Raw genomic sequence first — 118,605 nt, forward strand, 5'->3', positions numbered from 1 at the left:
ATGATTTAGCCACCTACACGACCCTCCAACCCAGTCCATATTTGTTACTATGGGAAAATTTTTGCCCAGATAGCTTCTTTATTTGGCTTTCTACTTTTCTTTGTATCCCAAGTTATTTCCAGGTATGAACCTGTAGCGAACATTAACAAGTTCACTAACTCCGATGACCCCCTAGACCAGTCCATATTTGTTAATGTGGGAATTTTTTGCTGAAATAGCTTCTTTATTTGGCTTTCTTCTTTTCTTTACATCCCACATTACTTGCAAGTACAAACCTATAGTAGATGTCAACAAGTTCACCAACTTCCATTACTTGTATAGAGATTTAGAATTATCTCTAATAATATCACCCTGGTATTTTTCTTTATCTGTAACAACTGTGTTTTACTGAGTGGTCCTTTTCCAAGACCCTTTTCTTTTTTTTTAAGGTAATTGCATGTGCTATAAATTTATGAATACAACCTTGTTATTCAAGATGCACACTAAGTATTTTTCAAATTTGTTGTTAAATCTACTATAAGCTATGGGCATTAATAACATACTTAAACAATGTATATGCATGGACATGGTATAGACATGTGATGAACGTCTGAAACCACACCTGCTCTCCAGTAGCTAGAAAACACTTTATTATCATTCATTTAATCTCTTGTTTCTGTCATTGTGATTGAATACTCTGGATGGTTTTACCTGTTTGATTACCTAAAATCAAACAAGTTTTCAAACCACTGAAAGCCTCAAATTTGGAGCCCAACCTTTTCTGCTTTCTTGTGTGTATTTTTTTGGGTTGCGTTCCCGTGGAAATCCATGGTTTCCCATGCATTTCTGCAGAAACCCCCAGGGCCCAGGTTTCCAAGACACACAAACAGACCCTTAGATTTTTCAGAGGCAAAGCCATTAGTATTCACCAAGTGGGGCAATATATACACACACAACATTGCTCCCCACAAAATTTGCTGCATTCTGCCTTGTCTACTCCTGTACTTCCTTAAGGTTCTCTCTCATCTTCAACTCCTGATAAGTCCTATAGCCCCTACATTGCTATAGTTTTATTGTTGTTGTTGTCGTTGCTGCTGATGTTGTTATTCTAAAGCTGATTTATTCCAACCTTCAGCATGGTCCAATCCACTTGCTCCATTTTCTGGATCTCCATAGCATTGTTTTTGTCACTGATATCAAAAATTCATTCATTGAATCTAAAACACACCAACCCTATCTATCCATGCAGATCACATATGCACAGATTTTCTTAACCATCAACAGGAACAACAGGAGCAATAGATAGTTACATTTATCTGCATGCTGACCATGAGAAGGGACCATTATTCAGACCTAGAAGAGCTTACCCCTTAAAATGATCAATATAGCTACAAGAATCAACACACTTGAGCGTTCACAGAACTGGCACAGGTAATTCATGACTAGTTCCCGACTTTCGCACCTTTGGTTCTTCAAGAACCAACTGTACTGACCTTGAACTCTTTTGTCAGTGTTTGGGAGTATGCAAATGCCTTTGAGGGTTTGCCCTTTTCTGAGGAAGTTCATCATCATCATCAAGCCTTATCCATGGGGTCAGCTTTATGAATCTTGTTTCTCCATCCCTTCCTATTTAGAACTACAACTTCGGTCACCTTACAATTCTTCATATCACCTCTAGCTGTTTCCTTCCAAGTCTTCAATATCTTTCCTCTTTTCCTAATTCCTCCCACTTGCACCATGTCAACCTTTCTTACTCGTGCAGTAATAGGCATCCATGCAAGCGTAATGTATCCAAACCATCTTTAATGACATTCTCGGAAATAATTATTCCCAAAGAATTAGTTTTTCACATTGTTGTCTTAAGCAATCAAAGATTTGTTTACCTTTTTTGAGCAAAAAGTGCTGAAGTGCCTTATTGTGGTGCACATAGAAGACACTATTTTCCAACAGCTCATGCTGTTTCAAGATGTAACATCACTGAACTGCATATATGAGAAGCACCATATTACAATATTATGTTTTCACTTGTTGAAATTCTTACTGCAATTTGTGAACATCAGGCTGGGTGAACGTCTTGAAGAATGCAACAGTGATGAGATTTTGAAGGTTGAAAGTGCTGCCAAAGTCCAGAAATTCACAGAATGGGCTCTGAAATGTATTAGCTTTCATTCCCGCAATTCTAGAAACAAAAACAGGTTACATCATGGATCAGCTATTGAACTACAGCTGCAGCTGTCTGCATTAAAGTCCTTCTTGGATATGGCTGGTGATCAACTGACAGGGAAGGACTTTGCTGAGGCCTTTGATGCTGCATGCTTTCCTCTTACTCTTTTCTCTAGTGCTATTGATCCTTGTTGGGCTTCTGGAGTTGCATCAAGAGCAATGCAGGGGTTACTTGGATTGTTGGTAGAATGGGGTGCAGATAATGTAAACCAGTGTTTTCTTGAAGCATCTCGTTTTGGAAGCACTGAGCTTGTTCGCATTCTGTTACAGGTAAAATGTGGACATGTACCATGGTTATATTTTAGTTGCTACAGATAGAAAATGGTGCATTATGACATCGTCATTTACTATTGCTACACACACCTATACTATGTTAGGATAAAAATTTCTGGATTTCTTATCTTTTCCTATACTCTAGATTTTCTTTAAGTCTTTTCTATTTTCTGCTGCATGTTTATGTGAGTATCAAAATTGCAGGTTTATATTGCATAAAATTCTTTATTCAATTTTTAGTGTCCAATTTGATCATTGACGACAACAATCAATAGTTTCTTGTTCTTATTCGCACAATTTTGAACTCTGAAGACTTCTTTTGAGAATCGACATGCTTATATTTTTTTTTGCGAAGACATGCTTATAATTTGAACTTGAGATCTACTAATTTCTGTTTATTTCAACAATATCATGTAGAACATTGACATACCATAGTGCATGATAGACGATCTATTGATATGACATCTCTAGGGAGACCAGTAATGGTGACTGTGACATAAAATACCTTTGTTGAGCAACATGATATATTGGCCTTGTTTGTCCACTAGGGTTGTCAATGGGTTGGGTACCTGTCCCATTTACGTTTCCCAGATCCGGCCAAATAATATTGTTGAAGAATCGATGAGATGCACCGAACCCTAGGTAGAGAGAGACGGCTGCAAGATAAGAGAACTTGTTAACTTTGATTAGGGCTAATCTCTATGTTAAATAGAGAGAGGCCAAAAAGAGAAATTACACATAAGTCCCTCATTAACATAAAATTCAAATAACCTCTAGTTTAGGAAAACTTAACCATAAAACCACTTAATCTCAACACTCCCCCTCAAGCTGGAGCATAGATATCGATCATGCTCAGCTTGTCACAACAATGGGAAAAACTAGGCCTTGCAAGGGCCTTGGTAAAGACATCAACAACTTGATCTTCGGAAGATACATGATCTGTGCAAATATAACCAGCCTGAATCAAGTCACTTACATAGTGACAGTCAACTTCAATATGTTTAGTCCTTTCATGAAAAACTGGGTTGTTGGCAATATATGTAGCAGCCCTATTGTCACACACCATCACCATAGGTAGGGATACTTTCACTTGAAGTTCGGTCAAAATTGATTTTACCCACATGATCTCAGCTGCGGTCTGAGCCATAGCTCGGTATTCTGATTCAGCACTCGACCTGGCTACAACAATTTGTTTCTTACTCCTCCAGGTAACAAGATTTCCTCCCACAAAAACACAGAATCCAGTTGTTGACTTTCTATCTTCGATAGACCCCACATAATCTGCGTCAGTGTAAGGAACAACGTCCAAGGAAGGATTTTGTTTAAACAACAGTCCTTTACCAGGAGATGACTTTAAGTACCTGAGAACCATCATAGCTTCATCCCAGTGAGCTTTGGTAGGTTTATCCATGAATTGACTAATTTTACTTACGACTAATGAAATGTCAGGTCTAGTAACGGTCACATATAACAACTTACCCACCAAGGATCTAAAACTGGTACTATCCACATATTCAGATTTCTCATCGAACATACGAGTTTTGGGATCCATAGGAATGTTAGCTGGCTTCGCTCCTAGCATTCCAGTCTCTTTTAATAAGTCCATCACATACTTTCTTTGTGACAAAACTAAGCCCTCTTTGTTTCTTGCAGCCTCAATACCCAAAAAATATCGAAGGGAACCAAGATCTTTAGTAACAAAATGTTTCTGAAGATGATCCTTAGTTGCAGAAATATGTTGGGCACTGCTTCCTGTTAATATGATGTCATCGACATATACCACCATAACCACAATTCTAGAACTAGTTTTCTTGATAAACAAGGAGTGGTCTGAGGCTGACCTGACAAATCCAAAATCCGACATTACCTCAAATAATTTTTGAAACCATGCCCAAGGACTCTGCTTCAGGCCATAAATAGCCTTCTTCAACTTGCACACTTTCTGACACTCCCCCTGAACCTCAAAGCCTGGGGGTTGTTGCATATAAACTGTTTCATGTAAATCTCCATACAAAAAGGCATTCTTGACATCCAATTGAGACAAGGGCCATCCATAGTGCACTGCAACAGAGAGAACGAGACGAATAGTGCCAAGACGAGCGACTGGGGAAAAAGTTTCAAAAAAGTCAACACCATAAGTCTGAGTATAGCCTTTTGCAACCAACCGGGCTTTATACCGTTCAATTGACCCATCCGAGTTATATTTAATGGTATATACCCATTTGCAGCCAACAATATCTGCATCAGTTGGAGGATCAACCAAGTCCCAAGTGCCCCTAGAGCATAGGGCATCCATCTCATCCTGCATAGCCTGCATCCATTTGGGGTCGAATAGAGCCTGACTGTGATGAAGCGGAACAGAGGAGGCAGACAAAGCCGAGATAAAATTCTTCATAGATGCCCCAAGATTAACTTCAGAAACAAACTGAGAAATGGGATGAAGGGTGCACTGTCTTTTCCCTTTTCGCAGAGCAATAGGAAGATCCTCATCAAGAGCAGACACTTCAATATGCTCAGAAATATTTTCCTAAGGAGAAGGAGATAATGGGGATATGGAGGTAGGTGGTAACCTGTGAGTATACACTATAGGAGGGTTTCTGTATCGAGACTCCTCAGAGGATGGAGCCACATGCTGTGGAGTGACCGACTCTAAAGGAAAAGGAGGAATTGGCAGAGGAAAGACATCACCCTAACTCTCCTGTAACCTTGGAGTAGTACTCGTGAAATATGGAGTAGACTCAAAGAAGGTAACATCCACACTGACATACTCTTTATGGGATATAGGGTCATAGCAACGATATCATTTTTTATTCTTAGGATACCCAAGAAAAACACATTTAATAGACTATGAAGCAAGTTTATCTCGTTCAGGATCCAGCTTATGCACAAAGCACACACATCCAAAAACTTTAGGGGGGATAGGAAAAAGAGGTACCTCAGGATAAAGAATTTGGATTGGGATCTGTTCTTCTACAGAACTTGAAGGCATGCGGTTTATAAGAAAACCAGCAGTCAAAACTGCATCTCCCCAGTATGACGCAGGCATATTGGATTGAATCATTAGGCACCGAGCGACATTGAGAATTTGTCTATGTTTCCTCTCAGCCACACCATTTTGTTGGGATGTATGAGGACATGTAAATTGAGGTTGAATCCCTTTATCAGAATAGAATTGAAGCAAGTCTTTGGATTTGAACTCAAGAGCATTATCAGTGCGAACAATTCTAACACACACGTCAAATTGAGTTTTTATTTCAACAATCAAAGATTTAAGAATGAGAAGGCCTTGAGACCGATCTTTTAACAAGAACACCCACGATAACCTTGAGAAGTCATCAACAATGACCAAATAATAACGACACTGAGACCTACTCGGACCCCATACATCGACATGAAGAAGGTCAAACAATCTTTGACTCGATGGACTTTGACTAGAGGGAAAAGAGCTTCGGCAATGTTTTCCCAATTGACATGTTTCGCATTGAAAAAAAACTGAGGGAGGTATATGAGGAATAACTCGACGAAGTTTTGGCACTGGAAGATGACCCAGACGATGATGCCACAATAAAGGACTCGATGAAGACGTAACAACAGAATAGACAGAACCCATTGGTTGATGTAGATAATACACACCACCTTCTTCATAGCCGCCACCGATACTCTTCCCCGTAAGCAAGTCCTGAAAAGTGCAACCCATGGGATCAAAAGTTACCCTACAATTCAGCTCTTTTGTCATTCGACTGACATATAATAGATTCTGTGGAAAAGAAGGAGCATGAAGAACATTTGACAATTGAAGGGTAGGGGAAATAGACATGTTTCCATGCCCTACAATTGGGGAAGAACTGCCATCAACGAGGACTACCCTTTTTTTATCTGAGACAGGTTTTAAATTTAAAAAGTTACACGAATTCCCACACAAGTGACTGGATGCTCCTGAATCAATGATCCACCTACCACCTTGGCCAAGAAGGTCATCTCTTGCCGAGCCTGCAACCTCTGCACCAGGAGGCTTCGAAGTGGATGAACATAAGGCAAGGAGCTCATCATATTCAGCCCTGCTAAGAGTTACAGAGCCATTGGAATAATTTTCACTTGGTTTAGCCCCTTGAGCCATAAGATAAAATGATGGGCTTGATTTAAAACTCAGGTACAACCACACGCGCACACAGTTTGCTGAAAATCCAAATCTAATTCACAACCAGCTATGAAGACGACTATATCTGGTTTTAATTTTACAGATAAACTCTGAGATCCGCGACCACCGACTGTAACACAATGACTATTCAGATCCAATCTATTACATCCACCCTAATGAGAAACAGTTAAAGTCTGCATGTCACAACTACGACAGGCAGCATATCACGACACCACAATAGACGACACTAAAGATCTGCTTCCTTCCAGACTTGACGACAAACCTTATTCCATATCATCGAGTTTTACAGATAATCCATAGGAGAATGGATTTGCAAAAACCGTAGTAATCAGTGGTTGAGTCATACCATTTCTTCAATTCAGATTTCTGTGTTTCAGCCATGGAATATGGTTGTAGATATGACTCACTTCACAAACATTCCCCACACCGATCGACAACTTCAACACTAATAGGACTGATCAGATCTGATTTAGATCACAAAGGAAAAGGCTGCGACACACAGCATGAAACCCACAACCGAAACAGGAAGTTTATAATCACCCAAAACTGAACACAGACTTGAATTAAACAAAACTGTGTCATTCATTCTCAGATCGATACCCAGATCTGAACACACACAATTAAAACTGTATCATACCTCACCAGATCGACTCCAAGCATCGACTGCAATCTTGGTTTACATACCCGATGATACCAAGTCATGGCTTCAGATCACTGGTTCACGATGATAAGGCACTTTTTCTGATCAGCAGCAGCCTCAGCGCAACATAGTCACGGTCACAACACCAACACACACGACGGACTCACAAACAGATCATGATACACAGGTGCCAAACACTTTCTGATCAGCAGCAGCCTCAACGCAATACAGTCACAGTCACAACACCAGCACACACGACCTGTGCAGAAGTTTCCCTCCTGCTTCACCCTTCATGATTGGCAGCAGTCTGATCACGATCCAGCGACACCACTCCTGCTTCACACTTCACGACCAACATCATCCTTGAGCAACCTCTCAGCAACAACGTCATCCCAGAAGGGAGACCCGCTCTGATACCATGTTGAAGAATCAATGAGATGCACCGAACCCTAGGTAGAGAGAGAGAGAGAGAGACGGCTGCAAGATAAGAGAACTTGTTAGCTTTGATTAGGGCTAATCTCTATGTTAAATAGAGAGAGGCCAAAAAGAGAAATTACACATAAGTCCCTCATTAACATAAAATTCAAATAACCTCTAGTTTAGGAAAACTTAACCATAAAACCACTTAATCTCAACAAATATATAGGTGTGTTCAGGTTCGGGTATTTTTCGGGTCAAATATCTGAGATCCCATACCCGGCCAGGCTTAATTTTCAGAATCCCATACTGAATATTATCTAATGAATATTATCCCATACCTGACCATGCAAACCATGTCGGGGGTTTTCATGCTTTTATATATTTCCTTGACAGCAACATTACCAGCAAAGAAGCGGTGTTATAGCAGTCACAAATATCAGTATCAGCTATATCTCGGCGAGGCTATTTCTCTCGATGTTATAGGTTTGGTGATAAATCTTGGAAAAACCTCTGGACTTAAAAAAAATAAAAATATATATAAAAATAAGAAAAATAAGAAAATGTCATGTTTAGATAATAAAATACATATATAATAAAAGAAATAAGTAAAAAATGCAAAGAAAAACACATTTAAGTTGTAGAAAATAAATAAAAACAGTAACAATAATTGATAATATGGCGATATTATCAAATTGGTGATATTTTACCTATAATATCGTTTGCTGAAAATACAGCGATAATATTGTGATATTTTGAAAATATCACCGATATCTGTGACTGTGTTATTGAAGAAATGAAAACATGCCAATGGTTGAGTTCCAGATGTGCTGACAATCCTAAAAGTTAGATAAGAGAGTGTTTGAAACTTGTTTTGATTGGTTTGGTTTTTCTTTTGACGGTAAAATAATGTACACTGTTTTCTGAAGTCGGCTATGAATATGTGGTTATAGGTGACTATGCTTTAAAAATGATTGAATGATTAAGAAGGCAATATTTTATGTGATTCATTTTTTTTTTATGTAAAGAGAAGCCTTGAGTAAACATCAAGCCTCGTTCTTTGATGCAAGTGGAAAAGTTTGTACACAATTTGTTAAAACTTATTGTTTACTTGTGTTGACATTCATTTGTGCTGGTGCTTGAATTGTCAGTAAAAAGAAAACTAATTTCTAGAAGTGGTCTAGTTTAGCGTCTGTTGCTGATTTGTACTGAGATTTGTTGCAGGATTACAGTTGCACTAAAGGTCCCTCAACCTTTAAATAAACTTGAAGGATTTGCTTCACGCATTTTTGACTTGCTTTTTTGTTGGCTTCATTTCTTTGAGAAGCATAACTAGAGAGGGTGTTAGGGTAACACCATTGTAATGAATTTAAAGCCAGTTGGGTCCAAACATTCTTTTTTTCTCATGTGACTTTAAGCTTAGGAAGTTTTGAGCATACTCTATGAATGTTGGGTGTCTCCTTTATTTCACATGTTCCTTTGCATACATCTGATCCATGTCCATGGGGTGCCACTCTAGGAGTGGTTAATTTGGTTTCAATCAGTTTCATTTGATATGCAAGCATTTTTTTTTGCTGCAATACTTTTCAAGTGCATATTTTGCTCATGATTATTTATGATTCCAACAGCTTTTGCTTGGGGCCAACTTATATAGTTATTTTTACAAAGAGCATGCTCTCTCTCTGTCCTGCTTTTGTTTCTGGAGTGGGGGAGGGGATGAAGTGTGCATTGTTTGTTGTGGACTCTTTGGACGGAACGACAAGTATTAAGATTTTCTGGCTTTCGGGCTTTTAGTGTTGAGTCATTTTTTTGGTCCAATTCTACTCCACTGTATTGTAATTGCAGCAGTGTCATTCATATTTCTATAAATAGAAAGTTTAGTGTTGATATAGTAATAAGTTTCCATTGTCATTCTTCTGGCTATTATTTCCAGTTGGATTTGCTGCACCTCTACATACACCTTCAGGATCAAAGCCAGATGCCTTCCTTATGAGGGCTTGATCAAGTTCTGTATTCATATTTGTTCCTTACCTTTCACTACCTTAAATGACCAGTTAACTTTCCATTGGTATTCGTTCCTTGTGTTTTAAGAGCATCAAGCCAAGGGTTTTTTTCCTTCAATTATTAGGTAATTTGACTGTTCATGTTAGTGTTGAGGGCATTGATTGTGTGTCCTATGTACTGAATCCGTTCCTCAAGATCATATCTTTCTTTTTCTTCTTGTCTGATCTGCATGTACCTCCACTAATAATACCTGAATCAGCGTGACAAAATTTTATGTTATTTGAGAATCTTGACATAAGTCTGAGTCTTAGTTAAGTTAATTTTGGTTAGTTTTGTTGCTGTACCAATGTTCCTCATTGAGAAGTTTTCAAAGCCATTTAATCAAGTTGAATCTAGTGGTGTATTTCCTATTACTCATTGGATTTCTTCTGATGTCACAAACTAGCAAACCTATTTCATATCCTCTAAAGCTTAGATCAGCATTGAGAAGTTTTTTCTGAGTATTATCTTAAACAGTCTGCCTTATGCTTTCAGATAGCTCAGCAGAATAGCCTGGATATTGATGTAGACCTTGCTCTGGGATTCGCATCTCATTTCTGCAAGATGAGCACAATGGAATGTCTAGTGGAGGAGGGACATGCCTCTGCGTTCTTGGGGCCTCTCATGCGAGCAGCAGAAAGAGGATGCATGCAGGTTGTCTGTTGGTTTGTTGAAAAAGGTTGCAGAGATATGGAGCTCTGTCTCGCTCTCACAGCTGCAACCTCCAGCTGCCAAATAGAAGTAGCTGATTATCTGTTACAGCACGTTCCACATAATATGCTCTCCACTCTCGGGATAGAGATCATAAAGGCAGCAGGAGAACGAAGCTGCAACTCCTTAACAGGTGTATCTTTTCTCATGCAATCCAACTTCCTGAAGAGCGCGGAAGCAACATACGAAGTGGCAGACCTCATCGCTAGATCAGATGATGAGGGTGTCACACCAGAGCTAAGAGCCTTCCTGTCAAAGATGTGGACTAAGAATGCATTTCTTCAAGGCCGGAAATTTGGTGAAGATCACTATCTGAATGTTGCCAGAGTTTTGATGAAGGGCTCATCGGCAGTTCATCTTCCAGATTTACCTTTGGAACTCCAGGTAACTTTTATGTCCTTAGTTCCCATGTAAACTGATAAAATATGTCCCAGCTGTATCATCAGTATAATCGTTTCCGGATTGATCGAGTCTCTAAATGATTCAAATCAACACAACTGGAGCTAAGTTGTCAAGGTCCACGCAGGTTCTTGCATAGGAATTTGGCCTAGTCGTTCTGGTTTGCATGTTAACAGCATTTCTAGTCTTTGACCCATACCGATCATGCTCTGTATCAAGTGAATGAAACCATGTTGGCTCGATACAGAATGGTCTGATGTGGTGAGAATCTTGCAGGTGGGGATTGCATACTATCCACTATACAGTGAATGTATTGAAGTTAGAGGGCAGCTGTTACCACAGTGGTTGAGGGGTCAGCTTGTAGAGGCTGTATGGAGGCTTGGGAATGGAAGCATCGATGAGATCGCTAGCCGCTCAAAGAATGATCTGCTTGCGAATCTAGAGCGTCACTTGCCCTCGTTCTTAATCAGCATGTAAATTTTGTTGGTAATGAAACCATTCCCTATTGCAGACCCCCCCTCCCCCCTCTCTCTCTCTCTCTCTCTCTCGTGGTAAACGAGCTCAGGATCAGCTTGTGAAAGGCTCGTTCAAGCTCAGTAAATCTGTCTCCGCAAGCCATGCTTGGGCTTGTTTGCAAAGCATCTTGAACAACCCCTTGGTCCGCATTGATATGTTTTGGTTTGCAAGGAAATATTGGAAAATTATTCCTGTGAAAGAATGGAATTAATAGGCCATGTTTAGAATTATTTACTGTCATTTTTATAAAAAAAATAGTGTTTATAAATATTTGTATACTAATAAACAAATTATTGCTGTCCAAATTACAAACTATTTTGAACAATTTTTAGACGCAAATTTTTTCAAATGTGGGTTACACTGAAGTTGGTTTCAATTGAAAAAAATGAGTTTAATGGATCCAAAAATTGATACCATGAATCTGATATATCCTGATCCATGAGGATCCAAGCTAAAAGTTGGCAAGTTCATGTTTTGTCTAATTTAGGCTTAGATAGATTCCAATTAAAACAGTTATGTGTTTTTTATTTAAATTCATGAGGATTTATATATAGCCATATGAGATTGAAGAGTTGGACTTAAATTCATAGTTCAAGCAATCTAGAACTGATCTTAAATGATCTTTTGTTAAACCACTTTAGTTTCCATTCTTAGACCTTTTATTGAATCGAACTATATTACATTTAAAATGATAATGCAGAGCAAGAAAAAACATATGCATAACAATAAATAAATAAACACCATGACCCTTGTTTCTTATTTATAATAACTAAAGTTTTCTATTTATGTTTCTTAAATAAAAGTAACAAACATGAACGAAATACATCCAAATGCTGCCTCAATTTTCTATTGTTCAGATTCGGTTTGGTGTCCCAAGAAAAGGGTTCAGGATTTCCAAAGGTAACTGTGTGCAATGTGCCTTCCAAAACCCAAAACCATAAATGAAAGTCAACCATATCATGCCTGGTCCCAAGCCCAGCAACCTAGGCTGTCCTAAGGGGTTTGGTGCAGTTGGAGGGGCCTTGGCCACTTGACGGGTCAAGGTTCCATTTCCATGGGCGTCTGCTCTTTGCATTAATGAAGGCAAGGGACAAGCTGTTGCCCAGCCAAAGCTTGGCAACTTCCTGGGGGCAAGGGGTGTGCCACTAGCTTGTTACGGCAGGCTTAGCCAGCGTGATTAGGTTTCTAATTCCGAGGATGGTTTTCCCATCCTTCATGAAAAAAACAGCAACCTAGGCACCAACCAGGTTACAGTATCAACCAGGTAAATTTTGGGCTCAAATCTGGCCCGGATTCAGGTCCACTGAGCATGCCCCACGACCACCTCTTCCTGAAAACTGAGCTTAACGCTGGAATTAGATCTACTCTAAAGTCGGATCTGAATTGCAAGCACAAAACCCCGATACCCAACTTAAAAAAAAAACAATTGGAACCATATTAGTCGGGTCCACATAATAGTACCTGATTAGGATTGCATTTGTTAAGATCTGAACCATATAATACCCTCAATGGCCCATACAGCATAATCCCACTACAGTCAACATCAATTTGCCTAAGATCTTGCAAACATGGTCAAAATTAAAAAACAGAAATCTATCAGTGTTTTTCTCTTTTCTTGAGGGAAAATCCTGTCAAACTAAGAACATTATAACAGAAAAAATTAATGTTAAGATAAAAAAATAATTTAAAAAACAAGTGCACGTTTTTCACCTTAAAAACTAACCACACTAACATCTCATGTTCTTTGTTCAGCTAGATCACTAGCCTAATGAGAGCTAAATGAATTCTAGACAGCCTAATTGTGATTTGGAAAGAACAGAAGAAGCATCTGACTTATTTGAATGCTACACTGGACTTCAAGATGCAGCTCAGTTGGTAGAGCTCTATTCTTTTAATTGGATCATTGCCATTACAGGCTAGACAATAATGATCTTATATGTGGTGGCTCACATTCGTGAAAAGTACTTAGACATGCCACTGAAAATATTCTATCAAGACATAGATGAGCTGTCAAGAATGTAGAGGAGGTATGGGACAGTTGGTCAGATTCAGTACATGAAATAGTAGGTACTGCCAGCTAGTGACCCAAATCAGACCCAATAGGACCCGAGTTAGATCTTAGTGCAAAAAGGGTCTCATTAGCTAACTGGGTCGAACCCACAAGACATGACTAGCGTACCAACTCAAGTCTGGTTTATAAAATTTCAAATCCAAACCAATTCTGTCTCCCGTTCCAATTAAGAAACAGAAACATCCCAATATAAAATATACAAAGAAAATTAAAGATTTTAGGCTTTCTCTAAATGAACCATTAGAGCATGTTTGATGGGTTGTCCAGAAATGAACAAAAAAGATGAAATAGAACATTGGTTTTGTTTGTTCCGCAACAAATGTACCAAGTCCAACATTTGTTTGGACCGTAGTCGAATGTTGTGTTAAAAATATCCGTTGTTTGATGATGATGTGCAGACAATTTGACAGTCATGGATAATGGATCACATTATTTTATTTTGGACCGTATGACCCAATCCACCCAACCACATGAGTGTTTTAATATGTTTATTATGGATTTTAACTTTTGATATAGATATTGGATTGGATCTAAAAACTAGAAAATGTTTAAAATTTATGTAATTTGGAAAAAATAAGAATTATTATTTTTTATATATAAATGTTGTCTTATTAGATCTAATTATAAAATTTTATCAAAAAATTATGGATTTTAGCTCCAAATATAGATTTAAAATGAGATCCAAGTACAAAATAATGTTTAAATTTTGGGTAATTTAAGAAAAAAATAAAAATTCAAATTTTTTTTTATATAAAACCAAAAACCATAAATAAATCATAAAACTATAAAATGTAAGAAAATAAATCATAAATAAACCAAAAAACCTTAAACTACAAAAAAAAACATAAATTAAATATCTAAACCCTAATTAAAGATATTTGATTTAAATCCTTAATCAAATCAAAGGAAAGCCCTAATAAAATTAAATAACAAAAGCCTTATTTAAAAATATTTTATTCAAAGTCCTAAACAATGAAAAAAATCAATAAAAATAAAAATAAAATCCCTAATCAATGAAAATAAAAAAAACTCTAATCAATGAAAATCAAAGAAAAATCTTAATTAAGAAAAAAGTAATCAAGAAGAAGAATAAGAAGAAAATCAAAGAAAAAGAACCCTAATCAAGAAGAGAAGAAGTCCCTTGGCCTGGCCACCCTCACCTCTGCCCCTCCGGCTGACCGCCCTCACCTCCGCCAGCCCCTCAGCTTGCCTGCCGCCCCTCTGGCCACTGAACAGGGGAGAGAGAGAACTTGTCGTCGTGTTTTTTTTTTGTTTCCGTCCTGTCCTGTCCTGTTCTTTTCGTAACAGGGGGAGTGGAACTAAAATAACACACTTTTTTGGATGTGGCGGATGCGAGCGACGTGCCATCAAATATGCCCTTACTGGTCCTGCCCAAGCCAAGCTTCATCGGACCCAGACCCAGTACCAGCACCCAAAAGTCCGGTAGGCACCAAGACCCACTCGGTCTAGTTCAAAACCTACCCATTGACAGCCCTTATGCATTCCTCATACACGAGAATCAGTGGGGCTCCGCTTGTTTGGTAGGAGCTGTTAGTGCACGTCACCATGTGTTGGGAAGTTGCAAGTTCAAAACCCAATGGTATGTTGTGTAACTGGTGGGGGTCTGACTAACCCAGCTTGCCTTTCAAAAAAAAAAATCAGTGATAAACCCAGCTATAAGCAAAGTCCAGAAGTAACCAATGACTCGAATGTAGAAGAGGAAAAAGCAGAAAGTACAAGAATACTGTTTAATCAATTTTAACTTCAATAGGTCAAGATAGAATATTTGAGTAAATATAGATAAAAACACATCCCAACATGTTGAATTCCCCTCTGGGGTACACCATACATTTGGAAGGATGGGTAAGCACCTTGAAACAAGAAAAACACTCTCTTGTACAAATCCTCAAGGGAGTATGCCAAGCATTAACGCAGACAAGCCAGGTTTGCTTACAGGAGTCATTGCTTGCCTTGGATCAAGCTACTACTTGGGTGTCTTCATGGAGGGCTGCTTCATTTGAAGAAGGCGAGTGAGACCAACAATCACATGTAATCGGCTATGTGGAACCCCAGTCTTTGCCAATGCCTTCCCGTACTTGTCCAGAAGCACAAAGCAAGGGACATACTTGATATCATAATGGAGCAGCTGAAAATACAAAAAACGATGATGCACCACTGATTTTTTGTTTTCCAAAATGTATCAAATTTCAACTGAAGAAGTTCATAAAATGTAAAAAAAAATCAAACAAAATGAATATACAGACAAAAACAAGCACACACACTTCTTCATGCAATATACTTGGAAAGAGTCTTGGATTCAAATCATCAAATTGCCTAGCAGACACCAAGTAGAAGTGTGGCTCCAATAATGGAGATTGCCATCAGAAATATGTGCGTGTAAGAATGATCCAGCATGACTCTGCAAGGAGTAAGAAAAGAAAAAGGAGTCGTTCTTTCTAGTATGTGCACACCATCCTATGATATGGTATACTCATTTCTATTACAAGCTTCCAATGTGTTGTGAGATTTTAGAAAAATGATATCTCAAAGAAAATAGCAGTTGTTTAAGCAATGAGAACAATAATTCACACAAACACAAATTGACATCTACCAGACCTCGCAGCATGTTTTGAAAGTTTGGACAAAGAATTAGCACAATTCAGTTTGTCAATCTTTGGCAGCAACTGAGACAGTTCCATGGATGCAACCAATAGACTGGATACAAGAAGTTAACCTGTAAACACTCAAAAGTCTCAGAGAAATTTGGCATAAGACCGAGTGTTCTCCCCTCATAACTCGTTTTACGAGACTAAATATCCAACTTATTTCACATCATCCTCTCATAAAAATGTCAAGAATCAGCATAGTCAGTGGGATATTATACAGAAAGAGGTAAGAGCTAGGCAAAAGCACTCTATTCTGCACAAAAACATACAGTTTTAAACATTTTGAAAAAGTATGTTTGTTGAAGTCATCCCCAAGCATATTAAGTTTTACCATATCAAACATCTTTAATATTAAATTTGGTTGGCTGATGGGTAAAATTCATGTTCATCCAAGTCAGTTTCATAGGAAGTGAGTAATTATATGGTTTTTACACCAAAAGATGTAATTTTTCCCCCAAAAAGCTATTCATTTGCCTTCTGTTTATTCAATTGTTTACTTTTCTTTTTCATCTTTGAAACATGAACAGAATTCGCTTGTTATAAGAAAGAGCATGAGTTGGTGAGAGAGGTGATGACAAACTAACTCAAGAAAGACCACACGCCAGAAATCTAAAACAAGAGAATGTTGGCAAATGACAGCATTTGTTGCCAAAGAACTTTTTTCAAAAGATTCCACACTTACATAGGATAAATTTTAAGAAACATAAAATGCTTCATTTTGCTTTCAAGTTGTCATCAAAAGGTTTCAGGTGCAGGCAGATAAAAGCATGTCAACTAACGATTTATGGTTTTCCATGAATATATAATCGCAATCTGGCAAGAAATGTAACAGCATATTATTATTACTTCTCTAATTGTGAAATCAAAGAAAAACATGGTTCTCTTCTGATGTCTGTCAGCATGTTCTTGGCGTAGGTAAAATGCCCAAGACCACAATGATAGCATGCACCTTCTCCTTGAACCCATATACATTTGAAGAAATCATGCCAAACATCAAGCATGGATCGCTCTGTACTCTATAGTAAAGTCCAATATCCTTCTACAGTGCCACAACAAAGCAATTCATGGTTGTTGACAAACACACGCCAGGTGGTCTTGACCTCCCAAAAGAATCCCATCCATCTAAAACATCAGTCAAATTCTCTCCAGATTTTATATTTGATAACAATGGGGCATGATATGGGTATTGAAGAAGATGAACTCCCTTGGAAAACTTTGGTATGCATCCCATAAAACCAATATAAATTAGTGTGATAGTAGAAGTTGCACCTGACAAGAAACTTGCATCAAATGTGTTAGACCAAGAGATCATTTCGTAAGGAGCTACTTTCCATGTTAACATAAAGTCTATGTCACATGGGTGCGGGTGCGGGTGCGGGTGCGGGGGTGCAGCACTTTGAAAAAACTTGGGTGTGGCGGTGCGGCAAAAATATAAATATATATATATAGTCCAAAAGTTGGACATAAATAACCCTAGGTGCGGTCAATGCACCCAGGGAAAGATTGACCACACGCGCACCCGCGTCACGTCGCGTCGATGCAGGTGTGGCACCCAGTTGGCCGAGTCTCTGTGACATAGCATAAAGTATAGCCCTTGAAAACTGAAATATATGACCAATTCCTCCCTTGCAGCATACCGTCATGAGCTCCCTCATACAAAATTGTAAAGAAGGAATTTCATTCAACTTCATCAGGAGTGCAAAAACATTGAAATATCATAGAATACATTTGTCTACATAGTTGTTTTCATATTCTTTAGAAAAGGGAGGGGGAGAGGAAAAAAGAAAAAAAAAATATTCCTCACCTAGATTCTTCCTACAGTATCCACATGTCATCTTATGATACAGCTTTTGTTGTTAGTAGTGATTTAAGGGCTTGATTTTATGAACCTCAAATCACCCTAGGGCTTTTGATTTATTGGTTAGGTACCTAACATTTAGTACTAGCGCAACCTCCACATAAACAACTTGATTCTCGGAAGGGGCAACCTAGAAAAAGGGCAAAGTGAGAGCTGCCAAAAGATTGAAAGGTCTACCAGTAGTAAAGGACAGAGCGAGAGTCATCCTACAGTGGGATGCCGAGGACATCGGCTACAGAGAATGGTGATCTGTTAGGATTCTGGTGGTTTAAGGGCTTGACTTTACACACCTTAATTCCCCTAGGGCTTTTCGGTGCATTAATTAGGTACCTAACATCTGTAATTAGACAAAACAACTTTGTTCTTTAAACTTGTTAAAAGACTACATTCTCACACAATAAACTATCCAAACAGGTAAACATAATCAATATGTGATGCCTAAGTGATATTTCTGCATTATAAATTTATAAGATACCAAATGCTATGATATGTAAAGCAAAATCCACTTTTATGCTAACCAAAGCAAAATAAACCCCTACAAGCCTTCATGAGATAAAAAAGTCAGGATGTAACCTAAAGAGAGAACTCTTGAAACCAATTACAAATTTGTCTAGAACCCAAAAATTTGGGAAGGCCCTTATTTATGGATGCATAAAATAGCAAGCCTAACCGCATAGAACCCAAAGTGCATGACACCAAGCATTATAAGATCATTAATGCCAACCAAAACTCAAACTCTAAAAAAATGAACCCACTTTAACTTCGAGAAGTGGATCGATTGGCCATGATATGTGTTGCATTATGTAGTACCTGGTTCCTAAGCATATCGATAATCCAACCATTCCCTAACCCCCCCACCCCCCCCCACCCCTTCCCATAGGAACACTAATATACATTCTCGCCAATAAAAGAACAGATCCCTGTAAAAATTCGACCAGTTTGGCATGACATGTTAGTAGTGTTGTCGATTGCTTGCCTAATCAGAAAGCTGAAACTAAATTCTTTTTGCAAGACAGAAACAGATAACTTCCATTGCACCAAACTGTTCATAGAAAGTTGTCAAGTAAACTTGTGCTAACCAGCTCAATCAGAATGGTGAAACTCAATTGTTTACAAGACAGAAACACATCAATTCCGTCGCACCAAACTAATCGAAGACCATTCTCAGATAAATTTTCGCGATCACCAGCCCAATTAGAAACCAAGAACTCAAATTGTTTAGCAAGACAGAAACAGAGCATCTCCATTGCACCGAACTAATCACTTGCAGACGCAGATTATTCTCAGAGTCACCATCACAGAGATGCAAAACAGGAACCAACTTAATCATATCACTAGAAAAACGCAGCTCTCACTTTATTGCCCTCGACACAAACAAAACTAAGGGGGTGTTCGGATACATGGTGTTGGGATGGGGTTTTCCAACTCCACTTTACAACGCCAGAACCTGTAAGAGCTCAACCCGATTCAGCGTGGTGTTGCAATGCCCAAATGCCGTGTTTGGGTAGGACTCATGGACGCGACTTAGAAACTCGGGAATTCCCATGCCATTGAATTCCAGAACTTGGATACAAGTTAAACGCAATTTGCGATATTTTCGAAAACCCAGGAATTTGAAATTTGAACTACCACGTGCGGAATTTAGAGTACAGATCCTGAAATTTGGGGAATTTCCGGAATTGAACTCAAAACGAAAAATGGGAAATCGTGAATTGGTTCAAAATTTCCAGTTCAAAAATCCAAAATTCCAGCTAACATAGGTTGCTGGTCTTGGAAAAGGAATTACAACTCACTCCTTCGTATCCAAACGCGAGTAAAGGAGTTTCGATCGTTACCTCCGGAAGCCATTTAGGGTTCTCGGCGTCCGCCATCACGATGCTGAGCCACGACGAGTTGTTCGCCTCCGTCTCCACCACGAGCTCGAGGAGCGAGTGGCACAGCCGGCACTTTGGCGAATAGAACTCGATCACCGTCGCCTCCTTCCCGCTGGAGAGCGCGGCGGCGAGCGCCCGCTGCTCCGCGTCCCCCTGCTCCGCCTCCGTCAGCGCCCTCCGGCCGCCCACGGCCGCCTTCTCTGGCGAGAATCGGCCGGGTTTAGAGACCGCCGGGAGGTTTTCCAGTCGTGTCTCCGGCCTATCCCGGAGTTTGAGGCCGGAGAGGAGGTCGGAGGGGAGGTTTCCGACGAGAGCCTGGAAGGGTTTAAGCAGCCATGGGACGTCGGGTTTGCAGAGGTCTTGGGACTTTTTGGGAATTTGGGGAGAATCCCAGGGCCATTTTAGGCAAAACATAGGGTTTTGGGGCGAGCCCATCTCTCTCGGACTCAACAGCGGTCCAGAAGGTGCAAAGGCGAAGCTTGTGAGCCATTTATCTAACGTAGAGATGCCAACGGTTCGGGTATAGGCAGGATATCCGCCGAATCTGAATCCGTTTAGACCGATCAGTAATGTTGCGAGTCAATATGGATCATATTTTGAATTTGTTATGAATTTTTTCGCGATATTAACCCAAAAAAATGTTTTTCACATTAATGCTTTTTCTTTATGGTCTGCACAAAAAATTTGATATTTTTCATCCAACTCAGAATCCAGATCTGAACCCAATTAAGTTTAAATATCAGATTTTCGGCTATATTTTTTTTCATCAAACTCTGAATCCGATAAGGTCAGAACCCTTAAGTCGGATTCAATAATACCTAGATCCAACCCGTTCACATCCCTTTTGTCTTGCAAAGATTTTGTCAAGCAATGCATCGCCTTGCTTAAGAACGTACGGCCAACATAGGTATCATGTTGGGGCTCAACCAATGGCTAGCTAGAATCTAAACTAGGATCGGCATAAATGCACAATGAAAAAAAAAACACAAAAAATCTAAAATTTGATCAAATATTCATGTTATAAAAAACTTATATCCTAACTCTGAATTTTTAACAATCATCCTTTATATATATAATGATTAAAAAAATCCTAACATTTTAAGTTTATAACTAAAATTGAGCATGTAAAATCAAGTTTAATGTTGATTGAAATATAAAAATACAAAAATACCTAAATGATAATTAAAAAAAATACAAAAAACCTTAGAACTTAATGAAATATTCATGATTCATACTATTTAAAAAATAAAAATTAAATCATAAACAAACATCATTCACATATACATGCTAATTGAAAAAAACTAAAATTTTAAGTTTTAAGTACGTGGAATCATGTTTTAATGTTGATTAAAAATAAAAACACTAAAATACCTGATTAAGTTTTCACCTCATTTAACAACCCAAAATTAAATACCTAAATGCTAATTGAAAAAAAATTTAAAAAATGACCTAAAACTCAATTAAATATTCATATTATTTTAAAAAAACTATATATAACTTAAATCCTAACCCCTAAAACTTGACAAACAATATTCATATATATAATAATTAAAAAACTCTAATATTCTAAGTTTATAACTTAAACCAACCAAGTAGAATCAAGTTTAATGTTGATTGTAATATGCAAACACAACAAATTTTAAATGTTAATTAAAAAAAACCCAAAAAAAACTAAAACCTAATAAAATATTCATGGTTCATGCTATTTAAAAGATAAAAACTAGATCAAAAACCTAACTCACATCATTCATATATATATATATATATATATATATATATATATATATATATATATATATATATATATATGTGTGTGTGTGTGCTAATTAAAAAAACTCCTAAATTCTAATTTTCTAACTAAAATAAAGCATGTAGAATCATCAATTATATTTAATGTTGATTAAAAATAAAAACACAAAAATTAGTTACATTAATCTCATTTGCAAAAATAAAATAAAAACCTAAAAAAATCCTAAATCATGAAAAAATACAAAAAGAAGAAAGAGAAAGGAGTGCCCACCGCAGTGTGCTCGTTGGACAGCTCGCCTGACATCAGGGTCGAACGACAAGATTGGGACTTGAGAGAGAGAAAAAGACCTTCTAGGAGTTGTGTCGTTGTGCCTGTGCCAGAGAAAGTCATCAGACAAAAAGTGATATTTGTTGAACAGCTGAGGAGTCAAAGAGAGAGAGAGAGAGAGCAATTTAGTGATCATGGGTCGTGCCCACATGGTGCCCACCGTAACCCGAGCTACTCTTTAGAGTTCTACTATCTACCTTGACCCCATACCCCATAAGGGTTTTTTTTAGGGCTCAACCAACTTTTGATGCTACTCCAATTTACTCTCGTGTCGTGTCACCTTATGTACTATTTTAAATGCAAAGCGACACTAAAAAATGTGCTTTTAGTAACCAAGCTAAGCTAGGCTTTTGGTTGTAGGACGAGGGATTGTCAGGTACAATGTAATTGCACATTTTTTTATTATGCTGCTGCACCCAATCACCGGCTATCCGTTGTTGGTCGGCTAGCAATCCACTCACTCAAGGGTGCGATGTTGGTCACGATGTGCATAAATAAATTGATTATTAAAAACAAAATTGAGTAAAAATCAAAGGAAGAAAAAGAAGCACAAGATCTGATCGTGACCATAGTGATAAATGTTAAAAACGACAACATATCGGCAGTAAAAAAGTTGGGACATTCTGAACTTTTTCATAAATCTTGCATTTTTTGGCAAAATCTCAGCAAAAAAATAAAAATATAAAAAATTTAGTTTTATAAAAAATATAAATAAAACACATTTAAAAAATAAAAATCTCAGAGATTTTCATGATAAATATCTGCTAAAAACATAAATATCATGATATTTTGTCACGGTTTGAAAATCTAGCAAGAAATTACCATTTTAAACTTTAAAACAATTTCTCGCGATATTATCGTGAGATTTTTTATAAATCTCGCAAAATTTGTCACAGAGATGGTGACTCCCAACATTTTGTGAACATGAAGGGATGTGAATGTATTATTTTGAAAACAGCAAATGTCGAAAAAAAAAACAAACGCAATGAGTTTGGCTTTCTTCCGCTTTCATTCTAGACCCAACCGAACCAAACCAAACCAAACCAAACCGGCTTGTGGTCCACAAAACGCTATTTGGGGCCCCGGTATAATGATTTAGTGCAGAAGGTTTGAGACCAGGGGTGTCAACGGGTCGGGTTTGGTTCAGACTAAGGTGAAACCAGACTTGGATCAGATTTTTGGGTATGGTATCAGGTTTAGACCCGAGTCTAATCAAGTTTATTATAAAAAAACCATACCTGAACCTGATAAAAACTACATGAACCAAACTCGGACCATACCGGGTAAAACCATAATTTGTTTTTATCATTTTTACATTGAATATTTATGGGTCTTAATCAGAACTCGGGTCGAGTCTGGGTTTGATATAAAATTTCACAAACTATACCTGGGTCCATATATTAATCGGACCTTCGGGTCCAGACCTGGGTCTTAATCGAGACTTTTTATTTATCACCATACCCGAACCCTCTAGGGTTTGGTTCAGGTCGGGCCAGTTGACACCCCTATTTGAGACCAATAGATACAATGGACTATTAATTGATCGTGGGAGATTAAAATTTGGTATATTTATTGTGTTTTCATCTACAAAATATCAATAAAATAAGGAAGTGTAACAAAGTAATAAAATATACAAGTAAAAATGAATAAATGAATGTTAAAAACAAAAGAGAGATCTAGATACATTATAGTTATGAACAAGACATAAATGGCCCTTGCTTTTATTAGAAATATGATTGCTAACCGCAAGTTAGAAAATATAATGAAGATGGCCAACTTATTTTTTCAGGCTATAACTAATATGGTGCCTATTTTTTTAGGCGACAATTACATGACCAAGGCACCTATTTTGTTAGGCGGCGTAAGGGTAAACTATCAAGAAAATAAACCAAGTGGCCGTGTTTGACATATTTTGGGTAGTGAATTGGAATTGGCCATGTCTAACATATTTCTCTAGTCTAGGCCAAAACAATGAATTGTGCCAAAAGTGAGTACTATCTTGATTAGAGTTATTTTAATTCCTAAGGAAACAAAAGGGATAAAAGTGGTTTATTATAATACAAGAAAACACGCTTGTGCAATTAAAATAATAAAATATGAGTTGTATTCTAGACCTTCCATCAAAGCTAATACTGGTCAATTGAGAAGATGTTACGTGGCAATTTAGATTGGAAATAAGGGGGAAAAAATTAAAAGCAAGGCCAAGGAAGTTGTGCGAAGCATAGAAACAATTGTTAAGGGTGAAATGACTATTTTAAAAATTAGAATGAAGATTTGGAAATGAAAATATGAACACTCATCCTATGAACTAACACTAAATATGATTTGGCCAACCACAAAATAAATAATGTATTTGACATCCTTTTTTTTTGTTTATATGAATATGAATTATAAGGTGACATTTGATTTTTTTTAATTTATAACCCAAAGAAACCGCACTCGGCACGAAGACCTAGTCATGCTGACTCAGCCAAACATACCTATGATGGTCATACCGGCTGCATAAAAGTCCGAGGCTAGGACTCCTGCCCCCGGAGCCTATGCTACTCATTGGCTTGCATTGAGGGATGACACCTATGAAAATTGAACCTTGATTGCCAGTCTAGCAGCCAAGGCCCCACCCGCTAAGCCAAGCCCCCTGGGGCATTTGAATGTAACCACTTATCCAGATGAACAAGATAAGGTGGGATCTTCTAGTAAAGATGACAATGCAACTTTCCAGTTTATCCCATTTATGTGGGTAAGTTTGTTCACCCAAAGTAAAACTGGTTCAATTATGGCCTGACCCATTCCTTTGCCCGACTCAGTCATATTCGGATCGGGCTGGGCCTTTTAGGCCTAGGCTTGACCCAGTTAACAGGTTGGGCCTGTTGGGCCCTGTGTATTATAAACACTGGTCCGATCCAAGTAGAGCCTGATTATCAAATCGGTTGGGTCCGGCCCAACAATATTCAGGCCTGATACCTGATAGTCCTATGACCACCCCAATCACAAGATTTCTCCCTATACTACAATTGTGAGGTTTGCAAGATTGGTTTTTAGAAGAGGTTTCATATGGGTCAGCCTAGTGTCCAACCCAAACCCGACTCATTTACATCCACGGCCCATATCCGAAGATCCTAAAACCGAGTCCCAACATCCGAACCAAAACGAATCAAAGAGCGAGCCACCAAGGATGACAAATCCAACACGTGAGATGGTAGGGTTGAAAACGGGTTGGATTTATACTGGAGCCTATTATATCCAAATCCAAATCCAAATCCAAATCCAAAATGCAAACAGTAGATCCGAATTGAATTAGCTTCGATGAAGTAAGGTTGAATGAGAACCTGAAATACAAGTAATACTGGATTCAGAAAATATAGAAGAAAAACGTGCTATTTACATGTAAAAATACAACCCGAATGCATATTTAGGCTTTACTTAAAAGGATCCAAATCCGAAATAATATTCGATTTAGAATCGAATATCTGACCATATCCGATCCATTTGCAGCCTTACTGCTTGGCAAAATACCGACCCTCGGGCCTCGACTAGGGATGGCAGTGGATCGGGGCGGGGACGGGGGACAAGGTCTCCACCCCCACCCTGTTTCAAAAATTTAACCTTCATCCCCGGTCCATCCTTGTGGCGGGGGAGACTTTGGACCTCCACCCCCGCCCCGTTTGAAAATAATAATCCCCATCCCCGTCCCGCCCCGTCCACATGAAGATTGCATTTTCCTTGCCATTTTTAATAAAAAAATATGCAATGTCCAAAAATATTTGCTTCTTTGTTTGATCAAGTCCACCATAACTTATTTTTAAACTCTGATGAATATTTTTATGTTGATTCTTTAAGGTCTTCAAGATGCTTTCTCATTCCTATATATTGTTCTTATCAAAAAACAATGAGCCTAATACTTCAAGTGTTAATTGTAGCCCACCGGTACTCTGCACAACTTTCTTAGATAATTTTTTCAAAAAAAATTGAATTTATTTTTAATCAAATACTATAATATTTGCTAATTGAGAGTAGAACAAAATTTTAAATAATCTGATCATAACTTTATAAAAGCTTTTTAAGATTTTCAGTGAAAAACAACCCACAAAATACCAGAATTTCATTACTTGAAAATTTGTATATTTATGTCAAGAAAAAGACGATCTAACAAACTATGCTGATTTGGTTGAAGCAATTAACGGGAAAAGCAAAACAATAGTAGTTCCACCATAATCCGAACCTAGCACAAATAAAAATCAGATTAAAAAAAAAAAGAATTTTTATGTGCAACCTCAGCCAAAAGATGGTGAATGGTTAATGAATAATCATTGCCACACAATAAAAAAATTTGATGTCATCATTAATTACACCACACAAAAAACCAGACAAGAAAACTTTAGATCGCAGTTGGTTGCACACATTTATCGTACCGACAAATAGAAATCTTTATCAAATGCAATTTTAAAGAAAATGGGCGCACCCAGATAGACCCTTTAAAATCCCACAAAAGCAACAAAAACAAATTAACGCAGAGAGAGATCAGATGGTAGTGCATGTTGTAGATTCATCAGTCTCTTACAAATTTGATTGGGTTTAACCATCATCACGTCTCCCCAATTCAGTACCCCAAAATGAAAAAAGATTTAACGTACGAAGTGAAGAAACTTGCGATAAGAAATTGAAAAGGGCGAAACAAAAAAAAGAGTGAGATACGGTAATCCTTTCAAATGTACATAACTCAGGGCTAAATTTTCTACTTCTACCCAACAAAAAGGGCTTCTCATTGCAACTTCTCAAAGATAATATAAAAGAAAAAAAAATGAAAATTTACCTTTTCTCTCTAATTTAGATGGCGACAGTGACTAGGGATGATACAGTATTTTGTCTAATAAGATTTAGGTTTAGTAAGTTAGTAGTATATATAAACATGACTGTTTTGTAATTTTACAACTTAACTTAAGGTATTTTAATAATATTATTGATGGGGCCGGGATGGAGCGAGGCAGGGCGGAGGAAAGTGTAAGTCCATCCTGGCACCGGGATGAATTTTAACCTTCGTCCCCGCCTCCATCCCCGTTTCATTCCCTTCACCCCCGGTCCAAACGGGCGAGGCGGGGCGGAGCCCCGTTGTTCCGTGGTCCACTGCCATCCCTAGCCTCGACGTGATCCCAGCGGGAGAGGAAAGCTGACCTGTTCAGACGGTATAAAAGGCGTCGAAGGGAAGCTCTCATCTCTGGAAGGAGAAGAAGAATTTTCGATTTTTTTCTCATTTTTCCCTTTATTCTTCTTGTCTCGATCTCTGCTCTCTTTCCTTGGGTTTTTTCCGGACGCCATGGATGAGGAATACGATGTGATCGTGCTCGGAACGGGACTCAAGGAATGCATCCTGAGCGGACTTCTCTCCGTCGATGGCCTTAAGGTTGTGCTCGATCTCGATCTTCATTCCCTCCTTTTGTTTCTCGAATCACTTCTTGCTTTTTTCTTCGCTTTCGGTGGTTTTGATCGCGATCGGAGATTGTTTGGCCTAAGATCGGTGTCCTTAAGCTACAGAGAATTCGAATCCGTGCTGGGGTTTCCATTTTCGGTCCTTTTCGGGTATCGAATTATGATGTTTGAGGGATGCAGAAGCTTAGATTTGTCGAGAATTCGAGGGAGAGGGGGATGGGGGTGCTGCATTGTTGTTTCCTTCGGTCTGATGCTGCTTGGGCTCTTGATCTCGTTTGGTCGTGTGACTTTATTATTGAATTCGAATGTATCATCGATGAGCTTATGTAGATCTCGTTTGTAGATGGTTGATGGTTTAATTTGTTTCGTTGATTTGATTAGGGTTTTTAGTTGTCAATATCTTATGATCGAAAAACCGGAGATTATGGCGTTAACACCCGTGAAACCAAGTGTTTTTGTTGTATCGGGTCTTGTAGGGAAACCTTGACAGTATGATTGGCCAAGAGAAGAGGACTATTTTGCTTGAAGAGTCCTTACATTCGATAGGTTTTGTATGATAACGAAAAGTGTCGTTATTTTTTAGACGAATATTGCAGAGAGTTTGTGTTTGTTCCTGATTTTCGATTCCTAAATGTTTGTGGGGGTTTAATTAATTAATTTCAGGTCATAGCTACCAGTTTGTTGGATTTTGAGAATTTCAATGATTATGCAATGTTATGTTTTTGGAAACAGTATTTGAGAGTATCAAGGATGAAAATAAATGAGATTTAAAGTTAGCAAAACAGTGACATGATTGATGGGTTGCCAACATGATGTTAAGGTTAGCGAGCACTACTGATTTTGTTGCAATATGTTGGGAAGCATTTTCAGGCATCAATTTCTTATTTGAGATAAAAGACTCGTGTCGGTGGTCTCTTAGTTACAGAACAATTATTTAAAACCTTCTCATAGTATTTTTTTGACTCAGAGAATTAAGCAGAGATTTTGTTGGTATTTTAAGGAGAAACCAGGGAGAGTGTAAGAAATTTGGAGATTTGTGGACTAAATCTTGGAAAATCTCAACATTTAACCACCGTTTCTATTTCTTTTTTTTTTCTCAAGAAAATCTTGTGAAGAATCCGGGGCGTGTTTGGATAAATTGAGTTGCAAGGCTAGAAATTGCAACTCCTTGTGCAAATGTATGGAAGACAAAGTTACAGTGCCTGGTGTTGCAATTCCCATCCGGAGACTCGTACTCTTTGCAAATGCGAACTTTTGCAACACCATGTGGAATGAACGTTAACTCCTAGAATTTTTGGTATTGGAAGAAAAGCCCAGTATATTAGCTTCTGAACGCCACGTGTTCAAACATTTATTATGATACTTCATTTAGAAGGTATCGTTCACCTTTAGTTGGTAACTGGTACTTTTCATGATATTAACCGTTAAAGAGTGTTAGTCCGGTAGTCTCATGGTACATGGCCTTTGGAGGCTGATGTAAAAGAAGCGTTCCTTTGAAATTAATTTAAACACTGCTGCTAAGTATGGCTCCTTTTTGAATTGTCGCACAACACAAGCCTTATCCTTTCAGTCTGTGGGGAGCCTAATGGAGGCAAGTGGGCACAGTTGCCATCTCACCAACTGCTGAACTGAATGTCTCCTTTCTGCTAGGTCATGGATTATGTGAGCTGCCTTTCTGTTGCTTATTTTTTCCAATTTTCCTTTAAATCTATGAATACATTTTTAGATGTATTCCTGTAAGATTTTCTCCCCATAGAAATGTGGATTAAACACTTTAATAAAAGGCTAAGATTCTTAAGATTTATTTTTGACACATGAAATTATTCTGTTAAATTGTTTTCGTAAGGTCACCATAAAGTTAAGGTATATAATCAGAAAATTACAGGTTTATTTATTTGATCTCTCTCTCTCTCTCTCATCTTGGTTAGCCACTCTTTTGGTTCCATGAGATAGTGTTGCAGAATTTATAATCAGCTTTCAGCAACTTGTCCACCATTCTTATTGGGCATTACTTGTGATAGGTCCTGCATATGGATAGAAATGACTACTATGGTGGGGAATCAACTTCACTTAATCTCATACAGGTAATGAACCTAGGATTCAGACAATGATGTTGTTTAGTGCTTTGAGTGTCCATGATTCTTTTTTTTTTCTTTATTATTTGTAGCTTTGGAAGAGGTTTAGAGGAAATGACAAGCCTCCAGGAGGTCTGGGATCAAGTAAGGATTATAATGTTGACATGGTCCCAAAGGTAATCCAGTTCCTTTGTTACCGTAACACCAACCCTTTTCCATTTTATCAAATACCCAAAGCATGTATTCCATCTTCCATGCAATTTTTTACTTTTTAGCATGTGCAATTGAGTTTGGGATCAAGGACTTATTTACTCCTTGTCTATTTTAATTCACCGGCTTTAAAGTTAGGAGGGCCGATCCATAACTAATCACTGCAGATGCGTGAGCTTTTTATCTAAGATCTACTTGAGAGGATATAAAGAATTTAGGCTCCTGTCTCATTCAAGATTCACAGTTTTTCCTTTTTCATTAGAGTAATTTTTCAATTGCTCGTGCAGATAATTGCATGTTTTTCTGGTTTAAAATTGCTATACCTATGCCATGTACAAGCTATAATAATTATAATCTTGGATGGACAGTTGTAAACAATCAGTGCAATTCCATACAATCCCAGATGACTAAACAATTAAACAATAAACATGCACCTTGAATGAACCTACTTGCACTTTTCATCCTCTATGATATGAATGCGATTGCGAACAGATTGGATGCAGGTTGGATCTGGATCATGACAGATCAGAATTCGAAACTGAAATGAAACCAATAGATCAGAATCTGGGTCCAGATTCAGACGACATCAGATAAGGTAAACTTGAACCAGATCTGAAAGATGTACGATCTATGTCACAATGATTCATAGAAAGGACATGGGATTCGGATCTGACTCAAAAATTCAAAAATATTTCAAAATTGGGACATGAGGACACCAATTTTTTTGTTTAATTTTTAATTGATAAAAAAATATTTCTTGAATATTTTTTACATTAAAAATAGTTTTTTTATTGAAATACAATTAAAATGTACTAAAATACTATTTAAAATATTAAAATAATGCCATATGCACCGTGTCTGTGTCCGAGCATGTTTGCTCGTCATCATGGACACACAGCCAAAACGGCATGTCCGTGACATAGTGTACAATAATGCTGGATCTGCTAAAAAGGAAAAAAAAATGTGTATGTAAAAAATGCAATCAAAGTGAATTTTGAACCGAATCCAAATTAAATCCAACCTAAAATACTGATCCAAATTCAGAAAAAATCCAGTTTAGCAAATCTGAAACCAATCCAAATGCATGTTCGACCTTACTTTTAAGGATCTGAATCCTAAAATAGGATATCTTGTTTGGATCAGAATCTGACTATATCCGTCTTACTCTAAGATGTTAATCGTATATGCTAAATCCACCAAGTTTGGCTTTAAAAAGAATATCTTACACCAATTTGTATTTGGTAGAGATTTCCAATTGGTGTCATTCATGTTTAGTTTTGCAATTGAACATATAGATATTAAATAAATGATATTGGACATATAGATATTAAAAAATGATTACTTGAACATATATTTACCTACATTTCAAGACTCAAAAGTTATAGTTTTTCCTATATTTATGTGAAGTATGAACATTTATAAACCAATAATATGGTCTTGTATTATCTTAGTCATGGAAGAATTAAGCACACACCTTAAAGGCTTCTGCTTACTCTTTCCTCAAGTCACTAGATTCACACAAACGCAGAGTCCTGCATTCCTGAATGAGCGGCAGCATCAACAGCCAGGGTGTCTCACCAAAAAGTATTTGGTTTCTTTCATTCTGACAAACCATGAATTTGCTTGTCAATGCAATGGAAAACACTAGATTGTGACTTACTTGAAAGGGTAGTTCATGATGACCACTTGTAGGACTACTACTACCGATTTAATAGTTCTTACTTCTTACTATTTTACTGTGACTTTTTACTCCTTGAATAGGTAAGCTTTTTATGGCATACATTTTCAAGAAAAGGAAAATTTCAGGCGTGAAAACCTTTTTTATTGTGTGTACCTTTGTCCAAGATCATCTTTACTATGAGAAGTAACTTTTCCCTGCTCAAACTAGAATATGTTTTCGCTTCAACTCTCCATTCCATGTTCATGGAAGTCACTAAACCTTTTTATACTCAGTTTATGATGGCAAATGGTGCTTTGGTGCGAGTTCTTATTCACACTGACGTTACTAAATATCTAAGCTTTAAGGCGGTTGATGGTAGTTTTGTATACAACAAAGGAAAGGTATGTTATTTTCAACATAATTTTTTAATTAATTTACTGAATTTGCTTTGAAATTTTGCCAGCTCTTTGTTGCTCACTTAAATTGTTTCTCCTTTCATTTGGTGTCTCAGATACATAAGGTGCCAGCTACGGATGTAGAGGCACTGAAATCTCCATTGATGGGACTCTTCGAAAAGCGCCGTGCTAGGAAATTTTTTATTTATGTTCAAGATTATAATGAGAATGATCCAAAGACGCATGATGGAATGGACCTTACAAAAGTGACAACAAAAGAACTCATTGAGTACTTGTTTCTTATTCATAATTTTACTGTACTTGTATTAACTTTAAAGTTTGTTCATTTGACATATAAACTTTATTTGAAGCCACAATCTTCAACACACACCATTATCTTTGTTTAGAGCATTATTTTGTAATCTTACAAAAGTTCGTTAATCTCATAATGACTTTCAAGCAGCTGCTGTAAACATATCACACGAAAAACCCAACATTAGGGAAATTTATCTGATTTTTGAGATTTGAAAATTCTTATTTTGCCTTGACATCTGAAGAAGCTATAGGAATTGAAGAATGTTTTGGATTAAAAATGTTTACTTTCCAACAACGTAAAGAAACAGGCTTTATATAGTTTACCTGCTTTAGAAGTTGGAGATCCTGGATAACAATCAATCCTTTCTTTCTCATAGCTTCTGTTTCACATGTGATGCAGGAAATTTGGATTAGATGAGAATACAATTGACTTCATTGGGCATGCTTTGGCACTTCATAGAGATGATGTCTACCTAGGTCAGCCTGCACTGGATACTGTTAAGAGAATGAAGGTGAATGTTTTACTGCTTTTTCATGGTTTACTGATATCTAGAGTCTTGCTGAAAGGATATTGACTAACATTAGGGCTTTTGTTTTGGATAGCTTTATTCCGAATCTTTGGCACGCTTTCAGGGAGGATCACCTTATATTTATCCACTTTATGGGCTGGGAGAGCTTCCCCAGGTTTCTTTCAACTTTCAACTTCAATACTTTTGAGATTTTATATGTTTTCTCTCGTCAATGTTTAGCCATATCGAAATAACAAATTTCTAGGCATTTGCTCGTCTAAGTGCTGTATATGGAGGAACCTACATGTTGAACAAGCCTGAATGCAAGGTACTTCATCTTTCTTCCATTGATGTTGAAATCCTGAAGTTTGGTTTGAAGGGTTGTTAATATCTTCCAAAGATTCATAATGATTAGAAATTTTAAGTTCTTGTGGATTTAGCACTTTTTTCAATAAGAAATCATACTGTTCTAATCCAGGTGCTTAGGCATTCTTATTTTTCGGTTTCTGAATAATTTTTCTTTATAGAATTTTCCAATCCCTTTTCAGTTTTTTGCTAATATTCATGAATGCTATAGTAGGCATTAGTAGGGATGGATTTGAGAATATCCATGGAGGCTATGGTATAGGAGAAAGAAATGAAAGTGGAGAAAGGATTTTAGATTTTTGTTTGTCCTATGATATGATCTTAGCAAACACTTGGTTTAGGAAGAGGGAGTCTCACCTAGTAACATTTAAAAGTGGGGTTAATACGAGTCAGATAGATTTTTTCCTACTTAGAAAGAGAGATAGGGGTTGTTGCATCGATTGTAAGGTTATACCAGGAGAAAGTGTAGCTACACAACATAGAGTCTTAATTTTAGATCTTAGAATTAGACAATGCCGCAAAAGGGATAGACATAGGATAGATCCTAGAATTAAGTGGTGGGCACTGAAAGGAGCTAAACAAGGAATGTTTGTAGAGCAGGTAGTTAAGGAAGTTGATTGGTGTCTCGAGGAGGATTCAGAATCAATGTGGAATAAGATAGCGGGTGGTATGAGAAAAGTAGCTAAGGAGGTATTGGGTGAGTCTAAAGGCGGTGCACCACTAGGTAAGGATACATCATGGTGGAACGAGGATGTCAAATTAGCTATTAAGGTTAAAAGAGAGTGTTATAGAAATCTAAGTAAGAGTCGTGATAATGAGAATTTGGAGAAGTATATGATAGCAAAGAAGGAAGCTAAAAAAGTTGTTCGAAACGCGAGGGCTAAGGTATATAAGGAGGTTTATGACAAGTTGGATACCAAAGAAGGCGAGAAGGATATTTATAGGCTTGCAAAGATGAGAGATAGGAAATCGAAGGATTTGGGTATGGTTAGATGTATCAAAGATGAAACGCAAAGGGTTTTAGTCAAAGATGAGGAGATTAAGGAGAGATGGAAAGATTATTTTGATAAGCTATTTAATGATAGTCATGCTCAAGATCTTGGAGACTTCTCCATTCCTTTTCATGAGATAAATCGTGACTTCATGCGCAAGATTCAAAAGAAAGAAATTGCAGAGGCTTTGAAGAAAATGAAATCAAGAAGGGCAGTTGGCCCAGATGGTATACCTATCGAGGCTTGGAAATGCTTGGGAGAGAAAGGTTTAGAATGGTTGACAAATCTTTTTAACTTGATTTGGCGAACAAATAAGATGCCTAATGAGTGGAGGAAGAGTACTTTGGTGCCTTTATATAAGAATAAGGGTGATATACAAGATTGCACAAACTATCGTGGTATAAAACTCATGAGTCATACTATGAAACTTTGGGAGAGGGTGATTGAGTCTAGGTTGAGGAAGGTTGTCATGATATCGGAGAATCAATTGGGTTTTATGCCTGGAAGATCAACTATGGAAGCTATACATCTTCTTAGACAACTTATTGAAAGATATAGAGAGAGGAACAAAGATTTGCATATGGTTTTTATTGATTTAGAGAAGGCATACGATAGAGTACCTAGGGACGTTCTCTGGTGGACAATGATGAAGAAAGGTGTTTCTCTCAAGTACATTAGTATAATTAAAGATATGTATGAAGGAGTAGTAACCAATGTCCGCACTTGTGGAGGGGTGACAACCAATTTTCCGATAACGGTTGGGTTACATCAAGGATCTGCTTTAAGCCCTTTCCTATTTGCGATAGTGATGGATGAGCTTACGAGATCAATTCAAGAAAATGTACCGTGGTGTATGTTGTTTGCTGATGATATTGTTTTGATTGATGAGTCTAGAGCTGGGGTTAATGCTAAGTTAGAATTATGGAGACAGACATTGGAAGCTAGAGGTTTTAAGTTGAGTAAGAGTAAGACTGAATATATGGAATGTCGGTTTAGTAAGCAACGAAGTAGTGATGGGAGTGTAGTGAAGCTTGGTGAGCAAGATATACCGGTGAATGATTATTTCAAATATTTGGGATCCATCATTCAAATGTATGGAGAAATTGATGGAGATGTAAATCATAGGATAAAGGTTGGGTGGATGAAATGGAAAAGTGCTACTGGAGTGCTGTGCAATCGTAGAATGCCATTGCGGTTGAAGGGAAAGTTTTATAGGACGACTATTAGACCGGCTTTACTATATGGCACGGAATGTTGGGCTGCCAAGAGACATCATATTCAAAAAATGAGTGTAGCTGAGATGCGGATGCTTAGATGGACGTGTGGAAATACAATAAAAGATAAGATTCGGAACGAAGAGATACGTAAGAAGGTAGGTGTTGCACCCATTGAAAATAAGATGCGAGAGAATCGTTTACGGTGGTTTGGACATATTCGGCGAAGGCCTAATGATGCTCCAGTTAGAAGGTTGGAGAAATGGGAAAATATATTAGTTAAAAGAGGTCGGGGTAGGCCTAGGAAGACTTGGATGGAGATGATAGGAAAGGATATGAATGCTTTGAACCTCACCGAGGACATGGCGTTGGATAGAAATGATTGGAGGAAAAGGATTCATGTGGAAGACCCAAAATGAATTTCTTTTTTGGTTCATATCGCTGACCCCAATTGTTTTGGGATGAAGGCGTAGTTGTTGTTGTTTGTTTGTTGTATTCATGAATGCTATAGGGATTTACGTAGGACTTGGGGACTTTTTCTATCAATAGCAATGTCTTTAAAACAAGTCAAATCATTCAGATAACCCATTTTGAACCTTAATTAATATCCGTCACTTTTTGCAGGTGGAATTTGATGAAAGTGGAAAAACTTTTGGTGTAACATCTGAAGGTGAAACTGCCAAGTGCAAGAAAGTTGTGTGTGATCCATCATACTTGCCAAACAAGGTAACTATTATGCAGCATGTCACTGAGTTTTCTATTTTAAGTGGGTTATTTGTAAATTGTAATAGACTTTCAATTACCATTTTATAACTTCAACAGGTGAGAAAGGTTGGGAAGGTTGCCCGGGCTATTTGTATAATGAATCATCCCATCCCAAACACAAACGATTCACACTCGGTGCAGGTTATTCTGCCTCAGAAGCAACTTGGACGCAAATCAGACATGTATATTTATGACTTGTATTTTCAAATGCTTTTGGTGTCAATTACAGTCACTATGGGGACATCATTTATTTCAATTGCATGCTTGCTTGTGCTTGTCTGGACGTTGACCACCACACATGCAATTTAATGGAGCTGCTGTTCTTCAGCTTTATTTTGCTTTAGTGGTTCTCAAGTTTGACCGACTTATTGCTGGCTTAACCATAATAGCTAATGACTTGAAAACTAAAATGATTCTTAAATTTTCTTATGCCCAACAGTAGAAATACTTTCCTTAAATGCAAGATTTCACCTTTTTCTTTATGATCTGGATGGTGGAGTTGCAGCATCTTTGCTCAAGAGATGTTGGGTCCAGGGTCATTATCTGTTATAGACTGGGCTTTGATATATGAAGCCTGCTCATTCTTTTGTCCATGCTTCTGTTGGTCACAGGTATCTGTTCTGTTGTTCTTACTCTCACAATATAGCACCAAAAGGGAAATTTATTGCCTTCGTTTCCACTGAAGCTGAGACTGACAATCCAGAGACAGAGCTGAAGCCTGGAATTGATCTTCTTGGACCTGTTGAGGAGACATTTTTTGATACCTATGACAGATATGAACCTACTAACGATTATGCTAGTGACCATTGCTTCATATCCACTGTGAGTGTTTTCTTTCTGTATCAAGACTTGTTCATTTTAGGAAAAAGTTATGGTTGAGTTGCCTTGTTCATTGCATAATGTACACCTTTTTCATCACATGAATTGTATTTTGGAAAGTAGAAATAATGATTGAGATGCTTTATGCAGAGTTATGATGCAACATCACACTTTGAGTCAACAGTGCAAGATGTACTCAAGATGTATACTCAGATTACTGGAAAGGTATCTTCTGAATCTTGGAGCAACCCATTCTGCATGCTGTGGAATTTTGAATTCTCTCAGTGCTATAACTGTGAGAAAATGAAAAAACTAAACCCTTATCACTTGTTCATACTATTAATGTGTCCTAATGCTTAACAGATAAGGGAGCCTGTTGCTTCGTCTTAAAATGCACTATTTTGCACTATTTTATACTCTTCCATTTCAATGTGTCTTGAGTTGAGAACATGATATTTATGTTCTTCACAAGCTTAGTTTATCATGTCCCCTAGGTCTCTATAAAATTAAGCATATTCGTCTAAATAAACAGTTTGTTTACCTCACTAAGTTCAGGACAAAAGGTCCTTTAGTTATTCTGCCAGTCATACATGAAACTTAAGGGTCACAATCAACTATGTTCTTGTCCTACAGTGAACTGAGGGTATGTTTGATGGCTTGTCCAGGATTGGACGAAATGAACAAAAAAGACGGAACAGAAGATTGGTTCTGTTCGTTCCGTAATAACTGTACCACGTCCAACGTTTGTTTGGACTGTACTCGGATGTTGTGTTCCAAATGTCCATTGTTTGATGACGATGTGCGGACAACTTGGACAGTCATGGATAATGGGTCGGATTACTTTGTTTTGGATCGTATGACCCGATCCGCCCAACCATACAAGTGTTTTAACATGTTTATTATGGGTTTTAACTTCTGATATAGATATCGGGTTGGATCTAAAAACTAAAATATTTTAAAATTTGGGTAATTTGAAAAAAAATAAGAATTGATAATTTTTTATATGTAAATGCTTTAACCGGTGTCATATTAGATCTAATTATGAAAGTTTATCAAACATTTATGGACTGTAGCTCCAAATATAGATCTCAAACTGGATCCAAGTACGAAAAAAATGTTTAAATTTTGGGTAATTTGAAAAAAAAATAAGAATTCATATTTTTTTATATACAAATGCAAAAAACCATAAATAAATCATAAAACCCTAAAATGCAAGAACATAAATCATAAATAAACCAAAAAACCCTTAACTACAAGAAAAAAACCATAAATAGAATAAACCATAAATAGATTATAAAATTAAATATAAAAACCTTAATTTAAACCCTAATGAAAGAAAATCAAAGAAAAACAACCCTAATCAAATACAAGAAAATCCCTAATCAAATTAAGTATAAGAATCCCTAATTAAATTTTTTTATTCAAAACCCTAATAAAATAAATTAAAAAAAAGATCTAACCTAATAAAAAAATCAAAGAAAAAAAAGCCCTAATCAATGAAAATCAAAGGAAAAAACCCTAATAAATAAAAATCAAAGAAAAAATCCATAATTCATAAATATCAAAGGAAAAACCCCTAATCAATGAAAATTAGAGAAAAACCCTAATTATTTAGAAGATCTAACCTAATAAACAAAAATCAAAGTAAAACCCTAATCAACGAAAATAAAAAAAGGCCTAATAAATAAAAATCAAAGTAAAAACCCCTAATCAACGAAAATCAAAGAAAAAAACCCTAATCAAGAAGAAGAAGAATGAGAGATAGAGAGAGAGCTTGCGGCTGGCTGCCCCTCTGGCCGTTGCACAGGAGAGAGAGTAGGCTCCCCCTCTGCCCTTTTTTTTTTTAATTTCTTCCCCGTCCCTGTTCTCTTCGTAACAAGGGGGTGGTACGAAAAGTTTCCATTATTATGGACGCGACGGATGGCGTTCTGCTCATCCGCCACATCCGACATTTGTTAAAATTAATGTTTTCTTTTTGTGATTTTCGTCTTGCTTGACACGCGGGATTCACCATCAAACATGCCCTGATGGTTCAGATGATTTAATGGGGTCAAGCATAAATTATGGGCTGCCATACCATCAAATTGGTGGAAGCCCTACCCCTACCCTCCATGCATAGTGTGCATACACTCCAGTCATCTGCTTTCCTTTTGCAGGATTCCATTCCTTCAGGCTTCACATACTGCATAACCATTAATATATGCTGCTGACATTTTTCTTTCACTGGACGATGTAAATACATCAATCTGATTACTGCTCTCTAATATGGTTTCAGGTTCTTGATCTAACTGTGGATCTGAGTGCTGCTAGTGCTGCTGAAGAGTGAGTTTTGAAACATCTGTCAAATTTCTATTTTTCAGCGCTTCAGCTTTATTAGCAAAATATGCCCTTGGGACTCTTTAAATGCTTCTTTTTGTAACTGTAATACTGGCTGACTGCTCGAAATTAGATAATTTCTATATCTAGTAGTGACAGTGTTCATAATGGATTTTGAAAGGAAGCACCTCAAAAGAAACGTGTACACCATTGATTCCTTCCTGGCCTCCTGCAATAAAAAGTAGATGATTGCATCTCTCTCTCAGCTATTTTTACCAATCTATTGTTAGATGCAAATGCTATTTTATTTGACTTAAAAGAGTGTTGCCGTAATTTGGTGCAACGTCTGAATGCCACAAATTGTTGGTTGACCAAGACTGGATCCTGGACAGAGTTTGTCAGAGACAACCAACCTGCCCTAAACTTGGTCCATGTGAAAAATCCTATTTTTCGAGTTCTGAATGCTTTTCCAACGAAAATGGGAGTTGGGATCTGACTACTCCAAGCCAGGCATCTGTGCCTTGCCTAAATGTACCTTTAGAGTATGTTTGAATCACCTTCCCCCACCCGAAATGGGATGAAATGAACGCGGAGGACTGATTTCAACAAACATGGATGCGGTGGATGCTCGGAACAGCGTCCGCCGCATCCTTAAAAAGATGTTATTTTCGTAACACTCCTCCCCCTGTTACAAAAAGAACAGGACTGGGGACGCATGTTAAAAAAAAGTTGGGGGTAGAGGTCCCCCGACTCTCTCTCTCTCTCTCTCTCTCTCTCTCTCTCTCTCTCTCCCCTTTGCAGCCAAGGGGTCACTGATGCCGGGGATGAGGCTGCTGTTGAGGCGATGCAAGGCCGGCGAGATGATGTGAGGCCATCGGGGATGAGGCTGCCATTGAGGCGATGCGAGGCCGCCGGCCAGGTTTCTCTTTTCTTTTTTCTTTTTCTTCTTTTTCTTTTATCATGGTTTGAATCAAATTTCTTTTTAAGGCATTTTTAGGTTTTCATATGTGGGTTTTCTTAGATTAGGGGTTTTTGTTTGATTTTCATATATTAGGTTTTTGTTTGTTTTTGTTGATTAGGGTTCTGTTCTTGATTAGGGCTTTTTTTCTTCCTTCTTACCCTATCAAACAACAGACATTTGTTGGACTTGGAACAAAAAGAATGGAACGAACAGAACCAATGTTGTATACTGTTTTGTTTGTTCATTTTGACTAATCCTTGGCAAGCCATCAATCAACCCCTTACAGTGTGAATCTCAAAGCCAGCAAGACGAGCCATGCTAACCCATTTACCAAACGTCTGAATCATCAGTCATTGGAGGAGGCGTTTGTTTCACTCCCTTTCATATGAAGAGGGCCTACTTTCCCACAAGGACTGAAACGAACGCTCCCGTGAGAAAGCATGGGTGGCCCCCTTGACTTGCACCCAAAATAAGCGTTTTCACATGAAGATGCAGTCACAGGGCAAGCATTTCGCATGAAAGCTCGTTCCCTCAGGTGGGAGTGTAACAAACACCCCCTTAACGATTCCCAGTTCAATAACCAGGCTTGCCTTCATTCTGCCAAAATGCACAAACTCCAGATTGCCATTTTAGTCTTTCATCAAATTTTCCCACCGTGAGCTAACTGCTTTTCGAACTGCACCCATCAAACGGTCGAATTCACCCCCTCACCCAAAATGATTTTAACTGCAACCATTCCAACCTTCTCAAGCCCCAATAACACCACATTTTCTTGTCTTGAAGAATGAACCAGCTCCTTTCAGTGCTCAATCTGGCATCAGTAACCATGCCCATACAGATTCTGGCATCATGATCAATATCATTGCTTATGAATATCATCATTAGAGGGTATGCAGATGGCGTATGATCCGACCCTCTGGATTTTTTTCACGATCCCATCTCAAAACCCCTTTGGTAATCGATAGCGATTGAAAAAGGATAACATATGAACAGTAAGATTTAAGACATCTTTGAACATTCTGAGGGTTTGCAAAATCATGAAAGATGGATGATGCGAGTGAACTATTTAAGCAAATGCCTGAAAAAAACTAGGGGCTCTCGCAAATACCATCTTTAATGTGTCCGAAGAAAAACTAGACCACTTGGAATACCATCTTTGGTAGGTATGCTAAATTGGTCAGAGTTTTTTTTTATATATTTGCATGGAGAAACCACCCTCAGGATCAGGGACCTAGCTGTGCTGGCTCTGCCTGCCATACTTACAGTTAGGACAGCGTAAAACTCCTTGGGCTTACCCCTTGCCCCCAAGGGAGTCACCATGCTTCAGCTTGCACAAAGGGTGACACCCATGGTATTTGAAACTAGACCACCTGCCAGCGGCCTAGGACCCATCTCACTACACCAAACCCCTTTTTGGGGCTAAATTGGGCAGAGTTGAAATTGTAAAACAGTTTGATAAACTGTTTTACCGGATTCCTGGAACATCACCTGATACGACAACTTTGATTTGGGATCCAAATGTGGAATCTTCCCATCAACATGTATGCACAAGTTTGGAAGCATGGACAAATCATGTGAACTTCCCAACCCCATTCTTTCCTAAAGTCTCAAACAATGCACTGATGATTTTGACACTCGCAAGATTTTCCTAGAGATTCAAGAAAACGGAGTCACTGGTCGTGTTCTGAAAAGAGGCGAACTTGAGACAGTTTAAATCTTCAGTTTTTTTTTGCATGAAGTGGTTGCTTTCAAGTTTCAAGGCTCAGACACATTTTCATGCTCAGCCTAAGCACACATGCAGTCAGACTTCAAGTGCAATATCTTATAGCTATCTTAACAGCTTACAGTCTCACAGATTCATTTCCAAAGTTTTGACAGATTCATATTTAAAGTTGGACATTATAGACTAACAAATGAAAATCGTGAATGGGACAGAAACTTCAGCACCATGGATGGAAGGTTAAACTTTGAGGCCAGAATAAATAGTTTGGAAGGGGTGAAAACGCTCGTTGAAACAATGCATATTCAACCCATACCCGTTGGGTTGTTAGCTGATGATGGAAATTTAGCAAAGTTTAACCGGCTGACTTGCAAAACGGCATTTGAGTTAGCCAATCAAAATATAGGTTTTATATGCCTTTTTAACCATTAAATGTGCAGAATGCAGTAGATGGATGGAAGAGAGTAATTGGGTATCAACAGTGGGAGATGATTAGCGTTCCTGCCTTTACCTGATTGTATGACGGATTACATTGAAAACAGCCCTCGCTTTCTGTGGGGAACGAGAGGCAGTGTTGGTGTTGATGAGCTGGGGCTCATGGAAATGCATAGGCCTTCATGCATTTCTGCAGCATGCAAACGCACCCTTACATACATGGGAAGAGGTTGACAACTGCTTATGAGATTTTAAATTCGACTGATGAATGCATAGGAAGAGGTTGGCAAATGCTTCTGAGCTTTTAAATACGACTGATGAAAGTAAACTGTCAGAACAATGAAGAATATTAAGGTCTCACTGTGTGGGCTGCCATACATTTATCGAGTTCACTGTTGAAGCCTCATCGATTTGAAAATAGGTATTGTTTCTGGAGATTGGATATAAAATCTGCTAAATGCAAGGTTAAACAGTAATTTTCTTTTTCTTGGGCGATGTAAACTTTTACTTGAAGACAGCCTTCCCTAAAACAAAGAAGCTTAAACAAGGAGATTAATCAGAGGGAGCTTGATCAATACTTTTGGTTGAAGCTGAACCCCATAGAGATAGAGATGAGCTCCAATAAAATTGAATCAACAGTACTTCAGTCTCGGATTATGGCATACATGCATTTCACCAACAATCTTGACTTAATATTCAACAGAAAAAACAACAAATACTAGCAGCACCTAGCGATGGTACTCGGGGAGGAACTAGAGCTCTACTCCTTTTTGGACTTGGAGATGGCCTTCTTCCTTTGACCCAGCATATATGTGTACATGTGTGGGCTCCCTGCAAGATCACCATGTCAACCACCCACAGAATTAGAGACCTTACAAGTTTACTGCCAACAATGTTTTCCTAAAGAGGACAGTTTGCTTGCCTGGGACATATATTCCAAGGACTGCAATCGCAGCATAGAAGTAATCAAATGAGAAGTTCCACTTGTTTGGCATCCTTATACAGTATTTATCAGAGCCCTGAAACAGTTCGCCAGATGCCATCATTTGTCACAGTTGTGATGTATTAGCAACTTTCGAGGAATGAATTAGTACAAAGCACAAAAGAAGTTCACCACAAACATTTTCAGATGCGGCGAATATTTTATGTGAGGGACAACTTAAGGATCTATCCTTGAAATACACCTCTGGTTTTATGTATCCTAAATAGAATGCAGAAGATAGAAGCGACCGTGGCTAGTGAGTTAATTGCAATCACATGGCCCAGTGGTGAAAAGAACAAGATCTGGTCGGTGACGACTTTTTTAAGAATTAACGGTCCCGGCAATGAAGAATTCTGTTTATAATGTAAAATAAGTGCCCATGGCTCTTACCTTGATGTATGGAAGGGAAATATATAAAAGCCCAACCTCACTGGTGATGCCAGTTGGATACAGAACCAAGAAGGTGCTATATCTGCAAAATTGTTTTGGCAAGACTGCAGTCAATTCCAAAAAAAAGATGGCCTCTTAAAAAAACTGAGAACTGAGGAAATAATGGAATTAGTACCTTAGCCACAAAAGCCAAGAAGGTGCAAAACCAAGGGCCTCTTTCATGCCAAAAAAGGAATATCGGATAATCTGCACCATAAAAAAAACTTCATAAACAAGTTTCATCTGGAAGATCATCTTGTGCCAGAAAGATTACTAAAAAAATGCTCAAGTTTCAAGACTAAATCCCAAGTGCGTTGCTGAAACGGATGGCAGCTATCGCCATAACAAATCTAAGACACAATCAAGGTTGAAACTAATAAAATGGAAAAAATAAAGAGCAAGAAAACCATAAAAAGGATTAGAATCAGACAGCAAATACAGCACCATAACTCAAACTTCTGGTTTCACTTAGCTGATGAGCTGCGTTTGTAGAATTTGAAAGTGTTAATCTGTATCAGTTTTGCTGAAATTATTAACGAGTGGAAGAAAAGAAAGTATGACTAGTCACTAACAAGTGGAATTGTTCAATCAAAATTATTGGGCTTCCATAATGAACCTTTTGACTTCAAATAGCTTATTCTTTCCAACGGCGGGTTCCGTTTTGCAAAGGCTGTGTGTGCATGAACATGCATATGTGTGTGCACATGTATCTTTTGTAATTTCTCACAGTAATTGATGACATGAAAACCTAAAGAGTTGCTTTGCAATCATGCACATTCGCTAAAAAGAACTTCATGATGTCACATTCCGGAATATATGTTGTGCTAGTTTCAGTTTATACTTTATGATAACATCAATTATGCTTGTTGTAGCATTACTGAAAGGTAAAAAAACAAACAAGAAGAATTTCTGTTGGCACTTCTTTATATTAGTATTTAACTAATCACCACTTTCAGATAGCAAATACCAATCGAATAGTTAAAGATGAAACTTACAAAATGCCCATACCTCTGTTATCGACCAACTAATCACCAGACTGCTAACAAGCATATGGGTCCTAGTCTGCAAATGAATCCCAAAAAACCCAAGATCAATATAACTATAACATCACACCTCTATCAAAAGTACAATCAACCATACATACCTCAGGAAAACTATACAAGATTCCCCAGGTCACATACAACCTTGAACCTATCTGTGGCAATGTTGCTGTAACGGGAGACCTTACCAAACCTGACAAAAGCAAAAGTAGCATTTCTTAACAGAGTTCACAATGACTAACATAAACATAGTGGACAAACTTTCTTACCAACAAGGCCATGGAAAATCTGTCCAACGCATGAATCCAGTGCAAAACATCAGGTCAATAAAATTAGTATCTGAATGCATGATATCAGAAAAACATAAAAAAAGGCTATCCTTACTTCCAAAATTGCTGCAGTCTGAGCAAGCTGGAGAGGCCTTTCAACTGCATCATATACTTTGGTATGGTCGGATTCACACAAAGTTCTCAATGCTAGATATAAAACTTGAAGCCTGCAGAGATGGACAACTAGTTATAAACATCAACAAGAAAAACCATGTGCAACAAGAAAATGAAAGAGTAATCATTATGCAAAAAAAAGGAACATCAATTTAGATCTGTGACAACAATTTTCAACAAAAAATTCAACCTTCCACTTTGATGAATACAATCAAGGAAAACAGGAAATTATAGCTGTTGGAACATATGCAGCATCATGTGCAGACTATAACTAAACCAACCATGCTTAACGGGAGTTACAACCTAGAACTACCTATCAGTATACAATGATAAGTCAATTTTGGGAAAATTTTAACATTAACTACGACAGAGATGATTGTATTCGAACTTATGTTGCTACCTTGCATCCTCTGCTTGTGGTACACATGAGTCCCCATTGTGTGTAACATCCAACTTGGGGGGATAAAGATATTTGCAAGAAAACCAACTCAAGTATTTCTCTTTCACTTGCAACATCTGCCCACAAAAATGGACATTCTAAGTGCCTAGTAGATTGCCAGCTTACAAATGAATAACTTAAGGTGCAATATTAGATTAGCTCATATGATGGTTTTTACTTTTTACCCATCAGTAGGTCTAACTAATTTAAACAAAAATAGTTAGATAAAATCAATGTGACAACATCTTCGATTCCAAATCCTTTTGAATATTGTACTTCATTTCTAACTTTTTATATAGCTGATTTTTTCCTGATATTTTCTAAAAATTAATAATTTTCAAATTATTCATGAGCCTTTCCCTCGCCAAGATTTTCTCAAGACTGAGATGTGTGACATTGCTTCTTTACTATTTCATTTTCTGTGTTCTAGTTTCATTTCAGACAACCAAGTAATTCGATGGCTAACATGAACCATCAAATACTACACCCGTGCATCCCTTGGTGGCCCTTCAGGTGCCTGGCATGACTGACATCCTATCTCGCCAGCAAATAACCTTGCCAAGCATATGAGTGCAATGCATGCATCATCTCTATCCTCCTCTAAGTAATAAAAAATGATGAAAGCCACACACGAGGTCGCCTACCAATCTACACAAAAATATGCTATCATCCACCCCGCCTATAACCTACACCTCAAATCAAAGAACAACGATGTCCAGACCTATAAGAACCGCCTCAATATGAGCTCATGGATCCCGTGTGAACTGTGATATGGAGATTCAAAGGCCTACTTCCAGTTCATAATCAGCGTTGAGATCACAGATCTTAAACGCAGATGCTGTTCCAGACATCACTGTTTCATCTATCGCATTGCTTCCAAGGTTTTATTATGGCTCTTCAAGAGACCGTTTTGTCGAGGAAAACGAAATAATAGAGAAAAGAGTTTACGACACAAAATCAAGACACTGAACGCGAATCGAGCTCGAAATCAACTACTCCGACTCAGAACCAGCAGATCTCAATTGACACTGGTTTAGCACAATCGAGTCCATCCGAGCTAAATTACAAAAAACACATACAAAAAATCACCAAAAATGAAAAAAAAACACACACAGAGAGAAACGCGTTGCTGATCCATATCAATTTGAGCGATTAGAAAAACAAACAAAAACATAAAAAAAAAAGAACATGAAGGATTTACCATCCGGCGAAGACGGTCCAGTTGTAGAGCGAGAGGTATAGACGCCGGAGGGCCGAAGCGAAGCCCGCCATCAACGGAGCTTCCTCAGAGAGGAGATGGCGAAACGGAGAAGAAAAGGGAGTGGAAACGAGGTGGATCTAGGGTTTTTGAAGAATGGGAATCGGGTGGATTTCTCCTCCTCCTCCTCGTTATTGAGTGAGATAATTGGGGGGAAATTTTGGGGTTTTAAAGAAGGGGAAGAAGGGGAGAAGCAAAGGAGAGCATGTGCCATTATGGGGCGCAGGTGAGCAGATCAACAAACTCCCAACCGAATCTTAAATTGACGCATTTTTTTATACTCAACGGCCTTATACAAAACCCGCATCTGATGTGATAGTCAAGAAGAAAAATCAATGGGGCCGTTTTTTATGCAGCAGCGGCGCAAGCTTGGCATGCAGCTGCACTACTGCTGACCATTCATCTGAACATTTCTCGATATGGACACCGCAAACTTTAAAATAGATATTTCTATAAAAAGGAATTCTCAAAATCACACATAAATTTCGTGCCCTCACTCTAATCATACACTATCATAAAAAACATGTCCAAACTTTTTCATCAGTAATTAAGAAAACCCACGGTTTGTGTTGGGACATTGCAAGTTCAAAAGCCCAATTGTACTTTGTATAATCGGTGGGGGTCTGCTTAACCCCAATTTGCTTATTAGAATAGTTTCACTCAGCAGGTGTGAAACTATTAGAATAGTTTTTATCCCAACTCAGCAGGTGTGGGTGTTAAGTAGGGATGCACAACGAACCGAGCCAGCTCAAGCTTGGCTCGAAGCTCATTCGTGCTTTAAATGAGCCGAGCTTGAACATGGTTCTAAGGCTCGATCGAGCAAATAAGCCGAGCTTGATTAGCCTATCGAGCTCGATAAGGCTAGGATACAATTATAAATAAATATATATATATATATATATATATATATATATATATATATATATATATATATATATATATATATATTTGCAATTCTATTCATCACTTTTTCTGCTTATTTTCGGTGTCAATGACTAAAATGTATGCTTTGGCTTAGTTCACTTGGGAAACTTTAGAGAGATTTGGGTTTGAAACCCACCTTTAACAATATTTAAAAAATAAATAAATTCTCTATTATGTGTCACAATTTATGAACAAAGAGATCAGGAAAACCATCGGGTCTTGGTGCATTGTCATCCTCTAAATCGAACACCGCTACCTTAATTTCTTCATTTGAAACTTGCCTAACCAAAATCCAATTCTCCTCTTCACGGACCCTTGGGTCTAGGGGTGTCTACCGGTGGGGTTTACTAGAAACCGACCACAACCAAACCTTATAGTGTATGGGTATGGTGATAAATGAGAAGACCCGATTAAGACTTGGGTCTGGACTCGAAGGACCGATTAATACATGAATCCGGATATAGTTTGTGAAATTTTATAACATACTGGGGTCCGACCCAAGTTTTAAGTAAGAGCCACAAATTTTCAATGTAAAAATGATAAAAATAGTATTTTACCAGGTGTGGGTCGAGTTTAGTTTGTGTAATTCTTATCGGGTCCAGGTACAATTTCTCTTATGATGGGTCCGAGTATGGTTTCTATTATTATGATACCATACCCAAAAATCAGGGCCAGGTCTAGTTCCACCTAAGTCCGAACCAAACCCGACCTGACCCGTTGTGATCCCTACTTTCGGCTTTGAAGGGAGTAAAAAAAAAAGTGTTTGCGTAACTACCCATGAAAATGTTTTGGCTAACCCCACCATTTTTGTGACACACAAACGCCCCCTAAGTATGGTTTTGAATTAGTGGAGATTTTTATGCAGCGGGTTACGTGCTTGGCATGCAGCTCCATTATTGCTAACCATCTATCCCAACTTTTTTTAATGGACAATACACCAATCTTGAGAAATGTCATGATGGATGATGTGAGACAGGTCGTTGCACACCCACCATGCAATGATGTTGCATGTAATGTGAAGTTTTTGGATTAAAGGATTTTATTGTTTGGGGTAAATCATTACCTCTATCTTACCAACTAAACATGTGTTAATGTTAACCAAATCAAATTGTCAAATGTGTGTTTTTTGATTAATGGAACAAAAATTTAAGTGTGTTTATTAAATTCTTAATTGTGTTTTTTATCAGCATAAAATTATTTTGTCTCCTGCATATTTCAAACACTGCTGAAAAACACAATGATTCTTCTTTTTTAATTGATTAATTTAAACAACGAGAGGGTGAAGGGAGTGGAAAATAAAACAGAAGACGAGGCAGCATCATCCTTACGAAGATGTAGTTTGAAAAAGGCCTATCTTTACTCTCATCTCCACTCTCAACACCATTATTTTCTCTCAAAGTTACCAAACACATGTGGGGGATAGATGGTATTTATTAAAGAGTAGTGCTACAAGAACACAATACATACTCCCACCCACTAGAAACCATAGCTGTAGGTTGCATCTTTTCAATCAGACCTTATAGATGTAATCAACATAGTTTAATTGATAAGGATTATGTTTTTCAAACATAAAAATAGGTTTTTATAAGTCATGATACATTGTGAGACATTGATTTTTGAAGATCTTTAAAAACCTACATGCATGCAATCATCACATGACCCAAATCTTGTTTTTCATTAAATGATGATTGCAGATCATATCTATAGGGCTTGACGACAAAAACACCTTGAAAAAATTGAAAATATGAAGCTCCAATTAGGTGGGAGTGAGTAGTACCATACAATTACTATTTATTAAATTCTCATTAAATACCATCTCCCCTTCTTCCCAAACAGAACGGTTTAAGATAGTTTAGAAGCTGCATAGTTTGATTGCTGGTCAGTCATGTAGAGGCCTTGTTAGACCCAGATCCAGTTAATTATCTGCTCGAACTCGATCGTTCAAGTATCGGGTCAAGTTCGGAGCCACTGCAGAAAGGGGGGATCTCGTAAATTTCTTCAACTAATGAGACCAATAGCGTAACTTCAGGGAGGGGTCTCTTTTTTGAGCTCGGGCTCGGCCCTGCCGGACGCACGGAGCCCGAGGAGGCGCAGTGGGGCCCACTCCGACCCCGAATTCAAGTCAAAAGTAAGAGAGAGAGAGGGAGAGAGGGCCCGGCGAGAATTGAGACTTCTTCCTGGATTCCTTCCATCACACGCCTTCCCTTTTCCGGCTTCGTCCGTCGGGAACCGGTGAATTTTTGCCGGAATCTCTCATCGCGTCTCGGTTTACGGAGACCCAGGGCTCCCTGGCGCGCATCCTCCCTCGCTGGAGCTCGTGCCTCGGACGATCGCCGATGAGGAGCGAGTCGCGGAAGGAGCCCTCGGTGTTCGATTTCAACGCCGTGGATGACGCCACAGAGATGGCGTCCATCGACATGACGAGGAAATTCAACGTCCGGGAAGATTGTAAGGAGGAAGATAGCCGGATGTCGAAGTACGATTTCCTCAGTTGCTGTAAGTGTGGAAATATCTCTTGTTTTCGATGATCTATTTTTTTGCTTTTTCATGGGCGTTTTGTTTTGAACGTTTATCGGTGGAATTCATTTAGTCAGGATGAGTTAGGGGCTGGATGTAGCGTTCTAGAGAGCTATTATATGTAAACTTATTGTATCTGGTTTGCTTTTCCCCTGTTTTGTGCTTAGGGTTTGCTTGCAATTTGGTTATCTTGAATGAAAATTCGGACGTTTTAGCGTGAAGATGCAAAAGTTTTAGGAACTTAAGTTGTTAATATTTGTTTAGTCCTTACTTGAGGTTAAGTTTGTACTGTTAATTAGGATGGTGGGTGAAGAACCCCTCTGAAACATTAATTTCTGGTTATTCAAAACTCACTACATGCCATACCGATTCTAAGGAATTGACTCAGGAAGAAATACACAGGATTTATATGGTTCACTCTGTACGAACTACAGCAACGGGCAATAGGCAAGAGCGCATTCACTATCTGGAGGGGCAGTTGCGAAGTGCTGTGGGTGTTGGAAATTGTCTTGCATTAGGCAAAAATATGTAGTGGAACAACTCCTCTTTTCATGCCATTACTCTGCTTCATCCTTCCGAGAAGGTGATGACGACTGGCCTGAGATGAAAGCCCGAAATTTGTGTATGGTCATGTATATAGAACATAAAGCACATTCCTCCGAAGGTTATGATGACATGTATAGGGTGAACGTTTTGTTGCTGTCTAAATGGTAACTCCCCCCCTTGTAACCTTCAGAATTTTAGTTTCGATGGTTCGTGATCCTTTCATGCTGATAGCTTGAAAGCACCTTTCATTTTTACAAGAAGTGAAAGTGCCTTTCTACAAACTAGCTGTAGAGAAGACACCAGGCCTGGATGGATTTCCTATGGCTTCTTGAAGATATTTTTGGGAAGAATGTAGCTCAAACATCATGAATATGATGGAGTATTATATTAACAAGGCCGTCTGGGAGTGTTATATTAAGAGGTCTGTCTTGGAAGAGCTTAATAGATCAACATCTATTCTCATAGTCAAGGAGCCAAGAACAACTGGTATTATCAGGTTTAGACGTATCCAACTTCAAGCGATCCCCAATAAAATTATAGCTAAGACTCAAGCTTATGCCTAAAATGATATCATATAATCAACTTGTGTTTATTCAAGGCAAGAGGATTTTGGAGTGTGATAATTTGACATGGAAAGGATTCTTCAAGAGTCTCGTGTCGAAGAAGCTCATGATAAATGCCTCTAAAGCTTAGGACTGCAGAGGGATTTAAGTGAAGTACTCTAGATACAAAGTATGAAAATGTGTCTACAACAGAGTTACCAGTCGAGGAAGCGGGAGCGGGAGCGGGAGCGGGAGCGGGAGCGGGAGCGGGAAGCGAGGCACTTTAAAAAATTTAGGAAGCGGGGAAGCGGGGAAGCGTGGGACTACTTAGAAGAAAATTTCGATCCGTCTCTGAAGTGACCTAGGAAGTGAACCTGAAGTGACCTAGGAAGCGAACCGGAAGCGAGGGGAAAGCGAAAAAAATGGAAAAAATTGAGAAGTGAGGGGGAAACGCTCTTCCCATAAAAGGGAAGCACACTTCCCAAAAAAGGGGGACGCTTCGGAAGCGTGACGTTTCGCGCTTCCCCTTTTACCTAGGCACTTCCGGTAACTCTGGTCTACAACTTCCTTGCCATGACCCACCCCCAATCTATTGGTCCTTGAGTGCAAAGGCAGAAGGGAGCTTGACTGCAAGACCCACCCATTGAGCAGGGACAAAAGTCGATAGTGATTTGATGGTTCTGAGTGGAAGGGTTGTCACTTAACGAATAAAAGTTACTTTAGGGATAACAGGCTGATCTTCTCTAAGAGTTCATATTGATAGGAAGGTTTGGCATCTCGTTGTCGACTCTTCGCCACCTGAGGCAGTAGTATGTTACTATGTCAAAAGGGTTGGGCTATTCGCCCATTAAAGCATTAAAGCATTAAAGCGGTACGTGAACTGGGTTTAGAACGTCGTGAGACAGTTCGGTCCGTATCCGGTTGGGTGTTAGAGCATTGAGAGGACTTTTCCCTAGTACGAGAAGACTGGGAAGGACGCACCTTTGGTGTACCGGTTATCGTGCTCATGGTAAACACTGGGTTGCCATGTGCAGAGCAGATAGCTGAAGCATCTAAGTCATTCAATTTTGGTGGAAAAGAAGCCTACTTTGATATCAAACTTGATTTGGAGAAAGCTAGCTTTGGATTGAGTCAAGTGGGATTTCTTGACATCTTATATCAAGAACAAGGGTGTAGGAAACATGGAAAATTGTCCAAAATCTTGAGGGGTTTGAGGCAAGGGGATCCTATCTCACCTTTGTAACTTGGTAAGTGAAAGCTCTAATTTTTTGATTCGAAGGGTCATGAACTATGTCACAGGGACTCGGCAACTAGGTGCCGCACCCGCACCTGATGCGGTCAACCTGACCTTGGGTGAAGTCAATGCACCCAGGGTCATTTATGTCCAACTTTTGGACTTATATATATATATATATATATATATAATTTTTTATATTTTTGCCACACACCCGCACCCGCACCCATGTGACATAGGTCATGAACATTGGGTTTGCAAGGTGCCTTGATCTTACTAGTTCCCCAGTTACACACACCATTCATTGATGATTTCCTAATCTTGGGTGCTATGGACCTAGAGGAAACATGGAGACAATGGTTCATCTTACAAACCCTTTTCAAGGTATTTGGTTTAAAAGTTCATAAGATTAGGTGGAGTCTTTTTTATCATGAATTTAAACAACAATACAATGGACACACATCTTCCATCCGTTGAACTTCCTTCTAGATATCTTGGATTGACTCTTCACAATGTTATCTCAAGGGAAATGCACTGGTATGAAATGGAAAACATGATCAACAAGAAGCCTGTTTGTTGGACAACTAGGTACTTGTCACTAGCAGGAACTGGTAGATTGGTAAAACATGTGCTCTTGAGCAGTTTTATTCACAAGCATGCTATTTTAGCAAATGTGGCCATTCACTCAAATTACACTGGAAAAGAGAAAACTTTTATGCTAAAAGTCAATTTGGAGATGACAGTTTACTTTATAATTTGTGTTTTTGAATTTTTGTATGAAGAAAATGGAAGTGGGTGTTTGATAAGTTGGATCAAGAACATCTTATTCTTATCTTTGACATGGATATATTGGAGTATCAATGGATCTATCTGCCAGTGCTCTTATGCATAAAGGCGTGGAGGGACTTCATTAAAAGTGTCTCATTAACAGGTGTACCTCCCTTAACCCATATTCTCTTTGTAGATGACATGCTAATTTTTGGTGAGGCCAGTGATGATAAAATATGGAGAATATGGTTGACATTGAAGTGTCATTGACATTGAGGTTGAAGATGCACACAAACAAGAGCGATTAAGGGGCTCCACCCATAAAATATTTAGGAATGGGTATCCATATGGGTATTTGTAGATGCCTCCATTGGGCAACAATAGAGGACTAGGTCAACAAAAAGATTGCAGTCTTGGACCTCAAGGTGTCTTGCCTTTGTGGGTAGAATTACTCTCATTGATAATGTACTTTCTGTTGTTCCTTCCTATCTTCCCTTTATTCATTCCCCCCACCCAAAAGGTTGAAGAGCGACTTAACAAGGTTTTTGCTTCATTTTTATGGAAAGGCTTTAATTGAGAATAGAAAAATGCACCTGGTTGAGCAGAAAATGTAGCCCTACAGTTTGAACTAACATGAGGTGATTTGGGGCTATTAAATAAAACTGTCACAATGAAATGGTGGTGAAAGATCTTTTTTGATACTTGTTGGGAGGCAAATATGGAAGGAGGGTGGGAGGGGGCGGTCTTCCATCTAAGTGGATTTGGAAGATTTCCTGAGAAACATGTTTAAGAATATGGAAAAGGACGGTGTAAGGTGTTAGAAGATTTTAAGGAGAGAATAGAGTCAAACTTGGCAATGGTAGGATGATGTAGATTTGTGCTTCAACAATGTTACAATCAAGTTATGGTATTGGAATCTATTTAATTTGTCTAGACACAAGTAACGCCTAATGGCCAACTGTTCTTTAGGTGAAGTGGTATAGATCATTACTGTTAGCACAAGTTGAACACTGTATGAGATAAATCACTGGTTACCCCTCAACCAAGAACTTGTGACTGGCAAAGAACACAGTAAGGTTATAGTCCAAACCCGGCCATTAAACATACTATTTATCTTTGTTGAAGCCTATCGATGCCCCTTTCCTTGGAAAAACTATCTGGGACTCTCATTAGAGTCCTAGAGTTGTTGCTTCTTCATGGCTGATCTTACTAAGTGCAAACTTAGCTTAAAACCTAAAGAAGTGAGATATCATATACGGAGCCCCATGTGTTTCACACATGAAGAACCCACTTGGCATCTATTTTTGGATGAGCTCATCTTTTAGGAAACTCATTGAGCTAAATGGAATTTTGAAGAAAGGGATATTAGATCATTTTGAGACTTACTACTGCCAGTGTGGCACAGAGAAGGGAAAGAAATCAGAAGATTCAGAACTTGTTTAGAGATGGTGGGTGTTTCTTGCTGGGTTTATATATCACAAGAGATGAAGAAAAGAATTTTCCAAGACATAAAGGAGGATATAAACATTATACATCATAGATTCAATCATTTGGGTGTATATGTGTATTTATTTTATTGATTTATATATGTTGAAGACTGATGGGAAGGTTTGAATGTATTGGGTTGCATCTAATATATTAGGGCAAAATGCTACCTATGTTTAACGTTTTCTTCTTCATTTTTGCTTAATTTGTCTTGTATTTATTGTTTAACTTCTCACCACTTTTCTTGAATTGTAACAAAAGTTTTGTGCTTCTTCCAAAAGAAGAACTTTCCCCATATGAGATTCTGAAGAAGGTGGAAATGCAATTGAAAAAGCCTTCTTCTAATCTCCTATAAGAAGACTTGAAGCTTGCATTAGGGAGAATGGAATGCATTTGGTTAAATGAGACCAAATTTGTTTGCCACTAGAAATAAGTGTTATTTTAGGCCGTGTTTGGATGATGGGGAAAAACCAGGTTTTTGGCAAACCTGGCTTTTAAGGCGGCACACAAAAAACCTGGTATTTCATTTTTTTTTTGTTTGCAATAATTATAAAAAAGAAAAAAAGAAAAAAAATATGGCTAGCCATTTTCTGACCACCCATTGGCTGGAAAATGGCTGGGATGGTTCCTCCCTTGCCGGCTGGAACCATCCTAGCCATTTTCTGTCCATTTCAACTGGTGGGTGACTAGAAAATACTTCAAAATGTGTTTATATATATATTGTTGCAGGCATTTTCTAGCCGTTGGGTGGCTGCAAAATGGCTCCTAGCATCTAGGGTTAAAAGAAAGCACACACCATTTTCTAGCCACCCGCTCTCTGGAAAATGGCCGGGATGATGGCCAGAAAATGGCTGGCCATCAAGATTAAAAAAGAGAGAGGCTAGAATCTGGCCATTTCCAGCCAGAAATGGCTAGGCTAGAAAGAAGAAGAAGCTTGAAGGTGGAAGGGCATGGAGAGAGGGGTGGTGGTGGGTTGGAGACCGCCCACCGACACGACAAACCAAGTTTTCTAAACTTGGGTAAATGAAAAAACTGTGTGGGCCAGGTTTTAAACCAAAACTAGGTTTGTGAAAACTTGGTTTTGAGTCACCCAAACAGACACAAAGCAAAGTTTTTGCCCCAAAACCTGTTTTTTCACCAAAACCAGGTTATAAACCTGGTTTTCGGTAGCATCCAAGCAATATGACCAACATTTTTTTTCCTTATAACATTGAACAAAAGAGGAAGGCTGTGTCCTGTGTGTGTATGTGCGCATAACCCTCTCTCTCTCTCCTGGCCCTAGCTAAGGAAGAAGAAAAAGAAGAGAAACGACAACCTGTATCCCCCCCCCCTCTTTTTCTTGGACCTTGGTGAGCACCCTCTCTCTCTCCCTAGTCTCATTGATTCCTTCTTCTTCTTCTTCTTTTTGTCTCTTTGTCTCAATTTTTTCCTTCTTTTGCTAGGAATAAGATGATCTTAAGTTCTTAATGCTAAAAAGTTGTTTTATTGCTGTAATTTCTTTGTAATTTCATAATTTACTATAATTTCTCTGTGATTTGCTGTAAATTTTGTAATTTCTCTTTATCTTCTGTAATCTGATGTAATTTCTCTGTATTTTCTGTAGTTCCTATGATTTGCTATAAATTTTGTAGTTTCTGTAATTTGCTATAATTTGCTGTAATTTCTGTAATTGGCTATTATAATATGTTACACTTATTCATAATCACTTTGTTTAATTTCATATTAAATATATGTTTGCTATTAATTTTAGCAATTTATGATATTTGTTTTTTGTTTTTCGTAAACTTTTTCTTTTAAGTTCCGACTAGGCTGACTTGTCTGTTTAGGCATTGAGTATGGCTTTTAGGGGCCTCGTGCCTGGAACTGTCTAGAGCTTTTGACTATATAAATTATAAATAAGACTTTACTAATGAAACACCCCATAAGAGTTGGTTTTCTTCATTTATTTTCTCTGAGAGAAGGATTGATGAGTTTTATCCCTTTTTTTCACTTTGTAGTTTCTGGAGATGCCTACATTCAGCATTCAGAGGTTAGCAACCTTGACTCAGATCCACCAAGAAATGGCGGGACAGCGGATATTTCAGTAACCACTTCAAGGAATTGCAAAGGATTGGGTTATGATGACCAAATCGCGTATGAACACCAAAAGATTTCAGCTAAATGCTTTCGAACAAGTTCTCTTTCGTCGGAGCTTTTGAGTCTTGGGGAATTATATGGTGGTGACAAAGACTTGACTTGTGCCACTGCCATCTTGGAGCATCCATCAGATGTACTTGTCTTTTCAACTGAACTTTATGTAATAATTCTCCTGCTTACATCCAGTAATTCTTTCCAAACCGTGAAACTCTTTGCTGCAGGAAAATGCTGTTGACGTGACTTCGGATGATGGTGAATGCTTGAATGGAAGTCCTCTATCAGTTTCCGTGTCTGATTCTTCAGAAAATGAAGGTCCATCCTTCCTTCCTTGGGCTTTTGATGCATTGGATGTCCTTTACATTCTTACCAGTTCTATTGTATTTCCAGGTGCTTTGGAATGTTCAACACCACCACATAAATCCTCTGATGGTTACTGTGAGAGGATGCTCAAATGTCGATTTCTTTTTGAGGTAATAGTGTTGACATGATGCTGCTTTTTTGCTTTAAATGGACCTATATCGGAAGCATTTCTTGATTTAAGAATCTGTTTTGAAAAATGGAGTATGTATTTGTCATCTATACTGAAGTTAGTGTTTTTTGTCTGCTACACATGCCCGCGTGGTATGATGGCTTCTCTTCACTGTCTTCACTCTTGATTTAAGAATCTGTTTTGAAAAATGAAGACTTGTCTTCGCTGCAGATAATGGTAATTTATGGCTTGCAAAATTTATGGTTGGAAATCACTTTTGAGTCCTAATTAAAAGAGATTTCTGTAAAAGTATCTTCAACAAGATACTTTAGTCGATGACGCAACAACCTTAAGAATAAATGTGTGAACATACACACCCAAGAACACTTGTGCACAACAAACACAACACACCGAATCACAAATGTGCACTTGCACCCATAAGTTTCATAAACACTAAAGAGGTTGGGCTATAATCCCAAATCCCTTGAAGAAATACAAGAGGGGCTGCCCATATAAATAGGGCTTTGGAGGAGGCCTTGGGAGGGGCTCTACATAGTCGTTGGAGCCCCTCCAACGGTCACAAATGTGACCGTTGGAGGGGTCCAACAACTAGTGGGTTGGGCCCCTCCCAATGCATGTACAATGCATTAAATGCAAAAAATAAATAAAGAAAAAGGAAAAAAGGAAAATACAAAAAAACATATTCTCGAAAAAGAATATGTGTAAAATTCCTAAACTACCCTTACTATGACTATATATATTTTATATATATAATTGGTATATACATATATTATATATATGTATATGTATTACCTTATATATATAAAATATATATACGAAATTACAAGTTTGATTACATAATTTAACACCCCCCTCAAACTTAGGGCAAGATGACCGATAGTTTGCCAAGAAGGAAGTTGAACCGCGGAGCGCACAGGGATTTAGTAAAGAAATCTGCCAACTGATATTCGGACGTGACATAAGGAAGATCGATAACTCCTCGGAGATATGCTTCACGAACATAGTGACAGTCCATTTCAATGTGTTTTGTCCGCTCATGAAAGGTGTGGTTCTTTGCAATGTAGATTGCACTTTTGTTGTCGCAGCATAGCTTGGTGGGTCCTTCAATTTTGATCCCCATGTCTTCTAGCAGTTGGTGAATCCAAACAATCTCCATGGTAGTAGTGGCCATGGCACGATATTCAGCTTCAGTTGAGGAGAGCGACACCTTTTGTTGCTTCTTGCATCTCCACGAAATTAGTGAGTCTCCTAAGAACACACAAAAACCAGTGGTGGAGTGACGGTTATTTGGGTCACCTCCCCAATCTGAGTCAGTATAAGCAATCAATTTTAAGTCAGAGGAAGAAGACAGAAAAACTCCCTTATTTAGAGTACCCTTTATGTATCTTACGACCCGTAAGATGGCACTCATGTGAACGGATGTAGGCGCATGCTGAAACTGACTTGCAGTATGGACTGCATGGGATATATCTGGTCTGGTAATACTCAGATACATCAGAGATCCTACAAGCTGTCTGTAGGGTATAGGATCCAACAGGGGAACTCCATCATCAATTTTCATCTTTGCTCCTACTACCGCAGGAGTTTCACACAGCTTCTCATCTGTAATACTTGACCTGTCAATGATCTCAGAAACAAGCTTAGTTTGAGATAAGAAATATCCTCTAAGAGAGTATGCCACTTCAATTCCCAAAAAATAAGTTAAAAAACCCAAGTCAGACATTTCAAATTTATCTTTTAAGATAAATTTTATACTTTTAACCCCGTTAGAATCACTCCCAGTGATGAGCATGTCATCAACATACAGAAGTAAAATTACAATCCCTGCATTGGATTTTCTAACAAATAGAGCTGTGTCAGTAAAACAAGAGGAAAAACCATTCTCAATCATAACAGAGTTAAATCTATCATACCAAGCCTTGGGAGCTTGTTTTAGGCCATAGAGTGCTTTCTGAAGACGAAGCACCTTTCCCTTAGGAGGCTCCATTCCAGGAGGAGCATCCATGTAGACTTCTTCGCTTAAATCGCCATTTAAAAAGGCATTTTTCACATCCATTTGATAGATGTTCCATTTGTTGATAGAGGCAACGGTTATAAGACATCGAACAATGACCATACGAGCTACGGGAGCAAAAGTTTCTTCATAGTCAATACCATATTCTTGACTATATCCTTTTGCAACCAAGCGAGCTTTATACCTTTCAAGGGATCCATCACTTTTAGTTTTTACTTTGAAAACCCATCTGCACCTTATTGTTTTCTTGCCTTTAGGAAGATTTTGGAATTCCCAGGTTTTGGCTTTTCTCAGAGACTCAAGTTCATTGTCCATGGCATTAATCCATTCAGGACATTTACGTGCTTCTTCAAAAATTTTAGGTTCTATATAAGAGTGGATGGCACTAAGGCAGGCTCTATATCTTGGTGAAAAAGAGTCATAGGAAATGAACCTAGAAGGAGGCCTTCTACTTCTCTCAGTTCTACGAGGGATCACTTCATTCTGAGAGGCACTGGGACTGTCATCATTATATCTGTCAAGAGCACTCCTAAAGTTGTTTTGATCTCTATGAGAGTAGGTGATAGGGTCTCTAGGTAATTCAATAGGTTGATGTGACGAAGGAGACAAGGAGAGGTTTTCCTCGGTTTCAAGTTCATTTGGGTTACCTTGATCTGACTCATTATCACTAGTATCATCGTCCTTATTCAGTAAATCAAATAAAAAGGAATAATCCATATTTTCATTATGGGGGTCACAACGTTCAAATCCACTAACATTTTCCAAAAAACTCACGTTCCTGGAAACATACAATTTATCACTTTTGATATCATAACAACGAAACCCCTTTTGGGTTTCAGAATAGCCAAGAAAGGCACAAGAAATGGCTTTTGGAGAAAGTTTGTCATTCTTATCAGTAAGAACAAAACACTTACACCCAAAGACCCTTAACCTGCTATAATCAGGTTCCTTATCATACAGTTTTTCAAAGGGAGAAATTTTGTTTAAATTTTTCGATGGAAGTCGGTTTATGAGATAGACAGAGGTAAGAGCTGCCTCAGCCCAAAGATTTTTTGGAATGTTTTGAGAAATGAGCAAAGTCCTAGTTGTTTCAATGATGTGCCTGTGTTTTCGTTCGGCTAACCCATTTTGTTGAGGGGTTTTCGGAAATGATTTTTGGTGAAGAATTCCAAAATTTTCAAGATAACTCTTAAATTCATTTGAGAGGTATTGTCCTCCAGAGTCAGACCTAAAGATTTTTAAACATCCATTGAATTGATTTGAAATCATCATGTGAAAATTTTTAAAGATTGAAAAAACTTCATGTTTATGTTTAAGGAAATAGATCCAACAAAACCTAGTATAGTCATCCACAAAGATCACATAATATGAAAAACCTCCTTTTGACATTACCGGAGCCGGTCCCCATACATCGGAATGGACAATTTCAAATGGTTTTGTCGTAAACATGGATCTTTGAGGAAAGGGCAAACATTTCATTTTCCCAAGAATGCATTCATTACACAAAAAGTCACTTTTACAAAGATGTTTAACAAAAGGCAAATACGAGATTTTAACAATATTGGGATGACCCAATCTCTTATGCCATACATGAATGTCTTTGTTTTGGACGACGTTGCAAAATTGACTCTTGGGAACTTGAAGAAAATCTACGTAGTAGAGGTCTCCTCTTCTAGAGCCTTCCCCAATCAATCTCCCGGACTGGCGATCCTGTATCCAACATTTATTAGAAGAAAATTTTATATCGCAACCATGGTCCGAGAGTTGGGAAACAGAAAGAAGATTTAGGTTAAGGTTTGGGATAAAACGATTTTTTGGAACAAAGAAGTCTTGTTTTTCAAAATTACCTATTCCTTTAATCTCAAGAGATGTACCGTCCGCGGTTGATACAAAGGATGGAAAAACATTTTTAGAAAAATTTGAAAGAGTGCAATAACTAGGGGTCATGTGAAAGGATGCCCCGGAATCTAAAAGCCAAGATGTCTTACCGGGGGAAGAGGATGACATAGCGGCTCCGGAAGTACCTCCCTTGAGAAGAGGTTGTAGGGCTTCCACGATTTGTTGAAGAGAAAGAGACTCACTTGATAAAGAGGGTCGTTCTTCAACTTGAGATGCCATAGCCGTTGCAATCAATTTTTTCCATTTAGGACACAAGGGTTTGATATGTCCGGGTTCTTTACAATGATAGCAAGTTACTTTGCTATAGTCTCTTTTGCCATACCGATCATTCCCTCCTTGACCTTGATTCTTGAAATGAGGAGGTCTATAGGTCCTCATGTTATTTCCCGGTCTTGACACGACATTAGCCATTTCACCATCTTCTTGAGTAGAGGAAGTAACAAGAATGCTAGGATTATTTTTGCCAATCCCCATACGAGTTTCTTCACCACTTAGCTTGGTGATAACATCTTCGAGTGAGGGGGATGTGAAGGCGGAGAGAAGAGAGGACCGAACTTGTTCAAATTCGGGTCTAAGGCCATTCAAAAAATTGAAGAACCGGTCTTCTTCAAGTTGTTTGTGCCTTAATTCGATTGCCTCACCACTCCATTTAGGTTCAAGGATTGCGAGCTCGTCCCAAATAGAGGATAATTCGGCAAAGTACTCCCGAATGGTCATGTCATTTTGTTGGAGAGTCAAAGCCCTCTTTTGGAGAAAGTACTTGTGGGATAGATCTCTTGAGGTGTACATTTTCTCAAGATATACCCAAGCTTCGGAAGCCCTTTTAAATTTGATGATGTTGGCATTTATCTTGGTCTCAACGGATGAAAAAATCCAAGATAAGATCTTGAAGTTCTTCATTTCTCAATCATCATGTTTCTTAGAATACTCTTCAAGGGCCTTTTGTCTTTCATCCCCTTCAAGGATCTTAATATCCCCTCCTTCAACAATGGTAATTTTGGATTCCGGTTCCGGTATGGATCCATAAACGTAACCCCAAAGCCCCTTTCCTTTAATATGGGCTTCCATATTACCGGCCCAAACATGATAGTTTGAGCCATTAAGCTTAAACCCAAGAGAGAAATGAGAGTCTTTTTCGCCCATTAGAGAGGAAAGAATGCAAGAGATAGTATGTACCTTAATTACTTTTTGCGTCTTTCTTGACAAAAGAAGCTCCTAAAATATTGCTCGAAGAAGATGATCCTCTTTGATTTCAAAAAACTTGAAGGCACGCTTCCCGAGGAATGCAAAAGAAGGCGAGTCGCAATTCTTCTTCTTCAACGAGGCTTTGATACCATGTAAAAGTATCTTCAACAAGATACTTTAGTCGATGACGCAACAACCTTAAGAATAAATGTGTGAACATACACACCCAAGAACACTTGTGCACAACAAACACAACACACCGAATCACAAATGTGCACTTGCACCCATAAGTTTCATAAACACTAAAGAGGTTGGGCTATAATCCCAAATCCCTTGAAGAAATACAAGAGGGGCTGCCCATATAAATAGGGCTTTGGAGGAGGCCTTGGGAGGGGCTCCACATAGTCGTTGGAGCCCCTCCAACGGTCACAAATGTGACCGTTGGAGGGGTGCAACGACTAGTGGGCTGGGCCCCTCCCAATGCATGTACAATGCATTAAATGCAAAAAATAAATAAAGAAAAAGGAAAAAAGGAAAATACAAAAAAACATATTCTCGAAAAAGAATATGTGTAAAATTCCTAAACTACCCTTACTATGACTATATATATTTTATATATATAATTGGTAAATACATATACATATATTATATATATGTATATGTATTACCTTATATATATAAAATATATATACGAAATTACAAGTTTGATTACATAATTTAACAATTTCCTCAATGATCATACCATTAGCCGTCATTGTAGTTTCTGCAACTAATTATGCTCAAAATCATGATGCATAGTGTTAATATATATATATATATATATATATATATATATATACACCAAAATACCCGATAGGGGTATTTTAGTCTTTTCACTGTACTCTTTTATCTTTATGTAATTTTTAGTCTTTTTCCTTTTTGTATTTTTTACTTTCTTTTTTTCTTTTTTATTTGTCACCTTTATTAGGACCATTGGGGCCCCCACCTAAATAGGCGTTGGGATCCCCAACTGTCATATTAATGACAGTTGTGGCTCCCCAACGTCTATTAGGGGGAGCCCCAATGGCCTCCCTTTTCAGCCCTTTCTTTTTGTATATAAAGGGGACTTCCCCCCTCTTGTATTGTAGTGAGTTCTCTCACATTTCCTCTTCAATAATATTTCTTTTGCCTTTTCGCATTCACCCCATAGTGGGTTTGTGTGATTTGCACATTAAGTGCTTGTATTGTTTGGTTCATTATTGAACATTTTGTATTTGCTTATATCTCATTACACATAGGCTATAGTATCAACGTCACAACTTATCAGTTGTTTCATTTCTTTCTTCAAGGTTAGATGATTTCTCTCTCTAGGGTGCGTCATGTGGTTTGTTTGTACGTACTTCTAATGGTTTTCTTGATATTGCTTCCTCCTTGCTTTCTAGATCATTAAATTTAAACATTTTATAAAAAGCCTGCATTTTAGATATATATCATGCTTAATAGACTGTTGACATTTCCAAAATAGAACACATTCAAAACTGGGAACCATCTAAAGTGAACATATGCTGTCAGAACATGTTTCAGATGGTTGTTTTTGGTAACAAACGCCTACCACTTGGTGGTGCATTCGGGAAGTTTTAAAATCTACCAAGGTTTAGAAAATATCTTTGAAAGAAATACACAGGGCAAGAGATATGATACATCCAACATATAAGGTAGCAAAAAAAGGGGCTAAGAAAGTCATATGCATGACAAAGTATGATTGAAATTATAAACATTAATACAAAAGAAGGCATAAAAATTATTTGAAAATCAATGAAGATTTGAAAAAGGAAAAAGCATCAGTGTGGCCATTTTAAGTCTATTAAAGATGATGTGCCTAATTAAAGCAAGTAATTAAAGTTAAATGGAGGAAATTTTTTTGTAACCTGTTAAATAAAAAATTGGAGAAATAAAATGGTCCAAGAGGAGAGCTTTATTGAAGAGTAATTGAGGTTAGTGTTGAAAGAATAAAACATTTGGTAGGAGTTTGGGTTTGTTAAAAATATAAATGTACATATATATATATATATTTATTTATATATTGTCATATGTAATGTAACTAGGAATAGTTTCTTTTAGTTTCTTTATTTTTTTGGTTGTATGTGAACTACTCAACACATGTTGACTAGTCAACATAGGGAACCGTTGGGGTCCCAACGACTCTCTATGGCCTCCTTCACTTGTGTATAAATATGGGCAAAGCCCCACTTCAATGTAATGCATCTTGCATATGTTGAGATAAATAAAATCATTATTTTTTATCTCTTGTTTTTATTTCCCTTTAGTCGGTGTTTGTGAGTGAACCCATTTGTGGTTCTTTGAGTGTTCATTTTGGTATTTTGGTGGAACTCTCTTGAGCGTCCACTCTTGGTGATTGAGTGAACATCTTTGAAGGAACTCATTTCCTTACAAGGTTTTCATAAAAAGATGGGACCACATGGTTAATTAAATTGTTTAACAATATTTTGAGTGCAAGAAAAGATAGACACCTAGAAATGTGACAATTGTTAAGACAGGCAGAATTGGGGCAAGCGACCCTTGTAGTCACTAAGTTTCTAAAATTTTCATTTGTTTTCATCATTTTGCCCCATAAACATGTTTAATATAGATGTAGAATTGCCATATATCTAATTCAACAAATTTATGCTTTAAATCATACCTTATAATTATATGGGATGGAAGATAAACTGCCTAATTTAATGATCAGAGGATTTTTTATCACTAAGTATTTTTGGGATAGTTAATCCTAAACCCTCTCTCTCTCTATGTTGCTCTCTTTGTATGCACACACACACACACACACACACACACACACACACACACACACACACACACACACACACACACATATATATATATACACACACACACACACACATTGAAGGAAGTATGTGGAGGCACTCTACACATCCCACTTCAGAGACAAGCTTCATGGTCTTATTCATCTGATGTTTTGGCTGACTCTGTATGAAATCAGCATTTAGGGTAGATAGTCGAAACTTGGGATAAGCTTTCTAACTTGGTTGTCTTGATCTTTCAAGGCACAAGCTCCGTTCAGTCGACTGTGTGTGTGTGTTGTAGCCTTGTAGGTCAAATTTTAACTAGATAGACCCCTACTAGATACATTTATCAATTATTAAATATAATTCAAATGGAAGTTCTGTTATGTTGTGCTCAACAATGGTTTATTTAGTTCCAATCCTAGGCTTGACCAAAGCTTTGAAGTCTTAGACATGAACATTAATCAACCAATGGTGCTCCACCTGAGCAAATTTTTTTATTTTTCCCAATGTTTCAAAGATCTAACTTACAAGTTATGTAGTGCAAAGAGGGAATGTTACCATCCTAGTTGACCTAGGCATGATTTATGCAACATAGGCCATTTGTTAGTTGGCCATGCCTTGTTACTTTTTATATTTTTGTACAAACTAGACCGTAGTTTAGGTAACCTAGGCCCTTTTAGTTGACTATGGATTATTACTATATTAATTTTTCTAGGGATTGTACTTCAATGGATGCCCAGATGACCCTTGGATGCTAGGGAGTTACCCTAGGCCTAATAGCTGTGCATTTTTTTACTATATAGTTTATGAGTCATTATGCAACTTTGGCAAAAGTGATGCAACAACTAGGAAGAGAACTGCATGCTTTGGGAACCTAATTGGCACCATGACAAAAAGATTGACAAGACAAACTTTCTTGTTGTGGTGACTTCCTGAAAATTTTAGAGTAGGAGAAAGCTTACCTGTCTTTTATTGATATAGAGAAAACATGTCTTTTATTGATATAGAGAAAACATACGATGAAGTTTTGAAAATGCTAATCTTGCCAACAAGTAGGAAAAAATGGTATTTAGGATGTATGATAGGGATGAAACTACTTTAAAAATATGTGTTGAGAGAATTGTGGTGTAAGTTTTATGAGATAGATTTTTAAAAGATATTTTTGATAAAAACGTTTGTGAAAGCCGAACACCAAATAATAAAAACCGGCTCACACTAGGGTGAGATCCGGGTCGAACTCAGAGAACGAGAGAAGAAACTTTGTATTCCACAAAATGACAAGCTTTATTGCCTTTTAAAAATAAATAAGTAAAAGTAACTAGCTATTACAATGAATTACTCTCTTGCAGAGGGCTCAAAAAGAATAATAAATGACCTTATTACAAACTCAAATTTAAAATAAATAAATGACCTTAATCTAAAAAAAAGGAAAAAGGTCTTCAGCTGCTTGAGATCTCTTCACTACTTCCCTTTGAATTCAAGAGCTACTAATATTTTATTCATATTTAAATGTCTTGGCTCTTCTAAGGGCTCTCTGAGGGGCTCGAAGGGCCTTTTCAGGGGACCTTTTGGGGACCTCAGAGGGCTCTTCCGGGGCACTTTTGAGAGCCTATCACACGGACAACCGCTTCCCTGCAAAATACAAACACAAAACGAAAACAAGACAACGAAAAACTAGACAAAAAAATACAATGTTAGTTATATCAAAAAAATCAAGAAAGTAAGATTCTAACAAACTAATCTTAACAACCTATAACAAACTAACTAACACGTAATAATAAAGAAACTGACTTAATAACAACTGTGCTAACAACTACTACTTTGTAACAAATATAAAACTAACTAATTAAGAACAAACAACGTGACATGTAACAAATTAAAGATTTGCAACAAACTACGAAATAACTGACTAACTTGAAAGGAATTAACAAATACTAACTCATTACAAGACAACTAAACACGTTTTGACTAAATAAATATCAGACAACTCAAAATTGGCTACACTGTCTAATTATGAAATACTACTTAACAACCTCACATTAAACAATCCAACTAATGAGTACCATCAAATATTAAAAGAAACCTAATCTAACTAGTGAACGGAAGATAATCAACCAAAGCTAAAACGTTAAATGGACTATGCACTTACGAAAAAAAACTATGTGAATATAAACCAAAAAAAATGTTGAATCTCTACCACTAAGAAATCCTAAATCAACAAAATAACCAAGACAGAATTAAACTAACTACGTGCCTAACTACAAAACATAAAAGTAAAAGTTCTGATCTAACCAAATTAACAAGACTGAGAACAAATCTAATTAATCAACTCAGCAATAATAAATTAACTAATTAACCATGAAAACATGAAATCAATCCGACTACCTACTTACCAACACAACTTAAAAGAATTTGAAACCAGCTAAACATTCTAAAAAAGAAACAGATTGCTGACGCAGCTGGAATGAACCTTGTTGGCCGAAAGAAATTAACCAGTGTTAATCACGCACAATCTGGTTCAGAATAACGAGCCACGCTGACAAAAAAAAATACAATAAAAATTATCGTGGCCGCGTCCACTAAACAAAATAATGCAGCTTATGTTCTACGTGGAACCAGACTTCTCAAAAATATTTGTTGAACGTTGGTCGTGTACCAGTGCACAAACTAGACCGGCCTGCATGAAGGGAATCTCATGCAGGTCAGTTTGGTGGCTCAAATAAATAAAATAATCGATTACAGGCTGCGTCTTCTAAACCATGACTATTCAACTAGAATAAACGAAAATAAAAAGAGTAAGAGAACTATTCTACGATGCAGCGATTGCCTATTCTAATATGCAGGAAACGTAAATCATGAATCACTACTCTATATGAAGCAAGATTGCTGAAAAGAAAGTGTACCGAGTGTGATGCTAAAATATTTTCATGAATGCAATCAAACAAATTAAACCTAAACTACGTGCAAAACAAGTAAAGAAACAGGGGAGAAGGAACATACCTCGCGGCCGATCCCAACAAAGGGGTTGAGAAGAAGAAACGATCTTTCCTCCGAGCTGCACGTGCCTCTGACGATGGGAACAATAAGAACCGACGCCAGAAGGGGTTAGAAGCGAGAAGAGAATGGGGGGAGAAAGAGGAAGAATAACAGGGAGAACCGGTTGGGAACAAAAATGAGGAAGAGGGAGAAAAGGCTGCATTTTTTTCTAGAGGAAAAGATGCTCTCCTCTGCTAAAAAGGATGTTTTTATACTAATTAATTAGGTCAAAACACAATTTTCTAAAAACTCCATTAAATTTTCAAGAATTTCAAATGACCACCTCTAGAAAAACGTATTTCATAAAAAGGCAATTCTAAACAAAGTAAAATACTAGTTGACAATTCCTAAACTAATTATACTACAAGCTAAAGAATCTTAAACTAATCAAAACACTGAAAAATGTAGGGAAGGGTTTAAATATGCGATTTTATCTTTATTTTTAATTTCAACGCAGTTTCTCAAAAACATTGATAAGAATGAGTTTTTAATGCATTGTTTCGATGGATCATGCATAGAAATATATGTATAAGATGCAAAATATATGCATGATCAAACTGCATCTTCCTAATAAAGGTTGGGCTACATCAAGGATATGCTTTAAGCCATGCTTGTGTTAGTTAGAGACGATATCCTCTACTTACAAAGAGATTTTATGGTTTTTGTTCATTGCATGTGATATATTACTCACTACCCATACTGGGGAAGACACATATATAAAGCTGGATTTTTTAAGGAATACCATAGGAAAAGGAAGTTTGAGGGTTAGTAAAATACGTGATAAGCTAGGTAGATTTTATGCTATAAGCTAGTGCCTGCCCAACTAAAGGGGCATTCCTACCCATCTTTATTGAAAACCAACACTTCCATATTGTGTTGACTGGTCAACAACCAAGTGGCTAGACAAAGTGACGGTGCATAGGGCTAAAAGGTGCAAGTGGGATAGCTTACTAATATATTAGACAGAATAAAACAAAAATGATGAGTGAGCTTTAGATGGTTTAGGCATCCTCTATGGTGGCTTGTCACAGCTTTAATACGAAAGGATGATGTGATATGAGTTGAAGGATGAACACAAAAGACCCATGAAGCTGAACTGAGGTAGTTGGACTAAGGATTGATGATTGGTTTTTATTTTGTTTGTTTTCTTTTGGGTGTGTGTGTGTGATTGTGTTGATACTTGATACACATTTTAATAACACATAGGCACACCAATATGGGTTATGAACGGCTTTTTTGTTTTTCAAACAAATGTTTTTTGCTTAGGGTTATGAACGGCTTCAACTTCTAAATGCCATCTTAGTCTTTGCTGAGAGTCATGTAGTAATATATTTTTCTTATTTTATTTTGTTTCCTCTCTTGGTATTTTTGTTGATGTATCTTTGGATGCTTGACCTCTTGGGGCTGGAGACTGGCTTATGCCTATTGTGGTTGTTTTCTTTTTTTAACTAACTTGTATGTTTATAAGTCCATCTTACTCCTTTTTATTATTTATTTTAACATGAAAACTGTTGATATTATCCTTTGTTGAAAATATGGGAACCTATGAGCTGCCATTTAAATTCACCTGTTTTTAGCTTTCCCTGGATTGTAGTGTCATAGTTAAAACATTGTGGCATTGAAGTTATGATTCAATATTGATTTTAACTGGTTGATGAGATGGAATAATAGGGAAAAAATCCAAACAAGAATAAAACATTATGAAGTAAATAGATGAAGATTGAGAGGGAGGGGGGAGAAAAATGTGGTGATAGTGCACCGGCAAAAAGCAACCAGTGAAAAATAGAATTATATTTTTAATTTTCTTTAATAGTCGCTAAGAGCGGTAGCTGATGGTGGAATTTGGAATGTGGGAGCTCTTGGCTAAGATAAGACATTATAAACTGTCATGTTTGACCTAAGAAATTCTCTATAGTTTCACTTTTGGCCGCTATGCTCTAAGGTGCAACAGTTATTATGCATACTTTGAGTTGCATATTTCTGCAACTTTCAAAGTCTCACCATCTGTCTTTTAGGTTATTTTGCTATCAGCTTTAGTTGCTCACATTTTGGTTATGTTGTTTCTTTCATGCTATAGTGGAATAAATTTTCTTCTATAACTTTTAGCATTTTACCTTTTCAGGCAAGGCTATTTTACCTAATGTAGCTCCTGAAAGTTGCTGATTAATTTCATGGTCATTCCATTAGCTGACACATTTATGTGTTCGTGTTATTCTTTGTTATACCCATGGGGTCAATTTGGAGAACAGTAGAAATATGCAAGAACAAGCTGTGTTGCTTCTATAATTTGTGCGTTTATTAGATAGTGAAGAAAATAATTCTGCATGTAAACATTTTCTTGTTGCCAGGAGGCCAAGGGTCGAGAGGTGATTGTTTATACTGATTTTGTACATTATGGAGACAAAGTGTGTTCAGAAACCTTGTTAATATTTGCATGTGACTCTGTTAAACTTGAGAGATTAAATGCAAGTGAATGTGAGGAAGATCTTCATCTTGAAGTAGCAATTCCTGATGTCAATTGCATCGAGTGGTACTGGGTTCAAAATGTATGTCTATCTTCTCCTTCTCAATCTGATTAACTTGATACAAAACATACACATTTTTGGTTGTTGATATTCACTGAGATGTTGGAGCAGATCCAGTGATCGGGCTCGAGTACTTTGTAAGGTACTTGGGCCACACAAAACACATAAAAATGCTATGCATGTAGCGATTTTCTGTGTTTTACACAGAAAAATCACTAATGCAGGTAGCCCGAGTACTCGGGCCATCACCTAACCACACCTCCTGAGATGTTCTGGTATTTTCAGGTTGCATCTGCTTACCTTGTGGTTCATGTCAGCTCAACAGTTAAGGCACAAGTAGAGAAAGTATTAGGTACTGTAGGTAAGTCTTCTTCCTGGTTATGTGGCTAGCTTTAGCTTATTCTGCCAGCTTGATTTCAGCCTTCTATATGTAATTTTTATTGACCGATTGTGTGTATGGAATTCCTCATAGATGGAACTGTGGATTTTCCATATTGTTATGCATATTTTATTCTAGTGTGAGCTACTTTGAAATTGAATTTGAGATCATTGTAATAGTATTTGTGTTGAATGCAATTTTATTAGCCATATTCTTAGAGCACTTTAACTTTTTTTAGCTTTTTCATGTTATGTTAATGGAATGGGTTGATAATTTTAAATTCCTTTTTGCATTTTAAAGATTTTTTAGCTTTGCTATTGGGTTTTGGAATATTAATGCAAAGTTGCAAACATGAATATGATATTATGAAGCAAGAACTGCCAAAGCACTCCAATATGTTTAAATGGTCGTCTACTCATCCTTATCTAACTATACATATAGAATTGCCATTTTTGACATGAGAGGTCTATGTTCAAGAAATGATTGTGTACTTGTATAATGTGCACCCTGGAACCAAGCTATTTGTTCACTTATTTGTCAATCCACCTTCTTGGTACACTATCAGGCTCAAGAATCATAGTGTTGGCTCACTAGTTTTCCTTTTTTTTCTTTTTATAAATATATTATACTTTTTTCCTTGCTGGAGTATGTAGGGTATGAAACAATTGGATAACAGAACATGTTCGTTGTTGCTACCTCATTTATGTCCAACTAATCTCTTGGCAAACAAGGGGCACTTGTCATCTAGTTTGATAGTAATGAAATGGGGTACAATGATGAAAAGTATTTTTTTCTTTTGGGAACGGAGATCTTCCAACCTTGTACACTTGTAGCTTGTGTAGATACTGTTTATCTTAATTAGAAGCATTAAAAGGTGAAGGGACAAGAACCATGATGGAGATCTTGTTAAAATGTAACCGTAATTCCTTTTGTATCTATCTATATATATATATATATATATATATTCTTGTAATACCCTAAAAAGGTATTTTTGTCATTTCCATTTTACGCATATTCCATTAGGAATATGATTGTACTTTTTTTCTTTTTCTTTTTCCTTTCTTTCTTTTATTCTTTTTGATATTCGTACCACCTTGGGGGGGGGGGCAATGTAGGCGTCGGACCCCTCCAACAGTCACAAATGTGACTGTTGGAGGGGCTCCAAGGACTACAATGGAGCCCCATCAAGGCCCTCAATGTAACCCCTATAAAAGGGGGTTCTCTCCTTTGTATTGAATTCTTGTGGGAGCTTTAGCTCTATTGTAAAAAGGTTTTTACCCTATTTCTCATAATAAAGATATATTCTTTTAGCCTTTTGGCTTAACCCCTTTGTGGGTTTATGAGTTTTGTACTTTATGTGCTCTTGGTTGCCCCTTAGTGGGTTTGTGTATTTGCACCTTAAGTATGCATTTGTGGGTTCATTATCGAACCCTTTGTTTTCTAACATGGTATCAGAGCAAGGTCATTATCGGGTTGTCTTTTGGTGCATTGGAAGGCATGTCACTCAAGAAACTTCAAAGAATGGTGAAGTATTCATTATTTTTCTTTTCTTTCTTGAAGTTATTCGGTATGTATCCCTTTTCTTAAAGTATTGTGCATTATGAAACTATTTTCTTGCATGTGTTTTCTTTATCATTATGAAAATAAAATGTATTTTGCACATTTAGTGTTTGTGGTATTTGAGAACATTTACAACAACAACAACAACAACAACAACAACAACAACTATGCCTTCATCCCAAAACAATTGGGGTCAGCGATATGAACCAAAAAAGAAAATCATTCTGGATCTTCCACATGAATCCTTCTCCTCCAATCATTTCTATCCAATGCCATGTCTTCGGTGAGGTTCAAAGCATTCATATCCTTTCCTATCATCTCCATCCATGTCTTCCTAGGCCTACCCCGACCTCTTTTAACTAATATATTTTCCCATTTCTCCATCCTTCTAACTGGAGCATCATTAGGCCTTCGCCGAATATGTCCAAACCATCGTAAATGATTCTCTCTCGTCTTATTTTCAATGGGTGAAACACCTACCTTCTTACGTATCTCCTCGTTCCGAATCTTATCTTTTATTGTATTTCCACACATCTATCTAAGCATACGCATCTCAGCTACACTGATTTTTTGAATATGATGTCTCTTGGCAGCCCAACATTCCGTACCATATAGTAAAGCGGGCCTAATAGTCGTCCTATAAAACTTTCCCTTCAACCGCAATGGCATTCTACGATCGCATAACACTCCACTTGCACTTTTCCATTTCATCCACCCAACCTTTATCCTATGATTTACATCTCCATCAATTTCTCCATACTTTTGAATGATAGATCCCAAATATTTGAAACAATCATTCACCCGTATTTCTTGCTCACCAAGCTTCACTACACTCCCATCACTACTTCGTTGCTTACTAAACCGACATTTCATATATTTTGTCATACTCTTACTCAACTTAAAGCCTCTTGCTTCCAATGTCTGTCTCCATAATTCTAACTTAGCATTAACCCCAGCTCTAGACTCATCAATCAAAACAATATCATCAACAAACAACATACACCACGACACATTTTCTTGAATTGATCTCGTAAGCTCATCCATCACTACAACAAATAGGAAAGGGCTTAAAGCAGATCCTTGATGTATTTGAGAACCCTTACTTTTCACATATCACATTTCACTTGTTCGCATGTTTTAAAATATTTCTTTTTAAAATTGGTAAACTTGTTTGTTTTCTAGATATATGATTGCTCAAAAATGGGTCATATATCATATTTTTTTAATTTAATGTCAATCATACTTGAACTCGTGTATGGCTTTAGGAGTTTTCTATTATTATTGACTTCAAGTATTAAAAGCTTGAAGTTCATATTTTCCATGTCTTTGTGCATGTGTATCCTTGCCTTTGTGCACTTGTGAGAGTTCTCCTTGTGCCTTTGTGCGCACTTCTTGTTTTTATCATTGTGTTTATGCACAAATATTTTTTTTATATAGAGATTTTTACATGAATAAACATACATGGTTGTGATAAAATTCTTTTATATGTGTAGGAATCTCTTAAAGAAAGTTTGATTGAGATTGAAAATTTTAGTATATGAAGGATTGTGATAATTCACATACTTCTCTACGCATTCATCGATTACCCATCACATATAATGGCAATTTATGTTTTTCAAAATTGTCTTCAATTATGTAAGATTGATGATTTTTGCATAGTTGTTTCATGATTGACTTATAAGTTAACTTCTAAAATTATATATGTTTTCTTGCTAAATGAGTATCATTGGTTTTTGCTTAATACTCTTGACTCTCATATGAAACCTAATTTGTTTTGAGGTCCTCTCTTGTTTGTGTGTCTTAGTGCACTTTTTGCAAAAAATTAATATATGAATTTGGTAATTCTTGAATGTAAATTTCTCACATTTGAATTAAGTCTTAAGTGGTTCTTGTTAATGATAACTATTTGTGAGAATTCCGCGATCCTTGTGAAAAGAAGGATTGTAAAGGTCCTTCAATGTTTTTGGTTGATTTAAAGAATCTTGAAAAGTTTTTGTGGTAAGTATTAAAATTTCATATTGTAAGATCTTTTGGTATACAAGATTTCATTAGTTTGAATTTTCTTCTAATGGTGCAAGTTTATAAACCTGTTTGCTATGTCACATGGGTGCGGGGATTCGGCACTTCCAAAAAACCCGGGTGCGGGGGTGCGGCATGGGCAAAAAATGTAATATATATATTAACCAAGCTTAATCGAGTTTCTTCATTAAGCTCTACTGGTCTGAGCCGAGTTTAATAGTTTAATCGAGCACTGCTGGATGCATATATGGTTTTAATTTTTTTCTATTGAATCAGACAAATATCAGGATTTGATGGATATCTGATTACATGTAAAAGAACCAAATAAGATACGAACACCGGTGCAAACGAGGCGAGACCCCATTTTCCCCCTGGCCAGGACATATATGCTTGGTTTTCCATCCGACTCTTTTAGTTATTCTCTCTTGGTTCCGTAACTGAGCTACTTTAGAATGGTAACCAAGCTGGTCATCCCTGAAGAAAGGATGTATTGTCCATGATCATTACATCCTGCCCCAAAATCTGGCGGCTCATTGGCTTTAGATATTTTGTATTAATTTTTGTAGTACGTAACCTCCAGCCCAGTGCATATCTCGAAGGAAATCAAAATCTGATTTAATATTTGCAGGCAGGTACAGTGGACTGCAATCTGTACGAGCCAACATGGGCATCATTACCCTTTTGCCTTCCTGAACCCTCTATTTTAACAGAACCATATGTGCTCTCTTCAATTTTCAGGATACAGTATGGTTGTTCTCTGAGACCATCCAGATTTTCATGAAAAGTAAGCTCTCATCAACTACGAGAGGTGTCAGATTTTCAGTAAAAGGTGAGAATGATGAAGAAAGCCACCAAGTGTATCAATGCATTGCCTGATTCACTCCCCATCAAAGTTGCGGTGAGGACCAACATCCTGTCCAAGAGATGGAGGTATCTCCCCACCGCAATTCCCTCTGCAGATTTCGATGAGGATCATTTCCCTTCGACCATGAAGCAACTCAAGAGACAAAAGAAGCTTGGCGAGTGACACTTGCCGCTAGAAGGAACCGATCTATTTACCGTTGTCAATCGATTCTTGTTGAACTAGGCACCTTCGCAGGTTGAGCCTGAGCTTGACTCAAAGAAACAATTTAGACAAGAGACTCCTTGGTAGTTGGCAATGGCATGTGGTTGCCGTAAAGAAAGTTGAAGAGTTGTGTCTCGAAACTCGCCATGTTGACAAACCAGTTCCTAAGTTTTCTGGCTGTCATGCCCATTTCAGCGGGCCTCTTTTTTTTCAAGTCCAAAAGTTGGACATAAATGACCCTGGGTGCGTTGACTGCACCCAGAGTCGGGTTGACCACACCGGGTGCCGCACGCGCATCCGCATCGCGTCGCGTCGACGCGGGTGTGGCACCTGATTGGCCGAATCCCTGTGACATAGCCTGTTTGTTTGTATTTTTCACATGAGATTTCCAAACCTCTTATATCACTTCTATTAAAAGATGCCTACGTTGGCCGTAATATGTTCTCATTTTCTCACATTGAATTGCACTTGTTGAGCATATAATTGCATAATTAATGCTTGAGAGTCTCAAACTCTTCTCTTCCTTTCAATAGATTTTTGATACATGCCTTTGTGCATGTTTGCATTATTTTACATCTTTGTACGTATTTGTTCAAGTAGTGTTTGAGTGCCTTTGTGCACATCTTTTGTGAAAGTATTAGTGCTTGCTTGAATACTCTTTAAAGAAGCTTTTATATTTTAGTGCCTTTCTCAAGGCTTGTGTATGTATTGTCCTTTAGTGGACTTTGCTATTGACTCTTTTATTTGTCCATTGTAGGACATTGTAAGTGCTTACAACAATTTTTTTATGTTTCCGCATATCTCATTACAATCAAGGAATATTAAAGCTTGGTTTTTAGTCTTGATTATTCCAAAATGGTTCTTTCACATAGCATTGTGTATTCAAAAGAATGTTGTTTTTTAAAGAGTATTCTTTGCCTTTTATGGCTCTCTTATGTTGTCCATCACAAGTTGTCATATGATGCATCAATCCTTTATGGCCTTGTTATTGTTATATCAGAGATGTTTGTTGAGATGAGTTATGTACACCTCGTGTTATGTTATTTTAGATTGTCAACTTGTAGTTTGACTCTAAATGGTTTGTTATGTGATCTCTGATTATGAGTGTGCCACTCATTTGTTTTTTGACCGTTGATTTTTATGGATGCTTTTAATTATGTATACCTGTGATGGATGTCTAAGTTTTGAAACCATAGTGTTTCGTGGTATATTGAAAAAAAAATGATGTTTTTTAATTGTATTTTCATTACAAGCTTTCTTACCTCAAGTGTTTTCTCCTCTTATGCCTCTTATCTAAGTGTCATCATATGTAGACAAGAAATATGTTAGCTTTGTTCTCTTAGTCTAGTAGCTAAACACACTTGTTTTGAGCGTCATGTAGACAAGGATTGTTGTTTCACACCATTGTGTATGATATTAGCCCATGGTTGGCTTTTGTGTCCTTGTTCTAGTAACTGATACACTAATTTCAAGTGTCATTTTATGTAGACAAGAGATGCATTGTCACACCTTAGTGTGTGTTTTAGCCCATGGTTGACTTTGTACTCTTGTTCTAGTAGCTAAACATACTTGATTTAGAGTGTCATTATATGTTGACAAAAGTTGTTTATTCACATTTTTATGTGTGATTTTTAGTCTATGTTGGCATTTATACTCTTGTTCTAGTCGTTGATACACTCATTTCAAGTATTATTATATATAGACAAAAGTTGTTTATTTATATTTTTATGTGTGATTTTTAGTCCATGTTGGCGTTTGTTCTTTTTTTAGTCGCTTATACACTTGATTTGAGGGTTTTGGAGTTTTAATAAGGTGATTGCTGATAGTGGATGAACTATTGTTGAGATTTACAAAATTTCATATTTATGAGAATTTGAAATTTGGTTTTTTGATATGATATTTTATAATTCATGTTCATTTTATAGCACAATTGTTGTGTGGACATGTTTTTTGAATCAAAGAATATATTTTGATTGATTTAAACGTAAAGCTTTTGAACTCTTATGTTTTATACACTTTTTTATCATATACTCTTGAGCATTTCCTTTGTGAAATCTCCCTCAAGAGAATTGCTTAGTTCAATAACACTTGTTTTTCTCGTTTTTAAGCTCAAGTAATATACTTGATTTAAGTATGATCGAAGCATGTTCATTAAATGACTTTTTTAGTGTTGATTCATTTCATTGCATAATATCACATGCATGTGCTTACAATGTCTTTTTAATCCCTCACTCAATTAAGATTCATATATTTTCTTATGTGTTGCATCTTTGAAGGCTCTTTATGTTATTCCTTCGTGGACTATTTCGATATTCTCCATTGGGGGTTCTTGTTTAATCATTTTTGGACCGTATGAATGCATTAAGCATTCTTTTTATACATTTTCGTATACATTTAAAAATTTTCTCACTTTTACTTATTGTCGAGTATATGACTTTTGAAAGTTGGTCTTCTGAAAACATTTTGTATGCATAAGTAATTATCTTGTTCTGATGGATCCTGTGCTTTAAATAAGTTAATTAAGCATTTATTGAAATACATAGAATATATTTTTGCGTCATTGTTGTTTTTTGATAGGAAAGGATATGAATGCTTTGAACCTCACCGAGGACATGACATTGGATATAAATGATTGGATGAGAAGGATTCATGTGGAAGACCCAGAATGATTTTCTTTTTTGGTTCATATCGCCGACCTGAATTGTTTTTGGTATTCCACTTGATTAAAGTGCAAAGATATCTTTTACTTGGACTTTTTTTGGTTTGTTCCACAGGATCTTGAAAAATGAGATGAAAAAAAGTACCTTAGATAGATCATGGAAGGTGCTCACCATTAAAGACAATTGGAGGAAGACATTTGCAAATTTCAATGTCATTCCTATTGAAGACTCTTGAAGCCTTGAGATTCTTCCTCTCGGATTTCTTCAAACTTTTTGTTTCCCCATACAAAGTTTAAGGGAGGGTGTTAAAATGTAACCGTAATTCCTTTTGTATATATATATATATATATTCGTATATATAGATACATATATATACATATCTATATATATATATATATATATATATATGAATATATATATATATGAATATATATATATATATATATCTTGTAATACCCTAAAGGGTATTTTTGTCATTTCCATTTTATGCATATTCCATTGGGAATATGATTGTACTTTTTTTCTTTTTCTTTATTTTTTTTATTCCTTTTGATATTCGTACCACCTTGGGGGGGGGGGGCAATGTAGACGTTGGACCCCTCCAACGGTCACATTTGTGACCGTTGGAGGGGCTCCAACGACTACATTGGAGCCCCTCCAAGGCCCTCAATGTAACCCCTATAAAAGGGGGTCCTCTCCTTTGTATTTGAATTCTTGTGGGAGCTTTAGCTCCATTGTAAAAGGGCTTTTACCCTATTTCTCATAATAAAAATATATTCTTTTAGCCTTTTGGCTTAACCCCTTTGTGGGTTTATGGGTTTTGCACTTTATGTGCTCTTGGTTGCCCCTTAGTGGGTTTGTGTATTAGCACCTTAAGTGTGCATTTGTGGGTTCATTATCGAACCATTTGTTTTCTAGCGGATCTGACAACTTAAAAACTGGTGCATCATTTGTAATTATCTGAACATCAATTTCAACCCCCACATCTTTTATCTCCTCCATAAACAATCCCATACCACCGTTGAAAACATAGGTGGGTACTTTTGGTTTTGGGGTCCTGTTCGTCGATGAAAAAATAAACTAGATTATCATCATATAAGAACCACTTGTATTCCATAATTCCAGTAATTTTTCTGTCTTAGAACTTGAAGGAACATCATCAACTTAGATTTCATTTTGGAGAGATGTAAATATATCTTTTTAATAAGGATCTTGATCTGCTTTGTTTGGTGTTATTTCATGGCAGAGTTTACCTGTGACTTTAAAGTTTCTAAGTAAAATGATGGATAGCAATTAAGCCTACCAATATACTCCTCAGGTTCATGTAATGAAAAGAGGCGGAAGCACCAATAGAGCAAAAGTCACGCTTTAAGAGTGATCACTAGAGCCACGAACACAAACACCAAATGTGCACACACAAAACTCTCAAATTTAGAAAAATGACTTAAAGTCATAAGTTGGATATTATTGAAGAAAGGAAGAGAAGGGTGTAAAACCCATACGTTTACAAGGGGGAACCTCCTCTTTTTATAGAGGAGGAAAACATTAAAGGAGGACCATAAAGGGGGCTCCCTTCTAGTCGTTGGGAGCCCCAACGGTCATAAATATGACTGTTGAGGCCCCAACGACTAGATAAGTGGGGCCCCTTTATGGTTCCAAAAAGTAAAACAAAAAAATTAAAAAGGAAAAAGAAAAAGGGGAAAAAGGTAAAAAAGAAAAAAGTACATGTGGAATTACCAAAACACCCCTATCGGGTTTTTGGTTTATACAAAACAGGAAAAAGCTATATTATTATGTATATATACATATATACATATATATACTTATATATATATGAATGTATATATATATATATAAGTATATGTATATATATATTTATATATACATAATTTAACATGCCCCCTCAAACTTTACGGGGAAAAGACTGAAAGTTTGCCAAGAAGAAACATGAATCGTGGAGTTGGGAGCGCCTTGGTGAAGAAGTCAGCCAGTTGATACTCTGAAGTGACATATGGCAATGTGATGGTCCCTTTGAGATATTCGTCTCGAACATAATGACAATCCATTTCGATATGCTTGATCCGCTCATGAAAGGTGTGATTGCTGGCAATGTATATCGCACTCTTGTTATCACAAGAGAGCTTGGTGGGAGTGGAAATGGGAACGCCCATGTCACCAAAGAGACTTCTGAGCCACACAATTTCCATAGTTGTCATCGTCATAGCCCGATATTCAGCTTCAGTAGATGATAATGAGATCTTCTGCTGCTTCTTGCATCTCCATGAGATGAGAGATTCTCCTAAAAAAATGCAAAGACCCGTAATTGAGATACGATCATTGGGATTTCCTCCCCAGTCAGCATCAGTAAAAACAGTCAATTCAAGAGATGAGGAAGAGGATAAGAAGAGTCCCTTAGAGATGGTATTTTTGATGTATCGCACAATTCTCATTATGGCCGCCATATGAACCGTAGTAGGTGCGTGCTGAAACTGGCTTGTTGCATGAACTGCATGAGCTATGTTTGGACGGGTGATGGATAGATAGGTGAGGGATCCAATTAATTGACGGTAGGGGGTTGGATCTTCAAGAAGAACACCATCTTCAAGTCTTAGTTTCGAATTGATAACTTCGGGAGTCTCAACTTTCTTTTCATCAGATATTCCTGATTTGGTACAAATTTTTGCAGCTAACTTCATTTGAGATAAGATGTATCCTCGCGCAGAATAAGCCACTTCAATTCCTAAAAAATATCTCAAATAACCAAGATCAGACATATCAAAAGTATCTTTTAACATAGACTTAACATCATTTACTCCCTTTTTGTCATTCCCAGTGATAATCATATCATCAACATACAGCAGAAGCATAATAATGGAGTCACCTGTCCTTTTAACAAAAAGAGCAATGTCAGTATAGCAAGAAGAAAATCCTAAATTGATTAATACATTACTAAACCTATCATACCAAGCTTTAGGAGCTTGCTTAAGTCCATATAAAGCCTTTTTTAATTTCAAATTTTTTTCATTTAAGTTCATACCTGGAGGCAGTTCCATATAAACTTCTTCATTTAAATTACCATTCAAAAAGGCATTTTTGACATCAAGTTGAAAGATTGACCATTTTTTAACGGAGGCTATAGCAATAAGAGCTCGAACACTAGTCATTCGAGCAACTGGGGCAAAAGTTTCATCATAATCTACCCCATAATGAGATGGTTCATGAAAGGAGTGAAGAGCAAGTAGGCATGCTCGAAAGTTAGGAGAAAAGAAATCATACGAAACAAATCTATTTGGTATTTTGGAAATCCAATTTGATCTTCTTTGAGAGGTTTCTTCGATTGACTCACTTTGGAAAAAAATTTCAAGGGCACAAGGAGGATTTCTTTCATTCCTTCTAGAGTAGACTTGAATTTGTCTTGAAACATTTTCTTCTAAATTTTGATCATCACTTGGATGTTCAAAATGATCTTCGTTAAGGGATTCACTAGGATCAATGTGATCATCTATGATGTTTTCTTGAGGCAACAAGTCAAATAGAAAGGAATAATCAATATTTTCATTTGGTTGGTGCGAAAAACCATTTTCCTCTTCAAGGAATGTGACATCTTTAGAGATATAAAGTTTGTTCTTAAGTATGTCAAAACATCGATAACCTTTTTGTTTTTCGCCATATCCCAAAAAGATACATTCAATAGCCCTAGGAGAAAGTTTATCATTTTTGTGAGTTAGAACAAAACATTTACATCCAAAAATTCTTAGTCTTTTATAATCGGGAGACATATTGTAAAGTTTTTCAAATGGAGAAAGATTTTTCAAAGAGGATGAAGGAGTTCTATTGATAAGATATGTAGAGGTTAAAACTGCTTCGGCCCAAAAGGATTTTGGAATATTTCTTGAAATTAATAACGTTCTTGTAGTTTCTATTATGTGTCTATGCTTTCTTTCCGCAAGACCATTTTGTTGCAGAGTGTTGGGGCAAGAACGTTGGTGACAAATTCCATTTTATTTTAAATAGCTTTGAAAATCATTGAACATATATTCGCCTCCCGAATCGGACCTAAGAATAGATAGATTTCCCAAAAATTGATTTTTAACCATTGCATGAAATTCTTTAAAGAAGGAGAAAACTTCGGATTTGCGACTTAGGAAGTAAATCCACGTAAATCGAGTGAAGTCATCTATAAAGACCACATAATACGAAAAAACTCCTTTAGACAAAATAGAAGAAGGTCCCCACACATCGGAATGAATAAGTTCAAATGGCCGAGTGGTAAAGAAACTTCTTTGAGGAAATCGAGTAGCTTTAGATTTCCCAAAAATGCAATCTTTACAAGTCATGTAATTGTCTTTACAAGTATTGTTCAAAAACGGAAAAAGAGACATTTTTACAAAATTTGGATGGCCAAGTCTCTCATGCCATATTCCAATACTTTTGTCTTTAACAAGATTGCAAGATGACTTAGATGGAAGAGTCAAAAAATCCATAAAGTAGAGGTCACCCCTTCTATGGCCTTGCCCAATCAGCTTCCCTGACTGGAGATCCTGCACGGTGCAATCTTTAGGTGAGAAAGAGACTTGACATCCATGATCGGTGATTTAAGAAACAAAAAAAAGGTTTAAATTAATTTTAGGAACGATTCTTACTTTAGACGTGAAAAAGTTTTTAAAATCAAGTGTTCCAATACTTTTAATTTTTAATGATGTACCATCGGCCGTTGAAACACAAGAGGATATGGGTTCAGAAAAAACATTTGAAAGAGAGTTTTTATGAGATGTCATATGAAAAGAAGCACCGGAGTCTAGTATCCACATACCTGGAGGTGATGAAGAGTAGGCGATGGAGGCTCCGGATGTTGAAGGAGAAGTCTTGAGAAGATGTTGGAGAACTTCGGAGATGTGATTTAGAGTTTCTTTGATATCTCCTTCTTTGGTACTTTCTCCCTTCTTTGGAGAATTTTCCCCAACCACGACAACCTTTCCTTTGAGTTTTGGACAAACCGGTCTAATGTGTCCCAGTTCATTACAATAATGACATATTATTCCCTTTCTAGGCACATTACTTTTTTTGTTAAAATGGGGAGGTCTATATGCTTTAACATTCGATCCGGGCCTAGTAACGGCCAAAACTTCATCACTCTTAATGCTCAAGCTAAGTCGAGTTTCTTCTTGACATATCTCGGCAAGTGCATCTTCAATAGGTAGGGCTTTGCTTCTATGAAGAAGAGATGCCCTTGTTCAAATTCCGGGCGAAGACCATGAAGAAATTGGAAAAAATGTTCCTTTTCAATTTGTTCTCTTCTTAATTCAATATCTTCCGGGGCCACCCACTTAGGCTTAAGAAGAGCAAGTTCATCCCAAAGAGGAGTTAGATAACTAAAATAGCCCCGGACACTCATATCCATTTGTTTGGTGAAACGGATTTTTTCTTGACAAAAAAATTGTCGAGCAAGATCCTTTTGGGTATACATACCCTTAAAGAAAAACCAAGCCTCATTGGCCCTTCTAAATTTGGCAATATTAGCATAATTTTTAAGGTCTACATTATTCATAAACATGCCAAAATTTTTGGCATGGTTACTTTCCCAATCCTCAATTTTGGATTGATGATCATTAATAGCTTTGATGCGCTCATCGCCATCTAAAGCCTTTTCAACTTCATTTTCGATTTTGGTGAGAACAAGAGAGGGTTCGGGAGTAGTTCCCATAACAAAACCCCAAAGTTTCTTACCTCTAAGATGATTTTCCATAGCGGAGGCCCACATGAGATAGTTGGACCCATTTAGCTTAAAAGAAAGCTCCACTTTAGAGTCACGTTCCATCGGCACCAAAAGTCCTTCCTTTCTTCAAAAATTGAGAGGCACACGTTCCAAAGAAAAGCCCAATCACCAACCAAGCTCTGATACCATGTAATGAAAAGAGGCGGAAGCACCAATAGAGCAAAAGGCACTCTTTAAGAGTGATCACTAGAGCCACGAACACAAACACCAAATGTGCACACACAAAACTCTCAAATATAGAAAATGACTTAAAGTCATAAGTTGGATATTATTGAAGAAAGGAAGAGAAGGGTGTAAAACCCATACGTTTACAAGGGGGAACCTCCTCTTTTTATAGAGAAGGAAAGCATTAAAGGAGGACCATAAAGGGGGCTCCCTTCTAGTCTATGGGAGCCCCAACGGTCATAAATATGACTGTTGGGGCCCCAACGACTAGATAGGTGGGGCCCCTTTATGGTTCCAAAAAGTAAAACAAAAAAATTAAAAAGGAAAAAGAAAAAGGGGAAAAAGGGAAAAAGGTAAAAAAGAAAAAAGTACATGTGGAATTACCAAAACACCCCTATCGGGTTTTTGGTTTATACAAAACAGGAAAAAGCTATATTATTATGTATATATACGTATATATACTTATATATATATACGAATGTATATATATATAAGTATATGTATATATATTTATATATACATAATTTAACAGTTCATTGGGTTTCAATTCTACTTTACCTTTTTGTTTAAATGTTACCTGACTGCTGGTCCTGTCAATATTCTGTTCTGCTGATACGTTCTTCTGGATTTGGTAATTCATTACTTGCAGCTGTTTTTATCATCTTGTGTCAATTTACTCATGGATTTTGTGGTCTTGTGCTGTATTTTACATCTAGGTCTTGGAAGGCTGGTATTTGCAGTGAGTGATCCTAGATGGTTTGAGAAAGTGCAGATTATCATGTCGTTATCTGAGAGATATGGAGAAATATTGAATCTTGATTATGAGTTAGTTCTCGTCTTTCCATTCCTTTATTTCTAGATATAATGCATATATTTCCATTATGAACATATTATTTTTTCTTTCAAAACTTATTGCTAATATGCTGAAATATGAAGCCATTGCCATTTTTCATCTGCAATGATGAATGCTAAAAGTGCTGAGCATATCAAGCTTTATAAGAAGCTCAGGCTTGCTAGCGAGGTTACTGTAGCTGGTTTGAACTTTACTTATCCTAATTGTGAGGATGTTGGAGAGTATGATGAAAAAGTCTCTATTGATTTTAGCTTGTCACTATGGCTTTTCTGATATTTAACCCATTAATTATTTTCTTTTGTTGTAAAGTTTTGGTGCAGTATGGGCCATTGATGTTTGTATTTCTTTAAAAACCTGCTTGAACACAGTAAGTAGCTAATCTAATGCATGTTTCTTTCTAAATGAGCCATAGAGATCACATTTGTAAGGTTGATTTACAAAATATATGATAAAACAATGAAGAAATAAAATGGTTCATTCCCCACCTTCGTAGGATGGACCAATTACCCTTATATGTATGGGATAATGTTTGCTACTCTCCTGGGTAAGGAACTCCTTAGCAAAAAACTGTAATATTTTTAATTTTTAATGTTTTTGCACTTTAGTGTAAATAGGTGCTTGAATCATATTATGCCAATGTGTATGTAAAATTTTGCAGGGGTTGAAAAATCAATGGCCTACCAATTTTTTAACCCTCATAAAATTATATTTTTAGGTCGAAAAAATATGATCCAAGAGTTGATTCCTACTATTTTGACCATACCATGAGGTTAGATTTGGTCAAAGCGATCTTCCACTATGAGTTTCAACTAGGGGGTTCTTTGTCCATGAGAGTACCAAATACTCTCTCTCTCTCTCTCTCTCTCTATATATATATATATATATATATAGAGAGAGAGAGAGAGAGAGAGAGATGGATGGCTATGGGTTAATATTTGACGCTATTGAAGGCACAAAACTATTGAATTGGAAATGATAGGTTTGAAGCTTTATCGATTCAATCTGACCACATAGATGTGGTCAACATGGTTTGTTTGCTGGGGATCAAACCTATCATGTAATTTTGATCTAGAAGTATGATTTTTTGAGTCATGAAATTTTTGTGCATTGTTGGCAGTTGATTTTTGAAGCTCTTAAAAAACCTGCCTAGGTGTCACAATGACATGATTCAAAAGTCATTTTCTACTGGACAAGCCTTGTAGATCACATCCATAAGGTCTGATTTGATCTACCAAAAAAACCCAAAAAATATGAAAAAAGGTGATTTATACTCAATAGTTCTGCGCCTTTAATAGCACCATATATATTTTCATATATTTGCTACAATTGTTTTGTGTGTAAACTACTTAGCAAATCTGTTTTATTTTTTGTCTTTTAGTAAATCTTAATCCATGGATGTAATCTACATGATTCGTTCATTTAGTGGGGATCTGGTATTTGGATTGCCGGATCTCGATACCAGAGCAGGTGTTTTTGGCAATTTAAAATCAACAGCTGTAAATGTTAAATTGTATGTATACATATTTGTGTATACAGTATAGTATATACATATATGTATATTCATACTTTTTACATATTATATGTATATGTATTTTGATTGTAATATATATATATATATATATATATATATATATATATATATATATATATATATATATATATATATGGGACTAAGTCAAACTAGTTGACTTGGTCCCAACGTTTAGAAGTCAACTTAATTTGAATTGCTCTCAACGGCTAGAAATCTTGCCATTGGGGGGTCCCTCTCTCAACTCTAGTGCTCTCTCTCTCTCTTTAAGCTCTCTCTTCGCTTTATTGTGTATAAATACTGGTGTTCTCCCTTTTGTAATGTTTGCTTTTGCACACTTGTTTCTTTGAATAAAATATATATTTTATATTGTGTGCTTTATTGTTTGTATCCCCTTCATGGGATTTGTGAGTGTGTTCCTTAGGGAACACTTTTGTACAAGGTTGTAAGTATTGTATTGTTACTCATATCGGTCGGGCCCAAAGTAACATCATATCGTATCATAAACATATCATAAATTTTTAATAAAAAATTTCAAAAAAACCTAGAAAAATCAGAAAAATGTAGCATAAATTATAAAAAAATTATATCACATAAAACAATGATGAATTGTACAAAATACAACCATAAATTCACATATGAAGGCAACAACATAATTTAAATTAATAACAAACCATGCAACTGATAACTGACAATGTAAATAAAAGACAACTACATAATTTACATTTTAAGCACAATTAAAGCCTTACATTTAACCAATAAGAGTTCATGATAACTAAAAATGTTACATTTAACCAACGTCTTACATGCCAATCTTCATTTCTAAAGTTTTAAACTATAAAGACATAAAATTAAACTATCTTCTAAAGCTTTTGTCAAACATTAGGACAGTATTTCCTCAGTTCTGCATCCAATTGTCGCTCGATGGTCTTTTTGTGTTGTGTGTAAAAGACACCTTAAAAATTCCTCTCCATTTTTTTGGCAAGTGGGTCATCATCATCTTTAGAATCTTGAACAATGGTTGGAAGTCCTTCATCTTTGCATTTTTGCAAAATTCTTGTTCTTTAAATTTCTTCTATTTCAATAACAACGTCAACACGAAAAGTTGCAGAAATAAATAAAGAATCACATGGATGTACATTTTGATCTTGACCTGTGATATGTTGCTTAAATCTATAAAGCCTACCTCTAATAATAACACCACAAAACAAACATCTCAAATTCAATGGTAACCCTAGTCGTGGTACATCATCAATGCTTTTGCAGTATTGCCATGTAGGATCTTCTCTAATATGACATGAACGTGAAGACGACATTGAAGGATCTAAAATGATACAAAACAAATTAGAAAACTCAATAAGAAGCAAAAAATAAGAAGCACAAAACACACATTTTCCCCAAAACATTCAATAAGAAACCAAGAATAGAGATTTTGTACCTTAACAGTTTAACCTACTTCCTTGAGTGAAAAAATGGTAGAAATGCACTCTTGATAAAATCGCAAAAGCCATATCTCTTGTGCACGAATCGGCCCCCCAAATCTATCTCACAAAACTTAGGGTACGTAGGTTCCCTTCTAATGGGCTCTAGCCATATGGATTACTTGGCCTTCGAGAGGCCTTTTAAACCCAAAATAAAAAAAGACAAATTTCGGCATTTTTTAATTATGCCAACACTATATCGTACAATACATATTGTATCGTACAATACACCCGATACAGATATGATACACACTCGTATCGCGATACAAGTGTGTATTGTATCACAAAACACAAAACTAACGATTTGTATCGTACGATATGGTACAATACGTACAACCATGCTTTTGTGGTTCCCTTTGTGGTATTTGCTAGTGTGTTCCTTAGAGAACACTTTTGTGGTTATCCACTCGAGTTGAAGTTGGTGGACTCTTGATTTGTGATTAAAGACTCTTTGAATCTTTATATGGTATCATAGAAAGTCTCTTTTTTATTCTCATTCGAGTGTTCTTGATTGAGACAGTGGAGTGTTCATGAGATCTTGATTGTGCAAGTTCTTGTGGATTGCGATCATGCATTATTAAAGGATGCAAGTGCTTGCGTGATATTGGTGGAGTGCTCATGTTTTTCTTTTTCTTTTCTCCTTTGTCTTCTCTCTTCTTCTCTGTACCCATTCTTTGTAAAATGGATGGCTATGAAAATGTCACCATTAAACCCGTGAAACTTAATGATTTTAACTATGCAACATGGGCTTCTATTTTAAAATCACCTTATTTGAGGAAAAAGGATGTGGGGACTAGTAGATGGGTTAGATCCGAAACCCAAGCTAGTTCTCACCATGGTAGGTGAAAAAGAGGTTTCACTAACCGAAAGTCAAAAGACCAAAGCCTTTACCAATTATGAGAAGAAGTGAAGAATGGAGAATGATACATGCCACGATCATGTCTTGGCTTATTAGTAGTGTGGATGTTAAAAAATGCTCTAGCCTTGCCAAATTCGAACATTTAAACAAGGCTTGGGAGTAGCTCAAGATAATGTATTCTCTTAAAGATATTGCATATGTGTGTATTTATTGGAGACACCTCAAACACAACCCATAAAAGGGTAAAAATGGAAGAATACACTAAAATAATAAATCTTTATTTCTTCACAAGAAATGCTTAAAAAACATTGATCCATTATTGAGGGGGATCACCCTATTTATACAAGTGGGAGAGAGATAGAGCTCTCCTTGAGAGTCGTTGGACCTAGTCCAACGACTCTAAATATAGTCGTTGGACTAGGTCCAACGACTATATCCTAGTCAAGTCCTAGTTGGGACTTGACTAAATTATAAAATCTAGTTCAAAATGAACTAGATAATAAAACAAAAAATAAAAAAAGAAAGAAAATAAAATAATAATATTATATTATATTATTATTATATATATTATATATGCTACATTTTATATTTTAACACTCCCCCTCAAACTTACGGTACAATGAGTGAAAGTTTGTTTAAGAGGAAGTGAAATCTGGGAACAACAAGAGGTTTGATGAAGAAGTTTGCTAATTGATATTCTGATGTAATATATGGTAGATCAATGGTTCCACGTAGATATTCCTCCCTTACATAGTTACAGTCCATTTTAATATGTTTGGTGCGTTCATGAAATGACCGGTTGCTGGCAATATAGATCGCACTCTTGTTGTCACAACACATTCTTGAAGCTTGTGTTGCTTCAGCTCCCATGTCAGCGAGCATATTTTTGAGCTAAACTACTTCCATTGTCGTGGTGCCCATTGCTCTATATTCAGTTTTGGTGGAGGAGAGAGACCTTCTGTTGCTTTTTGCATCTCCACGAAATTAAGGATTCACCTAAGAAAACACAAAAACTAGTGGTTGAGTGTCTATTATTGGGACCACCTCCCCAGTCAGTATCAATATAGGCAATTAAATCTAATGACGATGAAGCAGACAAAAAGAAGCCTCGTGAAATAGAGAACTTTATGTATCTAATAATACACAAAACTGCTCTCATGTGAACAGAGATGAGAGCATGTTGAAATTGGTTAGTTGTGTGTACAACGTGTGCTATATCTGGCGTAGTAATGGAGAGATAAGAAAATGCTCTGATAAGCTGTCTGTAAGGAGTGTGATCATCAAGAGGTTCTCCATCATCAATTCTCATTTTAGTGTTGACAACTTCTGGAGTGTCCACTTTCTCATCATCTGTAATTCCAGACCTGAAAGCAATATCAAAGGCAAATTTAGATAGATATTAAATACCCACGAGGGGAATAAGCAACTTCAATTTCTAAAAAATATCTTAATAAACTTAAGTCAATCATTTCAAAATGAGTTTTAAGAAGTTTTTTTGATGTTTGAAACTCTCTGTTTGTTGCCTCAAGTGATGATCATATCATTCACATAAAGAAGAACAATAATTCCTGCATCATAATTCTTAATAAACAAAGAGTGTCAGTCAAACAAGATTGAATACCAATATCAAGCATAACATGACTAAATCTGTCATACCAGGCTTTTGGTGCTTGTTTAAGACCATAAAGAGCTTTTTCTAAACAAAGAGCTTTAGCCTTAGGAATACTAATACCTGGTGGGGCTTCCATGTACATTTTTTCAACTAGATTTTCATTGAGAAAAAACATTTTTGACATCCATATGAAATATGAGCTATTTTCTAATGAAGGCTAAGGTTATTAATGTTCTGACAATGGTCATACGAGTAACTGGGGCAAAAGTTTCTTCATAATCGATGCTATATTCTTGGGCATACCTTTTGGCCACTAATTGGGCTTTATACCTTTCAAGAGTTCTATCACTCTTAGTTTTGTCTTTGTAAACTCATCGATGACCTATAGGTTTCTTACCTAGAGAAATATCTTGAATAATCGTGTTAACCTTTTCTAATGCGTCTAATTTTGCCTTCATGGCTTCTACCCATTCTATATGATTTTTGACTTGAGAATATGATGCCAGTTTTACATATGATTGTATTAATGCAATAAATGCCTTGTATTTGGGTGAAAAAGATTTGTATGATACAAAATTGTCAAGAGGTCTAGAAATTCTGGTGACCTTTCTGATTGGTACTTCAAAATATTTTTCTAATGCACATGGAAGATTTGACTCTCTATGTCTTGAATATTGTAGACTAATGTGCCTATGGGTTTGCTCTTCATTATCAACATTATGTTCAAAATCAATAGTACTTTGATCATTGTCAAAATCACATTCATTAGATTTTAAAGTCAAATATATTAAAAATGAATATTCAGTGACTTTCTTGGGTTTTTCAAATTCAAAAAAACTTTATTTTTCTAGGAAAGATACATTTCTTGATACATATAATTTTTCATTTTGGAAATCAAAACACCTATAGCCTTTTTTATTATCGACATATCCTAAGAAAGCACAAGGAATCAGACGAGGAAAGAGTTTGTCATTCTTGTTGGTGAAAACAAAACACTTGCATCCAAAGATTCTTAATCTAGAATAATAAAGAGATAAGTTAACAAGTTTTTCAATTGGAGTTATATTTTACAAAGAAGAATATGACATTCGATTAATAAGATAGGTAGCAGTTAGGGCAACTTCTATCCAAAATTCTTTTGGAACTTGATTTGCTATTAATAAAGTCCTAGTGGTTTCCACGATGTGTCGATGTTTACGTTCGGCTAAGTCATTTTGTTGTGGTGTGTGTGGACAAGATCTTTGATGTGTGATGTCATATAAGTTGAGATAGTCTTTGAATTCTTTGGACATAAATTCTCCTCCTGAATCAATGCGAAAAATAAAAATATCATTTTGAAGTTTATTTTTAACCATTTTATGAAATGTTTGAAAGTGTGAAAAAACCTCTGATTTATACTTAAGGAAGTAAATCCAAGTATGCCTGGAAAAGTCATTGACAAAAATTACATAATATGCATATCTACCTTTTGAAATAATTGGTGCAGGACCCCAATGTATTAATTCAAGTGGTCTAGAGGAAACAAAAGTTCTATTATGAAATTGTAATCTTTTCATTTTGCCAAGGATACAATCTTTACAAGTAAAACTTTCAAAATTTCAAAAACTTTCTAAACTTGAAAAATGTTGGATTTTAGACATATGGGGATGACAAAGTCTTTTGTGCTACAAATCTAACTCTATTTTTTGAACATTATAACAGAAAGCATTTTTAGGAAATTCCAAAAAATTTATGTAATAAAGTCCTTCTCTATGGTCTTCCCCAATCAACTTCCCTGACTGACGATCCTGTACCCAACAACCATAAGAAGAGAAGAAGATATTACACCCATAATCAGATATTTGAGAAACAGATAAAATGTTTAAATTTAGTTTAAGAATATATCTAACTTCTAGGATAATTTTTTTTTTGTTTTATGAAGTTTTTCAAAATTTCTTATTCCTTCTATTTCAAGAGAAATACCATCAGTTGTGAAAACTTTTGGCAAACTTGAGTTATTTTTAAGACATTCAGATAATCTATTGACATTTGGGGTCATATGGAAAGAAGCACCAGAGTCAAGGAGCTAAGGAAAGTTACGGGGATCAAAAAATGATGAAACAACTGTTCCAGTTGAGGAGGATGCTCCTTTGAGAAGCGGTTGAAGGATTTTCATTAATTGACTTATAGATACCGGTGCATCTTGATCTTTTGATTTTGATCTGACAGATGCAACTTTCTTTTCTTTTCTTCTTTTTAGCTTAGGACATTGCGGCCTATAATGCCCCGCCTCATAATAATGGTGGCAAATGACTTTTTTTTTGTCAAAATCATCATTTTGTCTATCGAAATGAGGTGACCTATAAGTGCATACATAGTTACCCGGTTTAAACACAACTAAAACAGAATCAGCTTCAGGTTTTGGAGTATTGTTCTTAAGTCTGTTTTCCTCCATAGTCAGTTCCTCTATAGTTATAGTGATAGAGGGAACTTTCCTCTATATAAAAGAGCCGATTTGGTCAACTCAGATTTTGGTCTTAAATCGTTTATAAATTGCTAAAAGTGTTTCATATCAAGTTGCTTTTGACGAAGTTCGATATCTTCAGAACAATGCCATTTTGGTTCAAGAAAAGTCAATTCCTCCCAAAGTTCAGATAATGCATTGTAATATTCCCTAATAGTTTTGTCTTTTTGAGTCATTGTCTGAACTTTGTCTTACAAATTGCTCACATGTGCAATATCTTTAAGGAAATGCATATTTCTAAGATATTCCTAAGCTTTATCGACATACTCAAATTTAGCAAGGCTAGAACATTTTTTAATATCAATGCTATTAATTAGCCATGACATAATTTTGGCGTGCCCTATCCTCCACTATTTACATTTTTTCTCATAAGTCGCCAACACCTTATTCTTCTCTCCTTCCGTGAGAGGTACTTCTTTGTCGTTCTCAATTTTTCTGAGAATTAATTTCGGTTCAACCCTTTTCCCAAATGTGGTGCTTCACGATTGAAGCCCACATCACATAGTTGTGTCATTTAATTTCATGGGTATGATGGTGATCTTATCATTGTCATCCATCTTTTACAAGGGTGAGAAAAAGAGAGAATAGATGAGAGAAGGAAAAAGAGAGAAAGAGAAAGATAAGAGAGAAGAAGATTGAGTACAATCACAAAATTTTGTAGCCAATCTTCCTCTAAATGCTTTCTTTCTTCAAAAAAAATCTCTTGAGTCACGAAAAATAGGATAAATCACTCTTTGCAAAGGAGACACGGAAAACGAGATGAGAAACTTCAAGATCCAAAGGTCTTCAAGGCTCTGATACCATGTAATGACCCTTGTATCATCTTCCATTATGTCTTTCTCTATTGAATTTTTACAAAAATTTTGGGTTTTGATACGGCAAAAACCTTTGGATTCTAAGTCTTGTTTCTTCTTGACAAATTTGAGCAAGCGCCTCAGTTATATAAGGAGCCGAAGTCCTATGAAGCAAGGAGGGCCTAACTTGCTCAAATTTCGGTCGGTGACCATATCGAAAAGAGAAAAGGTTTTATCTTTCAACTTATAATTTTCTCATCTCAATAACCGAACCTTCTCATTTTGGTTCTAACATATCTAGTTCATCCCAAATAGGAGACAAGATACCATAAAAGTCTCTTACACTTTTATCTCCTTGTTTGGTATTACGTACATTGTCTTTAAAATAATATAGTCTAGCCATATTTTTTTGAATGAACGTGCTCTTTAGGAAGATCCATTCATCACATGCCTTTTTAAATTTGATGATGTTGGTGGTGATCTTGAACTCTATGGTATTCATGAAACATGAGAGTATTTGAGCATTGCTAGCTTTCCAATCCTCCAACTTATTTTGGTATTCTTGCAAAGCTCTCTTTTTTTTCTTTGGATAGAGCTTTGACTTGATCTCCTTCTCTTGTTAATTTAAGTTGCGATTCATTAGTGGTTCCACTAACAAACCCCCAAATCTTTTTACCTTTGATGTGATTTTTCATTGCAATAGCCCACATCAAATAGTTGCTTTCATTGAGCTTGTAGGAGATGACAGAGGCAAAATGTCTCTCTGACAATGAAGAAGACTTGCGTTTGAAGACTAAAGATTAAAAAGCACCACCACAAAGAGAGCAATCCCAAGATAACTTTCAACACTTTAAAAGCCCTAAACTCTGATACCATGTAATGAAACAAGATGTGCACAATCACAATGCCAACAAAGGGCTACACAAGTGCACAAATACAATATGGTCTCTAATTGATCGATAACAATATCATAAAAGAAATACAAAAGCACAAATTCCACTAGAGCACAATGGTACAAATTGGACACAAGCACAAAGTAAAAACTGAATTTTATATAATAGCTAATAAGCTTAGAAAAGCTTATTTTACATTGAGTGGTGAGACTATTTATAGAGCCTCACTCCAACAGTCATGTTCGACTGACAAACGAAAAACAGAAAAACAAAAAAGACAGCAGTCCCTATTGGACTGTATTATATTACATTCCATTAAATGAATAAAATACCCCTGATACACGTATATTGTACAAATATATGTATATCAGTTAGGTATACAAATATATACACTATATTTTAACAATCTTTCCTCTTTATTTCCTTATCTTCCAGTGCCAAAACACTCTTTGTGAGATCCTTCTCACTAGTTGGCCTCCCCCTGAAGGTTGAACTTTGTCACACTGTTCCTTCCCTTGTGGGTTCTGCCTGACAGGGTGCCCATCGTTCCTCTTCTTTCTTTGCTTCACCCACTCCTACTTTTTGGTGAATTCTTTGTTGCAGATCAATTCTTAAAGCCCCATACCTTGTGTACACAACCTCATCCTTTCTCTCCAATTTTCACCTATTTGTTCACTCTGATTGAGTTGACCCCTTTTCATGTTGCCCAACTTTTCTGCTGGGAGCAGGAGCATACCCAGTCCCACATTCTGTTGAACTTTTTGCACTACCATACCAACATTATCTGTATTGAACCGACCATTTTTTTAAGTTCATAGTGAAAAAATATTGTTCCCATTTCCTTTCAAATTTCTTCTCAAGAACTTTCTTAATTCTCGAGATTAGGGTTGCCATTGCTCAAGCTGCAGTAAGGGTGTCAAGCAGTAGCAGTGATTTTGTGGCAAATGCAAGGTAAGTGTTGCATGCAGCAATACAAACTAATGTCTTATAATGTAATTAGTCTGGAATTCAAGGTCTGCAGTTTGGGATCTACATGGACACATTGGTACACAATTAAGGTAGAATAGATCCATCAGAATTTTTTTTTTTATTAGTACCTGCATTATGCTCGGAGTGCTGTTTGTCATAGTTCATTTAGCAATTGGTCCAGTGATTTAAATACTATGGTAGCTTTTAAAGAGTGCTTCGAGTCAATGGCTTTAGATTGTACTCATATAATACTTTAAGGGAAAGATTTATTTCAACAGTAGTAAATCTGAAGTCTGTAGGGCACTAATTTAATTTTAAGGCCGCCTGTTGCTAAATTAACCATCATAAGCCTTATTCATTGTAAATAAGATGACCTGTGGGCTAGTCTGCTCTGGATGCTGTCTTGAGTTGTGTTTGAGCTCGAGCTCAAGTTCAAGCTCAGTCTGAGCTTATGAAACAATTCAAGCTAAGTTTGCTTGAGCATCAGCTGCATAGTTGGAAAACCCGTGACTCGGGCTCAGATCGCTCGACCCTTGACTCGAGGGTCAGCGGGTTGACTCGGGTAATTCGGGTGGGTTAGGACCTAAAAATTTTATGTGTTTTTTTTACATAGTACTTTAAATATTGAATATAACACTATGTTTTATACAATGCAAATGCAAATAATCAAACTCCAAGCAGCAAATTTACTAAATCAAAGCATCAAAGAACAAAAACTACAAAATATCTTGTATCTGCATGCAAGACCTCTGACGTGTCTCCCATATTCTAATTTCTACCATGTCAATTTGAATTAGAAAAAGACAAAAAAGTTAAAAAAAGTGCAGCACATGAAATAGAAGCATGCAGTATGCACACACTGACAAACAAAAAAAAATATTCCAACATCCCTGATTGTGCAAGGCTACATATTCTGAAGCCACAAATTATGTTGTGGTGCAGCTGTGCAATGCAGGTGCACTCTGCAGTGTTCACACTGCATGCTTAATTAAAAAAGATAAAAAAAACCCTAAATGTGGGTTTTTTTGTTGTTGTCCACACTCAATCACACAATGCCCTGCCCGATTCACACCCGATCTTGGGTAAATCAGGGTTGGGGTGACTCAGTGGTACAGTAAACTACCGATCCAATTTGACTAGGGTGATTCCTGAATCGGATCGCTGGGTTTGCCAACTATGACCAGCTGAACTCAAGCCCGGAGTCAAAGTGTTAAATAAACAACCTTGTCCTATTCCAAAAAAATGACAATACTGTAGGCAATTGTGGTGGAAGGTTTGAAACTGTGATATTGTTGACAAGAATACAAGCCTAAATCACTGGGTAAAGGTTTTTGACTTTTTAGGTGGAGGTCTAGACTTTCCCTTTATTTTTCCAGGATGTTGAAGAGTTGAATTAGTCTGAGTTGTCCTAGCTGTGTCGAGTCATTTGAGTTGGTCCATGATTTGGGAAGTTGTTGGATTCCTACCTTAGTTACAGTAGGCATCTGGCTCTGAGTTTTAAACATTGTTTGTTAGTATACATGCATTTATTTGTCAGAATAATTGCTAAATCCAGCACGCCATCCTGATCAAAACTTCCAACCATGCTTTATTAAGTTTTTGTCGCATTCATGCAACTTTGATTACTGCAGTCTTATTCTCTGTTATTTTTCTTTTTCATTGGCAGTTGCCTTCGTGTCAGTGCTGAAATGGCTAGCGAAGTTGATGAATTTATAAGAGAGAAAGCCTTGTGGGGTCCTAATGGATATTCAGATGGGTAAATGGTTATATGTTGTGTTGTTAGTTGTTAATAAATCCACTTGTTTTTATTGGAAAACATTTATTATTTTCAATTTTCAATATTTGGCATACTTTTTGACATGTAGACTGCTGAAAGTTAGGATTTTCTGCTTGTTGGTTTTTTCACATACAGAAAGATGGCAAAAAAAGAAAAGGTGTCACAGGCAGCACCAGTGGTAGTTTTTCCATGTGTATGTTTGGAAGTGACATTTCTGACATCAAAAGAATTCTTCTGTGCATATTATTGTTATCCTCATATATTTTGCCTTTATGCACTTTTCGTTTTTCAACATTCTTCATTTGTATTTCTTGTATAATCTTTCCATTATTTCGTTGACATGAATTCATGTGTTGGAATTTCCATACCCAACTTAGGAACTTTAAATTTATCTTCATTTATTTGTTCACTTTTATGTTGGGTCTAGTCCTACTTTAACTATATTGTATTCATAGTATAGTCCCCTTCTCTTCTATATAAAGGGTTGTGCCTCTAATGTTTGCTAGGTCACTGTACTAGAAAATTTGTCCTTGTAAGTCTGGATGCCCCGTATCATGAGCTTTTACATGTTTTCAGAAGCGTTCTTTTTGTTTCTTTTGTCGACTGTTGATTGATGTGTAAGTTTTACATGCTTTAGTTATACTTCTGTATTCTGTTTTGCCATTTATTTCTAAACTTTAGAAGCACATTTGCTCCTGACTCTAGCACCTAGTATTTCGTTCCTACTATTTTGAAACCTTAGAAACACCCTTCCTTTTCAAGAATGCCTATAATGCCCTTAAAATTTGTAAAAAATTTAAATTACCATGCAAATTTAAAGACCCAGTATAATTCCAGAAAAACTGTAGAAATGTTGAAAATTTTCAGATACATTTTCTTTTATTCTGTTTACCTTTTAGGAGCGTTGTTTGTAGTCAAAAGTAAGTTGGGAGCAACTAGTCACCTGAATCTCCTCTTGCAGACAGCCATCACATAATTAGGGTTACTATTTCAATAAAACTAGACAATGGACTAAGTCAGTCATCTAGGTCAAGTAGTCCCTGCTAAGTTGCCTAGTCATCACCAATTCCTTTCCTTGTGCAGCGAAGATAGCTTTGAGTTATTAGCTTTATTTTGACATTCTGTAAATTCTGAGATGCACTCTGTTAATTTGAGATTGTAACCTTATTGCAGGTTTAATCCTAAATTAACTTAGTTTATAATGCAATGTCTTCAAGTTTCTGTACAGAAGGTTATGCCTCATAGGCTTGTTCAGGTTTTCTTAGGAGTATAGCAGCAATTAGGCCTTGGTGCTTCTCACTTTGGCTTCCCAGGTTCCCTTGTCTCACTTCCTTTTTATATAGCTAGGCATTGGCTCTCTGCATGCTTTATGTCATTCTTGACTTTTCATGTTCTTGCTATGTTTTTGTTTCCATTTTTAGTTATATCCTTTGGTTTTGTTAACTGGTTCTTTACTTTTGGTTCTATCCTTTCATGATAGAAATTCTTACCACCTTTTGTAGGTTTCCTGAGTCTTTTGAAGATCTTGTTTTCCCCAAAGGGGATTCTGACGCTGTTTCAATTAGTAGGAGAGATGTTGACCTATTACAACCAGATACATTTATCAATGACACAATAATCGACTTCTATATCAAGTAAGTCATGCTTTTTCCAATGCTTTGACTGAAATTGTGGTTCACTTTTTATGGTTATGCATTTGGTTATGGTAGCTGAAAGGCAACTTGTTGTTTAAAAGTTTTGGGAGACGAACTAATTTCAAACAAATTTGGTCAGATGATAATTATCTTTGTTTCACCTTTTCTTGGCACTTTTTCAGCATTTCAAAATGTCTTCATTTTTTTCTTTGCTCTTTAATCTTTAGGAACTTGGGAATATATTTGTTTAATGTTATAATTATTGTTAACATGACTGACAGGTATTTGGAATCCAAGCTTAAGCTGGAAGACAAGAACCGGTTTCACTTCTTTAACAGTTTCTTTTTTCGGAAGTTAGCAGATCTGGACAAGAATCCTGGAAGTGCTTTTGAAGGCAAAGTGGCTTTTCAGCGTGTTAGGAAGTGGACACGCAAAGTTGACATTTTCAAAAAGGATTTCATTTTTATACCAGTAAACTTCAAGTAAGAAGCATCTGTTATTATTGCGATTATTGAAGTGATTTATTTAGATATTTATTTGATAATGCAGATTTTTTTTTTTGAACTTTCAGCCTTCACTGGAGTTTGATAGTTGTTTGTCATCCTGGAGAAACAGCTTACTTTGAAGGCAAGCATCTTCAAGCACCTACTTTTGTTTTATGCACCATGTTGTGTGTGTGTATTTTTCATGTGCTACTTGATTTTCAGATGGCAAAGTCAACAAGAATGATAAGGTGCCTTGCATCTTGCACATGGATTCAATTAAGGGAAGTCATAGAGGTTTGAAGGATCTAGTGCAAAGGTTAATTTTTTTCAGATTCCTCTTTTTTCTTTTTAGTGAAAAATCAGGGTAATTGATTACAGGAGTGACGTGCATCACATTTATTCTCTAGGCAAATGTAGTTGTTTTCTTCATTATGGAGTTCACTTTTGTCTATACCCAAGTAACTGTATTGGAAGCATGTTTAGTACGAACTTGAAAGAAGATTCTTTGTTACCACACAATATCTAATTAAATCCTCTTCTGGATGTTGAAATACATCATGTCTTTGTAACATCACCACTACCAATGGTTGTCACCTTTGATGTTCAGTTTCTTGTTTAATTTCTACATTAATTGACCTTGTGAAGGAATAAAATCTTGGCTCATCAAATATGACATATATAGAAATTGCAAACTTGCTTTTGTGTATATCGCAATAACCAACAATATGTAACTCTGTTTTTAGTGTTCTCCTTTTGCATTCATCTTTTTGGACATAGTATATGTAGCCAAAGCTACACAACATAGAATAGTTTGGGGACTCAACACTTCTGAAGGTTTGTCTATTTACTAGAAATGTGGTGGTATGAAATACTTTTGTCTGTGAATTTTTTGTAACACCACTAGAAGATAAAAGAACTTCAAATGATAATTTTTGGCGTTGTCCATCAGGGCCCTTTTCTTTAACCTATTTTGGTTAAAAAAGTTTTTATTTTCAAATGAGTCATTATCTCACCAGAATGAATTCCCCATCTGTGGGGCCAAAATCAATGGGAACCATTTTCTCTTCAATTGTTTTTGCATATGGAAATGATTTCATATGCCCCCTAGAGAACAACTTTCCAAGCCCCTCTCCCAGCTTGTCACAAAACCTTATCAACTCATTCTCTCTTCTGTGAGTACTTCTGTCACTTGCAATGACATCCATCATTGAGTAGTGACCTTTCAGCATTATGTCAGTGACCGTTGCTCTATATACTGACAACCATGCCCGCTTTCATTCATCCCCAACCATGTCTTCAATCATGATGGTGGAATCCACATGACCAAAATGGATCCTCTAGAATGCTCTCAGGTCATAGGTCAAAATCTGAACTCCAAAACTTTGAAAATGCACAAAGAATTGAAGAGAAACATTATGTCAAAGATGATACGTAGCTTGGAAACTTTGTGGTTTTCTGGTTCGTATGTTGTCTTAATTCGTTGTAGTAGCATGCCAACTGTTAACACTGACATTTTATATAAATGATGTTGAACTGTTGTGGAAAATGTTGGATAACCACGTTTGCTTTCTCCCTTATATTTGTATCAGAATAAATTGAAGCAATGCAGTGAAGGGCATAATTAAAGATGTTATATCTTTTACTTTCACATAGTGATAATGAATAGTTAAGCTTCAGAATGAACTCTGATGAGGGTCACTATAGAATGTATACGATGCCTACCAATAGTAAGTTTATTACTTACCTTTCCAAAGTGAAACAAACAGCAAAAAGCACATTTCCCCCTATGAAAGAAATATGTAAAAATCAGTTTTGTGTGAAGAATTTCTCATATGATTTGACTTTGATGTGAAAAAGTGAATATGAAAGACTTTTCTCCTGCCCATGTCTATAAGACAAACGTGCCCTTAGATAAGATTTAAATTCATTAGATGCGTGTTATCCCCTTCCATTACAATGGTAAATGCAAATGTTTTCCTTGAAATAATTCTCCACGAAGGTCTTAAATTCTTTAAAATTTCTGTACACTAAGTTTGTCTTTGAGAGAGTAAATCCTGGTAAAATGGGAGTAATCATCAATAAGAATAACACAATAGCATGTGGTAGACAAAGAATTGGTGGCCCTCATACCATGTAAATCTGGCTGTAACCTGCATAGGAAGAATCAAGAAGAGCAAAAGATACCCGGATGCACTGTGACCTGTAATGTTTTCTCTATGGCGAGAGGAAATGCCATATTGTTTCATTTATGTATGAAAGCCCTAATTAAGGTAGTACAAGCAGACTTAAAAGAATAAAAAACTACAATTCACCACCTACAAGTGGTATAACACTAATTATAAATGACTGATAAAAATAAGTGGTGACAATAACAGAGAAGATAAAAATATTTCTTCATGCTGCTACTGCTGACAGTTTCTTACTGCAGCCTGAATTTTTTGGGTTCCTAGTTCTCTTGTCTATCTTCACTAAATATTTTGGTCTTTTCTGTAGCTGGTGGAAAATGATTATGGAGTATGGACAATACTGATTTTCATCTTCAATTCCGTTTAGAACTTATCATTGACCAAATCCTTTTTCTAGATTCATTTAATGACTCATTATTAGCTGAATTCCCTTCCATTGAAGGCAGTCTCTTTAACTCACTAACTAGATTTTTCTGCAACATAAAAAATCATTTCTTACTAAAAGATTTTCATGCAAAGGGAGACTCACACGTATTAGTTGGGTAATGAAAATTCAAAGTTGACCATGGTTGAAGCTTCCACATGAAATGAAATATTCACATCATTTTGAAAAATTCAAAGCTAAATTATTATGCAGCATCAGCATGTACCTCAAAGTTTTAAATTATGACTATAAAATAGGTAATATGAAGTGTAGCTTTGGGCAATGTGGGGAAATGTAGTCCTTTAGCCAGTTCGAAATCCAAGACTACATTGTTCTAAGACCTGGAAAATGTTAGAAAACATGCTTCAGAAGAAAAAGACAAAAGACATGTTTGGCAAATTTATTATGCTTTTGGTCTCTAGATTAGTACAAAGGTAATGTGGAGATAATTTTTTATAGGGAAAATTCCATTTAGGGGTCAACCTTTTGCCCTTAATTACAAATATGGGCCTCACATTTCTGAAATTCCAAATATGGGCCTCTATTGTCGTGAAAACTGCCAAACAAGGGCCTTTATTTATTATTGTCCTTTAATTCAGGTTAAATCACAAGTCAAATTACAACAGTGACCATCATTCAGAGTTCACTGTTCACTTTTTCTTTTTTTTATAAGGATGTATGAGTACTTTTTAATTTTCAAGGAACAATGCAAGAAACCGAAAAGGAATCATGTTTTTCAAGATGGTAGATGTTATTGACCTGAGGTCCATATTTGACTGTTTTCAGGGAAAGTTTGGCCCATATCTGGAATTTCAGAAACGTGTGGCCCATTTTTGGAATTATAGGCAAAAGGTTGGCCCATAAATGAAATTTTCCCTTTTCTATAATATAAAAGATTTAAATACTAGTATGGAAGAGTGTTCACCATCCCCTTCTTTACTTAGCAGACTGCTTTCCCCCTGTGATGTGCTCAAGTGAAGGAAGTATGCATTTCTTCTATCATTGTTATCAAAGTTCCATAGTTTTCTATCATTATTATCCTTGATTCTTTGTTACCAAAGTCATTAAGCAAGCATGGGTAAGGTCTCGGTTCTCACTAACTTGCAGGTTCCCTAGGGACAAAATAGTTATGCAAAAAAAAAAATGAATAAACAAGGACGAGGAAATTATAAAAAAATGTCAAGAAAAAAAATAGTATCAGAAAATACACGGCAAACCATGTAAGACTGCACAATATGTTGCATAAGCGGAAAGATCAAGACCTACCTGCTATAGCAAATAGAGGTTACAACCAGAGTAAATGTAGCATTCATGTGGTATATCATGATATTTGCATCATATGCCAGGCAAAACAATGAAAGGCCTGTTAGTGTCTCATCACTTCACATCATATTATATATAACAGTAAATTGACTAAGCATGAACCATGAGTTATTGAACTCAAAACTATCAAACATATCTTCAATAATTGTTGTTTATCTGGGTATTTCTCTGGAAATTGTGAAGCAGAATGTTCCAAGCATATCCCGATAACTCATATTATCATCACATTTAAATTCATTATTATGATTTTGTAGCTGAGATGCGTATGCTTAGATGGATGTGTGGAAATACAATAAAAGATAAGATTCGGAACGAGGAGATACGTAAGAAGGTAGGTGTTGCACCCATTGAAAATAAGATGAGAGAGAATCATTTACGGTGGTTTGGACATATTTGGCGAAGGCCTAATGATGCTCCAGTTAGAAGGATGGAGAAATGGGAAAATATATTAGTTAAAAGAGGTCGGGGTAGGCCTAGGAAGACTTGGATGGAGATGATAGGAAAGGATATGAATGCTTTGAACCTCACTGAGGACATGGCATTGGATAGAAATGATTGGAGAAGGATTCATGTGGAAGACCCAAAATGATTTTCTTTGTTGGTTCATATCGCCGACCCCAATTGTTTTGGAATGAAGGCGTAGTTGTTGTTGTTGTTGTTGTATTATGATTTTGTCGTGTATTAGTTCACTTCTAAAAGGGTTCTCGTAGTACAAGGTTTTGAAGTGGGTACCCTTATTGGTGGTCTTTTGTATCCTTTGAAGGGTAGAATCACTAGTTACCTCAAATATCTTGAATGAACACATTTATGATGACACAATATGTGACACCATCAGAGACTGTTTTAGATGGTGGTAAAGAAGGGTCACTGTTTGCACGTGGCTATATAGCCCTTGGCTTATTTCCCATGGTTTGAATGTATCTTGAATGGATGCCAAAGGTGTCATTTTGTGAGGGCTTTAACCCAAGTCTATGGGTCAAACCCTTATTATTTTGTGGGTGGTTCAAAAACAATAGTTTGTCAAATCAATAGAGCTATATGTGACCTTAAACAAGGTTCAATCCGTATTTTAGGCATCTTATTCCCTTTGAGGAGTAACCGTTATTTTCTTTTACAATATGTATCAAGATCATAAGTTCTAAATCTTGTTATCATTTGTTTGTATGATGGCCTTTTATTTTTCATATTTGTACTCCTAAATGGCCTCAAATTAGTGTAAGACATAAAGCTTCATGTGGGAGAACTTTATCTGAAGTCTTGCTTGCCATTGATCTGGGTTTGGCAACCTGTTAGCAACTATACTGATCGAATTTTTCACTTTTCATTCGTGCTGTTTGTTATAATATTTTTTTCTTTGATTTTTCTTGGGCAAACCTGACAATTATATCCATGCTGCCTAGGATCTAGTATATAGAACTATATGTGGCTGTCCATTTTATGATGCATCCTGTAAGCTTACCTGGCATTCAATAAACACCCGGTGGTTTTGTTGTCCTATTGTGTTACACCTCGAGACTGATTTATTGTAAGATGGCAGTTATCTATGGGAGGAATGGAAGGTGAGGCACATTGAAGCAAAGAAATCAGTTGCAGATGATGCATTGAAGTTTTCTAATATGCGGTTTGTTCCATTAGGGGTATGTTTCTCACCATCTTTTTTCCAAGAAAAAAATGTATAGTTGTGAATCTTTCTGAATCTGTGTTCAAATTTAAATTTTCTTGCCAGAGTGATTTGTTGCATATACGCAAACCCATGAATATGATACATCTGTGTATGTGTGCGTGTGCAGATGTAGATTTTTGGTACTTACATATCTTAATCTACCAATGCAAAATCTTTACAACTTGATTTCCTCTAGTTTATGGTAGCGTTACAGCTTTTTAACATTTACCAAATTTTATTGTCTTTCTTTTTGGTTGTTTTGTAAAATGATCGTTCAATGTGAGTTGCCCAGTGTATAAGACTTCATCAAATGTTAAAGCATGCCTACATGTCAAATGCTTGTGTAGCTGGTTTCTGCACCTATATTTCCTTTTTCTTGGCAGTTTTTACCTTAAGTGTGGTAGAGGCATGCTCATTTATGGTTTGATGCTTCCACTCAACCCTTTCTTGGTCATGGCGAGAACAAAACTGGGTGTGGGAGCTTCTTCCAAAAGGAGATTCCACTCTTCTCTTGAGGACCTTGATTTCATCCATAAAGGACAAAGCCTCCAACCTAAGTTCCACAACACAAACATCCCATAACATTGCTGGAAGTCTAGGGAAGGAAAGGGGGAGGGAGGTACAAAAGCCCTCATAATTTTTTGGCCTTGTTATGATTGGAAAATCTTGGTGTTAAATGCATTGGACCTATGGCCTATCCATGTACTATATTCTTGGGTTGCTGGAGGTGCATTAAACTAGAAACTTTTGTTTGCTTTGGGAATGAGAAACAGAACAACTCCCTAAAGTTAGGAAGCCATAGGGAAGTTCACTTTGCTTTCATGGAAAGTGAGCTGGAAATCATGAATATCGCTTCTTGGGCTTTTCTTTCTCATAAATGGAAGAATGACTTTGACTAGTTTGGACTTTAGAAGCACAATTTCAGTTTAGTTTTGTTTCTCAAAGCTGCATGTACTTTTGATGTTGATACTCTTCCTTTTTAAACAAATGATTCATTGATATACTGGCGTAGTTCACAGAATTTGCTTTCCACTTGCTAGAGACTTCTTGTTTTTCGTCTCCGATAACATCCTGCTGGCTTGCTTAAACAAAATCCTTCTTTTCCAAATGACTTTTTTATTGCTTCCCGCTTCCTAAATCCTCTCAGGTCTGATATGTATGCTATAGTCCTTCGTATTCATAACAATATTAGCAGCTAGCATTCTTTTTATTAGTATCAAACAAGGTTGTAAAAAGTGTATCGTGACCCGTATCGGATGGGACCAAAATAAGATACGTATCGTAAAAAATCACATTTTCACTAAAAAAAATCTTTAAAATTTTAAAAAAATCCAAAAAAAAAAATCATATAATACCAGAACAAAATATATCTATGCAATAAGATTAACTAAACATAGATATTGTCATTAATCATCACATAGATGTCTCATGTCCTATGTCATAGGGATTCTGTCAACCAGGTGCTGCACCTGCATCGACGCGATGCGGGTGCGCGTGCGGCACCCAGTGTGATCAACCTGACCCTGGGTGTGGTCAACGCACCCAGGGTCATATATGTCCAACTTTTGGACTTAAAAAAAATCACCCGATGAAATGGTTTGGAGGATTAGGGAAAAACAGTTTTACCCTCTCTCTTCTGTCTCCCAACGTTGCTGAGCTGCGACACCTCAATGCCGGCGATGCCTACCAGCTGCTACCGTCCGGCGAGCTCAACTTCCTTTCCATCTCCAAGGTACTCTCTCTCATTCTCTCCTTCAATCTCTCTCTCCACTCATCTCTCGGCTACCTCTCTCTCTATTTTTTCCCCCATTTTCATAGTGTGTGCCTCTTTCTCTCAACTCAATCTCTTTCCCCCTTACTGTGTACCTCTCTCTCTCTTAATCTCGGCTAAACAAGCCCATTTAAAAAAAAAATGTACCCATTTTAGGGAAAACTCAGTTTGGCAGCCTCGTTTTCTTAAAAATCTATCTTTTAAGAGTTTTTCCATGTAAAAACTATGTAATATAAACATTATACATAATATACATAGATATATTATACATAATATGTTTGTTGGGACGTTGTAAGTTTGAATCCTAATCGTATGGCCCGTATGGGGGTTTGTCAAAAAAAAATTGCTGCTTTAAGCAGCCATTTTGCAAAATATGCTGGCCGAACTGAGTTTTCACACGCCCAGCCAAGCTGAACTCAGTTTTCACAAGCCCAACCAAGCCCGAACTGAGTTTTTACAAGCCCAACCAAGCCGAACCGAGTTTTTCCTGTGACATATGGTTGTTTATAATGTGTATTATTTGTTGATGACTTGATGTTGGGTAATTTGATTGTTATTACTGATTTTGTTACTTAAAATTCGGTTGAATGCTCATATTTTCATTACTAACTTATTACTAGTCTATTATTCTATTGTTATTATTAAATACTTGGATATTTTTAACACTTTGTTATTATTACTAGTTAAAATCTTAGTAACATATTAGTCTACTGCCTAAAATTTGTTAAAATTTTGTTACTAGTTAAATACTTAGATAGATCAAGTTGCATTAATGTTATTGTTTTATATTTTTCTCGTACCTTTCAGTATTTATTTATACGTACGGTACTACTACTAGTCTAGTGTTGTATATGTTATTGACCTTGCACTCAATATTTTCAATCTTGATTGTATGCATAATTAATTCTAATATAACATTTTTTTTGTTTTCATGACAAAAATGACGGATAAAGGGAAAGAACTTGCGTCATCCTCATCCCCACATGTGAGTTCTGCTGCTAGTGTTGTTGGTAGTTGTAGTGGGAGTGTTGATTAAAGTTCTTTAGTTGGAACATGTGATGATAGGGGGCCACTATGGGCACACGTAGATAAGTTTGCAAAAGCTGGAGAAGGTGGTGGAAACAAGAGATTTCGATGCAAGCTCTGTGAAAGAGATTTTTTGGGGTCTTACACAAGAGTTGTTAAAGCTCATTTGTTGAAGATACCAGAACATGGTATTTCAGGATGCAACAGAGTTGATGAGGTAATGTGAAAACAATACAAGATGAATATGAGAAGAGGAAGACAATGAGTGATTCTTGTGCAATTAGTGTACCATTTTTAAGTCACCAAAAAGATGCTAAAAAAAAGAAAAGTGGATGTAGGAGGTAGAGAAAGAGTAACGATGCAAGCATCATTCAATACATATGGAAGGGCGGAGATGGATAAAAAAGTATAAAGGTATTTTTATTCTAGATCACTCTCATTTAATGCAGGTAGAAATCTTTATTGGAAGGATTTAGTTACTTTTTTGGCAAAATGTAATTTGAGTGGCTATGTACCTCCAAGCTCAGAAAAACTACGAATAACACTTCTTACAGAAGAGAGGGCAAATGTTGAGAGATTGCTACAGATTAAAAAATATTCATGGGAACAAAATGGAGTTTTCATTGTTTCTGATGGGTGGATAGATATTTAAAGGCATATACTAATTAATTTTATTGCTTCTTCGCTTAGTGACCCAGTATTTTTAAAAGCAGTTGATGCATTTGGGGAATATAAAAATGTTGAATATTTGAAGGGGTTGTTTATAGAAGTAATAAATGAAGTGAGTGATCAAAAAGTAGTACAAATCATCAAAGGCAACGCTTCAGTTTGTAAAAGTGCAACATTGAGTTTGGAGAGTGAGTATCCTCATATTTTATAGACTCCCTGTGTAGCACACAGCTTAAATCTGACCCTCAAAAGCATCTGCAACCCCAAAGAAGAAAATTCACCAGCGTATGCTCTATGTTCATGGATTGAGGAATTAGAAAAAAATGTCAAAAGTATTAGGAATTTTATTATTAACCGCTATAATGCTAATGCTATATGTAATAGGCATTCTGACCTGAAATTGTTGAAGGATGCTCAAACGCGTTTTGTGTCTATCATTGTGATGGTGAAGAGGATTAAAGAAGTAAAGAATACTTTGGTTAACATGGTGACTAATGAGAATTGAACATTCTATTGTGTTGATGATGTCAAGTTTCAAGAAATTAAGAAATTCACTGTTGATGATGAGTTTTGGGATAGAGTCGTATTCTTCCTTCAATTTACGTAACCTATTTGGAAAATGTTGAGAGAAGTTGGCAAGGATGAGCCTATGTTTTACAAAGTTTATGAAATGTGGGATAATATTGTTGAAAAAATATAAGTTATAGTTTTCAAGCATGAAGGAAAAAATCCTGCATTGGATTATTCAGAATTTTTTAACTATATTGATTCAATTTTAGTCAGAAGATGGGATAAAAGCAACACTCATTTGCATTGCATGGCATATTTTCTTAATCCAAAATATTATGCAAAAAAAGTGGCAAAAAGGTGGTATTAGTCGTGTCCCTCTAAATTTAGACCCAGAGCTATTAAGGCATAGAAATATGTGTATGACAAGACTTTATCCAGAATCACATTCTAAATTAAGTCACACAAGAGTTTGAAAAAATTGCATCTTCGAGATTGTATGGACAAACATTATTAGCGAGAGAGGAGGAGAATATAGATCTCATCACATGGTGGTCAACATTTGGATCAAAAACACCTCTTTTCCAACGTCTTGCATTGAGATTGCTATCTCAGCCTGCTAGTTCATCTTGTTGTGAAAGAAATTAGAGTACATATTCTCAAATCCACAACACAAAGAGAAACAAACTCACCAGCAAGCATGTAGAGGATTTAGTATATGCTCATTCTATTCTTCGACTACCTTCGCCAACCAATGATGAATACATGTACTAATTGCTCTCTTAGTTGTTTGACTATTTCTTAGTGTTTTCATTTAAATATACTTGTATTTAACATTTTCAAATTTGGTTTATAATGCAGATAAGGATCATCCAAATTTTGGGATGTAAACTCAGAAGAGTTTGATTTAGAGGGAGAGCATGATTTCAACATTACAAACATGGATTTATCTAAGCTCAGTCTTCCTTCTTATAATGTATTTAATGATGAAGCATAAAATTATTAGGATCCATTACCTCATTTTCATACGCATTGTGTAGGATATACTTTTGATATGTAATTATGCATTGTTTGTTTTTTTTGTTAGTATACTGTATAATTTACTTCTTTTCTGCTTTACTTATTTGATTGTTTCTGTAATATATTTAGGTTGATTTAATTGTGGTAATAGTTTTTATGATGCAGAATAGAATTGTAGATTGTTAATTTGATTTATTGCATGCATGATGATGAATTGATTTGATGATATTATGATAATTGTTTTTTATTTCATTAGTGTTACTATTGTTAACGGTTAAAACTTAAAAATATATATATATATATATATATATATATATATATATATATATATATATATATATATATATATATATATATATATAATTTTTTATATTTTTGCCCTCTCGCACCCCCGCACCCAAGTTTTTTTAAAGTGCCGCACCCGCACCCATGTGACATAGCTCATGTCACAATCAACTAAATATTAGATTTCATTGCACCCAAATTTTGTGACAAAAGTTATAAAAAAACGTCAATCATCTTCACTATCAAACATTCCATGTTTTGCATCATAAATGACATCTTGTTGTGGGCCTTGTGGCTCTTATTTGGTTGTGCAGTTGCAACTATTGCCCAAGCATACTTCGATGCTTGTGCCACTTGCTCCCTTAATCTAATATTCATATTTCTAATTTCTTTTATATCAACACATATCTCAACTTGTGCCTCATCTGTAGCCAATGGACATCATGGCGTTCTTCCACCAGCCACTGCAATATGCTCTTTTATAAGTACATGTCTCTGTGAATCAGTAGGTGACAAAACCTATATCTCAAAGACGCATTCCCTCTATGACCGTCAGAAATCTTATAGTATCGCTACACTGACTCATCGACACGTCGGGGACATTGAGCTATTAGTAAATCTAATCACCACAAATATAATCAATTAAGACAAAATAACATTACATTTAAAAGCCAAAAAGTTTTCATAACTCATTACAAAAGTTAAAGTTATAATTTTTAGTTACAAAATGTTATGCTAAGAAGAAAGGCAAACAAGCTAAAGTTCAAAAACATATATCTATATGTAAAAGTAATCTTCACTTCAGTATCATATTTCAACTCAATAATTTTCTTGGGTTAACACATCATTTAGTAGCCTGAGATGATAATGGGCCATCTTCATCTTCTGAATCAGGAACCACTTCTGACAACTTCACTCCGACAAATTTTGCACGTTCGTGTCTTTTTTTTATCATCTTCGATTAGACTAGTAAGAAGCTCAACACATATATTAGAATGAATGTGATGAATACATAATTTCACGATGGAGTTATTATGCCCCACAACATGGCATTTAAATCTATACAATCCTCTATGCATTGCAAAACTACAAAAGTTACACTTAACTACCCTTTCAATGGGGACCCCAAGTCAACTGGTAAACAATATTTCAATGCAGAATTCTGTGGGAGGCATCCTCGAAGACCTCCACCCTCTTTCGACCTTTTATGGCATGATTACTAAATCTAATAACCACAAAGATTTAAAACAATGTTTAATAACACACTTAGGGACAAATTTTGAATTCGAGGGGCACAAAAAATGAGATTAAGGGTAAAAATGAATAAATATTTTTTAAAAACAAAAAAAAGGGCTTACCCTCCTCCAACTTCAATCATACACAAATGAACCAAAGAATGGAGATTTTTTACTTTATCTCACTTCCTTGAGTGAAAAACAGGTGAAATACACTCTTACATGATAAAACCACAAAAACCCTTTTTCTTGCACAAGAATCGAGCCCCACAATGATCTCAAGCCTCCTAGGGTATGTGGGTTCCCCTCTAATGACCTCTACACAAATGGAGAAATTGGTCCTAGGGAGGTCTTTAAAACTCAAAACCCAAAAAGTTAACTCTGGGACTTTTAAAATTGTGCCAAGGGTGTATCGTACAATGCACAATGTATCATACGATGCACAATGTATCATGCGATACAAGACCGATATACACTCGTACCGCGATACGAGTGTATCATGTCGATTTACCTGATAGTAATGATTTGTATCGTATCGTATCATAGGATACAACATGATACAATATTGGTATCAAATCCACAATGTACCATATCTTCACCATTTTATCAGTTTAGTGGCCTTCTTCTTAGGAATTTACGAATAATGTTTTGATTGCGATAAAAAAATGAGGGATCCCTTTTGCATTTATGAATAAATAGATAGGCAACATTGCTGTGAGGGTAAAAAAACAGGTAAAGCAATGCAATTTTTGCAACTATAGCTCACATGAATAGTGAGCATTTTGACTATTGCATATTTCCCTTTGCTACCAGGTCATGAAGATTCATGTTTCCAACAGACGTGTGAATCTGCACTGCCTCATCCAAGTATACCCTAGTAGCATAACATAAACATGACCATGTCAAAGTATTATTGTTAAAGTACAGAAATATAAATGGACACAGGTACCCACCCATACACAATGACCAACCGCATTGGCAATCTCAATTCCTATGAACATTAAATTTTTAGGAATTTTACCTTGAAATGTCATGTAGGGATTTTCTCCTTACTGCTAATAGTGATTAAATGTCATGTAACAATATATCTTTATATTTCATAAACCATTTTCAGCTTTCTGCATCCCTAAGTGATACTGTTATGATGTTTTTACTTGCTCGAGAATGCAAACATAGAGGTTTACAGATAAAAAGCGAACACTTGGAGACCCATGTTTGTCTTAAACAATTTAGAATGAATGTCCATGCGGGATGGGGGTGATGGGGTTGTTCAATGGGTAGGTTTAGAGCATTTATAAAATCAATCCATTTATCTTTTTTGGATGCCTATACTGTCCAACGGTTGGTGCTACAAGGCCAGCTAATTACAACAATATATTTTGCAACCTTTTGAATGCATGGAATGCAAATTTAGCATTAACCCACTTTAATAAGATGTCATATCCTTTTGTTTGTTTGCTTTGTGCTGTGGACCTTTAAAGAGACAAACCATGTAAATGCTCTCATAAGGTTTATTGGCAATTTGGCAACATATTTATAAACCTGCTTAGAAAAACACTGCACAGTTTCCCTAGGCTCATGTTCTTGATGGAATGGCCAAGCTGTTGCAAAAATCACTTTTATCTGGTGAAGGGTTTTATTATTCTTTTCCACGTTCTAATCTGCTTTTATACTTTCAGTTACCTCAGCAGGAAAATTCATTTGATTGTGGCCTTTTCTTGCTGCATTATGTGGAGTTGTTTTTGAAGGAGGCTCCTTTGACTTTCAACCCTTTCAGTATAACAAAGTTCTCGAACTTTGTAAGTTATCTTCTTTCTCATGTATTGGTTTAAAGTAAAACAAGTGCAACATTCATTTTGTTAGATTAGAACCTATTGTCAGCGTATTCTGCTGAGCTATTGTTAACCACATGAACACTTAACCTGTGAAAATAGCATGTCTTGTTCGGTGTTCCAACTGGAGCTGCAGCAGAAGGCACAGATGGAAATAACCCGTGACAAGACATTCTTAACCACATGAACACTTAACCTGTGAAAATAGCATCTTTTTTGTTTACTGGGCAATAAACAAGAACCTAATTTATTGCTGATTTTGTTTTCAGCTTAACAAGGGTTGGTTTTCGCCATCAGAGGCTTCTCTTAAGCGCCTTTTTATCCAGAAGCTAATCTATGAACTTTTTGAGGATCAACCTTGCACAGGTTCTCATATGGTGGCAACTGATTGCCATGAAGCTGCAAAGTTGCCTGAAGAGGTTTCCAGGAATGACCTGGCTGTTGAATTGACATCTGATAGATGTGATCCAGCAGGACTGTCTCTTGGACATCCACTTGGTTCTGGTGTTGACAATGGAGGTGTCTCTGAATTGTTGGTGCCCTCAATTTTTACCTGTGCTCAATATGATAAAGGTCTGGGTTACAGGGAAATTTTTGGGACCGGACCTATTGATTCATCTTCTGCAGATGGGCAGTTTCAGTCTTTCCAGCATGCTGTGTCCATGCAACAATTTGGCAGCATCGTGATGCAAATGGAGGTAACTGATATCATTCCCTTAATTTTGAAAACATTTTCATCTTGTCCTCATTAAATCAAGCATATGAACAGCTCGTTTTTTATCCTTTTTTTTACTTGTTTACAGAATGAAGCAAATGGAGAATTACCTGGTACTTCATATTTGTCCTCTGAAGAAGCTGAACATGAGTCAGAATCATGTACATTCTCCAGTACCACCAAGAGCAATTGCTTAGTTGAGCAGAGTACTAGTGGACTCTGCAGTTTAAGTGACCAGTCTTTAGTGCAACCCAAACCTTGTACAGATCAGTCTGCCTCTTGTGAGTCCTCAAGTTGTGGGTCCCAGTTGGAGCACAATTTGCCAGAAGGAAACCTTGGTGAGAAGCCACAAACCCATAAAGGCACTGACCCTCTGTCACCCAGCCATAGACCTGCAGATAAGCCAATTTGTGGCTCACCTGAGAATGGAGAATGTATAAATGGAGAAGATGACGCAATTGTTGAGAGCAAAGAGAGTGCAGATTCATTCTTCTCGTGCCAAGAGAATCTCCTGGTTTCATCCAATCGGGACATTGAATCTTTAGAAACCACGGAGGGGTCTGCATTTGTGGGAAAAGAGCTCGAGCTTGAGCCTGGAGACAATGTGGTTTTGGTTAATATTACCAGCCATGAAAATCTATCTGCTGCACAGGGGCAAGAGACCATGGTTCTTGAAGAAGATAGTGCTCATCAACCGCCTCATAAACGCATGAAGCTCATGCCTGAAAGACGACGGACAAGGAGTGTTGCATGTGCAGAGGACATCTAGGGCCTGTTTGGGATTATTAGATAAAGACTCTTGATTTTTTCCATCTGTGCCTTCTGCTGCAGCTCCAGTTGGTGCATGTGTAGTTTCATTTCTTTTTTTCCCCTCACTGAACGGGTTATTATGTTGTAAATATCTCTTTAATAGCTGCTATTAGATAGTTGAAGGGTGCAAAATCATTCATCACCATGCCCTGAAATAGTCCATAGAGAATGGTCGGTTATTTTAGTGCTGGTATCACTGTTACGGTCAGAAATGTTAGTCCCCTGAATGTGCAGCAACAGAAGAGCTGTCCTGCTTGCTTGTAAAACAAAAATTATTAGCTTTCATTGTTGGTCGCAGTTATATGTGCCCTCATGTCAAAGAGGGATGGTGTCAAAGTGTTACCCAAGCTTCTGCACGTAAGCCTTATTCTTTTTCTCGGGTCTATTTGGTGTTTTCATGGGAAAGTTGGTTTTTCAAAAGTGACCAATATTACAACCTAAAAGTCCAGCTTTCCACTATCATGCTCCAAATTATGCTGAAAAAGAGATGGTACATATCCTTCAAATTCAACTGATCGGTCCTGATATCCCTTTTCTTTGTCCCAGACAAGAAGCGTATGTGAGCTTTAATTGCAGCAGGAAATGCCTGAGCATGCCTGAATTTTAAAGCAGTTAGAAACTTTAGTTTTTATTTTAAAAATTCAAGATGGTAATGTTTCAAAACTGTTGTGTTTGTCTTGCAAAATTACCCCTTGGAGGCGGGGGAACTTCTCCTTGGGTTAGAGCAGGGTCATGATTAGTAGTGGGAATCACCTTTCCAAGAGAAAACATCTTAAGGATAACATCCCCTTATAAGCTACTTCCTGAGAAAGCGAAATTCATTTTCATCTACTTGGAGATTTTCTACGGTATCTGAGGCGGACCAATTTCTCAGTTGAAACAAAAAGCAAGATTTTTCGAGTGGTGGTTAACAATTAAACTTTCTCTCAGTACCAACAAAGTGAGAGACTAAAGTCATCTATTAAGACTTGTGTTTCCTACGTTGTCGTTAGTTGGGATATTTTGATGGATTCAGCATCTTTCTCCCTTTCTTTCTAATGGCTTCTCATCCATTTTCTTATAAAAGAAAAGGATCACGAGATTCCAAAATCATGTTATGCGAATGTCACGTGAAGGCCAAACTCCAAAAGATCACGACCTTTCCCAAATCCAGTAGGATCTCACGAGGAAGTCCTCGAATTTCTGCTGCCAAAAACAGCTTGACAAATATTTTTCAAACGTCATCCTTTTGTCTTTTTTCCTAATTTTCTGAATAACCTCAGATTTTGCAACGGTCACCTTATCATGTCAGTTTCCTACCATTTGCCCTGAAGATTCGTGCACAACTCATACCAGAGGCAAGTTGGTCCTTTGATAGGGTGATTGACTGATGTTAATATTGCACGCTAAGCGATGGGGCATTGATATTGCCATTGTGTGCAATGTCAAGGGTTCTTTGGAACTGATGAAGTGAAAGAAAGTTTAAGAAAAAATAATTTTGTCACTGCTTCACGTGGCAGCCCAACGTCATGGCACCTTATTCCCACCCTGGGTATAACTTTAGTCATGCCAATTTTGCTTTCTCTTTTCGTAAAGCAAGTCAATTTCAGTCACGTCTGGGTGAAAGCTTTTTCTTTACAAAAGGTTACCAAAGCAGAGAAAATTACTGTGCAACGGATGCTTCAGCTGGGAAATGCCTAAAATCACTTATACTATTTTTTGATAGGCAAGTGGGCTTAGGCAGCTCTTACCAGACAAGCAGAGCCCCTGTTGGTTAAAACCACTTATACTTTAGTCGGAAAAGGTTGTATTTTATGACTAAGACTCCACATGAATGTGGGCCAATCACTAAGGCCCCGTTTGTTTCATGATATTTATATATGAAAATGCTGAGCTGACAACCCTGTTGTAATTCTTTTCTACCATGGATGAAACAAGCATCAAATCATCATGGTGAGAAAGTGTCATGCCGGTACAAGTGAATCTTAGTTTTTCTCCCCACCTACCACTTTTTTGTAAATCTAGCGCCAAGGGATTTGGCATAGTGGGATGAGGCCAAGGCCGCTGGACTGGTAGTCTAGGTTCAAATCTCATGAGGGTCACCCCTCCCTCTGCAAATCTAAGCGTGACAATTCCCTGGAGGCAAGTGGTAAGCCCTCGAAGTTTTATGCTGTCAGGACAGCGACTGTAAGTACCACCCACAGAGCCAGCACGACTAGGTCTCTAATTCTGATCAGATTTTTCAAGTAAAAAAGTGTAAATCCATTCATACCTCCACTCATGGACTGACAGGATTATTTAGAAATTCATGCTCATTCCCGTGTAAAGTCCTCATTTTACATGAGAATGAAACAAAGGACTCCAACGGAGGGCTTCACTCATCTGGTAGGAGCAGCTAGTGCACGTCACCTTGTGTTGGGACGTTGCAGGTTCAAAACCCAATGGTATAGTTGTATAATTGGTAGGGGTCTGCCTAACCCCAGCTTAGCTATAAAAAAAAAGATGAAACAAAGGAGGCCCAAGACTCAAGTGCTCATGCACGAAGAGATATCCAAAGTGTAGTTGATTTGCATCCTTATCTCAAAAGATGCATGGATCATCTTCTAAATGAAGAGCTCACTCCTCTACTCATTTGGTAGGGCCGACTTGTGAACGTCACCAAACTGACTCAGTTAGAAACCTATAGGTGCACGCTGCGAGTGCACTTTGGTGGGCATAGTGGGTCATGAGTTTTTTACACTGAAGCTTGCAAAAAAGTGAGGTGGTTTTCCTTGATTATTAAAAAAAATCCAAAGTAAATTGTGAAGCTGTTCATGTCCGGTAGTAATTAGTCACCAATTTTTCTCAAACGTTGCATGCAATAAATCAACATTGAATAAAATTGAAAAAAAAAACAATGACATTGAGTAAAGCATATTAGCCAAACTCATCCTGGCAATTCCTCGGGGATAACCCTCCTCGTTAAATCATTGACTATTCAAGACAAAAATCGGTCAAGCTCGACATGCAAAATCGTACATCGTGATTAATTGGCAAAATAATAAGTTTTGCAGCGAAAACTTATCTAACTATGCTTATAAAATTAATAGCATGAAATTCTGCCAGTTTGTAAACTTTAAGTACATAATTAACTTTTGTAAATTTTAAGCTGTAAAAACTATTATGGAAAAATGCTGAAACTACTGAAATTTAAAGAGAACATATGGCCTACTTTATTCTAAAAACAGCTAGTTTATTAATTATTAAACTTATTAAATGAATATTGCGTTAAAGAGGTGAATATACATAAAAAATAACTATTCTTTTGAATCTTTAATTTTCTATCCATATTAATATCTTTTTTATTAATAATTTGTAAAAACTTGA

The 118,605-nt window shown here is 36.8% G+C and overlaps 5 protein-coding genes and 1 non-coding gene across 7 annotated transcripts in view; 3 read left to right on the forward strand and 3 right to left on the reverse strand.

The window, feature by feature from the left end:
• LOC149838716 (ankyrin repeat protein SKIP35-like) overlaps window positions 1–11,357 on the forward strand; it is a 13,672-nt gene extending 2,315 nt beyond the window's left edge. The window contains exons 2-4 of the mRNA XM_090006764.1: window positions 2,040–2,472; window positions 10,230–10,829; window positions 11,121–11,357. Coding sequence (XP_089862890.1) covers window positions 2,040–2,472; window positions 10,230–10,829; window positions 11,121–11,321 — 1,234 coding nt within the window. The 3' untranslated portion in view covers window positions 11,322–11,357. The remainder of the gene's footprint in view (window positions 1–2,039; window positions 2,473–10,229; window positions 10,830–11,120) is intronic.
• Window positions 11,358–15,173: 3,816 nt separating this feature from the next.
• Window positions 15,174–20,339, reverse strand: LOC149838717 (uncharacterized). Its single transcript, XM_090007772.1, has 2 exons — window positions 19,791–20,339; window positions 15,174–15,577 (listed from the first exon to the last, which is right to left on the reverse strand). The coding sequence occupies exons 1-2, from the start codon at window positions 20,262–20,264 to the stop codon at window positions 15,416–15,418; spliced, it is 636 nt and encodes a 211-aa protein (XP_089863898.1). The 5' UTR covers window positions 20,265–20,339; the 3' UTR covers window positions 15,174–15,415.
• Window positions 20,340–26,421: 6,082 nt separating this feature from the next.
• Window positions 26,422–26,502, reverse strand: LOC149838718 (small nucleolar RNA Z195/SNORD33/SNORD32 family). Its single transcript, XR_016432274.1, has one exon. It is a non-coding gene; the product is annotated as a small nucleolar RNA Z195/SNORD33/SNORD32 family (small nucleolar RNA).
• A 626-nt stretch (window positions 26,503–27,128) lies between these two features.
• Window positions 27,129–39,234, forward strand: LOC149838719 (guanosine nucleotide diphosphate dissociation inhibitor 2-like). Of its 2 annotated transcripts, XM_090006761.1 has the most exons (13): window positions 27,129–27,307; window positions 29,355–29,417; window positions 29,501–29,584; window positions 31,572–31,679; window positions 31,790–31,962; window positions 32,389–32,500; window positions 32,592–32,672; window positions 32,763–32,825; window positions 35,694–35,795; window positions 35,892–36,016; window positions 36,446–36,656; window positions 36,804–36,878; window positions 38,929–39,234. In XM_090006761.1, exons 1-13 carry the CDS (start codon window positions 27,221–27,223, stop codon window positions 38,977–38,979), a joined length of 1,335 nt encoding a protein of 444 aa, XP_089862887.1. In that variant the 5' UTR covers window positions 27,129–27,220; the 3' UTR covers window positions 38,980–39,234. The 2 variants fall into 2 exon arrangements, with proteins under 2 accessions (XP_089862887.1, XP_089862888.1); XM_090006762.1 differs by lacking the exon at window positions 29,501–29,584.
• Window positions 39,235–42,553: 3,319 nt separating this feature from the next.
• On the reverse strand, window positions 42,554–46,924 carry LOC149838720 (very-long-chain (3R)-3-hydroxyacyl-CoA dehydratase PASTICCINO 2A-like). The gene is made up of 9 exons (XM_090006763.1): window positions 46,620–46,924; window positions 44,921–45,032; window positions 44,806–44,824; window positions 44,641–44,729; window positions 44,505–44,558; window positions 43,633–43,703; window positions 43,458–43,539; window positions 43,008–43,104; window positions 42,554–42,916 (listed from the first exon to the last, which is right to left on the reverse strand). Exons 1-9 carry the CDS (start codon window positions 46,688–46,690, stop codon window positions 42,846–42,848), a joined length of 666 nt encoding a protein of 221 aa, XP_089862889.1. The 5' UTR covers window positions 46,691–46,924; the 3' UTR covers window positions 42,554–42,845.
• A 2,810-nt stretch (window positions 46,925–49,734) lies between these two features.
• LOC149838721 (putative ubiquitin-like-specific protease 2B) lies at window positions 49,735–115,596 on the forward strand. Its single transcript, XM_090006765.1, has 16 exons — window positions 49,735–50,096; window positions 56,690–56,961; window positions 57,050–57,140; window positions 57,216–57,298; window positions 70,605–70,802; window positions 71,067–71,142; window positions 85,123–85,231; window positions 97,565–97,654; window positions 99,178–99,309; window positions 99,591–99,791; window positions 99,881–99,936; window positions 100,017–100,110; window positions 105,265–105,364; window positions 113,583–113,702; window positions 114,005–114,433; window positions 114,539–115,596. The coding sequence occupies exons 1-16, from the start codon at window positions 49,937–49,939 to the stop codon at window positions 115,217–115,219; spliced, it is 2,892 nt and encodes a 963-aa protein (XP_089862891.1). The 5' UTR covers window positions 49,735–49,936; the 3' UTR covers window positions 115,220–115,596.
• Window positions 115,597–118,605: the final 3,009 nt, after the last annotated feature.

Source organism: Nuphar pumila, chromosome 5 (genome assembly GCF_984573655.1).
Source record: "Nuphar pumila chromosome 5, dmNupPumi1.hap1.1, whole genome shotgun sequence".
Classification (NCBI taxonomy): Eukaryota; Viridiplantae; Streptophyta; class Magnoliopsida; order Nymphaeales; family Nymphaeaceae; genus Nuphar; species Nuphar pumila.

Bases quoted from the DNA above. Each gene is read 5' to 3' on its own strand.
- LOC149838717 (XM_090007772.1), bottom strand. From the start codon at position 20,264: ATGGGCTCGCCCCAAAACCCTATGTTTTGCCTAAAATGGCCCTGGGAT. The intron at 15,578-19,790 runs GTAACGATCGAA...TTGTATTTTCAG, and splicing joins ACCCTAAATGGCTTCCGGAG to CTGCTCCATTATGATATCAA.
- LOC149838719 (XM_090006761.1), top strand. From the start codon at position 27,221: ATGGATGAGGAATACGATGTGATCGTGCTCGGAACGGGACTCAAGGAA. The intron at 31,680-31,789 runs GTATGTTATTTT...TTGGTGTCTCAG, and splicing joins TTGTATACAACAAAGGAAAG to ATACATAAGGTGCCAGCTAC. The intron at 32,826-35,693 runs GTACTTCATCTT...CACTTTTTGCAG, and splicing joins TGAACAAGCCTGAATGCAAG to GTGGAATTTGATGAAAGTGG.
- LOC149838720 (XM_090006763.1), bottom strand. From the start codon at position 46,690: ATGGCGGGCTTCGCTTCGGCCCTCCGGCGTCTATACCTCTCGCTCTAC. The intron at 45,033-46,619 runs GTAAATCCTTCA...CCATCTCTGCAG, and splicing joins TGGACCGTCTTCGCCGGATG to GCTTCAAGTTTTATATCTAG. The intron at 42,917-43,007 runs GCAAGCAAACTG...GTGATCTTGCAG, and splicing joins CCTTGGAATATATGTCCCAG to GGAGCCCACACATGTACACA.
- LOC149838721 (XM_090006765.1), top strand. From the start codon at position 49,937: ATGAGGAGCGAGTCGCGGAAGGAGCCCTCGGTGTTCGATTTCAACGCC. The intron at 85,232-97,564 runs GTTAGTTCTCGT...TTTCATTGGCAG, and splicing joins ATATTGAATCTTGATTATGA to TTGCCTTCGTGTCAGTGCTG. The intron at 113,703-114,004 runs GTAAGTTATCTT...TTTTGTTTTCAG, and splicing joins TAACAAAGTTCTCGAACTTT to CTTAACAAGGGTTGGTTTTC.